Raw genomic sequence first — 144179 nt, forward strand, 5'->3', positions numbered from 1 at the left:
ATCTTTTGAGTTTACTACCATGAGTTCAGAGAAGCTGTTTTAAGGATTGGGAATATGCAAATGGGTTACAAGTACCTGGTACTTTCTTCTGCATCACAAAACAATGCATTTCTGCTTCTGCAGAATTGAGGTGACATGTTCTAGTAAAGCAATACATTCAGCAAGAGACATACTGTTAAGTTTAAATTTTTAACAAGCTATGGTCAAGCAACAATGCTGTTCATAGTTTCCAATGCTATTCTGTAACTACATCATAATTTCTAAGCAAAAGCAGGTATCATAAAACTGTATGTCAACTTCTCTTGTATTAAAAATTTAACAGAAAAAGGGTAAACATCTGATCAAAAAGTCTGTCTCCACGGCTTTGTGTTCAAATAGTCACTTTGAATGTGCTAGGGTAATGCATCACATGGAAGTCTGTTCTTCCATCTGCTGGTCTACTGATACAGTAAGTTATAACCAAACATTTTATAACCAAACATTAATTCCCAGTGCCTCAATATCTTGTGCTTTGTATCACTGACATTGTGATCCATTTCCTCCATGCATTTGTCAGAGGTCTCTTATCAATCTGTAACTTTGTAAAATGGCTGCAAGACTGTAATGTTTCAGGGGTTTTTCCTTTTGGTTTGTTCTGTTGTTTTTTCCCCCCAGGCTTTTCTTCCATTCCTGTCCCTCCTTTCCTCTTCCTTCCTTCCAGTATTACAGAGCAATGGGTACAGAATTGATCCTCTGAGAGTAGAGGTTTTTTTTCATGTAAATAGCTACAGAAGTTCATGCCATAAAGCCTTAGCCAGTAGAAGAAATTATTTTCTCCCAACTAGGTAAGTGAGCATCAAGACATTTTTCTAAAGCAGATTTCTCTTCTGCATCCAAGAGATCCAGTCCTCAAAGTGATGGAGGAAAATAAAACCGCTTGATAATAATCCACTGGTAGTCTTTAAAATACCTCTCATTTTGAGTTTGGGTATTTTCTTTCTTTAGCTAGGAGTCAGTATGACTTGCTATGTCCTTGTCTGAGCTACTAAAGAGCTCCTAACTGCAAGTATCTCTCTGTAAATACTGTTTTTCCCTCCACATCTTGGTGTTTTCTGCAGTAAGTTTTCTTTCCCCTCTGCAGAGACTTAGCCTACCCCAAGCAAGACCAGGGTCAGAAGCAAGTCTCACTGCAGCAGAAATCTTCATCCACTATGACAATAATGCAACCCATCTTTTCCTCAGACATTTTGTTCCTTGACAACATCTAACCAAACCCACGTTGAGGTTTCTCAAAGAGTAACCAGACCTGTGCCATCTCTCTTCATGGGGCATTGTGCCTCTGTGCAGGCTGCTCCAATTCCAGAAAGAGCTGTTTCTACCTGTTCTGTCCCAAGCAGAGACAGTGTCTGCTGAGAGGATGAAGATGACTCTCATTTTAAGCTCACAGAGATACAAGGTACTTCTGTTTTTTAAGACCTTTTAGAAAGCAGTTGCACTGTCCCCTGAGGATGGAGTACTGCCAGAAGTGCTGAGTAGCAGCACTTGGTGCACTTGCATTGATCTCTGCTATGGTTTTAAGTACCTAACCTTGAAATGGGTGGTCCAGATACTTTTTAGTTCCACAGCTAAACACTAGTTCCACAATTCCACAGGACGATGCCACAGACATACTTTCTATATAAGTTTCAGCTTTATCAGTCTTAGAAGCATTTATGGTTAATTACTGCTGGCATTTTGGGAACATGTGCAGTTCTGTATTTGTGTGGATGCACGGTTGAAGCAATATTTTTTTCCATTGCCAAGTGCATAAATATCAGTGTAGTAAGTGCTGACTTTCTGCCTGGCAGGTTGCTTGCAAACAGCATGTACATTCCTGGCTTTCTAGGTTTGTCTCTGTTACTTCATTGATCAGATGCGTTTGCAGCCTGCATTTCCACAGTCTCTAAACCTGTCCTTCTTGTATGCAAAAGTCACTGAAACAATCACAGAGTGAAAAAAGAACTTCACTTAAGTTTTTTATATGATTGACTGTATGGTTAGCAAAATTTTAATTTTTGCAAATCTCTGTCCTGCTGTAGAGCTGTGGTAATTAATCTGTAGTGTAGGTACAGTATAACTTGAATTTGGGCATTCTGTAATCTTATCTGAACCCTTTAGAAACCTGCTTAGTCGGCCACAATGAAGGTATGAGCCATTTCTGGCTGACTTTGAATTTCTAAGGCTTGAGATAGTCAAAATAAAATTAGCCACCAAATACTTGGCACAAAATAACTGAATACCAAGTGATGAATCAGAAAGAGTTTGATACTAGTTTTGTCAGCTGGCACAAAGGAACTAAGTTTAATTGGTATAAATTGTGTTTGTTAGGATTATTAGCATTTCTATTTAGCAATTTTGTAAAATGGGTTTCCAAGTGTATTTCTGTAAGTGTGCAGAATAAGTGATCTTGCCAAGAGCCTACAGAGGTGGCCCTGTCAGGGAGCAGTAAGGTAATGATGGCCGATGCAGTGGGGCCTCGCTTAAGAGCAGGGAAACCTTGGCCCAATCAAAGTCCGTGGCAAACCTCTCCATAAAGTCAGTAAATTCAGAGGTCAGCTGTAAGTCTGGATCAGAGCTAGTATGTTTTACCTATTCCAAGGGAAGGGAAGTTAATGACGTAGGATGATGAGGCCTCAGGAGAGTTTTAGGAAAAAGAGATGTCACACAGAAAAAGCCAGTGAAAATTAGATACACCTTGGTGGCTGGACCTAGAGGCTGGGTGGGGAGCTGACCGCCTGCAGTCTGGATACAGCTTCTTGTCCTACGGGGCAGTGCCATGTGAGCATGTGGAAACCAAATCAGTGCAATAAAGGTGGAACATTTTTCTTTTTTGAGTTGTTTTTTGAGACCCTTTAAGGTACATCTTAATGTGTGGTGCACTGAAGATGTCTGAATGCCTCACTGGGTCCCTCACACCTGGTCCAAAGTAGAGGCCGTACCAAATCCATCACCTTAGTTACAGGCCTTAGTGACAGCAAATGTGTTTGCTAGGAGACTTATCATTTCAAATGCTCATGATGTCAAATGTGTCAAAGGGTAATACCAGGGCTTGATACTGATGATTCTTACATTAGGAAAGCAAATGGCCAAGGGTTTCCTGCTGTGGTGTTCAGACCACATCCCTACAGGAAAAAAACGGCTCTGAGTGTTGCTGGAAGTAGGTGGAAAGCTCCTGGTGTAGACTTTGTATGCTGGGAAGGTTACCAGGAAAGCACAGTTTTCTTTTTTTCTTTCTTCTGCTTGTGATAGTTCATAGGATTTGTGCCTGATGAAACTCCCTCCTGCTGAGCATGCCTCACTTTCTGCTGCTGTGCTTCATTTCTGTCACAAAGTTTACAAAAATGTGGGGTTTTTCCGGTCTGGAGCTTTGAAGAAAGCTATCTTAGTTTCCATGTGTTATGTGACTGATGCTGTTCTTGGGCCAGTCCAACAGCATGTGGCAGGACCAAGCTGCTGGGTCCCATTCAGCTGCAATAAACTTCGGAAGCAAGCATGTCTGCACTATATCACATTTTATTGTATGGTGCCTAGAGATGTAATTATTTAAAAATTCAAAGTCTGAAATTAAAAATAGCATTCTTTTTGTTAACTTCTGCTGTTAACTTGTGGAAAATAAGTAAATATTTACATAGGCAATCAGGTCAAGTACTGTTCCAGAGAATACAGAGATATCTTATTTTTATTCTATTTTATTTTATTTTTTTAGAGAATAAATAAAGTAAAAAACATTAAAAATTTGTGCTTGGCAGAAGGATAGAAACATTGCATTACACCAGACGCTGGTTTAAGAATAAAATAATGATAGATACAGTATTAAGACGAGCCTCCCTGCCCCAAACCATACCAAGGATTTAGGGTAAAAGAGATAAAAAATCGTGCACAACACTCAGCCTCTGCCCACTGCCAAAGTTCAGGTTAATTTCAACACACTCTAACACAAATTTCTCATACAGAATATTGAAAGCCTCCCAAGGATGGAAATAAATTTCTCTCTGAAATTATAAAATTCTTCTTAATAAGTTAAGCGCCAAGCTACAATGCTTACCAGTGATGGAATAAAAGCTTATATTAAGGTATTTATTATATATATATATATATATATATATATATATATATATATATATATATGGTATTTAAATATATATATTAAATTAAGGGTAATAAAGGAAAAGCTGTATGTGATAAGATAATAGTCCAAGTTAAATTAACTGTTTTGTCTGCTTTTTAAGCACATGTAGAGGCATGCAAACATGAAATGCTCTATGCTTTCATAACACTCAGCATATAGAGATACCAGGAAGGTCATCTAAAATTGAAGTGAAGCAGTAACTTGATGCAACAGTCACATCTCTAGCTCTCTAGATTATTCCAAGGTTTCCAGGAAAGCCTGTCTTCTAAAAAAAATGCATTAAAATAGGCATCAGTTTGATGTGATCAAAAGTCCTAGTCTTGCGTCACATTTTTCACTACAATTTAACTGTAAATGCTTTTAAAAAGTATTGAAAATGAAGCATAAAATTGAACTTTGCTTGAGAAGACTTCCTTTCTTCCTCTATTACTCTTCTAATTGATATGCAAGGTTAATTTTCACCAAATAATATGTAAGGAAGCAAATGTTACTGTGTTGTAAAAGCAGGTTCAGGGGTTCTGTATGAAAATCCCAGTGGCTATAGTGAAGTCCTGACTGCAGGTCGTTGCACACAGCAGCCCTATAAGCAGTGTGGTAACGCATACATGCAGCTTGGACAAAGTGTACCAATCCTCAGACTGACCCATGAAATGAGTAAAAAACTCTTGTCAGTTTATGCCCAAATGTTAAGTTTTATGGGAGGGAGCCAACCTTTTCCTCTGTAAATGCTTCTCATGAATATCTGAGGTGCCCTCTCAGGCTGACTCAGAATCAAGTTCTTTCCACAGCAACATCATTACAAGAAACACATTTTAGACAATAAGAGACTTCACAGATCTGGGATTTATGCTCTGGAGTAATTAACAGCTCACTGAACTGAGGATTTTGTTGTCAGTAGTGTCTGTTCCTTGACGAAAATAATAAAATGGGTAATAGTTGTCATTCATTTTTATTTAATAGAGTGGTGAGGGTTTTTTGTTAGCGGAACTCAGGAAATGAACAGTCTTAACATCTCTTGGTCTAAGTTGTTGGTTGTCATTGCGACACTGCTCTCCCAAGGACAAAATGATAGAAAATAACTTAGGGTAATGTAGTCTATAAATTACTTTCACCTGAAGAGTTCATGTGTTCTTGTTATGGATGGATCCTAGGAAAAATAACACTAATTAACTGACTGGTAGACATTTGTTTTAAAGAAAATAAATGAGGAAGAGAAAATAATGTTATTAAAAGAGAACAGAAATATCATCTGGTTTTAATTATTCAACAATATTTAGTGGTGATTAATCATTGCTGTCATTACCAAAACAAAGACAACACATAAAACAATCCCTAAATGCTCGTCAGATCTTGGATCCTTGTTCTTTGATTCTTCCAGATCTTTACTGAGTTATATCTTAACTATCAACATTTCTAACAAAGTCAGACATCCAACCACTTGTGCACAAGGGAAATCAGCTGCAATTTTACCCTGTCATTATGTATTATCCTCATCCATAACTTTTCACTATATTTGTTTTCCAAAATAATGCACTGAATTATTTATATAATGATCTTTCTGGCTATGGCATGTTCACATACTATTTCCTGCAGGTCCTGCCATGAATACTCGCTGCTTGGCCCGTGGAATTGCCAGCTACTTACTGTTTCTGTAGTTATTTCTGCTCCAGACTGAATGACTCTCAAACCCACAAACCACTTTCAGGATAGTCATGTGAACATTTCCATATTTTTTCTGTGTTCATGTACTTGGACCAAGCTGCGGAAGCCAAGCAAGTGCCTTCCCCACCCCACCCCACCCCACCCCACACACCTCTTTTTTAATATTTTTTTTTTAAGATTGAATGAATCTTGTTTGATTTGTTACAAAAAACTGCTGAGTTTTGAAAACCAGCTATCCTTGCCTAACTGTCATGGCTACATGTGGAGAACCATGGTAGCTTGGATAGAGCACACTGGCTCTGATGGACTGTTTTACTGATATTCAATTTTTTGAATTTATTTCAACTGATTTTTTATGTTGGCTGTTCCGTGGGAGATGTGGAGATGTGTCATGCCCTGGGGAAATCCCTGCAAGATTGAGGACTGCTAGAATGTGGAAAAATAGTCAAAGCCATGAAAAAAATCTGTGGGTCATGTGGATTGCCAGAGGATCTTGATAAGCTGCTGTTCAAATGTTCTGTATCATTTTAGAAGGAACAGTTTAAAGAAGTAGAAGCTGTGTTTTCCTTCCTCGTGGAAGGTGGGAGTGGAAATGGCCACTGGTGTCACTTGGCCCAGCTTTCAAACTCCTGACCTTAGAAATGGCCATGCACAGATATCCCTTTGGGGGCTGGGAGAAGAGCTCTGTTAGATACAGATGTTGAATGCTTTTTTAAAATATTCTGTCACATTTATATCAGTCTGCCCAAACCTCGCAACAACTGTCCTAAGACCACTGGCCACATATTAACAAATTAACATATAAAAATGATAAATGTGGTCTCTGCATATAAATACTCATGGTGAAAATGTAAGCAAAAGAGGCTTCTTTCTGGCTTAACGATGACAGTCATGATGAATAGGCAAGCTCTGCAGAAGGTGAGCCAAAGGATACAGGCAACTGGCATAAAACTTACTGACTGTGATGTTTATTAGGATGTGACAGTGAACCAAATGAATACTGTTGTGAAGCTGTTGCAGCCCAGGCAGTCTGAAACATTTTAATTTTGTACTTTATAAAAAGCCAGTATAGAAAAAAAATGTACGATATGCCAGCCCAACCATGGGATTTCATCCTACATTTCAACTTTTATCCAGTGATCACATGGTAGCACCACATAGTGACTGCCAGTCTTTATTGGGAGTGTCTTCATTGTTCCTTTTACTTCTCTCTTAAGCCCCTCTGAGGGGCAGTACTAGCAGCTAATGCCTTTGGTGCTGGGGAACTAAACATCTGCATGGGCAGTGGGTTACGAACTTCTGGGGAGAGCAGCACCTGGGGATAAGGTCTGAGGATGCAGAGATGGATGCAGGTGTTCAGCTCTCCTTTTCATTATTTTAGTAGACATCTAACCAGGGATTCCTACAGGGTGATGTGCAATTTAGAGAGTTAGCACCTAATGAACATTTAAAGTTGCACACTAAAAAATGCTGATTGCTGCTTTGGGATAGTCAGTGTGTGGTGCCTGCCTGTAGCTTGGTGTTTCTCACAAATGCTTAATTCTTCTGTTACGCTGCCATCACTGACATGAAAGGAGAGGAAATAATCCAAGATGTTTGGATTGCAGGTGCAATGCAATAGACCTTCCTCTTCATTTGTCATCAAAACTGAGCTCTGGTATCCCAGTTCTCATTTAGTTGACCAGTGCTTTATTTCAGGAGAGACAGCAACATGAGGTGAGCTCAAAGCTGCAATAGTCTGCAATCCTTTCTTATCCATGTTGTTCTTAGTATCTGTGTGAGCTGCATGAGAACTTGCCTTGGCATTACCTTGGCAATATTTATAGGACTTTCTGAAGTTTTTTTTTACCCTTCATTTTCTTAGAGAAAATGACCCTCAGCTGAAGTTGAGTAATATTGATCGCGTAAGTTGGGATTCTGACCCGTTGTTTGTTAGCTTTTGTGTAGCCCTTTGAAAATGCAAACTTTAGCATAACTGTTGCATGTTCCTGCTCTTCCATAACACTCCAGTAGCAGCTCTGATTGACTGGTGGAGATTTTATTGGTGGACTTTGGTAACTGACTTTTGCCAGAGCTGGAGCAGCAAAACCAGAAAGAGCTTGTGGCAGGCACATCATCATACACAAGGGCAGTCTTGTGTCCCCCTCAGACAGATACTTCACAAGCCTCAATGGCCTGGAGACTGGAAGATTGATTTTTCTCCTAACTAGCTTAGGATTTAGGTAATTGGTTTTCTGAGGGCTTAAAAAATAAAATAAAATTGTAAATCTGACACAAAGTCAATGTTAGTTGTTTACTTATCTGCTCTAGGCTGTTCATGAGAAAAACCAAATCCATTTATCTCTAAAACATTTGGAAACAAAATGCTGTAGCAGTTCATGTTTGTAGCTGGAATTAGTAAATATACTAGGGCCTGTTTAAGGTCTTGATGTTGACAAAATCATCGTAGTATCTTCACAGGAGGACAGCCTTACAGCCTTGTCCTTTGGGCTGTTTGAATCATCAAATGGATTTTTAAGGTCTGATGCCCTCCATGCTCAGCTCTCTGTGAAACAGAATAAATTAAATTCTATGGATGCCACTGGAGACCTTAAGAACTATTACAGACATCCTCAGACTGGCTCTTCCGGAGATGAACTGTGCAAGGGCTGTGGGGGCTGAAGAAGCTGTTGTTGCAGGTCCTTGGCTGGTGGAGGCCCTTAGCTGGGCATCACAGGTGGTGAAAATTCAGTGGGTGGCAGCAGCTGAATGTGACCAAGACTAGAGAGAGCAGCTGGACCACAAATCTTGCAGGGGGTAGTCTTCCAGGATGCTTCATGAGGAGCCATGCCGGGCATTGACTGGACCCCAGACCACGGCACAGGCTGCTGCCCAGAGCTAAAGAGCTCTTTGCCCAGCTCAGAGTCCAGCATGCTCAGAGAGCTTGACATTGGGACAAACTTGTGGCCATCACCTAGCATGTTGTTTATGATACTCCCTGTCTAAAGCATGCACAAAAAATAACAGTTTGTAGTGCGACAACTTAAATCACATCTGAGAGACACTGGTGTGACAGGGGGAGGAGAATTACTTAGTGTGAATGAGAGTATTAATAAGGCAGAGAATAGGCTTTGTTTTCTAGGGCTGGTCCCTGAAGATGATCAAATCTTAAGAAATTGGAAATCGAACCCTGTCTCCTATTTTTTCCCCCTCCAGCGAAATGCAGACACTTTTTCATGACTGCTGAGGTTGTAGTTTCTCTTGACTTAGTGCATGAGTCTGTGCCAAGGCAGGCAGGCAGATGAATGGGGTAGCTAATCTTCCCATTCCTACTTTCCTCCTACTCATGCCTGTAACCTTTTAATCCATAAAGCTCAGCTGCGGCATAAAAAGATAGTTTCTGTTATAGCAGCTTATTTAAATTTAGGGTGTGCGAAAACCAGAGAGATCAAAGTATTTTCAATAGCACAGGAAGAACTCATCCATAAAAAAAGCCCTTAAAGCTAACTTTGTAGCTGCAAGCTGACTTCATCAAGCAGGTCAGTCATTCATTGGCCAGTGGCTAATCGTGGCTGTAGGGTTGTGTTGCAAAGGTGTGACAATCCTGCTTGTGAGGACACATCTTGGGCTGGAAGTAGCTGGCAGCTGCAAGGCTAGCGTGGGCTTTCAGCTGTGACCTACAACACAGAGTTAATTCCTAACTGCTGTTTCACTGCCAGGCATTCGGCGCTGCGCATGAGGACAGCCAGCGTTTTACGGAGTGCAGTGGGGAGGGAGAATGGGAAGTACGTCACTGGATATTACTGTTGTAACAGTGGTCTGCTGCCAGTAACGTTTAGGAACTAACAGGCAACTCTGTCAGTCCTTTGTGATATTTTATACATGCACATGTTGCTTGCTCTTGCTCTCTCACCCACTTGTTCATATTCTAGCTCATTTTACAGGTTTCAGAGGGTTTGATCTGGTTAGTTTGATTTGAAAGCTTCTATTAACTAAATCAAAGTGGAATAATGAAAAAATGTAAACTCAGTTGACTACGGCTCCAGTTTTGCCATGGGAATTGATGTTTTGTATATGTCTACATGCTAAAGCCAGATGACACAAGGACATCTTCATCCAAGCTCATTTGGCTCATGGCTGACAGACCTTCACCATTTGCATGTTCACATTTGGTTAGAAGCACATGTTCAGGAGTATAAGCAGATACATCTGCTTTTTTCCTCCCTGAAGATTCAAATGGCGAGAAGTCAGTTACTGCCTTCTATTTGCACACAAAAAAATTGAACAGGTGAAATTTGCCACTATCTGGACTCCCTCACCTCCTCCTGCACTGGCCTGTCGCAGTTAGTTGGTTTCATTGACCATTAGGCTCTTGTTGTTTTGCTTTTGACAAGACACCTGAGCGCTGGCAGAGGCCAAACTTGTTCAGTATTTTGGGGCTGAGACAAGGAAGTTTCTACCTCTGTTTTGCCTTTTTTAGCTCTGCTTGGCAGTTAGGAGCTGATGGCTATATGCAATGAGACAGATAATCTCAGTATAGTTTCTGTGAACACTTCGTCACAAGCACCTGTCCATAAATACTCCATCCACTGGGCTGTATCAGCAGCCAGGAATGTAATGCGCATGAAGCAGATACTGTCAGAAATGGCAGAACTCACAAATGTTAGATGCACACGTGTGTTTTAATTGTTGGAAGGATGGGACTGTTCAGCTTTGGAGAAAAGTTGCACTGAGGAGAGGTTTGAACAAGACTTTGGCTTTATTTCAACTAATTATTGTCACTCTTTAGAATCAATGTTCTTCACTAGGTCTACAAATTAATTGTGTGCCTGGAGAATATTACATCGACAAGTATGTTAAGAGCATTAAGATTGATTTCGTAGACTGATGCGACATCAAGTATTCATTATACATCCTCAGCTGTGGTAAGAGATAAACTAGGAGGTAGAAAGGAAGGAGAGTTGTTGGAGGTTGTAAGCTTCCTCTAACAAAAAGCACTGGGGATGCTTTTGGCAGAAAATTGAACAAATTTAAGGAAAAGCATGACTAACTGAGAACGATGCCAGATGGTATAGAAAATGTAATTAAACTTTGGCAATGCAGGAGTCTCAAAACAATGAGACAAAAATTCACTAGTCTACTGAGATGTTCATACATAAAGTGATCAGTTTTTCTACTTCATTATCAATGTTATTATAAAAAATGTATGGGAAGTATATCAAGACTCAGAAGCGATCACTTAAAAATTAAGTAGCCAAAGACAAGAAAGGTAAAAGTGATGGAGATGGCCTAACATAAAGTAGAAAATGACTGGCTCTTAGTTAGCCAACTTACAGGGCGAAAATGGATCCTTCTAGCAAAAGGGAAAAATTAGGATACATGCTACTTCACAAGGAAATTTGTTTTAGTGCTTCCCTCTACCAAGGTGTAATTTCTTTCTGACCCATTTTTTCTGTTGCAGGCTAATAAACCTTGGGATGCCATTAAACTGATAATGAAGCACCAGATAAAATTTGTTTGTCTGCTTTTTCTCTGGTTGCCAGGATCAGCAAAATTATCTGTGTAATCAATTTACTACTGAGCTTGAGAAATTTCTGTGTGGAATCCTCCTCGGATGAGAAGTGTCATCTTTTCTTTCTGTTGCTCAGAGTAGAGTTCAGTGCTCATGATGTACTGAATAAGCAGATAGAATTGAAAACTAGTTATTTGATCCTGTTTGTTTGCTCACCGTGTTTGGATTATCGTTACATGGGCTTTGAAACTTAAGCCTGAGCACTAATTCAACAAAAGAAAGTGCTCTTCATAGAAAATATCATATGCTTGTTTATTCTTTTAAATAGTGTCCAGTTTTACACAACCCCTTTGAAGCCAGATCCTTAAACTTCACATTTCATGAGCTATGTAACCATAAATAGATCTCAATTAAGAAACAGAACTAAAGTACCTGGGTAGAGGTATTGTTTAGGACTTTTAAGGTTTCCATTTTTAAGTTTCATTGGTAATCATCTCTAGCTATACTCTCTTCAACTGCTGTGTATAGGCACTAGATGGTAGATATCACAACAGAATAGTCACTGCCTAGACTCTAGAAATTTCCACAGTCTTGGTATAGGTTAGGGCTGGCTGAAAATAAGTTGTCTAGAGTAGTGGAGGGGACAGAGATCAACAAAATCCAGTGTTGTGGAAGATGGAAGTTAACCAAGAAGTTATGGAAATCCTACATCCTAAACCTCCGTCAGAGCGTTCCTCCTTACCTACGCAGGAGGGCAAGTCTTGCCCTACTTGGCAGCTAGAGGAGAATATTTAAGTATTTGGTTTCTAAGAACGGATAATGTTTTGGAGGATGAAGTAGGTTAGCGTAAGGCATTGCTGAAGGCAGAAAAAATATCTTAGCTTTTAATTCTGGCTATTCACAGCTTCTCCAGAAACCCCAGAACTTTGCAGCCCCTGAGGCAAAACTTTGAGCTCTTTAGTTATTTTGCCCTTTGGCAACAATTAATTTCACATAGATGCACCTGCAACAGAACCGACATGCTCAGCTGAGTTCTAGTGTTTCCGCACTCCTGGATACTTTCTGTGCCATCAGTGATGCTTTGTGATATGCAAAGTGGTACATGTGTGTAGGTTTTGATGAGACATAAGTTGGCCTTCTTATGGAATTTGGTCAGAGTCCCTTCATCTTATCCGTACACACAGGATGAACTCCAAACAAGAGCATACTGGTGGCAAGGTAGTGGCCCACTTCTCTCTACTGTTCTCTGACCCTACACATATTAGTCTCGACAGACATGCGTCATCTTCGAGAAGAAAAAAGCTACCTTTCAGGCAATGAATAAACAAACTTCAAAAGAATTCATATTCAGTATACACTGGTTATGGGACTGAATATTGGCTGTGAGTTGGTGAATCACAGAGGGCTGGAGCACCTCTCCTGTAAAGACAGGCTGAGAGAGTTGGGGTTGTTCAGCCTCAAGAAAAGAAGGCTCCGGGGAGACCTTAGAGCTGCCTTCTAGTACCTAAAGGGGGCCTACAGGAAAGCTGGAGAGTGACTTCTTATAAGGGCATTTAGCAATAGGATAAGGGGTAGTGGTTTTAAGCTGAAACAGGGTAGATTTAGATCTGATGTTAGGATCAAATTCTTACTGTAAGAGCAGCAAGACACTTGATCAGGTTGCCTAGGGAAGCTGTAGATGCCCCATCCCTGAAAGTGTTCAAGGTCAGGTTGGATGGGGCTTTGAGCAACCTCATCTGGTGGAAGGTGTCCCTGCCATGGCAGGGAGGTTGGAACTAGACAATCTTTAAGGTCCATTCCAACCCAAGCATTCTATGATTCTATGTTGTCCCTTTAGATACGGGTATGTGGTGATTTTTTAAAATTGTTCTGGCCAAAATAACATAAGGAATTTGTTTCATGATTGTAAAATGGTGTGCATTCCTGTGAAGTATAAGCATGAAGCCTGATCTAAGAGGCATTGGAAGAGTTGTTTCAAGGGCACTTAAGATGGACAGCTACATATTTCTTATTTTGTTCTTTAGCATTGTCCACAATGCAAGTAAGATCTTTTTCTCAAGGATCTGGGACTTGCTACTGCTAGACTAGTAAGAACACACTCAAAATCACTGCAGCTGTAGAATACATTAGATGAAGATCACAACTGATGTTGTCTTAGTGATAGGGGTCCAGAATCACGTTACGATAGCTAGCTAGGAATTTTACCAGTTGAGAGAGCTATATAGTAGTATACATCAGGTGAACTATACTGTTCATCTAGCCCCTGAAGAATTAGATGGCGGTTGTACCACTTAGACAACAGTTATTAGACTGCTGCAAAGCTTAAAGAGCACTGTTGTGAGCTGAAATGTCATCATCGAGCAGTTTCACTAGCACAGTACTGTACTAAGCTTATTACAAGCATGCAAGAAAATCTGCATCTCAGTGTTGATTTCAGTGCAGAAGTCACAATATCACAGAGACTAAAATCCCACCTGAGTTCGCCACCTACTCCAAACTTCCATTGCCTTTGTTTCTCATAGAATTAAGGCTAACACCTTGTTCACTTTAACTCTTGTTCTTACTATTTTTCTTGTTGGTATTTCTCTTGAATTTGGATAAGAAGAATAATGTTGTCCAGTCAGATTTTACCTATCCTGTTTTGATCCTCTAGTTTTGATTCACTGGTGCAGCATTTCAGTAATTTTCTTGAGAACTACTGAACAGAAGTCAGATTTTATATGTTTTGTTTACAGCAATTATTTTTCATTCCCAGGTCTGCATGTCAGGTCTGGTTTGTTTGACCAGTGCCAAGTTCATTTGACAATGACTAGAAGCACTCTTGGTGTGCTTGCTGCTGGAAAAGGAATGGGACTGTCGGGTCCCTGTAGCATATAGTTTTATACGGCACAACACATATGCCTGTAAAACTAGTTAGTGTAGGGAGCTATCACTGGTTTTAATTAACCTGCAGTATTCCCATGCGCTTGTCACATCTGGAGTGATCTCTAGAGCACAAGTCTTGGAGTTTGATTAAAAACTCTTTTTCCCCAGAATTCAAGTTCAGGAGGAAATCTTTATGTAGACTTTATAGAAAACTATGGAGTCTACATTTTTTTCCTGCTGTGAAAAATAAACTATTTTTATTTTCATATTCATGTATCTTCCTGCATGGAGGAAAATGCAGAGAGAGTATTTTTAGCTGCTTTTGTCTGAAAGGTAAAAAGAGTAAAGAGAAGAGGAAGAAGGATGAATTTTGAGTAATTTTTCTTTAAATAATATGGGGTTTTTTTAAACAATATCTTTAGTAGACTAATTCCCTCATCAGTAAACATCAAAAGCTCAACTACCACCTACTAAAATACTCCAAGATAAAATAATACAAAGTAAAATCTCTTAAGTGAAGGAGAAGAACTTGTTAGATGGAAGCTTCAGAAACACGTGGGGTGATCACACAGTCTTAGAGTAAGAGAAAGCATATATTTTACGTGTGAATATGTTTGTCTGGGGCAAGCTTTGCAAAGCATCACATACAACCCAAGTTTCATGTAGTTACAGAGTACCATCATTTGAGTCATGGCTGAATAAGACAGAAGACTTGAATCTACCCCAGGGAGTTTGCAGTCTCATTGCAGTACTGACAAACACAGTAACTAGGGGAGTAGAAGCCTTCACTTCCTTCAGGTTAAGTTTCCACTGTATTTAATGCATGTAGGCTTCAATACAGGGTACCAGACACTGCTTTACTAGTGCAGGTATCTTGCATAGGGCACTACTGAAAGGCTCCACATGCTAAGATGTTGGGAAGGAGGGAGGTGCTCCTTAAAGGAAGTAAATGTTAATATTAATCTATTGGTTATGTTAATAACAAATATTTATGCAGATGAAGACTAAGAAAAGATAAATTAATATAAAGGTATGTGAATGATTTTAAGTTAAAGTGCAACAAAACAGAGGTATTCAGGGTAAAGTAATAATCTTTGTCCATTTCAGAACTGAAATCTTAAAGAGAAGTCATTCGTTGAGCTTTTAATGGAGTGTTTGTTAGCAAGTGTGACACAGCCAATATTGCCAAACTCTAGAATTAAAATATAAAGCTATTAAAGTGAGATGTTTGTAATTTTCTACTTATTTTAATTTGAAAGTGATTTTAGCGTTTTTTTTTACCTTCCATACATTCAACTGTTTTTTCATCAATGATGAGAACTATAAATGTGGTATTTTTAATGAGATCATATTTGAGTGCAGTCTTGACTACAAGAGCTGGAAAAATCAAATATACTGAAAGCAGGCAAATAATAGACTTGGCAACAATTAACAAAGAATTAGCATTTTAGTCAAGTTATCTGTAGAAATACTGTGACCACATTTCTCCAAATATTCACCTTTAATAATTAAAAACATTTTTCTTTTTGCTTTTCACCCCTGGCTTTGTTTGCCCAGCAGTTTTCAGACTCTTTACTCCACTGCCACCCAGCCCTGCTTATGTTCTCGGTGATACAAGCTCCTGTACAGAGAAGCTGCTCAGTAGTAGTCCTGCTCAAGATTTGTGTGAACTAGACCACTGTGAGCCACGTAAACCCACAGGTTTACAAACTGTTTTCATTTGTCAAAGAATTCATTTATACGAGCTTTACACAAACAGGAGATCATTACTGAACCCCAGGCATAAATTTAAGGAATATTTATGCCATTTGGAGTTTAAGCAAGTGTTTTTTAGCTTGACATTACCTGGTCAGGAATAACCAGTTGAATTCAGCTGGTGTTTACCTGTGTAAGCAGAAAATGAAGCACAGTTAGGGATTTATTATGTGGGACAGGGTGATGCTATAATTCATGTGATGCTAGTAGCCCTCCTTTTAGCCTTGCAGTGGAAATGGTGACAGGTATTTCTGAATGTTCCCTGGGGAAAACATAGCTTTGGGTGTATATAAAGATTTAACTTCGGGCATTTTTCCCCTGAGCTTCATCCTACAGATGCCAAAAAGTAACTTTGAGGCCAATCTAAAGCTCGAAGAGGTCAATAGTAACATTTCCATCAAACGCAGCACATTTGGATCATGTCTGACTTGACTTGTTCTCTTAAGACTTTGTACTTGGCAAAGATATTGGTCCTCATGCTGTCTTGGTTATCACCATCTGCTGAAAAAATAGTTACCTATAAAACATCAGGGTAGTAGGCATGATTTCTGTTACATTTCTTTGGTGCATTTAGCTGCCCTGAAGTGTGCTGCTTTAGTGTTGAGTTCCAGAGGGCACAATGAGATGGGCTGTGTGGAAAGAGCATCCCACACCCTTGGATTGTCACAGCACTCTCCAGACTATCAAGCTGCAACAAGGTCTTTTACCATCTCATACCAGCATACTCTTCATACCAGTCCCTCTGCTGCCTTCTCCTCATCTCACCTCATCCAGGGCACGTGTTCTCTCTCTGCTTCTTCCTCCTCTCTCTTCCTTGGCTGCTCTCTCTTCATTGGCTGCCCAACCACTTAACAGAACCACCCACAGCTGCACTTTGTCTACATCAGCCAACCCACTGCCCCTGAAGCCAGCCCACAGCTGTATGTTATCAATATTAATTAACCCAGCTTCATTCCTCTACATTGGATTACACTTATTCTGATGAAAGAAGCACCAGAAATGAAGGAATGTTTTGCCAGTTGACGAGGTCAATAGACAGCACACAGACACCAATACAGAAAATAACCTTAATTTACAGTTCATTTCAAATTAATACAGAAGATAAGGCAATATGCGCATACAAAAGGATTAGCTTATGATACTCTGATTCAAGCAATAAAACAGATAAGCAATGCAATGCACCTAATCATTAATACTCCAGGTTAGTTGTAGGGACATCACCAGCTGCCCTAATATGCTACCACCATCCAGATGCACAGTCTCTGGGGAGCCCCTGTTGTGGCGAGGAGTTGGAGAGCCTGTCCCAGCAACTGGGATGTCCTATGCAGACCATCCCCTCGTAGATGAAGTCTCCCAAGTCACTGCAAAAGGGCCCAGTTTTCATGCTATTGAATGAAAAAGCTCAGATAATTTCAAATGCAGAAACACCTGGTTTCACCCTCCTCTCAGATCCCGCCCAAGCCTGGCCAGGTCTCAAGGAGGAACGGAGGGAGTTTCCTTTATCTACTGTATTTTAACCACCAGTTCCCAAGCAAGACCAAACATCTGGTTTCATGGCCATGTCCCCCTGCCTCTAAGCAAGGAAGGATGCACTATACCTTCAGTAATGATTATATATATATAATATGTATTATAAAAATATTTATATATTTATAAAATGTATATTTTATCTAAGCTATATCTTTTGCTAATGATCATACATAGTTTGCTAATGATCATACATAGTTCGCTAATCATCAGATACTAAATATATATATATATATAATGTTCAGTTGGCAGGCCTCAGCACTTCAAGGAGCTAAACAGAAGAGAGGCCAAACAGAGTCCAGAGGTACTGACTGATCCAGTTAAAAATGTTGCTGCTGGATGTTGAAAAAGACAGTAGGTACTTGCAGAGAAAGGGATTTCTGAAAGTTTTACAGTTCCTGCACTACAGAAAGTGCCATATCACTCATACGTATTGTGCAAAAAAATATTACTGCTCTTCAGAACAAAGTACATCTTGATTTTTAAAGATGAATCCTGGCTTTAGGGGACTGACATAACATTCCTTGTCCTTTGGCCCTCATTGAAGAGAAATTAAATTCTCATGGTGCAAGCCTTATATTACAGGTTTTAGACCAAGAAGTAAACATGCATGTCTGACATTTGATTGCAAAAACTACTTGTCTCATCTGTATGAAGTGACCCATTTTAGGAGAATAAAAGGGAATCTGGAACATACTGTGTAGTGCAATAACAAGCTGCTAGGCCTCTTAATCTGCAAATGTTCAGCATATGAGCAATAGTAACTTTGTTGCTGCGTTTTGGTGCTTAGGTGTGAAAACACCTGCAGTTTAAGCCATGTCCTGGGATGACACAAGGTGTAAATAAATCACTTGGAAGCAGTAATTCAGGGCAACTCCATAACCACACCCTCCTGGCGAAAGCCACCCTTCAGATTCATTCTCGGTCAAACCTCAGGAGCTGTATTCATCCAGCCACATTGGTTTTGTGGGAAGTCAGACTTCCCAGTTCATACCCACTAATCAAAAGGAAAGTAGAAAAGCACTGTCCCAGCACTTAGCTTAATTCTGATAGCAATCACCATTTTGCAGCCCTGGACTTGTTCTTCTAATAAAGGTAGCTTTGTGTTTGTACTTGAGGGGTAACTCATGGACTTGTGGCTGCAGCCTGCAGAGGGCTGGTGCAGGGTCAGCCCTGCCCCCCAGGTACAGTCACCACCAAGGCTGGCAGAAGCAAAAGGAGCTGCCAGCTTTGTCTCATTGTCCTCCAAAATCTGTCATTAAGCAGGGCCAGAATAAGCAGAATGTTTGTGGGCAGGAGTGGGGAAAGAAGGGAGAGTGTGAAGAGGATGTGGCAATGAAAAAAGGGGAATTTAGGAATGTGTTAGGGTGAGCACCTTCCTCCATTTGCAGCAGGGACTGCCTGTGTGTTGTCACCCAGAAACAGGTGCAGGCAAGCCTTAGTCTCCAGTTTCTTAGACTCCAGCTAAGTATTCTTAGCTTTCTCTGTCAAGGAAGCCTGGGAAAAATATTTTTATAGTGACAATCAGCATAAAGGAGGTTGGGGAAAGAAGCTGGAAAATAATAATTCTGACTCCTCCATTCAAGATTGTCAGCAAAACTACATCCTTCCTCACTGAGGATGCTTATCTCAGAGCAATGTGTGTCTTTAGTATCCCCATCCAGTACAACCTTTACCACTCATGCTCCTGCTATCTTTTCCTAATACATCAGTCACAATGCACAGAGGCATGGGATGTTGCCCAGTGTCTGGAAGCCAGAGGACATCCTACTCCAGGGAGCTGAGCACTGCGGGGGGAGGGGGCTTAGACCATAACTTGTGTTAGCAAATGGCCTCTGGGCTTGAAAGTTGCAGCAGCCAGTTTTGTGGGCTGGGGGAACTGGAACATAGTTACAGGGAGTGACAGGTAGGCAGAGAGAAAGATGGGCTTCAGCTGAGCTTGTGTGTATGTCCAGTGCATGCAACGGGCAAGTGTAGATTGGCTATTCTGGGAGTCTGGCACACCATACCAACCCATTTCCAGGAATTTACAAATGCAAAATTGGTAGCATATACAGAAACACTCATTTATTTCCTGGATTATGCTTAGGAAGCATGCAATTAAGCACCTTAGGCTGTTTTATTCACGGCTATCTTTTACCAGCTTCTGCAGGCACAGGGAGGCCATTCACACAAAGGGCAGATGTGGAAATACTGGTACTCTGCAACCCACGTTGCTCCAGAGAACCTGGAAGCAGCTTGTTCAGCTCAGGAGGGAAAATCTGTTGGCAGCACCATTCATTATGCTGAATCACAACTTCCTCTTGTTTGTCTAGCAATCCGAAATGTCTTCTAGGAAAAATGAGACAAGTTTTGCATTTCAACTCCTGTGAGGAAAGACATTTCCGCTAGAAAAGACCAATCCTAGAAGAGAAAATTTATGTCTGTCTTTATAATTCAAAATAAATTATCATTAGTATTTCCAGATCAGCTATAAATGGTATGTTCTGATTTTTATTACTAATGCAAGACTAACATGCCACCAACATAAGTATTATCATGTAACAGCTTCTGTCTTGACAACCAACAAAAGAAGAAAAATCTAAGCAAAAGAGTTAAGGTAGTGGCCATGCAGACACATAAAGCAATTTATTAAAGACTACAGTGCCAAAAAGGTAGCCTGCTGCTTTCATGAGAAGTGGTTAAAGGTTCAGTACATAACAAAAAACCATTGATTTATGGATGGGCAGTGACTTTTTACATGCATGGGAAGACTTAAGGACTATTCATGCTGAACAGTTTTGTACTACTGCCTCAGACTAGCAGTTCTCTGATGTTCTTGTTTATAAAATTACACTTTACATGCAGCCAGCCACATGGTAGTTTTTAAGAGGCCCTGGTGCTCTCTGCAGTCAGACCAGCTGAGCTGAAAATGCTATCTACAGCATGAACAATTAGTAAACTGTGGGCTGAAACAGCCAAACTAAAATTGCCTAATATCAATGAGGATCAGTATTGCACTATTTTCTATATGTTGACATGCTTTCAAGTGAAATCTTGCAAGGAACATAAAGTTTACTACCCTCCTCAACTGGTAAGCAAGTATTACATCTTCCTTTTGCAGCATTTAGTTGTCTCTTACAGCTCCTTGGGAACATGTGCTGGTGGTGTTATAGCTGTTACAAACTGAATGCTGTTGACCAGGTTGTATGGATTCTTAACAAAAATGTTCTCCTACATCCTTCTCCTATCATTGTGTACAGGAATTGCTGTGCCCTGGTGCTGGTTCCCCTCTGCCTTTCTCACTGATGGCTTGATGCCACTGAGTGCTTTGCACCTCCACAGTAACAGGGTAGGTACATCTTACATATCTTCCTGTATACTAAGCCACATGTGACTATCAGATGTAGGCCTTATTTCATCTTCTCAGGTTGCAGAAAATAATTTTTTACTCTGGAGGACTTAATGGTCTTACGTGCATCTCCTTTGAAGTTAAGGTGTTTTTGCTGAAAGTTTATGTACCTTTTTATTTTCTGTATTTTTTTTAAGAAACAGAGCAAGTCTACCAATTGCACTGATCCTTATGTCTGCTAAGGCTGTAGGAGAGCTGGCATTTCCCATTATGAGTGCTGGGCTTAGCTGCTTTAAATTCTTACTTCAAAGAACAGCCCTAGAGCATGCACAAGATCACACAACAGGACTGGAACCGAGTCCTGAGAAAAAAGTAAAGAGTAGCTGATGAGCTGGGTTCTTTGGGAGGCAAATGCAGAAGGAATGGGGCATGGCCAGATGTGTGCTGCAGGGACAGGAGCAGCAGGTTGGGAGCTTGTACTTGCCCTTCAGACATCTCCCATGGCGCAAGGTTCCTAAGATGTAATTATCAGCTGACAGTTTTCAGCTGATCTCTAAGAAACATAATGGGAGAAGTGCGGATCTATCCCCCATGTTGGCAGACAGCATCTAGGGCTGCAGCTGGAACAGCCAGTTACTCCATCAGTTTCTTTTCTCAGTAGCCTCAGTAGGATTGAAGCCAGGAGGTGATCCATGCAGCTCTGTGTGGTGGAGTGTAGAAGGAAGTGTCAAGAAACATTCAAAACAATTCCAGCTATGAATGCTTTGGAAATGACGCACAGAAAACTACTTCACAACTGTCAGAGTTACTAGGAGTTTCAAGTGCCCCTGGGTGTTGTGTTCTTTTGGAAAGGTTCTGGCCATGCTGTCTTCACAGTCCCCTGTATTGTTTCTTAATAGGTAAAAAATCAGTTTCAAAGTACTCGGAGTTAACAATTTTAGTTCTTCTCTTGCATTTTTCAGAGGCAACAATTTTGAGAGACAAAGCAGAAAGCCATCCAGCCACTGCAATGCCTGTTTTAATCTCTGGAGCATTTTAACATAGCTGCAGTGGAATGGGGTTTAGTCACAGCTAGCTTAACCGCCTAAGTATTTAGCTTCTCACAGAGGTTTCCCAACCAGTCCTGACTTCTGTCCTGCTGTAACTAAACCCCTAATAGTCGTTTAATGAAAGCAGAGTTGCATGGTAGTGTATCTCTATAAGGATCATGCAAAGTCAGAATAACTGGAAGATGGACATGTTCTGTATTGAGAAACTACTAAAAAAGAATCACTGCCTTAATAGGCAGGACAGCATAAAGATAATGGCTAAACCTCAGTTGGGGAAAGATGAATTTCTGTTCTCCATTTGAAAAAACAAAGCATAATATACATTGTAATACTTGTTTAATAGGTTTGAAGTCAGTGAAGAACACTTTTTACACAGCCTCTGATAACCATATAACGGAGAACTTTGGAAACCAGTAATTTATTCATTACTTACAATCCAACTATTTGCATTCTGAGTAATGAGCTAGGATTGATAGAAGAAATAAAAGTGGAAGATATTTCTCCACAAGGTGCAGCATTCTTCCAGATTGCAGTATGATGCAGAATTGTATCTATGTTTCAAGTCTGCTGACCTGTTCTGAAGTGAAAATTTTTCCATTAACACTGGTCACTGGGGGCCAAACTGTTAGAGTAATGTGTGCAAAAGAGATTGGTTTATATCTGCAGAACCTGTTGGGCAGACTAAGGCAGTCATGGGCCCATGTAGGAGACAGCCCTATCAAGTCAAACAATAAGTGGCCAGGTTTCACTCCTGGCCTTCAGGACAACTAGTTTACCATTTTGACTTGGTACTGGATTGTAATTTTAATCTTGAACACTGGGTTGTGGGTAGATTGGTAAGAGAACTATTCTGGTATGTGAAAATACATAATCAGGAAACAAAAACATGTATCTGAAAACTGGGGGGGGGGGGGGGGCTGTTAATAATGGCTGTGTTTTATTAATAATGCAGTGTTTCTTGGTAAAATGTCCCCAGATGGGAAGGTAGTGGCTTTTCTTCCATGTTTTTAAGTCTTGAAACTGATTGATACATGCTTGAGTTAAATTTCTTGAAACTGATAGGGTGACTTATGAGACCATGGAATAAGAAAGGTGAATGAATTTACAAGTTTGATACAGCATGACTATGAGAGATGCAATATGTGCTATTCTTAGCAAAGATGCTGAAAAAAAGGGAAAGCAAGCAATTCTCAAACAATCTCTACATGAATATGTGTAACTTTACAACCCGATGCTTGAAGTGTTAAGATCTTTTTGTCTTGTGCAAATCTAAGTCACTCACAGCTTCAGCAGAAAAGCACCACAGTCTACTGTGGTAATTTAACCCACCAGCACAATGCTTTATGAGTTTAAGAAGTGAGGTCAGTTCATGCACAGTAGGAAAGAGTGCCATGACGATTCCAGTTGTAGGTGCTCATTGTACATGTAGATGGTTTCTTCTTTAAATTCCTTTTCAGGGCAGTAATGGTAGTTTTTAACATCTCATACTTGAGTAGTATTCAGTAAGAGTAGCAGTGCCTCCCTCAGTGGCATTTGTTGAGTCTCGGTTTCTCTTGATACAGAAGTTCTAAATTTCTTAAAAAGGAAAATAAGCGTAAGAGGATATGCTATAAATACCTTACAGCATATAAAGAAATGTTTGTTGATCTCAGTGGGGGTGTATTGTTGGCAATAATTAGCGGTTGACTAAGCCCAGAAGTAGTTTGTCTCTGGAACAGATTGCAAGTGTTTGGTGGCATTTGTTTGTGGGACTAAGGAACGTTTCCAAAGTACTTGTGCTCACAATGTCAAGAAGAAAAATACTTCCAGATATCTGCTAATAACTACTGAAGCTCTAAAAAGCAGTCTGGACTTTCGAATGAGTTAAAAAACTAAGCAGGGGAGAGAGGGTGGAGAGGCAAGGTAATCAGATGATGTTGACTTACAGTTTAATGCTGGTGGTAACAAGCAGCAGATCAGGAGAGAAAAAAGGAACGTAGGCTATCCCTAATATTTGCTAGAATAGCATCCTGTAAATTATTTTGGGGCAAAGGATGTAGGTTGCACTTGAATCTTCTACTCAGCTCTAACATGACCTCAGGTAATTTGCCTGAGTACACTCTGTCTCATTCCCTTCTGTAGTTTCTTGCTTCACGGTGACAGACAGTCTTAATTTACTAAGTGTATGTGTAGTACCTGCACTTTTTTTGAGGAAATAGGTTAAATAACCACAAACAACTGTCATCATCTGCCTCTGTAACTGTATAAATGGAACAGGGGAGAAGACCTGTTATTATGAGACCTATGATTTTCATGTCTGTAAATCAGAGCGCTGAATGCAAAAGTAACAAGAGCATATATGAGACTCGCAGTGCTTGCTGAGGGGATATTTACCTCTTAGGCCAGTGAATGAAGTGGAACGAATAGATCACAGCCAGGACACTCTAGTAGAATCTGTTCCACTATGTTCAGCCACCAGGAAAACCTGTACCAACCTCTTTCCAGCCAGGAATCTGAAATTTCTGAGGTCACAGAATAGCTCTGAGAGTTTAACAGTTTGGGGTGTATTTTTTTCCCCACACACTTATGGCACAAAGAAAATATGTGCAATATCTTTAGTTTTACTCTGATACCCATAAACCCAAAATATATATTTGTATAGAAAATGCAGCATATATATATATATATATAACACACTAAAAAATAATTCATTTTTATCTCAGGATTTTTCAATTTGTGATCATTAAACAACCCTGAAGATGGGATATTTGTATAGCTGATTGAAGTAATTGCACAAGAAAGTGAAGACATATACTAAGAACTATACACTTACCAGTGATGGTTGGAAGATAGTGCTGTAAGTGGAGATTCACTCTAAAAGAAAGACTCCCGTCAGATCTCTCTCATGCCATGGAGGTGAGAAGATGGAGTCAGTGACTGGTACCAAAGGCAAAGCAGAAAAACTAGAACAGGGAAAAGATCTGGTTTAAATATTACACTAGTAAGGTAGTCTTAAAATAGATTTTGCATAGATGAGAGACATGCAAGAGGAGCAGGTGTAGTAACAAGAAAAGAAAAAAAAGAAATAATCACTAGGTTTCTTCAAACATACATCCGTCGTGTAGAATTCAGCCACTTTACTCTGAATTTTCTGACAGCTGAAATAAATGTTGATATTCTGACTTCCCCCCGCTTAACATTGTTTCTCTCCCTAAACAACATCTAAACACATATTCCTGCTTTTGTTCTTAATTTTTCCTCTTCTGTTAAGGTACTTGTGACAGATTTCCACCTCTTTCACATGAAAAACATTCTGATGGGACATAATACATACATACGGGTAAATACTGACTTTGGGTTTTGTGGATATTAAGAATTATTATTCCTTAATGAAGTCTTTGAATTCATGTTTGCTTAGGATCTCTGTGCTTCTCAGGACAATTAATCTTTATTATTTATCCTAGGGTTCAGTATTGAAGCACATATTGTCTAAATCTGTAATTGTACTGCTTTCATGCACATACACTGATTTAGTGTGAAAATGATTCTTGTGAAATCAGGAAAATATTATAAGGAATAAGGAAAACTTCCAACTTTCTTTAAAAAAAAGAGTTAGGTAGAAAGAGGTTACATGTATTTGCTATGCCAAAGTGGGATATTAATACAGTACTGTACACAGAAATTTGAATTAACATCATCAGTGGGATATAGCTACATTATTCCTGGTGTGCTTTAAAGCTCTGCATTTAGTTGCATCATCTGATGCTTCAGCGAATGCTCTGAACTCATCAAGTGGCTGATGGATGTGTTTGTAAAAGCTTGGATTGTTACTTCATACACAACGATAAACCCACTGTAGAATTTAATGAGGTCAGTGAAGCAACCAGAAAAGAAATACATAATTTAGTAGCATGGGTCTGTAAGCATGGTACCACCTAGGCTTTTTAAGTTAAATGAAGCAGCTACTCAGCTGATGAATATTCTTGATAAACAGTCTCAGCATGGATTTTAAAACTGAAATGTTGCTCATACCATGGTCTCCCTGGAGAGTCCATGGCTCTTATTCTATTAAAAAGTATGCATCTTTTATGTGTTAATGGCTTGGAAATCAGCCATTTGCTTAATTTTCATTGTGAATGAGGGCCAGAGTCTGATTCCCTTTCCCATTCCCTGAACACTATATGCCCTGTAAGCTGTCTCATCAGCCTAATTCTGCTCTCTGTGGTATGCACGATCTGAAAATAGCTGGGAAAATCCTGTAAAATAAACACTTTGCTGAGCATTTTGCTGTTTTAGATACCTTTCTAAGTGGTCTAGCATTCCCATCACATCCTTAGACTCTACTGCCAAAGACATCCGTTCAGGAGACTGCAGAAAGTTAGCACTGCCATTTGCTCGAATCTAGTGATATCAGATTACAGGATTTCTTTTAAAACCCAGAGAAATACCTCTGTTTAAAAGAGTGTATTAATGTTTAATTTTTAAACACTCTTCCCTGCTGCAATACTGGTATTACTCAAGTAACAGTGGTGTCCGGGTTAAATGCAGTGCAGGCAAACATGCCTGATTTCGACATGTGAATATCGTAGTAGTAACCTGTAGCATTTAACTGTGACTTCAGCCAAATGCCTCAAAGGATGCTAGGAAGCCTTTCCCTGCTTTTGCAGAAGGATTAATCCACCCATTCCCCACGGAACCAATCCACCCCAACCCATGGTCGGTTGTTGGGTGGGCAAGCCGGCAGGCATGTGGCCTGCTGTTCTGCCTGTTGAACCACACAGCCTCCTCTCACTGACGAGCACACCCAGCAAGGACCGTCATACAAAAGGTATCAGGAATCTACACTCCCAGGCTCTTTGTTACCAGCATAACCCTTGCTTTCCAATTATCACCATTGCAAGCATCATACAAAATACACTTTAAGTGATGGGAGAAAGAGCAAAGCAGAGAAGAAAGACAGAGGCAGGCTGCCATTTCTGCCTCACCTTGTGGCACAATATCACTGCACGATGGCTGTTATCAAGCAGGTCTGTGTGACAAAAGCCCTGTACAGGATTATTTGCCAGGTCTGTGGTCTGCCATGGGTTAGTGATGGAAGGCACTTAGCAGCAGTGGAGTGTTTTCACAGGAGATTTGGTGCTGACCCGCCACTTCCTCCTCCAAGACATAACTTTCCCCTTTGGTGGACAGGGGCAGCCTTTAAATTTACAAGCACACAAGGTGAAGATTGTATATTCCTTCGCAGCATTTGCTGGGGGGGGAAGACAAAAAGGTGCAGTTTTTACATTTATCACTCATGACTTCAGGAGTCTGCAGAGAAAAAAAGCAGCACAGAGCCCCAGCTTGCTGTTTCCGAGATGTACAGGCTGTTTTTCCATGACACATCACGTTGTAAGCTTCCTTTCCCTGCTGAGCGCATTTCAGAGGGCTGGGGCAGGGCAGGGGGGATGTTTTTTCTCATGCCTGGTATCAATCAGTGGGGCAGAATTGCAAACAAGGAGGGACATGCCCCTTTCTGCTGCCACACCGCCCTGTCCTCCCTCCTCCCTAGATGGGGACCCGCTGCCCACCACCATGAGGATGCGCTACTGCAGCCACCTGCCAGGAGTCTTGCCGGAGAGCCCACACCCGCCAGCACCCAGCGGCAAGACCCTGCTCAGCGGGTGGCAGCCGTGGTGGCCCAGCCAGCAGCTGCCTACAGTATGTCATGCAGGTGTCAGCCAAAGATGGGCAGCTGCTCTCCTCCGTCATGCGGACGCTCAACACACAGAGGTACGTAGGGAGTGGCAGGATGGGCCAGGGCCCTTCTCCCTGCATGGGCTCCCCAGCTGTCACCCACCTACAAATCCCACGGGTGCTTGAAGGGAAGATGCAGTGACATGCTTCATGAGGGCCTTACAGGGTGCACTTGTAATTAAACCCTCATCCTATCTTTATAATAGTTAAGCTGCACATGTAATTAAGCCCTCACCACTATACTCAGCGAAGAAGGGGGAAGCAAGCTGTCTAGCGCTGCTGCTGCTCAAGTGCACCAGCTACAATAATTTGCCTGATACGTAGTGGGAGGCTTCTGTGGGCACCAGCTGGCGTGGGATGCAGTGTTTAGCCTGCACGCTGCCACCAGCACTTCTGTGCCACGTTTCCTTCACACTTCCTAAGCCAGCATGCTGAGCAGCCAGACAAAGCTATTTCTGGCAGAGAGGCACACACAAGTGTTGCTGCTTCAGCCATCACCCAAGTGACTGAGAGCAGCTTTTTCTTCTGTTGGTTTAGAATGGCAGATTAGTTGATGAAACATGCCTTTAAACTATACCTTACAAAACATTAGCCTGCTTCAGGTTTACTTTGTTTTCGTTAGAAGCAAGAAGAAGTAAAAAGATGCTTTTCCATATCCAGACCTGATAATTGGGTCAACATCAAGTTTCGCTTCACTGGTGTGAAGCTGGAAAGAGTGCATAGGTCTTGAAGTTGCCCTGGATTTTCACAAAACAGCGAACATAATCCAAGACCCTGCACTCATGTGAAAAGTGAAATTATTAACTGCTACTGCCATATGTGATGTGACAATTTGAAAGGGCTTTTTCCCCTTTACTTGTAGCAACTTTTTTAAACCCTGTGCATTCTGCACAGCTCAGATGTGTGTGCAGAGCACTGAGCATAACTTCATACCCTTCTACCAGGCAGGCCGAAAAAAGCAAGTTGGCTTGTTTACACTTTTCTGAGGTTACACTTGAGTGAGTCTACCTGTGGCAGCCTGCAAAGAGCCAGCAGAGGGACAAAGGGAATAGCTGTGTGCCACCACATGCTATCTGCCAATGACGGCAACGGTGACAAAACCTGCTTTTCTGAGGCTATCACCTGAGTGGCTATGTGGTAGGGTATGGCGTATGAAGGCACGGACTCCGGTTGTGGTGTAACCAGAGACACTTTATTGTACAGAGAAACTCATATTTATATCTCTGAGCCCGGACACAAACCGCAGCTGTATGCACCACCAGGCTCAGGGCAGAAACCCGTTCATGAAGTTACACAGCTATGTACCGCCACAAGCATGCAGACACCTTTTTGCTACTAGATAACCATATTTATCTTTCTTGCTTTCCTTCACAATACCCAGCTGTTCTCTCATGTGCCAGATCAGACATTCTCCATCGTCCTCTCACATATGTCTCTTCAGACATTCTCTATCCTCCTCTCCCACAGTAGGGAGAGCTTTCATTTCCCAGACCTCAGCCAAGAGATTGACCTCCTCAGCCTTGACAGCTGCAGGGGCTGACTTGAAGCTGCAGTGAAGTGTATCCACGTTTCACCAGCACTGGTGCTTGCAGCCTACAGCTTTCCTTCCACTGTGTGAAGTCTGAGCACCCCAGGCAGCCACATGACTGCCTTCCTCTTTCCTGAAAGAATACTCTGTAAAATAAATAAACTCAATCATTAAAACCAGAGTCTCTAGATTTTCATTGGCAGGAGGACTGCCCGTGCCCCTTTGCACATCAGTACCCCACCAGCAGAAAGACGGAGGCAATGCAGGAGAAATACCCATGGGCAGCAGTGTGCTAGGGATGTGTTTGGCACAGTCCTGCTTTTCAGTGCTGTTGATGTCACTCCTTGAGCTGCTCATGGGCTGTTATCCCAAAGAGAGGGAAACGTTCCCCAGGGACAGGAGCTTCCTGCCTGCACACACCTGCCTGGCATGACCCTGCCTTCACAGTGCTACAGGGCAAGGTGCTGTTGTTTCAGGTCCAGCAGTCTTTTGCTGTTGATCACTGAAAACAGCTTACCCTATAGGTCAGGGGATCATCACTAGCACAAGAGATGCTACCCTGTAGGTCAGGACTGAGGGCATGGATCACCACTAGCATAAGAGGTGCCCAGCTGTGGCAGGTGTAAAACTTCCCTGATGCATTTAGAGATTTCTTGAAGTGGCTGCACTGCTGCACTGTGAAGAGGTGGGAAATAGAAAGGTACAGAAGCACTTGGTTGTCTGTCTTTCATCTGCCACTCGATGTTTTTCACTCTTAACATTTTTCCCCCCACAGAAGAGGTATTTTAAACAGTACCAAAATGCCTGTGACCATTAGCCCAGCAGCTTGGTGTACTAACTGCAGAGCAAAGTACACAAGCTGTATGTTTCCCACATAGTTAATTCATGACATACAGAGAGAAAGAGGTAGAGGCTGCAACACAGCCCTGTATACTGACCAGTAATTTTCTCTCCTTCTCCAGTAGCCCCTTCAACAACCAGCCGATGTGCAGGATCTGCCACGAGGGCAGCAGTCAGGAGGACCTGCTTTCCCCCTGTGAATGTACAGGGACCCTGGGGACTATTCACCGCAGCTGCCTGGAGCACTGGCTGTCATCTTCAAACACCAGCTACTGTGAACTCTGCCACTTCAGGTTTGCAGTGGAGCACAAGCCCAGGCCACTGGTGGAGGTCAGTACATGGGGCACATCCCTGAAAGCTTAGCTTTAATGAGTAAATCATGTTTGTTTTTATGTAGGTATCACAGAGCCTTTGCAGCTCCACCAAAGCCAAAGCAAGCTATGAGCTTTGGGCTCTGCAAGATGAACACAGAAGCTCAGGGAAAGAGCAGGAATGACAAAACCCTTATTTTGAACTAAATCAAAACAAGAAGAATGGGTTCCATGAGTTTGCGTGACTGTAAATGTGAGCGATGGTTTGGGGAACAGGGTACCAGCCAGCTTGGCAGAGGATGGAAGTAACAGTTTCTGTGGAATGCAAGACCAGTATTCAGCATATTAAATATAGGTCAGGAATTACTTTTTTTCTCCCTTGCTTCTGAGAGTCGTAACAAACTGAGGACCCTTATAAATCTAGTTTCCATGTAAAGCCCACAAGGAGAAATTTTTCTTGCTCAGTGTATGGCATGCTTAGCTCTTTGTAAGTGACCTTTTGGCCTCTTCTTGTCTGTGTACCAAATTCAGCAGTGAATTGGACAATTGTTTCTCCCTTACCTATTAAAATTAATTTTTGCCAACTAGAGATGCTTTAGTGGCTTCTTGAAGTTTGCCAGGTTTTGGGGTTTTTGTCCTCAGGAGAAGAAAGAAAAGAAGAAAGAAGCCAAGAACACTATCTTTAAGCTGTTAATGTTCTTTCTCCTCCCCTATTTTAATGGGGACGGGGGGAGTAAAAGTTACGGTTTGTGCTGGAATTAAAGGTGAATTACAAATAATGGCATTTTATAAAGTAAGAAGCATCTTATTGTACCGGTTGGTGATACAAGCATTTTAATGCCAAGCATGTGTCCAGGACAGCATGCCTTTCCTGTGCATCTTCATCGTTCCTGTAAACTGTAGCGGAACTGGTTGATAGAGATATGGTATTAAAAATAAGGTGGGGGTTGGGGGAGGCGGATTTTGTTTTCCTCGTGTTCACATTTGAGAGGATACAGGATAAAACTGACCGCTGGGAGGTTGGTCAGGGACCTGTGCAGTGAGGGAGGGAGCTCACTGAAGACTATCAAAACTGCTTTATCTTGGATTAAGTTAGATATGTGCATTTTATATATAAACCTAAGGATATCGTCTTTTTTCCTGAAGATCCACAAAAAAGAGATGTGACATGGTATTTAGCACAAGACCTGTAGTCTTGTCAAGCCTTAACCAGAGCAAGCCTAGGCCAGCTGTGTTCAGTTGCCTCTAGCTTTCTGTTTGGTGCTTCTAGCAGGACTTCAGCCTCTCCCAAGAAGCTGATCCTGGTTTGAGAAATGCTGCCGTTGAGCATTCTCAGGCTGCCAGTAAGTGAGCAGCAAAATCTTTATGACTGAGCATTCTCCAGTGAAGATTATAACATATTCTTTCAGTCAGCTGCTCTGAGCCTGTGCCAAGCAGTTTTTGGTTGTGGTTTTGGCACAAGGACAATGCCACTCTGAATTTGCCTTCTGAAAAGAAAGATAAGTGATACTGAGGCAGTGCAACGTAAACAGTTTCATTTGAGAGTCCAGCTTCTTCAAGATGTTCCCTTGCAACAGCTGTTGTTGAGGCTTGTTTTGCACAAATCACACATGACATTGTTCAGAGCTAATGATGCTTGAAGAAGTTGAAAGCAAAGCTAACCCTGCCCAGGCTGGAGCAGTCTGGTTGTTTCATCATTCCAGGATGAACTGAGGCTTCTCTTTGGCAAAAGCAGAAATAAATAATAGCAACAATAATAATAACAATAATAATGATAAAGCTGTATTTTCTTTTTCAGCTGAGGACAAATGAGAACCAGGTACAAGAACATTTCTAAAACATAGTTCACACTGTTAATTGATGTTTTTCTCTTTACTACCTAATCTTTTCTTGCTTCTCGGCTACTATACCCACAGTATTTTAGTGCAGTAATCAATAATTACATGCAGTTGCAGAGAAGTCATAAAAAAAGCAACTGACTTTTTTGAAGTCTTTTGTGATCTTATATGAGGAGAACGTTTTCAGTTTAGGAGGGAATTGAAGGTGTAATTTTGAAGTTGACAGCAGCAGAGACAGAGTAGCTAAGATGAGCTGTATGCAAGGGGATAAATTAAGCAGAAAGATATTAGCCAAACTTCTTGGTTTGTGTTAGTATAATTTAAGTTTGTCCTTAAAGTTCGTATTTATTTTAATACTTATTGCTTTGAAATCCAAAGACCTCCTCACGCAAATAATTGCAGCAAATCTGAACGTTCACAAAACATGACTAAAGCAGATGCAAGTTGCCAGATTCTCCCAATTTCTGTGTCCTAAAAGCACTGTCCTATCTGCTTCCCTGCATTACCTAGAGTATAAGGGGATGGAGGGAGGTGTATCAGGTATAGTAGGAGCATCTTTCACAAAAAACTGCTGCAGTGTTTCAATGAGCGACAAGGAAGAGTGGCCACCTCCTTTTAACTCCATTATGTATGTGTGTGTGCATGCATGTGTGTTTCGGGTGGGGATTTTAGTAGGATAATTAGGTCTCCTAAGATTCATCTGAACTAGATAATGGAAATGGTAAATGGCCTTTCAGTGGAGGTGAATGATGTGTTTACCAATGCGTTTTAGAAGGTCAAGAGGGACTATTGTACTCTTAAAGTAATTTGTAGAGCATAGCCTATAGAAGTTTACCCAGTAACTCCTCAGCAGGCCCTATCTCGTGCAGAGAATATATCCCATCCATTGGTCAGTGACAGGTAATATAAAAATGCTTGAAACAATCATCATATTCATATTTTCTCCTGAAGATTTTCCATCAGGAAGAAAAAAAAAAAAAAAAAAAAAGCATTTCTGACTATTCAAAAATGTACTATTCACTTTATTAAAGGGGCCAAAAAAAAAGAAAAAGAAAAAGAGAGAACATGGTATTATATTTTCTCCTTATCCCTTCGTTGGATTGATCACTGCTTCTTAGTGGCTTAGCTGTGGGTGTGAAGGAAATCTCAATGGAAACAAATTGAGATACTTCGTTTGCTTTATCTAGAGATTTGCTTTATCTGACTTCATTCCTGCTGTTGGCACCCAGGAGAGGCTGTAACAGTAGTGGGCTTGAAATGAAGTGAGCAGTAAGTGTTGGCTGACTGATCAGCCATATTCCTGCCTCCCTTGTGTGCATTATTATGGAAGCAGCAGAGGATTTCTTGCTGGGCTTCATGATTGATCAGAACAGGCCAGTGAACCCGTAGCATTTCTTCCCCGTCCCCTCACCCTCACCATGTTGCTAGTTTGCCATTAGTTCATTATGAAATGAAAGCCAGTGCTCCATAAAAATTTGTTGCAAGATGGCTTTTTGCCTTCTTTTAAGCAGCTGCTCCTGTTCACACTAAGTGTGTGGGCCCATGTGCTCAAACAGGAGATCTTTAGCTCAGATACAAGGGACATATCTACAGCTATATCCTGCCTCCTGCATACATCACACATAGGGTACAAAAATGCAGAAGCTTCAGATACTCTTGGCCAATTTATTTTTTTAACTCAGATTATTTTCTGCAGAAGTATTGTGTTTCTGAACCATGAATTAGACACTGGTGGTTACTAATACCTCCTTCATCATTAAAGTGATTTGTTTACTGCCATCCACCATCTTTGTCTTTTGCCTCCTCCTACATGGGGTGGAGGAGCTCTGTGACTTGCTCTGCATCAAGTCAAAGAAGCACACACCAGAAAATGCTCACATTTCACCGCCTCCACAATTGTTGGTCAGAGGTTGGTCAGCCAAAAGGAGTGGTCTCCTTTGCAGTTCCTTGTCTCCATACTTTTGGCCTGCATGTATCAAATGTGCCCTGCTGTGTGATTTTACAGTTTTTGGTAAGAATTCCTTTTTGTTGAGCCCTCATTAGTCACCCATTTAACAGATTTTGTTACACTTACACTGCTTTGCTTATGGAATGAGCTAAGTGGGAACTGTCACTGCCTCCAGATGACCCTGCTTCTGGTAGGACTTCTGCTCAGAGGCTGGGTTGATGTTCCTCAGCCCTCCATTGGGATCTGGAACTTCTTTATTTCTCAGTCACTCACAAACTTGTCTCTCCAGCTGCACTGGAGAGATCATGATACATTGTTGCAGAGGAGCAAGAGACTGATTATGATCAAAACCATTTTTTTTCATGCTGAAGATCACCGAGTCCTTCTGTTCATCTCCCTTCTGCAAGGCACCCGGCAAGCTCTGGCTTTGAATTTATTCAAATTCAAGGTTAAAATCTGAAATCACTGACATCAATCAGACATAATCTACTGGAGGATAACCTTTCTGTAGCATTTTCAGAACTGTCATTTGGAGTCACATTTTTGCTAGGCAATATGTTGCTATTTAGGCACTTGGCAGGCATCAGCAGAGCAAGCCTAGCCATTCCGCTTGATTTCAGATCTCTTTCAGATAAGGGGATTGTTTGAGATATCCACAGCCCTACAGTCAGTTAAAAGGAGCTATTTGCCAGTAACCTTAAAGACGTCCATTTACACATTACCAGTACATGCATATCCAGTCAGTCCCTGAGCTCATATTACTGCAAAAATCAATTCAGGAACTGCAGGCAAGGTCTGAATCAACCTCTTCTACTGTGTGCTAGACTCACAGCACCCCTGTACAGTCTGGTGGAAACTAGAGGTGTGTGGGACGTGTGCTTGGGCACATAGATGTCTCATTATGAATGTGCCTAGGAATGACGCTTCTCAATGAGAAAAGCAGCTACTGCTGAGTAGCCCTGCTTCTCTGTCCCATGTCTTGGTCACTCCACTTCCAGTGAGAGCCTGGCTGTATTTGATGCAGAGGACCCAGACTGAAGCAGCAGAAACTCTAGACACTAGAGGAAAGAAAACCTGCAATACGGTGGTTGTATGCATAGACTTGATGTTCCTTGTTGCAAATCTGGAAGGATCTCAAAACAAACACAGTGAAATCAAACTGCAGTAGTTTCAGTTTGTGGCTTTTGTAGACCTTCTGCTTATATATAAAAGGGGAGTTGCCTGCTTTTTTAATGCAGCCAATCCACAGAAAGAAGCACACTCTAGAAATGGGTGACATTATTCAAGTAGAAGCTTTTGCTATGTTTCAGCATAAAGACTAGGCAAGCTTTATATAAGTATTTAATATCATCTTCATTTAAATTTCCATATTGCATCTATGTTACTTCCACTTGGTTTAGTACAGAAACAGACACAAAACATGGGAATACAACGTATTTATGTGCAACGAAATTTGTTAGACAACAACCAGCCACAACATAAATATTATATAAGAACATCATGCGACCATATAAGTCAGGCTTGTATTGCCTGTAAGTTATCTACATGTTTTAAACCAGCCAGGATTTGGTATCTATTGGTTCATTTCTAGCAAACAAACAGAAAGCACTTGATTCACAATATAAAACTCATAAGCTAAAGAGCATGACTTGAAAAAAAAATAGTCAGGATAATAATCACAATAATGGGCAGAAATTAACTTCAGTTTTTCCGAGTCTATTGCTGGCTGTACAGCTCATTCTAGAAAAGAAAAAAATTAAAATAAATTTAGAAAAAGCCTTACACTTACATCTATGCAGGAAGTAGTTAAAATGAGCTTACATTATAATTTAAAACTTCCAGAAGCCTTACACTGAAATATGAATTTATTTTTTGTGCAAGGCTTTTGAGTCACATTGATTTTATCTGTTGGGAATCTTTTTACTTATTTTTCCTCTCCCTGCTCAGTGAAGCAAGTCATTAGCATTAAATTAGTCTAACGAAGAGATACCAGATTTGCTGCACTTGATTTGTAGAAGTCTCATTCTTAAAGCCAGAAGGAAAACAGTGACTCAGCATAGTCACCAGCAAGGAAAACCTTCATGAATGCAAGTTTGGAAGGACTGCAGCTGTCAATAGAGCACATTAAGAGTGGGAGCAGATAACTTAAGTATGTACATCATTCCTCCCCTCTTCACCCAAAAGGGCAAAATAAGAAGGGCAAGGTGATGGAGATGCTTTTGTACCTAGCTGTCTTCAGCTGCAAAAATGTCCCCGAGACCCAAGTCACACAGGGAGAATTTGAAGCAGTCACCTAGATTTCCAGTACAAGTATGTCTGAGTTACAGAAAGTATTACAAAAATAAATAATGAACTCCCCAACACATACAGTTTGAAAAACATAACCCCTGCAAGAAGCACTTTTTACACCTAGTATACTGTACTCTATTCATTCTTAATGGGGAAAAATCCAGAGAACACAACAAGCTGTTACCTCTCCTTTAAAGAGAAATGAAATAGTTGTTTTATGTTCTTTGCAGAGAAGTCTTGTTACAGTGCTTGACTTTTCCCAAGCACAAGTCTTATAGTACTGACAGCAAGAATGCAATCAAGAGCAACCCACCCCCTGCAAAAACAAGCAAACCGCCCCCCCCAAAAAAAAAAAAAAAAGAAGAAAAGAAAAAATTACTTGTTAATTACCAGACTGTGACTTCAAACCATCACATCTGTAACTGCTCTTTCCTGAATTTAAAGGACTAGCAATCAAGGGCAAAAAATGGTGAGGAAAGTTCTCGGGAGAAAGTAGCTGAACAGAGAGGAAACAGGAACTTTGAAAAAGGCCAATTGCTGTTGTTTAAGATGAGGGAAGATGCTGTGACTTTTCAAAGGTACAGCTATTTTTGTTTTACATAATGGTTTTGGTGACTTTTGTTTAGACATCATGATTCTGTAATGCAGTTTTGCACTGCCTGGTTATCACGTCTGTCCTGGTAACATTTCCTACCACCAACAGAAGCCAGTCAGAGTTTGCTTTTTCTGGAGAAAAAAAGAGTGCTAAGATGAAAGATTTTATTATATCTGTCTTTTTGGAGAACTACCAAGCATTTATTATCTATCATGTCTTTAGTTTCCATATATTTGAGCCTGTAGATCAGATATCTGCAAGATGTGGAAATATGTGTTGCCAATAGCAAATCTGTGTTGCTTTTGATTTAGAATGCAAAATGTGATTTTTGTTGATTGATTTTCTTGAATGCATACATTTGTCTGCCTAATTGGGAATATATTAATCTAAAATAGAATGGGAGCTTTGAAAAACATACAGATAAAAGGAAATACTGCTTCTTCTAGAGTTCCACAAAACCTATTTTCTTGAGACATCTGGAAATCTTTTACCTGTTAGAAACATCACCTGAAATACAAACTAAAAGCGGATAGTTGGAAAAAATAGCAGTAAGCCAGACTGATATTAAAGAACATAATATTGTATAATTGGATCTGCAAGAAATTTCACAGATTTTTCAGCACAATTTAGCACGCTCTGTTGTTTGTTTTCAGTATCGGAGAATTACTAATCCTGTTTTTAGACACTGAGATTGTGTAATCCAGAAACTAAACACCACATCTACCAGCCACTGTATAATTGCTATGTGGTGGAACATTCTATATCAGAGTCCTGGTTTTCAGTTGGCAAACTACACAAGGTCCAGATTGCAAATTCAGTTATGGTGTGACAGCAACAGCTTGCAGTGCTCTCCCTACACTTAGCTACCACCTAGGGTTGGTTCCTATCTGCACTGTGGTTCAATCTTTTTAGAAAAAAAAAACCCAGACAACATTCAAAGGTGTATCATACACCACCCTGAGAATGGATAATGTATTCTTCCCACTTACAAAACCATGCAAATGAAATTAATTTGCTATTTCAAAAAGTAGCTTTGTCTCATTCAGACATGCACAATTAAAATATTCCCTGAAACAGGAGTTAAAATAAGGGTAAAACTTAAATAAGAGCAGACTCAGTTACAAAGAGGACATAACATTAGCATAATAATGTTACAGAGGTCAGGTCGTTCAGCTCCTAGCTGACAGTCAGACAGGCCTCTGCCTCTAGGACCAAAGGAGCATGTCTGCGAGCTGTCACCATGGCCTTTCTAAAATCACTTACTGAAGACAGTAACACTGTGCCAGTAACTAAATGTTTGATCTAAGCAGGAAACCCAAACCCTGAAATATTTTTTCAACTGAAAAGTAACTGTCAAATGTTTGTTTTCATTAAAAAACATTAACCTAGAAAAGTTTATCACTCCAAATGTTTCATTGCACTGAAAAAAAAATACGTATAATTCTGGTCTGGGCGACTTTATTTTGAGTTGCATGTAGTTTGTCTTAGTTTTGAAACGTTTCACTGACAAAGGTTAAAACTTTTTTTCAAGTGAAAAAGGATTTGAACAAAGCTGTTCAGATGTAATTTTTTGAGGGTGTCATTGCATTTTTTTAAATGGTGCTCCTGGTCTTTAAAAATGTTCTTCATTCAAGAGAAACACCCTAAAAACCCAGGCAATATCACTCTTTCTTTGCTTAAAGCCCAAGGCAAAATGCTCCTGTTGGTCACTGCTGGCATGAAACCAGAAACAACAATAATTGCGGGCAGTTCCGCTTGGGTACAGAGTGCTTTCATCAAGATTCACTGTAGAGCTATCAGCATGAAAAGAATTAACTGATATGTTTGATGTATAATAAGCTATTTTTAGTTCAAAGGGAAACACATTTGGGGAAGACCTTCCTGTCTTCTCCCTCCCAGCTTCATATGTGGTAACTATTTCAATACTTTTAATTAAAAAGCAGTGTGAAGGATTTTCTTCATACTCTGTGGAATCTTCTTTGCTGCTGGTATAATTCCAGCAACATTTACGTAAAATCAATTTTCAAAGGAAAATGTAGTGAACTAGAAATGTCTTCCCAGTAGAAACAGGCTGTAGCCTTAGGATCTGATGTGGAAAACACTGTGCACATACTTTACTTAGCATTTGTGAGTCATCTAATTGAAGTTAGACTTACAGAGGTGAACGATTTCAGGGTTTGGCCTTTGGCAACACTGAAGCAGCTCAAACTTGTGGAGGCGTTTTACAGCAGCTTTCTGCTGGCAGCTCATTTTGGTTAGGTTAGATAAATTCCCAGAGTGAGCCTCTCCAAGGTGTTCTGGTCCTCAGTTTCTGCTTGTTCTGATGATGTCCTTCTCCAAATGTGAGGCTTCACTTTGCTGTCACATTGCACGAATGCCTCAGTTGCGTCCCCCTTCAGACGAGCAGTTCTCCAGTTACATTTGCTTAGGCAGGAAGAAGTAAACTGGTTAGAAGGAAGCTGAGCCCATCCGCTCATCTCAGGAGTCTGAGGTTTCAGATTATTTGTTGATGTGAAATAAACACCTCTGTACCTCCACACTGAAAACATATTTGGGACAGTTTCATAGATGTGGTTTCACATGCAATTGTAAATATCAGATAAATTTTTGGAAGCCAGTAGTGGGCTCACAGACCACAAACCTCCCAGGGACTGTTGCAAATCCACATTACGCTGCTGAGCACTAGAATTTGCATTCAGCTGAAAGAGGAGTAGAGGCCCTCTGGTGAAGGTCAAGAGCTCTAATTTTTCTTATAATTTCAGATAATACAATTCAACTCTGCTTTGTGAACTAACTGCAACAAATCCTTAGATGTGCATTACACGTCAGTGTATGAGGTGAAGGAACATCAGGTACGTTGCCAGTGTTTTCTCACATCAAATGCAGTACATCAAAAATCCCTTTCAAAACATAAGTAAGTTCCTTCATAAAACTGTTTCAGCTTTGGGAGTTTTAGCCTACACCACACCCTGGGAAGCTGTTCCAGAGCTGGATCCGCTGCAGGCTGGGATTTTTTTTCTGGTTCTTACCTACATTTATTTATGGCCAGCTATTACTTGTTTGTTCTTATGTCAACATTGTCCATTAGCTTAAGTAGCACTTCACTGATGTCCCCTTTCAGCTCTCCCTTCTTGTGGCCATCCCCAGGATGCATTTGGAGCATGACTTTTCTGGAATAAATAAGTCAAACTTTTAAAGTCCCATCTTGTGGTGTGGGCTTTCTGTTTTCTTGATGCCCTTTCTGTTTTCCAGTCAAAGCAATCCTTCTGAGCACTGGAGCTCACCTTCGTGTCTCAGCAGAGCTTTGCCACTGCCTGCAGACTTAGGCAGATGTTTCTTGGATCTTCAGCTGTGGGGCTGAAGATTGCAGACCAATTGCTGCATCTGCCCTTTTGAGAGTGCCCATTCCTTGGTGGATGGATGGTCTGGGTCATTTCAGCAACACCGGCTCCTAGCTGAGCTTGGCTGAGTGGAGAGCACCTGTGGTGGGACAGTGTGTGGTCCACACAAACGCAGCAGCAGCAGCAGCAGCCACCGCTGAAGGGATGGCATGAGGGAGCAGAGAGGTGTCCTGTAGGCACAGCCATGAGCTCAGGGTCTGGGGTGTGTTTTGCTTCTGAGCAGAACCCATTTGCTATGTGTCACTGTGAGGGATGAGGTGGGATCCCATGCTTCTTTGAGGGACTGTTCTTATCAGGTGTGTATTAGTCTCCAGGCACGGTGTCTTTGTGTCAGTCATAAGCTACTATTGGGTTGTGCACCGGGCACTGTGCTTACCTGTTCTTGAATTCATGCTTGCTCTCATTGCTAAAGTCAGTTCATGTCTTATTACTGTGGCTCCCCACCTGTGTATCAGGAACATGAATCACTGTTCACTTGAAAAAATGGTGCTTTACCAGGCAGGCCAACGTCTTGCTTCAAACGACCCTATGACCATTTTTATGACCTCTTCTTACCTCCCCTCCCCCAGAAATGGAAATTATTACACTGACAGTCTCAATTTATTGCAGAAATAATTCAGCACATTGACATATTTTAATGAGACAAATTTCAGTGTATTGTAGTGCAGATCTGATAGTTGCATCTGGCCTGACATCTCATTCTTTCCCGGTCCCTACTGTACTGCCATGCTATGCTAATTAATCAGCTCAGCTCTTTGTTGGGATCATTGTGTGGGTTTCAGTTTCACAAAAGGATTTTCTGACTTGGCATTTTAGCTATAGAGTAACTTGACAGTGCGCATTTCCAAAACAAAAGACAGAGACCTAGAATCTAAACAGAAGTACATTTAGAAACACATGTGCACTACTTCAGGAGGAAGATATGGGCTGTGGCTAACATCCGTACAGCCATTGAAATTACTTATTTGTTGCTTTTGACTTCTACTTCAGAACTAGCTAATGAAATTTCTTTACCTTTTAAGGTTAGACTGTAGAATGGTGGGGGTTTAATTTATTATTTAATACTACTCTTGTCTGTCTTAGCCTCATCTACTATTTGAATTGCTTGGGTTTGAGTCTTTATTCAAATGGGTCAGATGACACAAGGAGTGCAAGGAACCATCAGTCTGTGAAGTTGTCTCACACCATTGTTGTCTGCTGTTGTGTTTGGTGGCACACCATAAAGTGCTATCTCAATTCAAGTGCTTTGTACTGGGTGTCATGAAAGTCGTAGGGCAGAGACAACACATGCCTTAAGTGTGTGCTTCCTCACATGTTCTTGCTGTTCTTCCTTCTCATTCAGATCACTAAACAGTACTTCTTGCACTAGCTGAGCTGCATGGGTGCCAAAAGGATCACAACAGACTGCAATTTCAGGATGCAGCCTTCACTATTGGAACTCTGAAATGTTACAGTGCATTCTTCACTACCCAGTTACAGGGGGGGTGGTCACCACATAGCACTGAGATGAGGAGATACTGGCATTTAAGGTCTGCCCTGGTAAAGTGGTGAACATGCTGCAATTCCCATTGAGATCAAGGAGAAGTGCAGGTGCTCAGCAGTTCTCTTGCAGGTCACTTTTTAAACAAATAATTTTCACAAAAACTTTTCACAGTCATCTTTAAAAGCAGAATCTGCGTGACCAGGTGCTTTCAGTTCATCTAATTTTCTTGGCAATTTCACATTACAGGGATTTGTGGAAATTGAACAAGGTGAAGGTTGCAACCAGTCATGTCTAGAAGCAACCAAATATAACCTGGAACTGTTATGCACACACCCTTGGTGGTGCTCTTAAGTAAGTGGAATGAAAGCTCCAAGGAAAATGGTGTGAGTCTTTCACACAACTCTATAGTGTTGTCTATAAAGACACAATAAAAGAAAAACTTGTTCAAATGTAAATGTAAGTCTCCTTCTTTAATAGCCTACATCCTGCAAATAATGTTTATGAACATATTTTTCTGTTTTCCTAATTCCTGAGTTGTACATGAAAATGGATCTTAGGCTGCTGAGTTACTGGTTTGCAATTAAATCTCACAAAAGTCCTGTGAAGTAGTTAATTATTTCCTTCTGAGATGTGGTGAGGCTAAGGCAAACTTGTCTACTGGTTTGTGTCTTTCTAGTGACAGATCAGTTCCTGGATGCACTCAATTTCTTGACTGTTGTTTTACCCCATATAAAGATGGAGAGAGCAATGCTGTATTTGTTTTCATGGTATGGCCAAAGCAGGAAAAGATGAAGCAGGGTCTGAAAATAACAGAGGGGTAGGACACCTAGATGAGAAATATTCATTAGATTGCACAACACTCTCAGTCTTACCTTCTTTTGTCAAAACTCTTGAGTCCTGCTGTTCTTGGTTATGGCTGTAGCACTGTAATAGGGAAGAAGAAAAAAACCAGAGGTGGCTGGGGATAAAGGGTATTAACTGGTTAAGGGGTGAAGTTGCCTCCCCAGCTTTAGTTTCTGGAGCTAAAGAGACAAGACTTCTACTGCCATGTGTAATATGCTGGGAGGAGCAAGAGGCCAAAAAGCTTAAGGACGCATGAGCCTTATCCCTGTTCATTGGCAAAGAGCTGCAGTGGCTTTAGCTTCTTGTTACGCTGATGATAGATAATGCAATAGCTCTCTAGAGGAGTATGACTTTCCTTGCCTTCAACGCGGTCTCCACACTCAGAGCTGGGGGCCTGGGAGGGACGTGCTGACTGGGAATTGATAGCCTACCCTACGCCCAGCTCTGCCCGTGCAGGCAGCTGGGGTTATGACAGCTCACTCCACCTCTATTGCCTGTTCCCAGCTTTGACTCCTCTGCTTAGATTGTGGAGTGCCTGGGGCAGGCACAGTCCTGTTCTCTGTGTGGTGTGTTTGCCCTTGGTGGCTAGGGTAGTATGTACAGCTGCCGGCCTGGCTGGGGTTCCCAGGTGCCACAGTAAGAAATGTTTGCTATTCTTGGTAGTACCATGCATATGGTTATATGCTCAAAGAATAACACCCCCCAAAAGCCCCAACCAACCAACCAACCAACCAACCAACCAACAACAACAACAACAAAAAAACAACAAACCACCAAAACCAAAAAGATGTTGCAGAGTGGTTTTGACCAAATCCTACAGCTTACATTGGCAAAAATTGCACATCTTGTTAGTCTTGCTGTTCAAATATCAACTTGAGTGAGGAGATTTTTTTATTAAAAGGTCTCAGTGTACTGTTGTAGGCTGAAATTCTTTCATCTCTGCTGTCTAAAATCCTGTTTATAGAAATGTGCGCATGTGGGCTTGATAGCTGTTCAATCAACCTTCACTTTAGCAGATGACTTTCAAGCACTCTGTTCTGCAAGATTACTACCCTTTTAATAAAAGTAACCTTCTGTGCATTCAACTCTATCTGCATGTGAATATCTGTAAGCAAGTTGAAAATGGCTTTGCCAATATTACAAGCAGAATGTTAAAAAAAAATCTTAAAATAACATATGAAATATTAACAAACATTTTCTGCATTCTTGAGTTGCCAGGAGAGAGCATGATTCTTTCCACATTAAGAAGAGTTTCTCAAACAGTTCAGTGGCCAAATGCCAGGGGCTACGCTATGCAAAACTCTTCCCCTTCTCAAAGGCAGCTTTTTCTGCAGCTGAATAAACTTACACATGACTAGAGGTGCACATCAGCAGGCACGGAGGGGGAGAAGTTGCACTGGGAGGCCTCTAGGAACAGATGAAGTCATGTCCTGTGTGAGGTCCATGTTCCCTCCTCAAAGCAGCAGGTCCATGTTTTGCAGGTGAGCAGCTCATTTTGGGTACAAAGTCCTCCCTGTGCTGACACTGACTTTGTCTGCATTTTGCCTGCAGTGGCTGAGGAACCCAGGCCCCCAACATGAGAAACGTACGCTGTTTGGAGACATGGTGTGCTTCTTGTTTATCACTCCACTGGCAACCATCTCTGGCTGGTTGTGTCTACGAGGAGCAGTGGACCATCTGCACTTTAGTAGTAGGCTAGAAGCTGTTGGCCTCATTGCCCTCACTGTCGCACTCTTCACTGTTTACCTCTTTTGGACCCTAGTAAGTACTGGTTTTCTGTTCAGCTCATGGGAATAAGGGAAAAAACAAATCGGTGTATTAATTAACACAGAGTGCTGTAGAGCAGGTGGACCATTGTATGAAAGCATTGCTTATATTTACCTTCTGTACTGATAAATTCAGGTTACATCTGCAAGAAACCTCTTGGTTCCACACCATTCAGGTTCTCTGGAAAATGAGAAAGACAGTTTGCCTTTGGGATCAGTGATTCCCAAATCCCAGACACCAGAGGGTATAGCAAGACAGAGACAAGGAAGTAACAAGGAGGAGTTCAAGGCAGATGGTACAGGAAGGCATTTCATCAAAGATCATGCATGAAAGGTGCAGGCACAGTGCACAAAAAAGCTTTAGGTGAACAACCTGGCTGCCACAGAGGATTCAGGTTTTACTCTAATGCAACACCTAGCCAATTTTACAATTCAAAAGCCTTGGATGTGGGTTTATCTCATGCTTTCCCCATTCCTCGTGCTCATGGTGCTGTGAGAAGTTCACAGCAGAACACCCCTTACACCCAGTTCTGTGGAAGTGAAGCTGCCTTTACAGTGCAGGTTATCGCTGCCTTATTCCTGCCCTGCATCCGTGTGTGCTGTCACTCGTGTGCCAATCCATCCTAAAAGCCACTTGTTTTGTGCCAAGTTGTTAAACTGAGATCAGTTCCTGGCCCCAACACACCAACATTTGGCTCAGCAGAAACGAAGGGAACGCAGAGGATCACTGTGAAAACAAGTGTTTATCAAGTTATGGTCTAGGAGTTCACTGAAAACCCCAGGTTACTGTTGAGTTTGACATTTCACATCTCTCACTGTGGTGGCCAGAGGAGAACAGAAGAGCAGATGCAGACACGGAGCATTCACACTGACAGGGTAATGCTTGTGTGGTGGTGCAAGGCTGTGCTGCTGTGAGGGGAGAAGCTCATCTGAGGGTGTGCTGCCCTGAGTGGGGGCAAAACCACCCTACCTGTGGTGCTGGCATGGCCACTAATCACACAGGACCAGCACTCAGCTCTCCCCCTCAGTGGGTATGGCCACACACTGTATGGCTGACCCCTCCTCAGCAATTTTTGGTCAATGTAAGCTGTTGAGATGGCACTTCAAAACTGCATTGGTAGAGCTAGCCCACAGCAAGAAACACCCATGCTCACCCTAGAGTAAGCTTGAAAAAGTCAACATTGTTACCTAGCTCCAAGAAAACTATGAAAAGTAACATCTCGTTTCTGTCCTTTATAACAGTGAAACCCTGTCCCATCCATAAAGGACTGCAGGCTAATTTTAGCAGCACAGAGCATCAGGGAAAGCTCAGAGTTTTGCCTCAGCCTTCTGCAGTTTCTCTTTTTGTTGCTTCTGCTTGCATTTTCCACGAAGCAGCAGCACTCCCCTTTGACAGGGTGGCTGCTTGCTCCAGCAGTGAGGTGGCACTTGTATTTCCTGCAATACCATGTGTAGGCATGTCTGTCAGGTGTTCAAGCAAAGGTTGTTCCATTTTTTTGTGTATGACTGTCTTAGAAACTCAAATGCTGTCCAGTTCACCTAATATACGTGATTCAGAAGCACCAAAATGGTTGGAAGTTGGAAAGAATAGTTTGGCTAAGTAGTTGGATTTAATTCAGTGGGCAGAGCAGAGGGACATGGTGGGGGAGATTCTCAGTCTTTCTTCACAGTACAGAAGGTGCCCACATTGCCCTCACAGCATTAGTACCGGATGGAAGAGTTTTGAAGATGTTCCAGTGTATCTGCAGATAAATTCCACAGGCTTGAGGGACTTTTCACATGCTTCCTCAGAGGGCAGACAGACAAAGTCAAGGTAGAGGTTTAAAGCAACCGCTTTACCAGTGGCGCTGAGTACCCTACATGTGGAAGACATGCCCTCTGTCTAATGAGCAGGCTGAGACCCATCAGTCATGCAGGAAAGCCCCAGCCTGTATTTGCCTTGTGGGAGGCTCCTACTTCCAAAGCAGGGAGGAGCGGTCTCACACGCAGAAGTACTAACTCCATCAAGTGCTTCAGCAGCACCTGCCCTTTCATTTTTGAAAATGGGAGAATCCTGTACTCCTTGCTTAGCTATGGCTGTGCAGGGAATATACTGAGTGCTGTGGGGTAAGTTACACATAACAAGTGATATAATGCTCCTTTAGGTCCTGGGATAATAAAGAAAATTGTAATTGAATTTTACTTCTAATAAATCAGCTTATTTTCTCTGGATGAAAAAGTTGGTATATAGATTATTTGCACACCACAATTATCCTAGTGATCACAGAACAGGAGAGATGCTCTTCTTAGCATCCAAGAAGCTATCTTATCCCTTCCTCTAAAACAGCCAAGTTCTCCATAAAATGCTGTTGCTTTTTCTCTGCATTTAATCACTGTAACTGATACACACACACACAAATCCTGTTATTCCCAAGAAGAAAGCTTCAGACACAAAACAGAGATTGCTATCTAAACTAAGAATTCAGGGCCACACTCTACTTTCTCTTGCACATGGGTAATCTTAACTCCTGTAAGATCAAGTAGCAGGTTGGGGTACAAAAGGATTTGGCCCTATAACTTCCAGTATAACATAACTGCTGGTTTAAAACACAGTCTAGCCCAAATTATTTCAGAACTCTGAAATAGTTAGAAAGATAGATACTGCACTTGCAAAAAAGCAACCCAAATCAAAGAAAAAATGTACACAAGCATATCATCTTACAGAGACATAACTCTCACTACACTTGGCAGTCACTAAAATAAGCAGTAAGCTATTTAAAATAAATACAGGGCCAAGCTATCTCACACACACATAGCAATCAGTAATTTCTCTTCCACTGTTAGCAGAACTGCATTAAGGTTGAAATTGGTTAGCTGGTAACAATAAAAAAATTCAAAGACAATCTAAACTGAGGTACACACTTTGGCAGATGGCTCACACTCACCTTGTTGCATCTTTGCGATCTTGATTTTGATGCATTTAACAATAAGGCATTACATGGTAGAACATACAACCCTTTCAGCGTTTGCACGCAGCTTAGCTACCTGTAAAACTTCACTACTCAGCCAGTTACCTAATGTGTCAGTTTAACAGGTTGCAGCACAGCAGTACTCCAAACTCATTCTCATTTTAGGTGGCTAGCAATACTTCAAGCTCTTGGGAAAGACAGAGGCACAATGTCAGATTTTTCATGTTATACAAAAGGGAATGAGAGGTAGGCAATAGCAGAAAGTAGGGCACAGGCTGCTTTTCTTCTCTACTGTGGCAGCTTGGGGAACAAGCCATCTACATGGTAGGTCTCAACTTTGCATACTACTTTTTGCTCATTTTTATCTTGCCCAATTAGGCTGCTCATCAGCTTTTTTGTTCCACTTGAATGCCCTTTCCACCAAACCCCAGTTGATTCTTGGAGTGAGTCTAAACACAGTGCATCTCTCTTCTTTCCCCAGGTATCGTTTAGGTATCACTGTAGATTATACAACGAATGGCGTCAGACCAATCAGCAGGTGATACTCCTAATCCCAAAGTCGGCCAGCAACCTCTCCAACCAGCAGTCCCTGCTGGGCTTCCAGCCCCTCAAAAGGAACTCAAAGGAAACAATCGTTTGATTTGGGCTGTTCTACACAGGGGCCATGCACTAGAAGTATTTTCCTCGAACTCATTGGGGTCGGGTACTGTCCACAACCTAGGAGCATGCTATTCTGATTTACAGACTCTTTGCAGAGTAAGTCACTGCTTGAATTCAAACCATGGATGCTGCAATCATAGGATATTTACTAAGCTGCCAAATTTATTTATTTAGCAGATACTGTATGGAATTCTGCAAACTCATGCTAATACTTGCTTCATCAAGCGATGCAAACTTTTTTATTGTTTAAAATATTAAACTATGATAACTAACAGTGTGAAATAGGTTTTAAAAGTACTTTGCTTTCATCATTTCCTGTTCCTATGGTATTATTTCTTTAGATAGCTGTACAGTAATTGGTGTACTTTCCTAAACACAGCAATGGCATTTTCCCAGTTTATTTTATTTGAAGGACCTTTATACCAATATTTTTGGAGTATTAAAATGTGTGTAATAAGTTCTACAAATCAGCATATTATTTAAATGCTATGAAGTGATTAGAAGATTATCTTCTGTTTCCTATTTGGCAGGGAAGTTCTAACAGGAAAATATTTCAGTAATAAATCTAGCGTGTGCAAAAGAAATTACAAAAATTGGAATGGTCTTCCTACTCAAAAGTATTCTAAAGAAAAAAAATACTGTATTTTTTCCACTTGGAAGCAACAAATTAGGCACCATATTTGGCAATGAAGTGCATATTCTGCTGGTTTACATTTACACCAAGCTGAATTTAACCCTAATTGTATTTTTCCCTAACTTATTTTTCTAAGAGAACTGTGCATACATCATGAATGAGATCATTAGACATGTTTCAGGAAGCAGGAACTTCTCTTCCATAAAAATTAGCATTATTTTAAAGCTGCAGAATTTTCAGTTTGACAGATAGATTTAGCAGAGTGTATGTAAACCCTGGTTTCTCATTGTAGCACTAAAACTAAGGCACTTTTTAAAAAATGTAATATACAGCCAACTATGGTGACCAAACTGCATTTGGTGTTTAAAGACAAGACTTTATTCCTGGGAGGCATTATCTAGTTCCCCTTGGGTTTATGCCCCATTCATTCAGAATTCTTTACCCTCAGAGGAGACACATTTATGTAGGGAGACTTATTTTACACAACTAAACAAAATTTAATTAACAAATGCTGCTAGAATTAGAAATTGATACATGAGAACCTTTGAATAGATTTTTTTTTTTTTTAGGAGTATGCATCGATTGCAATGCCACCATCTGGCTTGTTTTCCAAACTTGGCAGGAACTGCAAAGAAAAAGGAACATACAGTAAGAAAGCTATTAATTTATAACTCCATAGTTCAAGATGTTATGGGTGTCTACCATCAGACAAGAGCCTATTTGATGTTGTGTGTGCTTTGTGGGAGATAAAGCTTAGTACACAAGACCAAAGCTGTTAGCTTCTTTATTGGAAGAATTTACTCTTCTTCTTTGGACCAGTCTAGCTGTAGTCATGTTATTTAACAGTACTTTGTCAATTTCATGGGGATATACGAATCAACTACCTATATAAAGCAATAACAGCCTCATTCAGACATAAGACTAGTTTCACAGCAAGCCAAGATAGGTAAGAAAATCATGAACCTGCAGATCTGTACTCATTACTCTCAGCAATAAGGTCAGAGGTCAGCAGTGAATACATGCTTCTCCAAGAGAAAACTATACAAGAATCTGAAGATATGGGTATCACAAACTCTGTGATGGCCTAAAACCTGTAGTACCTTTTTTTTTTAAAAAAAAAAAAACTCTTCCCAAAGGCAACTAACTGTCTGGATGGAAGACTGCACATGCACGTAAGCAGAAGAGTTCTAGGTTGTAAGGAAACTTGCTAGCCAGGGGTGCAGAAATAAAAACAGTTTAGCTGGGTCAGGACACTGTCAGCGTCTTAATGCCTACATGCTTGCTTTAGGTAAGCTTCCTTCAGAATTCTGTTACTACTTTTACTTCTTTGGGAGGTGCCCCAGAAAGCTGGCCTACAAAGGAAGTGTAATTCTTAAGTACTAGTCTTGGTTTTGTTTCATGAAACAAAAAAATAGGATACAGAAGTAAGAAGCAACTAGGAAAACAACTATCAAATCAAACTGCAAGGTATACGCACACAGATCAGCATAGTAACTTGGTCCAGCCCACCTGTGTTATTAGAAATTTCTTTTTTTTAATTTCAAGACAGTTTATTTAATCTGAAGAAGGCATGTTATTGTGCTGTGCTTAAACTGTTCAGCCTAGTACCTGTATGAAGTAGTAAAAGCCAGTCCAGTAAGAATTAACATATGAGAAAAGACAATGCAGAAACAGTTATACAACAGAATTTGAATACAGCTCTAAAGAATTCATTTTCCAAATGTGAAGTTATGTTACCCATTACTTATAAGAAATTCTTACAAGCCATTTGCCACTGTTGCATTTACATGGACATTTCACCAGCTTCAAAATCTACCAGTTCCAAGTATTCAATGCTCATTTAACTTTTTGCTCAGTTCCAGGAAGAAACAAACTCCAAAAGATTTACTTTTTAATATCTTTAACAGTCATATATTATTCAATGCTTTTTCAAGCATTAGATTAATGCAAAATGGACAGAAAAAATCTCCACATAGACAAAATTACAATTGTTTTCCATACACACTTAGACTAGACCGCTGAAGACTTGTTTTGTTCCTAAAAATTGTAAATAAGCAAGACAATCACATCAATACATCAAACCATATCAATACAGCCTTCTATTTGTCAAAAAATCATGTAAGCAAATTTAAGCTGGTTACACTATCTTAACACCACAACCAACATGTTTAACATGAAACCATCTCCAGAATAAGAAATTTAAATAAAGGAAGAGTACCAATAAGGAATTTCACTGCATCCTTCACCCTCTAAGTGCTCACATGATCAGCTGGGCCACATTCTTTTTTCTGTGTGGCTTTTTTTGTTTTCATTTGGTTTTATTGTTTGGTTTAAGTTTTTTTAACAAAGCTGTTCTTTTCTATTAAAAATATTTTAGAGCCTTGATTGCTCTGTAGGAAAAAACAAAGTTTCTAGCATGTAAGCATGCAGAGTGTTGAAAATGCCTTCCCCAACAGCACCTCAACATGAAGAGGTCAACAGCAACTGGGTAGTCTGCAGTGGTATAATCTAAGAAAATTGATACCCAAAACCACAGTGGAATATTCCTATTCCAGCAAGGTTTCAATAAAACAGAGACTAACACATAAATCTGGGGGACACAGACATCGTTTTTCAAACAGCACATTGCTTAGAGTCAACAATTCACATCCTGCAAGAAAGTTACAGGTATTTCTTTTATTAAAATTCTTTTTTGGCAGCAAAGGAAATAAATGCCATCAGGCTCACAGATTAAAAATTCACACAGAGAAAGCACAAAAATATGTTGTGCTTCTGAGAAGGCTCTATTAAGCTGGCAAGGATTACCATGATTTGAGGAACCTGGCTGACTGGAAGTTTACATGATCATACAGCTTTTGTTAAATGTCCTTGGGTCTTTCTGTTACAAATACAAAGAGTTATCTCAGAAAAAAAAAATCGCGCAGTAAAAGGTTTAGGAACTCAATATATTGTGCATTTTTAATATATGAAATAATCAGCCTGGCACAGTCTAATCAAGAGTCAGCATGCAAAGCTGTACAACCTGTTATTCCCTGTGAGTAAATAAATGCTGGTTGTCCTTTCCTATGAGGGGTAATGGAAGACGGGTTCAGAAAAACACAATTTAAATAATCACTGTATTTGAATCTCGAATCAGAAAGCATCACTGAGTTTAAACAGGTGGTGAATACTGCAGGGAGCATATACCAGTACCTTGAGAGTTTTTATCTAAAGAAATCTAATCTCTCTATAATATTTTTGCAAGTAAAGCTACCACAACTTAAGCTGAACTACACAATCCCAGGAACTGCAAGAGCAGCTGGAGGTGCTTCAGTACTTTGGCATAGCTGCAATAAAAAACTGATTTTGTATTAAATGCCATGAAATTAAGATTCAGTTATAGGCCAAAAACTATGGCTGCCAAAAGATATGATTTCCAACACAGCCAGCTCTCTCCATTTTTTGTCCATTTTGATATGCACACTTAATTACTGTTCTGTATTACCTTTTCTAACTGACTTTAAGATGCCTACTAACAGAAACATGGCAAAGTAGCAAACTCAAATGTTGCATTAGAGAAACTTACAATTGTTACCCTTCCCTTTTTGTTTTTTTGGGTTTTTTTTAGAAGAACTGGTGAACACAGTAAGGTAATGGATAAAACTCAGAATATGAACAATCAAATATATCATATCTCATTATGCTCCCTTGTATTTCAAAACATTTTATACTGTTACTGCAAGTTCACATCTTTCCATTGCCTTCAGAGTTGCATTTCGTCAGCATCCATGAGACATTTTCTCTGATAGTGTCTTCAAATTTCTCATTTCCTGTATCAGAGAAAACAAGAGATTTAAGTTCTCAAAACTTTAGGTAAATTTAGGTGTACCTGCTTAAGCCAAACTTTACAATAAACAACTGGTCTGGAGGAAACTGTATCAGGAATAGAGTTTAAGAAAAAAAAAAAATCCTCAAATCTATGAACTTTAAAACCCTAAGAAGCATCTACTTCTCTCCATCAACAGAGTATGTGAATAGAATTTATACTGTTCTCAATTACACAGCTGCATGCTTTCATTAAATTACTGATTAAACAAAACAAAAATAAAAAGAAAATCCACACCCAAACAGGTGTTTTTCCAAAAATTTATGACTTAGATGTCTGTTTCTTCAACCTAAATAATGTTGTTAACCTGAAACAAGATACCTGCTGTCTGTAAATGTCTGCTTTCTGCACAGGTTCAGCTGCTTCTTCTTCTTCACATATAGTTCCTTCAGACAGTGCTTCTCTGAGAAACCTCCTGCAACAGAGTTTTATCTTTAAGACTTGACTCCTCAAAAGGTGTGGTGCCAATCTACTTAGACTTTGAGAAATGGGAGTTCCAGTTGGGAAAGCTACTTGTAATGATTTCGGATATATACTTTTCATGTACTGCTGTGCAAAAACAGCATTCATAACACCTTAGTTTTAAATCTCTTAATAAAGAGTTTTTGTAACAAGACACTCATCAAGTTCCTCCAAAATCTGCTTTTTTAATATATTTAAATGTTTTCTTTCAATTGCAAGATGTCATAGTGACTGTTCTACCCAAAGTTTTAACTCCCACCTTACCAGAATTAATGCTTCATTGCTTAAAGTCAGTTTCACTGTAACATTCCCCATCCTTCATAAACATGGAATTTTAAGGAAAACTAATTTAAAAGACAAATCACTGAAGAGTTTACTAAAACCTTTCCTTGTCAAGGCATATTCTAAGGCACTGCCTAATTTCTGGCATGAGGGCAGGCTGTGTTTAAACAAGTCATTCTTCTACTACTTACACTCAATATATGGGAGCAAAAATTCACACACGTGAATAGACTGCATTCCTAAATTCCTAAATAAAAGACAGACAGGGGTACAGTATCCTTGGTTTGAAAGCAAAAGGAGAAAACTTTACTGAACATTCATGTATAAAGTCCTAAGACCTGCATCTTTATAAGGGATGGCACCACAGAAAGACAAGTTTAAACACATCTGAAGTACTTTACCTCTCCCAAAGAATTTTTCAGTACCATTTCCACATTTTTACCAGTGCCGCAAGAATTCTCGTGCTCCCAGAGGAGGTTATTGGGAGGCATAGCAGTTGCTTCAATATTTTCAGCTCAGATCTGTTAAAAGAAGTCACACACAAGCATTATTTGCCAGTCTTATACATTTCTAAGTTATTTATTGAGTTAATGTATTCCATTTAAGTGACATCGATGAATCTTCTCCAGTTAAGAAAATACGAGTGTTAGCCTACCTACTTCCACAGTTTCTTACAATAAAACACCCCTATGTTTTTCAATGCAGACTTTTGAATATGTAAATGTACTTGTTTATGGTCAAAATTATCGTTCCACATAGAAAGCAAGTTTCTGAAAAACATGGCTCTGTCCAACTTCTTCCCAGCAACTGATAAAAACTAATGCCCAACACAAATATCAGTAATTATTTTCTGAAAAAACTAAAAAGCTCATGTCTCATTGACACACACAAGTTGGCCTAAAGCCCATGTCAGCAAGTTGAAGCTTGACAACTTACTGTAACAGACTGACCTGCCTTCAGGAGGTATCTTGAGCTATACCTGCAACTAGCCGTAGTGTCTCCCGTTTTTCAGATCATCTCCCAGCCTTCCACAGGTTGATCCTGTGGATAAAAAGGAGGGAAAAAAAAAAATACATCAATGGTCATTTTCTCTTACACATTTAGGTTGTTTTACGTATAAGGCCATGAGGCACATAAAATTTTCAGTAAAAACAATTATTATCACTTGATCTTCAGCACGTAATTGGAATAGTTTTAGTTAAGTTTGTCTTACCTCTTATTTCAAATTAAAGCTTAATACATTCTGCTTTTCAGTTCTGATGTTATATTAATAAGTTACATCAATCTTGTTATCGTTTGGTCCAGAAAGACACATAAAAATTAAAATCCCCTTAAAAATGCATAATACATTTTTTGCAGCACAGAATAAGCAGACTTCTTAGAAAACAAAATATACCTGTCAGCCATCTTAAAAAATGCTTCTACATATGCACACCTTCCGCTACATACTCCTTTGCAAGACCTACATTATTTTTTCCTTTCAATTATTTTTTGCCTATCAACTACCTGAAAAGCATTAGCAAATCTAACTAACAAACATGCACAAGTCATCATTACAGAATGACTGTTTCAAAACAAGAGCAGATCATACATTCCCCCACCAACAGTTTCCAAAAATTAAATAGCTGCCACTGGTGTCTGAAAACAGATAGTTAAGATCATCTAAAGTAAACAACCTTATTTATCTTAATGGGTGCTGACATTTCAGTTGGTCATGACAACAAAGCACACCATACTTAAAGAATTTTAATATATTTTCTATCTATTTTTATATATATAGAAACTGTTGAACACTTGTGAAAGTTCCCCGAGTACAGTTTATTGCACAGCACTACAGGCAGTTGCTCAAATCTAGACCCTTGACAAAGTGCTATAACCATGAACCATCTGTGACTACTGGTAACAGAACTGATGCTCCTTCCATGGAGCAATGGATGCAGAGAGTAGAAGTAAATAAAAGGTGGGTAAACCCATGTGGTACACAAAGTAGGAGAATCCCGTACAATTTAAAAACCCAAAGAGGAAAAAATGTCAGGTTCTGACTCACTAGAAGTAGTCCGATTTGTCTGAATTTAGTCATCTAAACCCTTAGCAGTCTAGACCAAGACAGCTGCCAAAGTTTCTTCCATTCAGCAAATGAAGTTAGCATTCTCAGCCAACACTCCAGGCAGGTAATGCAGATACACATGTATCACCATCTGGAGGAGTCTGTCTCTTCATTGATTAGATGGGACGGAGACACTCAGGACCAGCCCCATCTTTGTCATCTAAAACATCAAGATCAGCTGCCTTTTAGTGAAAGTAAAGGATATGAAGTTAGACAAAGCCTATGTGCCACTGAAAATCAAGAATGCAGCTGACACACTTCTGCTCACAGCTAAGGCACAGACAGGACAGGAGAAGGTAAGAATTACTTGGACCTTCTCTGAAATCCAGGCTGCAAGAAATTAGGTCTTGTAATTCTGGTGTCCTAATGAGACAATGCTCAGTTCTCTCTTCCCTCAGATACAGGATCTAAGAAATCACAGTCCCCAGTTCCCAGCCTCTCCTCTCGCAGAACTGTATATAGCATAGGACACTTTTTCTTAAGCAGAAATTACAAGTAACAGGTAGGAGGTGGTAAATCTACTGAACATAAACAGTGAGCATCATTCTGAAGGCAACATAAGGAAAAGTCTTGATTATTACTCAAATGAAATACCCTTTGATAAAAATACAGGTGTGTTCCCCCCAGTATAAACTCCAATTTCTATTGGAAAATCCAAACTCTATTCTATTCATAGAATTAAATACTCTGATCAAAAGGTGGCTTTGGCATAGGAACTGAGGGCTCCTAAAAACTGTGGATGCAGCCAAGGAAGAAGGAAAACTATGGTTCAGAGATGCTATATGCAAGCCCAAAGGACACAGGCCATCAATTACATGTAGACATTTATTTCGCACAAGTATGTATTTCTTCAAGGGCTTTAAGGCAGAGAAAGTTCTTAAAAGGCTTCTAAAGGAACCTAAAGTCTGCTTGCATAATTCTTCAGTGACAACATTATCTGCAGAGCTTTACAGGCAGATCACTCACAAGGTAGAACTCTGAAGAGTGATGCAACACTTTGGTGGCTGGGGAATCTAGCAATAAAACAATTGGTATAAAAAGCATTAAAAATCATTAGGAAGAAGTCATCATCAATCCAGAATACTGTATGAAACCTTATTTTGTGACACACTAGTTTCTTAGTGGCATCTCTTAAACAGTGTGCTTTAGCTTCACAATCAACATGAAGCCTGAGGGCTGAAACGGTGCTGAGGATGCCTTCTATCTCTAATCAGCCCATTGTAAAGTCATGATACATGTGCATTTTCAAACACCTGTTCAGAGGTGTTCTTCAAGTGGATGAATTTTTCACCAGTGTGTATCTCCTCACTCGGACATCTCCAGCGGCAGAAGCTGAGTGGGAAACACTAACACTATTGCTAGCTTCACATTTCTCCACATCAGCTCTCCTCCTCTTCCCTCTGGCAGTATGCACGTTACAGCCCAATGAAGCCTGTTAAACTTGGGAAGATGGGCCCAAAGGACATTTCAACTTATATTGAAGAAAGGAAGAAATACGCATACATCACACGCTGGTTTTACTTTTTCCACCTTTCTGATAAACTTTCTTCCTCTCTTCTCTTCTTCCCACAGAATTATGCAGCAAAAAGGTACAGGAATATAGTAAACAAAGCGTGTTACATGACAAAATGAAGCCTTAGGTACTTTGTGAAGGATTGACTACCATGTCAAACAGCTGATTAATGCTTTTGTAGCATAGAATACTGATGGATTACTACATTAAGATCATAAAGGCATATCTATGCATTTGTTAAAGACTGCATTCCTGGGTACATGGAACACGTAAAGAAAAAACCCTTAGGGGGCTTAAGCCAGTGTAGGAAATTTATGTACAAATCCATTGGTACAAGCAGTTTTGCTGTTTCATACCCGCACTTGAGAGAAATCAGCCTTGACCAGTAGTATGTTATTCAGAAAAGTTAAATATCAAACTACTTTTAAATCACAGCTGCAACTTACCAGACAAAAATTCTCAGTATTGCTGAACTCTGGGGTCAGATGTAGAAAACGCAGCTAGCTGATAAACGGGGCAATCATAAGAGCTAATACCTTATAAAAATTACTCTATATTTTGAATTATTTGGCTAACAAATAACCCTGTAATTAACTCTGAAAAAGGATATTAACCATGGCACCAAACAGACCTACAAATGACAATTCATTACATCCTCAGTGCTGACAAGGGAACAAACACCATTCTTCTAGGAGCTGCTGGTCTAATACTCAAGCAGCTTTGTGTCATGGGGCTTTACAAGTGTGACAGACATGAGGAGGCAATACCAGAGTGACTTGGAAACTGTAATAAAGCACCTAATGAATGCATTCCCAGTAAGAACTGTCTTTTAAGAGAGAATGAGACAAGCAAGGGGAGCACATAAATACCAACATTTGCTGCTACATTCTGTCACACCTCTTCATGCTCCAGCAGTTTCCATTATGCATCCATTGCTGCATCAAGTGTCACTTTAACATCTCAAAGTTTTTCAGTTACTCAACTGCTCCTGCACCCAATTCCCCATCTCTGCCATTTCCTTCTCTTCCTCACACATTTGTGAGACCTTTTCTGTTCCTTCCACAAGCCACCCTCAAGCTCCCAAACTTTATCTTGCCATATTCCAGACTAGAAAGCACTGAAAATATCAGTGGTGCAAATGAAAGCTCACCCAAACCTCCATGCACTCTGCTATTCAGGTGACATGGAATTAAAAACACCAGGTTAAACATCCTTCCCTGCTCTGAATTCAAACTCACCCATATTCAACTTCCTCTTCTCCACCTCATCTACTACAAATACTGTACCTTAAACTCCAATGAAACTTACAACATACTTTGAAAGACAACTACCTGCTCCATTTTTCTGAGATCTGAAGATATGTTACAATACCTCACTTTATTCAGTCAAGAAAAACTGAGCTTCAGAGTCAAACCATTTATGATGTATGTGCAGCTCAGTGTACTTCAGATCCTGCCGTCAGTAATTACTCTTTAGCTTTCAGGTGTCTACTTCCTGCTTCAGTTTGCTGCTGCCAATTCTGAATCTGGGAAGAAGTTCCTCTAAAGGAACAGGGGTTGTTGTCAGTGAAAAGTGACTGATTTCCCATTACCAAAGCCTTCAAGGCTTGCTGAAAGTACAGTGGTTAACTGTCCCATGAAGAAAGCCAGTTTGTCACATACTTTAAAAATCACATCAAGCCAGTAAAAGTTAGTATTGTACATACAGAATGGAATGCTTCTCAAAGAAAGGCCAAGTGATGACAACTTTAAGGTTTACCTTCCCTGAGCATGCCTTTTTCTGTTTGATAGTGTATTGAGATTTTTTTAATTACAGGACAGACACAGGAGCCAATACCCCACAATTGCCTTGTCTGGTTAAGTCACCAAGTTTGCTATACAGGCACTCTACTTAGGGAGTCAAAGTCGAGAGATAATGAAAACAGGCAGTCTAGAAGTCTGACACAGAGGACGAGTGTAACTGGCTGTCAATGTTTTAAGTCAGATAAAGAATTTAATTTAAGGAATGTAATAAAAGGAGTTGACTGTCACAGTGGAAACTACTACAAAGCTCTGTGTTGGTAACACACCAGACCGGCATCAGTAATAAAATAATTGTCTTCTTCCAAGTGAACAAAGCTGAAGTTAGTGCTAGCAAATGGAAAACAAAACCCTACTGGTTAACAGCACTCACACTACAAGAAAAAAAAAACAAAACAAAACCAAACACACAGCAGCAAAATGGGGTTTTTTGATGGACAATTACAGACAAACTGGCAGAAACTGATTTTGATAGCCCTGAAGTTCACAACCAACATCTCTTCAAATTTAGAAGCAAGTTCTCTGAACCTAGCTGTCACTCCCAAGTGAGCAACAGAACACAGGTAATTAACTAAAGTAAAAAGGAAAAAAACCATCTGTTGACTGAATCACCAAAAGCAAGATGATGGGAACCTAAAGGCAAAAACAAGAACCAAGAGGACAAAACTCTCAATCCAATTCTTGTGTAACCATCTTTTCCAGAGACTCATTTGCCTATCTAACAGAAAAACTGGGAAGACTCATACTAGTATCTGCCAAGTTTATTTGGAAAATTATGAAATTATGTCCCCTGCATTCTGCAAGAGTCCACAGTACAGGAGAAATACAATTCAAAATGTATCACAAAAAGGATCAAAGGCAAATATTACTAATATTTTATATTTTTCAAAAAAATAAATGTTTTGTGCATTTTAAGCTGATTAGTGAGTTACAAAAGCCCACTTCAGAACCAACTCTTAACGTTTCTCATTTTCACTCTAGATTTTCCACTGCAGTGCACATGAAGTTACTCCCAGCAAATAAGCTAGTACTGAACACATGGCTTGTCATAGGTTGTGTCATATTTCTTTGGGTGTGATCTATATACTCTGTGACCTGACTAAGCATAATTGGTTTCTGTTCAAGACCTTGCTCTACAAATACTCAAGTACAGTTATTTGATCTATTTTCTTAGTCTCGTATTTTATCCTAATCCTGGTAAGATCACTCCATTTTTAAAATTTATTTTTTTTTAGAGTCCTTGATGCAAACTGGATCTAGGATAAAGAGAGACACCAGACAGACAGAGACTGCATATTCCAGCTCTGGTTTTGAATGTTGCTTTGTGGAATCCTATGCTAGGTTGTCCAATTACTATTGAACAGTAATGAACTGTTTAGAATGTCAAGAACTTTTAATACAGAGATCTTGTCTAATATTGTCCCATCATTCTGCAAAAGTTTCTTCAAAAGCCAGTTAACAGTACAACCTTTCACTCACTCTATCTGTAGCATACTGCATAAAAAAATTCAACTTTGTCAAAAGGAGACATTAAGAAATTTGAGAAAGTACAGTAGAACAGAAGACAAATTCAAGTCATTACACTGAACGTACAAGTTAAGGGAAAGAAAGTCCTTTAATATATATTTGAACTTTAATATAAAAGTCAACAACTGTACTTGGCAAGATTGAAGGGTCACTGCCACGGTTTAACCCCAGCCAGCAACTAAGCACCATGCAGCCGCTCACTCACTCTCCCCCCTACCTCCCCCTGCCCCTGGCTGGATGGGGAAGAGAATCAGAAAAAGGTAAAACCTGTGGGTTGAGATAAGAACAGTTTAATAATTGAAAAGTAGTAAAAATAATAATTAATAACACCAACAATTGCAATGAAGAGGAGAGAAAAGAGGAATAAAACCCAAGGGGAAAATGTAAGTGACGCATAATACAATTGCTCACCACCTGCTGACTGCTGCCCAGCCAGTCCCCAAGCGTACATACCACGCTCCTCCCAGTTTATATACTGAGCATGATGTTCCATGCTATGGAATATTCTTTCGAACTGTTCAGGTCAGCTGTCCTGGCTCTGCTCCCTCCCAGCTACCTGTGCACCTCCTCAGTGGCAGAGCACGGGAAACTCCTTAACTTAGAGTAAGCACCTCTCAGCAACAACTAAATCATCAGTAAAAATACATCAGTATGCTGTCAGCATTACTCTCATACTAAATCCAAAACACAGCACTGTACCACCTACTAAGAAGAAAATTAATGCTATTCCAGCCAAAACCAGAACAGTCAAACAGCTTGTTACCTCCTCCTGAAAGATGGCAAGATGGGTAGACAGTTTACCAATTCATATGTGATAATTCCATCAGTTCTTTTGTTATGGTGACTACAGAACTGCTTGCTTCAAAGAACATTTTAGCACTGTTAAGCTGCAGTAGACCAAGTTAAAACATCAGTTTCAAAGTAGCTTTTATTAAAAGAAAAAATGAGTCATTAAAACCCATAAAAAGCTCTTCTCTGCAGCTGTAACACAATGAAACACCTCTTCCTTTAGGGATTCGATATAGTGGCTCGATTAATGTACTGCATTACTCTACCTGAAATTATAATCCTCTGAATATTCATTCTAGTGTTAAAGTGTTGCTTGTAGACAATACTGAAGTTCAGTTTTCACACTGGCCAATGTTTAGCTTTATGTATTTAATTACTGTAGCACTGGTTTTGAGTATGCATAAATAGAAGCTAAACTGAAAACATCAGTTTGCTTGTTTTCAGAGAACTGGTAATTTTTAGCCAACATAAACAAATCGGTCATGTGCCCTCAGATTACAGGATCAGTGCCATGATTCACAATGCTTCATTCTACCACAACTTGAAGCTCAAATAATTGGTTTGTTTTTTTTTTTTTAAATTGGCTACATCATTCCTGCTGAACACTACCATATCCAGCTGAGGAGCACCACAGACTTATTATTGAACTTGTAGTTGCAGAAGAAATGGAATCTGAAAAAACTTTTTCAAAATAAGAAACAAAACCCACAGAAACGGTATACCTGAAGAGAGAGACCAAGGTGGCTTCAGTTATTACAGGATTTTTAGACTAAAAAATATTTTTTATTAGATCTATTTCAATAAATTTTTCCAAGTGAGACTGAAGCCGCGAAGATAAGCAACTGCACACTTTAAGACTGCAAAGACTGAAACCACTGAAAAATATGCTAATAAATTCAGCTTGTATCAACTTTTCTGCTGTAACATCCCACCTTGTTTTTAAAAATACTAACTGCAACAAGTATAGCCACAGAAACCAGGTTCAGCTGAGACATCAGGATCCCTCCTGACTGAAATGCTTAATCATAGCAGAGGAAGAAAATTAAGTGCAACTGATTTCAGCTTGATTATGCTTCCTTGCTATAAGAGTGAAAAGCAGAAATCATTCAGTCTGGTAAAACTTCCATACTTTTGCACAGGGTCAGAGGACTCAGGATGCTGTCTTCTCAGCAAGCCCTATTAAGAAATAAGTTTTATAGAAAATATGGGATACCTTAATGATCACCAAGACTATGTGACAGCTGATACATAATAACACATGAACTTCCCTGCAATTCATACTAATCCCAGTACTAATCAATTTTTCCCCATAGTTCACTTTCACATGGTGCTTCCTACTATTATTGCACTTCCCGAGGATTAAACTTGCAGAGACCTGAGAATGTAAATTCACATTCAAAGGTATGATAAATTTAAACCAAGCTCCATAATAAAACCTTCTGAAATGCAAGTACTTATGGCATCTTTCCATTAAACAAAACAAAAATAAAGTACATCAAACAAACATATGAAAAGATGTTCTCACTTTGGCAGGGTAAGTCTGTTCAAGCTCTTTTTTTGTACAGCTTCACTTCTGCATCATGGTGCTGTCTTAGTTCACAAATGGTTTGGGCCAGTTTATCTTGACACTCAGTTTGATGCCTACTATCAGCCTCATCTAAGCAAGTTTTATGTGTCCTTCTTGCTTCACTGACTTCCTAAGAAAAACAGATAAATAAAGAACATCCAGTAACTATGAGACAAAAGCTTTAGAACACTATCTGCTGAGCAAATAGCAGATTTTAGCTAGCCTTGTGGATCATCATTAGATTGGTTTGACATTGAAACTTTCAGTAGAAACACAGGGCCATTTCCCCAGTCTGATCTGCATAGTACCTTATTCTGCAATAGCCAGTTATTGAAATAAGACCTAGGATACCATCAGCATGTAGAGACACATATCCTTGTACAACGTGTCTGCATTTTCAACAAATACACCTCAATATGATTAGAAACCCATCCCTCTCTTTCTTAACGTATCTTCTATGCTTGCACAAAATGAAAACACTGTGAAATTAAACAGTCACTTTCACTAACCAGCATTTTCCCTATTTATTTGTATGCTTGTCCATGGCCTCTGGAAAAAAGGATTCCAAAAACATGAACAAACCTGAAAATACAACTAGCAAGAAAAAGTGCACATGGAACAAAAGACAGTGTGGTTAGGTGCATTTGTTAGTGCTCTAAGGTTCCTCCTGGAAAGCCTCAAGTACTACAAGTGACAGGGAGGGTGGCAAGAAAAAGCTCTAAAAGACAAATATTCATCAACTTCCATTTCCAGTATTCAAAAGCACCATATTAGAAAGTTCTGAAATTAAGTGCAAGTCCATAGCATCTGTTTGAGTGCCTATCTCCATTTTATTTCTCTCAAAGGGATTATGCAATAAATTATTAACCCACTGTCTCATTACTATGAAAAGACATGTACATTGCAATACCACAGGTAGAATTTAGCATGAAACATCATATGTGATGCTATTTTATCAGAAGAGCTCTGAGTTAATGTATTTTTCCTAGAAAAAGAAGTTGGAAATCTTCCAACTAGAATAGAGGTAAACCCCGCCCTGAGTGGGAGTTTAGATCAGATGACTTCCTGAGGTCCCTCGCAACCTAAATTGTTTTAGTATTCTAGAATGGCTCCACAGTTGTCTTCTTCCCTTTAAAAATGTGAATTCTTGAGACTAAAGCATTTACTTTCTTAAACATATTTTCATGGAATTCCAAGTCCTCAGTGAGAGTCTGACACCAGTTTTCAAGATCTGCCTTCGGTATGGCTTCAGCTGCAAGCTGTTCCTTGGCACTGCTAAAGAAACTTCAAGCTTTAAGAAAAAGAAATTCAAAAATAACACAACAATGATTATGTAGCATAACTCACATAACACAATGACCTCAGCTACCTAGAAGTACAGCTAAATACATGTTATGGTTGAACTTGACAATCAAATCCAGTATTTATACCGCTAATGTCTTTTCCCCCCACTTTTGCAATCACTTGCACAAGTGAGTTTTAGATATTTCACACTGGTAACTAGCATTAAAAAGCTACTTAATCAATTTTCTTTACAAAACCTCAGTGTTCCTACACTGCAAATACCAGTTTTCTGATCTCTTAAACTCATCCTCCTGATGTGGTGCTGCTTAAGATCACAAGTCATGTATTTCAAAGGGTTAACAAAACAAGCACGAGACTTTTTCCCCTCGCTCTTTCTTCTGTCAGATGCCCAGAAGATGGAGGACTGCAGGAAGAACACCACAGGAGAGCAGAGAGAATCATGAACTGTTACTTGTCAGTTATTCATTATCTGTATTTGTGAAGTCAGTCTCCCCCCAAAACCATTCTATAATTAATAATGTTTATTTTGACTTTTGACCTGTTTTCTTCAACACAAGTACCATCCCTTGCAATTTTAGAGTCTGCAATTTTAGAGGCACTCTATTCCACCATTCATGTTGTTAATAAACTGAACAGTTCTGGACACAGGCACCTGCTCAGTAATGCTTCCAATGTTGACAGTGAACCACAGTTTGTTCTACTTGTGACGAGATGACAAGTTTGCATCCATTTTTTTTTATCTACAAAGTTGCATTATACCAGAATGACAGCTCTTACTATGGATGTATTATACATAAAAACTCCTCATTGGCTGACAGAAGCTTGATGGTTAAATATTTCTTCTTCTCACCTCTACAAATTTGATATTTGAAATACTGAATTTCTCTCTCCAGATTTTTCCTATCACCAAGGGCTGTAGCCAGTGCAGCTTCTTTAGAATTGAGGGCTGTTTCCATCTCTTGAAGTCTGATCTGGGCTCCATTAAGATCAGATTTTTTTGCATAGCTGGAATAAATCAAAGAAAGTGGTAAAAAAGTCTAGAAATGCCCCCAGAGTAGACTGCTGACTAATAAAACAAGGTGCAATCTGAATCTTAAACTTGAGACACATCCAACAAAAACACTCTGTCTTGACTTAATTTACTCTGATTTAAATCAACTCTTCAGTTCTACTTTCTCATCTGGTATAACACTAGCTTAATATTCTGCTTGGGCTGTAGAAACCTAAATATAGGGGAAACTCAGAGTGTCAAACAAGTCTGAAAGGCAGGCATGGAAAGGGGAAACTGCGGGTTCATTAAAGGCATGTCTTATTTTCTCTTTAGCTAGCCACTGTAAAAATATCCCACCTTCACTAGAATCTTAATAGGAAGAAGTAAGTTCTCCCATCAGAAGGCTCTTTCCATAGGTTAGAAACAAGTAACTTATCTTAATTGCCTTTTGTTTACTCAGGAACTAGTGCACATCCACTGGCTGGGCTGCAAATAGCCCACTTCCAATGCAAAGACCAACTTCTCAATGCAAATTGATGTTCACTATCTATATGACAGTCCATAAGTAGAAGCTCGCCATAAGCAGAAGCGGCAGCCTTGTGAACTGCTTTGCAGTAGCCTTCTGACCATACACCGACTCCACAAATCTGAGGAAAGATATCCAAATCCTGTCCATCCAAAGATGTCCAAAGTGTGCCATCACTGAAACGGCACCGGTGCAGAGGTACAGGTGTCTTTTTCTTTATGAAAGCAAACATAAACTTCTCAAATTACCACTCAAAATAGTTTTTGTGTCTACACAAGCAGTCAAACAGTTTAATTCAGTCAAATTTAATTCAGTCAGGAGAAAAGTCAAGTAATGCCACAAACGCAGACCCATGCTCTTCAGCCCATATTCATTATTCAGAAGTAATGCTACAACAAGCTACTATCAAAAATAGCAGAAAGGAAAATCACACTCAGGACTCAAAATTACTGTTGTCCTTCAGATGGCACAAGCAGCTGTGTTTAAACATGTAACACAAGTTCTTCCATCTTGAAGTTGATTCCTTTTCACTCTGACATATCTACATTTCTCTAGCAAAGGCAGTAGCACACAGAAGCTCTACGTGTTAATCATCAAACTATGTACACTTTTCAGGAGTGGAGACATTCAGGCTCAATAAGACAACAGCTAGCACATTCTTCTTCAGTTTTCACACCTCTGCAGAAGTGAAAAAAGACAGAATTCACAACACTAAACCAAGGAAACAAAATTGGACAAAGATTCTTAAGAACAAAACTGAAGTGTTAAAGCATTAATACGTTCACTACTTTTGTAATCACTGTACTGCCCAGAAGAAACAACAGCAACGCTTCCCAGAATAAGGTAAAATAAAACCACAATTTCAAAAGGAGAGACTCAAATTTAAAAGATACTTTTCCAAGATTACATGCAAACATACGCAATTGACATCATGCTCAAGAGAGGTGTGTGCACAAAAAAAACCATCTGTAGAAATACAACTGTTTGGCTATTTTGGCACTACAGCCACAAGATAACAGGCTTTACATAACAGACTTGGCACTAGCTAATCCTGGTCCTGTTGAGTAACACCACACTCACAGAAGTGGTAAACTGCAAGAACCTGTGACACACACACTCTTCTACACTCAACTTTTTTTTTTTCCATTTCTGCTGCTCAGTGCTATTCAGTCCCTTCATGGGATTTAACATACCATTTTTTAGACCCAATGGTTCAGAGCAGTTGGGAGCACAGCTTGGACAAAAGCACAGGATTTTTGTTTTGGCCATGTAGGCTCCTACTTCCAGCTCTCACGCATTATTCACTGGAGGCCTCTGTTCTGTCCCTCCCCTCCCACCCAGACCGTCAGTCAGTAGCTAGATCCCAGGTATCATTTAAAGTTCCTTTGAAATCAATGAAGTGCAGAACGCCCTCACCCTACAGGAGATTCTTGCCTCCCATGCCCACACACTCATTTCTGCCAGTACTTACAGTCCTATCATAAAGCTAAGCATTACCAACATTAACCAAATTCTCCTCAAAAACCACTGGTTTTCAGCCAATTCATGACATAGCTACACAAGTGTTGTAACTCATGATAATACAGCCTATATTTGCACACTGAGTTGGTTTTCCACTGCAGTTGTAGAGAAATACGAAAATTAAAAAAAACAAACTACAGTCATTAAAGCTTTGTGATTTGTTTAGCTAGCAGTCAGTTTTCCATGGTTTTTGCCTATGACAGGCAAAACAGTAAGGCTATGTTTTGGAAGGATGTGATTTACAGTAGCATAAGAAAGATCTGTCTAAAAGCACTCAAGTTTTTGTATACAGATCAACATGACAGTAAGAGTAATTGGACAAGTTTGCCTTTCCTGCAAATAAATATATGTAACCTGGTTTCAGCTTATCTCACTGTCACCCACTTTATTTAAGTGGAGACAGTTGCTGTGTGTTTGAAATCAACACTAAGCATAAATCATCTCTAGCCACTTATCGCTCAATAGTGACCCTTCTTCAAGACCTCAGTCAATCATGTAAATTCCACTACTCTGACCAGCAATCCAGGCAGAACTTCACACTTGCAGTGCACACCTTTCAAGTCACTGCCCATTACCATGTTATCATTACACGTCCATGAGACCACCTTTAAGCCTACAGCAAATCATTCCTTGCATTGTTGTATCTTATTCTGCATGGAAGACACTCTCAGATAACTTAAACCATAATCATATATTTCAATTGCTTAAATTACTGTGCAACAAGTTAATCACGCCCCTCCTTACTTCTCCAGGCGCTCTCTCTCAGAAGGTGGTGGTGAGTGTCATCCTGACTCAAACCTCGGAGCCCTCCCATCCTGTTACATGAGGGTGCACTCAGGCGAAGTTTCAAGGATGCTGCCAACATCACTTCAGTCAGAGGGCTTACCCTCCAGAGCAACAAGTACATGGCTGTGGCTCTCTGGCAGCCAGGCACTAGCCATTGCCTTCCCCACAGGCACAGTTGCGGGGCCAGCAGGTGCAGGCAGAAAGACAGGTGAAAAGGTTTTGGCTGTCAACCAGGTGAACACATTGTCACCTGGTTCCTTCAGTGCTGGGACAATGAGGCTAACAATTTGGAATCAGAAGGCAGGGAAGCCAAGCAGCTGGGATCACTTTCTAAAGAAGCATTGACAAGGCGATCAGAAGAGGGACACAAGTCCTCAGTCCTTGGAGGCAACTTCTTTCAAGTGTGAAAGAAAGTTATCTCTTCAGGGAGGATATCACACATCATCCAAGCAAATGGACTGCAACAGAGAAAGGTATTCAGTACCTGACGGAATTAGCTATGAAAGAGATGATTTATTATGGCCAAGATGGTGCACACTTACCCACAGAACCTGACAAAGTCCTACGCACACAACCCATGTGGCAGAAATTTGTATTAAGTGCACCATCAACACATACCACATCATTGGCAATAACAAGCTGGAAAGATGAAGTGCCACCAACAGTGGATGAGGTGATTCACCATGTCCACAACTACAAAGACAGCATTTCTACCTCCCTCATCTCAGCTATGAAGAAACTGGTCCAACAACTCGATGAGGATATATCCTACTCCCCACCTCTATGGACCCCCATCTCAGCTATTAATCGCAGGCACCTTTCTGCTCAAGAGGGAGAGTATAGGAGGTATGTACCACGGGGTACTCTGTGTTTTTACCTGCAGGACCACGGAGAGGACATGAGAAGGTGGGATGGAAAACCTGCCTCAACTCTGGAGGCACAAGTACATGGATTGAAAGGAAAAAAAAGAAAAAATCATGAAGGGGTTCCTTTAGGAAGGCTGCTGCTCCAACCTCTAGTGAGTTTCCCAGAGAGAGTGGAAAAGCTGACTGTACTCTCAATCCTCTGGAAATGAGTACTAATCCATTTTTACAAGACCTAAGTGGGCATGACTGTGATTGCTCTACACAACAGCCACTCTGCACCACTTGCTGCCATGGTAGGTAATCCTATGACCAGCACTAGAGGGACGCTGCCTCCAGCCAGGCAGAGGAGAGGAACAACAGGGTTTACTGGACTGTGTGGATCTGATGGCCTGGCATGACAAACCCACAGTACAAAGTTCTAGCAGACACTGGTGCACGGTGTACTCCAATGCCATCAAGCTACGAGGGGGCAGAACCCATTAGTATTTCTGGAGTTACAGGGGAATCACAACAGCTAACACTGTTGGACGCTGTAATAAGCCTGCCTGGGAATGAGTGGCAGAGGCACCCATCTGTGACTGGCCCAGAGGCTCTGTGCATCCTTGGCATAGACTACCTCAGGAGTGGGTATTTTAAGGACCCAAAAGGGCACTGGTGGGCTTTTAGTATAGCTGCCTTGGAGAGAGAGGAGATTCAGCAGCTGTCTACCTTGCCTGGCCTCTCAGAAGACCCTTCTCTTTTGGGGTTGCTGAAGGTCAAGGAACAACAAATGCCAGTCACTACCACATCAGTGCATTGGCGGCAGTATCACACCCACCAAGACTCCCTGATTCCCATCCATAAGCTGATTCATTGACTGGATGTGACCAGCACGACCCCCTCACCCTTTAATAGCCTCACATGGCCAGTGCAAAAGTCTAATAGAGAATGGAGACTAACCATGGACTATCGTGGCCTAAATGAAGTCACACCGCCGTTGAGTGCTGCCATACCAGATATACTAGGACTTAAATATAAACTGGAATCAAAGACAGCCAAGCGGTATGTCACCACTGATATTACAAACGCATTCTTCTCAATCCGTTCAGCAGCAGAGTGCAGGCCACAGTTTGTTTTCACTTGGAGGGGTGTCCAGTACACCTGGAATCAACTGCCCCAGGGGTGGAAACACAGCTTTACCATCTGCCATGGACTGATCCAGGCTGCACTGGAACAGGGTGAAGCTCCAGGACATCAGCAATACATTGATGATATCATCATGTGGGGCAATACAGCAGAACTGACCTGAAAAAAAAATTATTTCAAATGGGGCTTTGAGCAATAACATGCCTTTGAACAAATTAAATATTCAGGCAGTAGCCCTTGAGCCAGTTTGAACTGGGCAAAATGTAAAAAATGTGCTCTACACCACAGCAAGGGAGACTGGTCCTTCCTGGAGTCTCTGGCAGAAAGTACCAGGGGAGACTTAAGGTCGACCCTGGGGCTTTTGGAGTCAGGGATGCAGAGGATCGGAGGCCCGCTATACTCCAACTGAAAAAAATACTGGCAGCTTATGAAGGGGTTCAAGCCACTTCAGGAGTCATTGGCACTGAAGAACAGCTCCTTCTGGTGCCCTAGTTGCAGTGCTGGGCTCGATGTTCAAAAGGAGGGTCTCCTCTACACATCATGCAGCTGATGCTACATGGAATAAGTGGGCTGCATTGATCCCACAATGAGCTTGAATAGGAAATCCCAGTTGTCCAGGAATCTTGCAAATGATCATGGACTGACCATAAGGTAAACATTTTGGAATGCCACCAGAGCAGGAGCTGACACATGCTGAAGAGACCCCATTCTGCAATAAATTGCCGGAACATGAAAAGCAATATGCTTTGCATCAGTCCTGCTGTATTGTAGGAAAGCATTGGAGGTGGAAAGTGGCTGCATGGAGTCTCCTACAACAAGTTGCAGAAACTGCTGAAGGAGAAGGTGAATCAAGTCAGTTTGCAGAGATGAAAGCTATCCAGCTGGCTTTAGACATTGCTGAATGAGAAAGATGGCAAATACTTCATACTGACTCATGGATGGTGGCAAATGCCCTGCAGGGCTGCAACCAAAGCACAGTAACTGGCAGCACCAAGGTAAACTCATATGGGCTGCCACATTAGGTGAGATACTGCTGCCCAGGTTGAGAACCTGGTTGTAAAGGTACATCATGTAGATGCTCACATACACAAGAGCTGAGCCACTGAAAAACACAGAAATAACCAGCAGATAGATCAGGCAACCAAAATTGAAGTGGTTAAGGTAGATCTGGATTGGCAACATAAAGGTGAATTATTTATAGCTTGGTGGGCCCATGACACCTCAGGCCATCAAGGAAGAGCTGCAACATATAGATGGGCCCAGGATTGAGGGGTGGACTTAATCACAGACACTATTGCACAGGTTATCCATGAATCTGAAACACACGCTGCAATTAGGCAAGCCAAGCAGTTAAAGCCTCTCTTGGTATGGAGGCCAATGGCTAAAACATAAATATCAGGAGGCCTGGCAGACTGACTACATCACGGTCCCACAGACCTGCCAAGGTAAGTGCCATGTGCTTACAACAGTGGAAGCAATACCACATGGCTAGAAACAGATCCTGTGCTCCATGCCACTGCCCAAAACACTATCCTGGGCCTTGGAAAACAAGTCTTATAGTGACATGGCACCCCAGAATGAACTGAATCAGACAATGGAACTCATTTCCAAAACAGTTTCATAGACACTTGGGCCAAAGGGCATGGCACTGAGTGGGTATATTATAACCCCCAGCATGCCTCTTGGAAAATCAAACAATGTAATGGACTGTTAAAGACTACACTTGAGGACTACTGAAAGCAGTGAGTGGTGGGACTTTCAAACATTGGGATACACATTTAGTAAAAGCCACCTGGTTAGTGAACACCACAGGAACTGCTAGCCTGCCCAGTCAAAGTTTTTACATGCTGTAGAAGGGGATAAAGTTCCTGTAGTGCACCTTAGAAATATGCTTGGGAAAACACTCCACATCATTCCTGCCTCAGGCAAAGGCAAACCCATCATGGGACTGCCTTTGCTCAAGGACCTGGGTGCACTTGGCAGGTAATGTGGGAGGATGGGGAAGTTCCATGTGTGCAAGGGGATTTGATTTGGGTGAAAATAGCCAATGAATAGAACTGTGTGATGTTCATTGTTATATACTATTTATAGTCACTGTTACATGCCTGTTTGCACCCACTTTGGATTTGGAGATCTGAACCTGACTCCCTTCCAGTTGCCACAGCAACAAAGACTGACCGGTGAAACCAGACAAGCACATCCCTGACAGAGTCAGAACTGGTTTCAAGATGCAACAATCCAACACCTCATACCATCTTCCCTGCCTTGAAAGACTGTTATAATAGATGGAGCCCAATGTCACAGACTAAATGAACTCTGAACAGAGTTTTGAGGGATGGACTAAATGATAGGAGAGCTGATGAGGTACTGGAAAACACAGCATGACATAAATGGTATGGAATAAGGAGTGGATACTGTCCTGGTTTCAGTTGTAATAGAGTTAATATTCTTCTTAGCAGCTGATGCACTGCTGTGTTTTGGATTTGGTGAGAGAACAATGCTGGTAACAGACTGTTTTAATTGTTGCTTGGTGATGTTTATACTATGTAAAGGACTCTTCATTTTCTCAGGCCTTGCTGGCGAAAAGACTGGAGGGGCATAAGAAATTGGGAGGGGACACAGCCAGGACAGCTGACCTAAACTAGCCAAAGGGATATTCCATACCGCAGAATGTTATGCTCAGTATATAAACTGGGGGGAGTTGGCCAGGGCCTGCGACTGCTGCTTGGGGACTGACCAGGCATCGGCCAGCAGGCGGCGAGCTTCCCTTTGGATTTTATTCCTCTCCCTTTCTCCCTCCTTTTCATTATAATTGTCATGATTACAACTGTTGTTATTATTATTGTTGTCCTTTTTTTTTTTCCTCTCCTATTTTATTTTAATTATTAAATTGTTCTTAACTCAACCCTCAAGTCTTACATTCCTTTCTGACTGTCCCCCCTATCCCTCAGTGAGCGCGAGTGAGTGAGCGGCTGCTTGGTACTTACATTTCTGGCTGGGGTTAAACCACAACGTGACCCCAAGACTGAATTTAAAACAGCAAGTGGGGCCTAATTAGCGAAAAAAAGCAAAAAACAGAAGATTCTCTTTTGCTAATGGTAAACTACCTTAAATTTTACTTCTGTGACTGCTGTAAACACAAACAAGGAAGCAAATAAACAGCTGAACCAAGTCAAGCGTGTAAGCAGCAAAACGTAATAGCACAAACCGTTTCTTTGCAAGAGTGGAGATCCTGGCACCGTGCCATACAGCTTGCACTCGAGGTTATCTGGCCAAATGAAGATACAGAAGGTGTGACCTTCTCTGTCATCTGAAAATCCTGCAAACGAACAGAAGTTAGTCATCTTCTGTTTCAAGTAAACCCTACTTAATATCGACTCCTGTATTCTCGTATCACTTAGATAACATCTTTCGGAAAGGGCACTTGGAAAGCCAGGACCCACAAGAACCACTACACGAACCGCCATCACCGCACATTTTTCGACCTTGAAGCCGCTGAAGCCTCAAGGACAGTGATCTGTCTGCGGGGCTGGGGGTGGCGGTGGACGCCCCCCCGACTCAGACCCCGGAGCCCTCCGCTCCCCGTTACGCGAGGGTGCGCGGCGCGGCGTTCCGAGGCCTCCCCCCGCGGCGGGCCCAGCCGGGGGCCGCAGGGCGCGGCGGCGAGGGCGGCGCTCGGGGCCGGGGCAGAGCCCGCCGCGGGAGCCCGGCCACCACCGCCCGTCGGGGGGAGCGGCGCTGCGCAGCTCCCGTGCTGCCATCCAAAGCCGAGGCGGTGCCGCCGCCGTGCCCTCCCGGTGGCGGGAGCGGCCACCACCGCTCAGCCTGGCCGCCCTCCCGTGTCTCCCCTCACACGTCTGTGCGCGCCCCGCCCCGTGTCCCCGTTCACCTGTGCAGCCCCCCCGCCCCGTGTCCCCGTTCACCTGTGCTGCCCTCCCGGCCCGCTCCCGCGCCGCGTCGGCCCACGACCAGGCGGGCCCCGCAGGCGCCTCCCGGCTGGTGACCCGGCGGCCGCACCTCCGCTCCCGCTGCTTCACCCCGCGCTGCAGCACGGGCACCTCCGCCTCCGCACCCACACTTGCCGGTGCAGGCGGCCGGGCGGCCATCCCGCTGCCGCGGCAAGGACGCGCACGGGCAGGCCGGGGAGGCCGGGGGGCGCGGCGGCGCGCAGTGAGCCGTGGCGGCGGACGACCGGGGCCCGGGGGGACGCGGAGCGAGGCGGGAAGGACAGCGGGCGGGGGCGCCGGGGCCGTGCGGGACTGGGCTCGCAGCTGCGGGCGGGCAGCGACCCCGTTGCCGCCGCCGCCTCTCGGCACTGCCACCGTCGGCTTCCGCGCCGCGACCTAAACGTGGCCTGCGGCCCCCCGCCCCGCGGGCCCACCCCCGACCCTCCGCTGCTGCCGGGAGCGGCCGCCGGCCTGCCGCAGCCCGAGTTGGGCTGGGGCCGAAGTGGCCGCGCCCCGCGCTCGGCTGCCGCCGGCTCCGAAACCGGCTGACGCCATGGAACAACGGGGGAGGCTGATCCTGCAAAACTTAACCAAACCCCTGTGCATGTGCCCAGACTTGGGGTCAGGGGGCTCAAGGTGCCTGGAGGCCCCTGAGGAATGTTGGGCACGTACACCATTGCCGGGTGGAAGGTGTGGTTAAGCAGAACAGCTTGTAACAACTCTATGAAAAAAATGGAACCGACTAACATCAGATGGAACATTCCCCTCCAGACTTGGAAACGAATCGGACTGTTGGAACGCCGCGGCTCTGGGGTGGTAGCTATTGCTCTGAACTCTCCTTCCCCTCCCCCCCCCTTCTTTCTTTCCTTCTTTTCTCTCTATCTCTTGCTCTCTCTCCTTCTGCATTTGCAGGTTTATTGTTGGGCAAATAAAGTTCCTTGGCTCTTGACTACGTTTTGAGTCTTAATTCTGTTCCCGTTGAATGGTGATGCTGTACCACTTATCTAAAGGATAACACGCCTGTGTTTAGTTAGGGTTGGGAGATGTCCAGGGACCCTTATTGTCAACATGACGGATGCACAGACTGCTAAGTCCTTGGGTTGGTTATCTTTTAAAAGGGACATTTTGTCTTAGATTCCTGTTGTACCTGCAACATGACGAAGATGGAGGCTTTAAACTTGGCCGCTAAGGAACAGAGTCTGCGTAGAGACAACTCCTCAAGGACATTGTCCAGGCACAAGATATGTTAATGTTGTTAACTTGAAGATGTGCTGGGTCCTTGAATGGAATGTGCTGATTGTCCAGGTATGAGATATGTAGACATGAGTGACTTGTATAAGGAGGGGGCTGAGGGGTCCCCTCGGTGTGCATGACTTTGGTGGAGCGATCCCCCATGCACCCAGCGCTGCCAATAAGGATACTTAGTCACTAAGAAATTTTGACTTCTTTCTTTAAATCACCGTGAATACAAACAACCACGCTCGGGTCTCAGACCGACATGCGACGGTTTCCATTTTGGGAATGTCTGCTAAAGAACAGTTACACACAGTAAATGCTATGGTCTGTGCTTTCAAGGAACAGAACAAAACTACAAAAAAAAATGAAGAGAAATGTTTTTCTGTAACGGCAAGGGTTAGAGAGAACAGCTACAGTCCTGCAACGTGTAGCAGGGCAGCTGTTCCTGTCAGCTACATTCAATGTTAAGTATGTGAAACTTCTGACGTACGGAATTAAACTCTGTAACTCAAAAGTTATAAAGTAGGTATGTTTATTGCGCGCAGATGCATGCATGCCCGAAGTGACGAACCCTCTCATATTTATACAAAAAACCAAATGAATGTTCAACTGACGCCTATCCAGCCTATCCATATTCGTTACCTAAACCCCCATACTCTCACTTTGTATGTTAATTAGCTTATCAGTCCTTTTCCTGGAATGTGGTGGTCTTGTAAGTTTGCAGCTAATTCATGTCCTTGTCGATCATCTGGTTTTCTTTAGTGAGGAGATCTCTAGGTGACATTGGAATGTTTCTCATCCTTTTTATAAATAGCCCCTTTGTTAGAGGAAGAAGAGTAGGTATTTCCTTAAAATTATATGGTTACGTGACCAATCACCACACCTACACTCCTTGAGCAGACATATACAATCACAATCGATGTTTATTGTCCCTATTTTGCACTATTTCTCCACATCACTTTGCTCAGGATTTTCATGTCAGAGCAGAAAACAAGCTTGTACATACATGGCACCATACCAGAGCCTGATCCAAAGTCCAGTTAAGTTTACACTTCAGTGCTGAGAAAACTCCCTGTCAGGAGATTCCTTTTTCTGTTGTGTTATCATATATACATCATAAATACTACGGTGTGTAGCTCTGGCAAGCCAGCCAAAATGTTGATTTCTTTGCTTATCTAATGCCGACTCGAGACCACTTCTGGGGGCAAAGCAGCTAGGAGACAGAATCTTACTTTTCCCTTGAGATGTTGCCACAGCAGGAGTGGGGAGCACAGGGGTGTCTGCCAGCTGCTTAGGAAGACAGCAAAATCTGGAGACTCCTCATATGAGCAGATGGGGTAATAGTAATACTCCTTACTGTTTTTTGGCTTCAGTAATGCAGAAATGATGCCAGTTAGGGAAGTCCTGCATGGTCCATGTGTTTCTAATTGCTGCTCTATACAGTAATGGCTCATGTATGACTACATTACTCTTAATAGGTCTGCTCATGCATAACTTGAAGACTTGCCTAAAAGAAACTTCTAAAATATTAATTTTGCACTGTATTTCACTAGGATTCAAACAGAGCTATCAATATTGTCTGCATGCAAATGAAATACAAATTTTAAAAAAATCACAGATTTGTTAAAAATTACTGTTTAAGGTACAACGAAAACTCAGTTCTTCATTTCTACTGAATCTTTCACAGTAGAAAACTTTACTTAGTCTTCTGTGGGATCTCCTCCTCCAGGAGTGCAGGAAGGAGCCTGGAAATCTGGACCATGGGTGTCAATCAGTTAGCTGAGGCAAATGTGCTCGAGCTTGTAGGTCAGGAACCCTGGGAGGACAAGGAGTGTGAATAGACAACAATTAACAGGATGGGTCATGCCAAGAGAGAATAGGTGAGTGGGGAACGGATGGTGCCAAGGAGAGGTAACACCTTGCTGTTAAGGAGAGGTAACACCTTGCTGTTAATCGATGACTGTAAACACTTACTTAAAGTGTCCTTTTTTTGTAGTTAACCACCAATCGGGGATTGCCTAGTATGTAATGCTTAGCTTAAAGAACCAATCTGTTTAAAGCACGCAGCTTCTGAAAACATACATAAACTCGTGTTTGTGTACAATAAATCGACATTTGTTTGCATCAAACAGCGTCCCGTCTCTCATCGTGGCACAGGAGAGGCCAAAATAGAATGAATAAATGCATTTGGGATGCAGCCACACTGTATGTGCATGCCTGTGACAAGCTGCAACTTTGATGAGAGGGGGGAGGGGGAGGAGAACACAGCCTAGAGAAACAGTGCGGGAAAGAGAAGCGGTAACTATCGCAGTGCTCCTCAGTATTTGTTGTTGAGACCACAGCTCTTCAGTTTGCCTTGATCAAGCAGATCCTAAACCATGCAGGGATGCGTGTTTAAAGGAATGTACACGTGGGGGTGGATGGCTGATTTTGGGTGAGAATAGTCCAGGGACTAGTCTACCGACACTGCTGAGGTACCGATAGGGGAGATGTGGTGATACGACTGTTAGTTGTAGTTGAAGTCACTTCCCACGGAGATCACAAAAGCCCAAAGGAGACGGCAAGAAACTGCAGATGGCAAAGCAAAGCAGGAACTGGTAACTGTATGGCTCCACATGAAGATCTGATTAAGTTCACTGTAAAAATGACTGTGAAAAACTAGAAACGTTATGTTTCTGCAGAACAGGCTATAAACCAGATTACAAATACAGAATCTCCTTGCTAAGAATGCAATCATAAGCACAGATGCCTTATGCTTTTACAGAAGTACTAGTTTTGGGGAAAAACTTTTTGCCAAGAAATTGCAGGGGTATTAATCCTACTAGTATATGAGAGTGCTTTGTTGTAGCTGGTGACAGAACAACTCCGATTCACTTTGTAAGGGTATGGTTAGGGTTGCCAACTTCTGTCACTTTGTCATTAGTTTTATAAAAGTGTAGTATTGTTTTTTTCCCAAGACTAATTATATGAATTCCTCTGATTAATCACAACTCAAAGTTTTAGTTAGATTCTTGTCCCCTTAGATGTAGAGAAAAAAAAATGTTGGAAGTGTGAGTCACTGCAAAGTTAGGCATCTTAAAATTAAACACTTGCTTTAAATCTAAACTAGTATCTGACAAGTAATACCAGGCATAGTGAGTTTCCCAGTTTCTCTGCATTAAGATGAGCACTTACGCAGATGGTGTGCTCCACATCTCTGAGCAAGTGTAGCATAGAATTTCAGAAAACTGGATTTTAACAGCCTGTTTGTCTCATATATGCTGCGCTCTCAGCAGTCAGAGATCCTTTCCTCAAGAGAATAAGCACTTGGGAAAGCCAGGTGAAAGCCATGGGAGAAATATCTAACTATATCTGACACCATGAGTCACTGGCTCACCAGGCTGGATCCTCCATACTGCCTGAGCATAAAACCAGTGGTGCTAGCTCACAGAAAAAACACAATGAAACCCAAACACCACAACCCATGTGCAGTGGTGATGGGAAGGGTCAAGAAGAGTGACTCAGACTGATGCACAGTATTAGGATTTCCTTGCTGTCATCAGAACCTTAGCTCCAGACTCCCTAACAACAGAGTTATGAGGGAGTGCTTTTCGAGACCTTCAGTGAAAATATTGAAAACTTTAAATATATACAGTCTGACTGTCCTACAGTAGCTGATGTGGGTGACAGTGCAAATATGCTGCAACAACATCTAGCCGATTTCAGATGCAAACATGCTCTTATATTTAGTTTTATATACCAACAGCTTCTTTTACATGGATGGAAAGATAAGGACTATCAGTGTTTGTTCTAAGGGTGTTATGGGCATTGGAAATACTAGTTTTTCACACTACACACCTGAGGACAGGGAGGCATATGAAAGCCTTATGAATTTTCAAAATAAGTTAGCAAGGTAGTAGTTACGATTGTAAAGTTTGGCATCTAGGTTGTAGAGTTATTCTTTTAAAATTATTTATGAGTGAGAAGACTTATAAAACTGCGCTGTCTTTCAGAGTTAGGAACTGTGAATACCTCAACATGTCAAGAGATTCCTAACGCAGAGTATTGGAACAGTAAACCACAAGACAGTTTCAGTGCAAGTAAAGCTAGTCTTCCTCCTAAGTCTTTTGCATTTTTCTATAAGGAAAAAGTGTGAGAGGAGGATAGAGAATGTCCGATCGTTACTGACAGGAGATAAGAGAAATGTACAAGAGAAGGATGGAGAATGTCTGATTAAAAGAACAGATGGGTCTTATGAAGGAAAGAAAGAAAAACATGGTTATCTAGCCAAAAGGGGGTTTGTGTGCTTGTAATGATAATATAGCTATGTAACTGCATGAACAGCTTCCACCCTGAGCCTGGTGGAAGATACAGCTGGAATTTGTATCTGGGCTTAGAGATATCAATATGAGCTTCTCTGCTCCATAAAGCATCTCTGGTTGCACCACAACCTGAGTCTGTGTCTTCATATGGCACAAATGGCACCCAAAAGTGGGGCTTGGGTAGGAGGCTCATGGAGCCTGAACCTGTGGCATAGCGGAAACTAACTTTGTGCACCCGTCACCTACAAAGAAGGTGAGCAGTCGGGAACCATGGGAGGGAAGTTATCGTGAGATCAGCAGCGCAGCCTGGATGTATTGCAATGGCTGCTTGCAGCTCAGTAACAAGCTGTGACTCTGTTAGAACGGATCCGTGACAAAGTGCCGGACTTTCTGCCTGATGGCACTTTGCAGACGATTTTATGATGCTGCTGCAGAGGGGGACTCTGCAGCAGGAAAGCATTCAGCAGCTTGGTGGCAAATCCTGGCTAGTCTTCACCAAGCATCCATGAATTCCAGTAACAGTGCTGAACCAGGGGAGTCTGTAAATTCCACTGACAGCGTGACTCTTCTCAACACACCATCAATGATGGAGACTCTGTGTGCACCTCCTCTGCCCTCAAAGCTCCTGTCACCAATTGCAGCAACCCTCACAGCACAGCACCAAGTGTGGTAACAGGACAACTCGGGCAGTGATTCCATTGGCACTGAGAAACCTTTTGATCCAGGTCCTACATATCCAGAAAAGGAACCAGACCTTTTTCCTCCCCACTCCCCCTCCCCACCCCCGATAAGTTGACTGTGGTTTTGGGGAGGATGAAAGGGGGTCTCAGTGATTGGTGGTGGGAATGCAAGCAGGAAGCGCTTATGTGAAGGTATCTGGGAGTCGTGATGACACGTCCAGTATTTTAGCAGCCAAATCAGCCTCCAGAGCCTGTGCAATACGAGGTTGTTAAAGAGTTAAGAAAAGCTGTGTGGGAAGGGGGGAATTCATAGTACATTTGCTATGTCCCTTCTTGAAGCAATGGCAGAATCTTACACACTTGCACTGCATGATTGGAGGTCATTGCTTCGTATGGTACTAACTCAGATGCAGTATATGATGTGGTTATCTGATTTTTGTGAGCTATGTTTAGTGGCCTTAATTGAAAACCTTAACTGAGGATTTGAAACACTTAAAGATATTCCAGGGGTCTGCATTCTGCAGGTGAGCTCTGATCACCTTTAGAGACAACTGCAGCAGATGCTTGGTGGTACTTGTGTGGGGAAGAGGAATGATGGCCAGTCCAATGCTACGTGAACAGCAGCAATCTGAAGAGAGTTGTAAACATGCAGGAGTGCAGGAACAGCCATAGATGTGGCTGAGGTAACATACAGCTGACATTTTCCTCACATCTCGCTCTTGAAGCCTCTTTCCCTTCCCCCAGTACTAAAGAAATTTCTCAAAGAAAACTACTCTTCCCAATACAACTTTATAGATAGGAGGGTCAACCACTGGGTATTGAAAGAAATGAAACCCCAACTTTTTTCTGAAAGTAGCCTTCTCAAATAGCCTTAGTACAACTTCACAAATGCCAACAACATTTTTAACTCTAAAATTCTGCTGAACAAGACCAGGAAGCATAGCAGTAAGTCCTTGTTGAGTCATCTAATTCCGTTTCACAGGAAATACTTTTCTCTCTTTTCTGCCCAGTGCAAGATCAAGAACTGATAAATAAATGAAAGCAGTAGCATAGCCTTGTTCCCTGCAATATGACCTGGTACACACAGAGCAATGAACTCTGAATTGCAAATCATAGATAATTCACAGGTTTTTGAAAGAGATTCATTAAATCATACTGCATGGTGTTCTGAATTAAAAGGCTAAAAGTAATACGTGTTGAACTGCTAGCATCTAGCCACTTTATCCTGATCTGAAAGGCAAGGCACATGCATCTACTTTTGGTCATTTTTAAGAGTTTCTGAACCACAATGAATACATGGCAGTTTTGAAATTGCATATAATTACATCTGCAGGGAAGAATATTCTGCTTTTGCACATTTAAACTCATTTCCTCATAAAAATATCTGAAATCTATTACTCATATCAAGTAGTTTTACAGGGATGCTTTAACAGTATTATTAGTTTCAGTTCACAGCTAGAAGGCTTAAGATTCCCTAGAAAAAATTGGTAACTCCTAAAATCTCCAGAAAGACCAAAAAAGTATTGTGTGCCATTTTGTGTGCAGTTCTGGGCCCCATAATTTAAAAGGGCTGTTAAGGAACGTGAAGTTGAGGGGCAACTTCATTGTTCTCTACAGCTTCCTGAGGAGGGGAAGCGGAGAGGGAGGTGCTTCTCTTCTCCCTGGGGTCCAGCAACAGGATGCATGGGAATGGTTCAAAGGTGCATCAGGGACAGTCAAGACTTGACATTAGGACCATTTCTTTACCAGGAGGGTGGTCAAATACTGGAACAGGCTTCCTAGAGAGGTGGTTGATGCCCTATGACTGTCAGGGTTTCAGAGGCATTTTGACAAGATGATCATTGTAGGTCCCTTCCAACTGGAACTGTTCCATTCCATTTCCTATTTTTTAAGGGCTTGTTGGAGGAGCCTACTGGTTCCACTCTTAGAAATTTATTGGGCAGGGACTATGATTTCTTAGATATCCCCAGAGTGCAGAGTCCCCATAAGCAACCTCTTTCTCATTGCTCTAATCTTATAACTTCTCACATAATTGTTAAGATGAACTCACTCTTAGAATTGCTTTAAAGTTTGTCTCATATACACACTCCTCTATTCTCCATGGGATTGGTGTACTGAGAAAATTGCAGCAGCCCTATGTCTCCCTTCCACATGTGAAAGCATTTTTCTGCTAAGGGCTGCTAGAAAAGGGTAAACAGAACTGTAGCAGGAAGGAGGGGAGGGAGGGAAGACAATGGTTTGCAGAGAGGCCAGGCTATTTGGCTTTTGCATTTCTATCCACCTACAGGAAGCTCATGGGGGCATTAACACTGCCAGAGACAGCTGCTGAGCACAAAAAAATTGAGAGCAGAGGCAGTCTGCCAAGGCAGGGATAGCAATGCAAGAAAAAAATTAATTTATTTCATTACCCAGCTATAGAGGGTAGGGAATCCTAAAGTCCCCTCTCTTCCTGCTTGCTTGGCACCCTCTTCTTTTCATTCAATCATTCTGAAAAGGGCAAAGATGATTAGAGCTTCACAGCTGCAGTGCTCAGGTATTCATCTGCTCTATACTATTTTGGCTAAACTGGGAGCATACAAGCCTGTAACTGCCTAAGAAATCAAAGGAACCCAAGAACATCTTCAGCTTGTAAGCCTCAGAGGAAACTGAGATGTTAAATTATGGCACCAGATACTGTCAAATTAACTTCTGTGGGAAATTTCACAAAAGTCTACTGAAGTATTCTCTTAATCCCCGTTATAAATATTTTGACAAAGTGTAGTTATAATTTATCCTTAAAAAAGAAGAAAAAAAAGGAATGTGACACTACTGTTCTCCTTCCACATTGTACACATGCATATACTAGCATGCTCATCAAAAAGACAATTAGTAACAGAAACAGTCTTAATTATAGATTGTATCCAAGAGCTCAAATTCCATCCCAGTTTGTTAAAAATTTTCCCAAGCCAATCTTCTGACATATCCTTTTGAATTGTTTCAGTTTCTTTTTCAATTTTTCCTAATTGGTCTAGATCATGTTCCACATCCTGAGTGACATTTGGAATGTGGATACAACAGTGGTCCAATTTATCCTTGAGATATCCACATACTCCATGTTCTTTAAGTAGGAGCATATCTAGTGCCATTCTATTTTGCAAAGTCATTCTGGAAGTTGCCTGTAATTGTATATTCAATTCCTTAAACCCCTTTTTGGTAACGTTTGCTAATTTTTCCACTTGACCAGTTAACTGATAGAGCCATGCTCTGTTTCTATATGAAGCTATAGGATTTAAAAGTGATTCAAGTGCCCAGCCAATTTTCACTCCTGTAGATGGTTCATTCCAAATATCATTATTTATCTCAGATCTCTTTATTAGTTTCAATTCTAAATTCTCTAAGGATCCCCTAAATGGTGATTTCTTCCAAATTGGACACAATGTTGGCATGCCTAAAGTAATTTGTTTCACCTTACCATCTAATGGTAAATGTGTGGTCCAGGTTCCATCACTTAATGCCCAAACTAAATGTTCTGGACTTCAAATAGTTTTCCTACAACTAAACAAAGTTCCTTTTCTAACTGTAAAAGTGCTGGTTAAATTGAGAGTGTTCTTAAGACCTCGACAAAAACAACCGTATTTTAAAACAGTGGCCAACGGAGGAATTCTTTGGATTACTAAGTCTGCATTACTGCAGTCATACACTTTTTCACATTTCCACCACAGCACTATTTTATTTTCCTTCTCTCCCGATGAAATTGATCTATCATTGACCAGGGTAATACTGAAAAAAAACGTTTCCATCCCAGCTAAAACACCAAGAAGTTCTTGCCATATACTGAAAATGGGAAAATATGGACATAGACCATATAGAGTCCCATTGTTCTACTAATTGGGTATCTTGGCCAGTCTTGTTACACTTCCATTTCATGATACTTCTGCTCACATTGGTTTTAAGTTGTTCAGCATAAGAACACCATCCTAACTGGAGATTTGGACCCCCAGGAAGAACAACTCAAGCTATGGCACTAGGTCGGGATCCTGTTATAAAATCATAATTCAATAGTTTTTTACAATCTGTTTCTTTACCTGGCGACTTCCGCTGTTTTCTAATAACCTTTACTTGTTCATACCATTGAGTTACTGGCCTTTGTTCACAATGGGTGGTCTCATTTTTATATTGGTCAGATTCATGGTTAAAATTCCCCATGGAATAGATTCACCTACTGCCCTCAGTATTGGCAAACAAGCAGTGATCTGTGTGACATTTTGTAAACTGGCAAATTCTTTAGTCAGTCCTACCATCAAATTTTCCTCAGCCATTTGTTTGGGAATGTCAATCACTTGTTCTGTTTCTACTTGTCTTTTGTTCCTGTCCACCAAGCCAGCCCATGATCCCACCAACACTACCAACCAAAATAAAATCAAAAAAATAATCATAACCTGATTGAAACATGTTTAATTTTTCATAAGTCAATTTTAAAGTCTCTGGGTCACAATTAACAATCTTCCACAAAGTAGGTGCTTTCTTCACTCAATAGTACGGACACAATAGCAAAGCATTGCCATCTGGCTTGATGTTTGGAACTGGATTCAGTAAGAGTTGCTGGAGATACCCAGCAGCACCTTGGGAAGTATGGGACAACTATTAAGCTGCATACAGTGTAAAAACATTTTCTCATCTCACTATCCCTACCTTTAAATTCAAATTATTCTTCGTATCTTCCTTCCAAGGCATCACAGTAAACATTGAGTCATTCCATGCTTGCTTGAGAATTTTGGAAAATAGGAGTTTATAAGCCTGGAGGACAAAATATTTTAATGAAATCATCTACTTGGAAGTGGAAGGCAAATCTGTAATACTGTAATTATAATTAAAATGATGCTTTCATGATCCACTATGAAACTGAATCACTAACAAATCAATTTTCCCTGTGATAACCAAAAAGCATTGTTTTCTCATTTGCATTTGGGATGTAAGAAAAACTTCTTTGGTTACAAACAAGCTGTGCTTTCAAACCACAGCATGTTTCCCTCATTTTCACTGTCTGCTTCAGGCATGACAGAGGCAGCTTAGCTGCTGTAACTTAATGGACAGAGGGCAATATTTGTCCCACAATGCATTTGCAGAAAAGTTGATGCCTCAATGTCATCTGCCCATCGGAAAAACTTCAGAACAGAAAACACAACGCTTACATTTGGATTTTTGTCTGTAAAACAGCAGCTACTAAAATCTGAACAGCCAGGTCTATCTGTTCCCAGACAAAACACAGTCCACACAATCAAGTTTAGTTCCAAGGCACAGCTGACAGCAGCACCACAGAGCTGCTACCTCTGCAAGTATTGGTTCAGGACAGTCTAAACAAGCTGAGTATGTCCAAGTTGAGAGAGAAAACCTCTAGCCTTACCCACACTTCCTACTGTTGCAGTAGTTCTGGGGGAAGAAAATAAGGAGGAATGAAAAGCTGGTTGATAAGTAAGATGAAGATGATCACTGTCTGTCTCTTAACACCTTACAGCAACTTCAGATACAAAGAGACAGATCTGTATCAATGTGCACCAACATCACAGCCTGTTCTTTCTCACTCCTGCACCTCTCTCATCTCACCTCGCACATCTGCATCGGTCCATTTGGAAACTGTGGTGACTGCAGCAAGGCTCCAAAGCCCCGGGCTCCTCAGCTCCAGCACTGGCCAAGCTCTAGCCAAGGCTCGCTGACACAAGCCCCTGACTGTCACACACGGACTCACAATGTGGGTGCTGCCAGGCCACCACCACCACACACCAGCAGAAGCATATGCAACCCACAAAAAGGGGCAGGGGGCCTGCGTCAGGCTGCAGAGAGGGGAGGATCAGCCCCCCCAACTCCACTAACAAACCAAAACATGACTTGCAGCCACTGCAAGCTACACAAAAACGGGTGCTGCTTTGAAAGGTCTCAGTTGAAAGCCGAATGAAATAGAAAAGAGAAAAACACAAAAGATAAGCAAAAGCCAGTTAGTCAGGCACTGGAAGGAAGGAATGGGCACTATCATTCTCCTTCTGTTAAACGAAAAGACTTCATATATTCTTTCATTACCCCTTACTTAGGAAATCAACATTAGAAATAGTAACATTTAGCAGCAAATTACATAAAAAAAATAATTTTGATTCTTTACAGAGAGTTAAAACATTCTCAAGCAGTTCCCAAAACCAGGATCAAACGGTAGTCTCAAGCCAGTTTGGTAGTACAAAATTAATTTTTCCCTTACAGAAGTTACCAATTTAGAACTCCAGCCATCACAGGTTTGCTAGGAAAGTTAATGCACAAAATCAAAAACTTCTTGTTATTTCAGCAAGAGCAATTATAACAGCAAAGGCATGCTCTGTATCTGATGAGTATCTTCTTAACAATAGGAGGTCTGGCACATGAACAGCAAATGCAGAAGTCAAAACTAATTAAATTTACTGAAATATATAATGGAATGTGCTATATGTTTAAGAACTCTTTCTTCACATGTTTCAGTAATTCAAATACCAGCTCTTTACGGTACTGAATTGCTCAATATTCTAACTTTACTATGTGTTTCAGTGATAAGCTTTGCTTCCGAAATCTGCCTCCAGGTGAAGAAAATTTACGTGCTCAATTTTGTTGTTGGGTTTGAAAGTGAATTCATTCATTCATATTTCAGAAATACTTTATACTGGAAAATAATTGCCTAGACACAACTTGTTAGTGACAAAGTATTTTAGACATCACACATATCAGTGTTGCACATGTTCTTCAGTTATATTAAAAATATTCAACATAAAAATTGTGTTCAATTGAACTCTAGAACTACACAATAGTCTTCTGCATCAAGTAAGAATATCATCTTTTGCATACTACTGTTTTCTTAAGAATTAGCATAGAAAAACTTCAGAACTTCTGCAAGACAACCATTACTTTATCCTACTGCACATGCGAGAAGCATGGAAACAAGAATTGTAAGGTGAAGAGTTTATACCTGCATGTAGAGTCTACAAACCCTTGAGGGGAACATGTTAGTACAACCTCACTACTCAGAAACCATTCATTTATAGCTGTTTTCAAACAAAAAGATCTGTATGAACTGTGTGTGTGTCTAATCATGGAAAAAGTCCAGACAGAACAGGTAGGAAGCTCAAGTCACTATTATAATATGAAGGATTAACCTGCTGCAGAAATTTAAACATAATTGCTCAACAGTGCTCGTAACAAGTTTAGTATTCAAAAGTCATTAAGTTAATTTTATAAACCAATCTGTTTTTACAGGTCTTACTCCTACAAACACTGCTATTCTTATCAACACATTGCCATATTTAGAACATACAATCTTTTATATTAAAAGTAACTTTATACTGTTTTATCTGTTCAACTGAAATGAGGATCATTGCTCACTTGATTACTTTTGTTAGCTTCAGCAAATTAAGTATGATGTATTTGGTTGAAGTATTGCCTTAATTCCTAAACCTAATGTGGCTAAAAAAATGTTCCTAAGGAATAAACATGATGCAGAGCTATTATCTAGAAAAACATTACACTTTTGAGGACTCAGCAAACGAAAAATAGGACAACTAACATCTTTCATGCTGTTAAATTTAGCTAAGAATTATATCATGTTCTTCAGAATCAAGTATTTCCCATGTTTCTGCAGCTTATGAAAACAAGAAGTCATGGGATTATAAGAAAGGCTCATTTAATATGTTTTATAGAGACTTTTGTCATCAAGAACACTACTAACTAGAAGATCTCCAAATCATGAGCATTATCAATTTCAATAGTATCTTCATGTTCCATCTTTGTTTCATGATGCCCCTCCTGTAGATCATCCAGGGAAGCCAGAGCCTCATTTGTATCACTAGCAAAAGTCTCACGAGACGCATCATCATATTCTTGCAGGTTAAGCCCTTTAATGGCCTTTTTCATCTTCTTTCCTAGAACTTGTATTCTCCTCTTCTTAGCTGCTTTTTTGTTTTCATACTCTTTTTGGTTTTCCAGATAGAATATTTCCTTGAAAGAAAAAAAAATAGAAATATTAATATTTCTAGTTTTTCCTAAAGAAAACAAAGAATTAAAATTTTAATTACAAATACCATTCGATATTTAACTAAGATACACATTATTGACAGAAGTATGAGGATAGACCGCACTTAAGTGCCCCATAAATAATATTATTACGTAATTACTCAGGAATATCAAAGTGCACGTAAGTAAGTATCACTAAGTTTTCATTTCAAGTTTGCTGATGATATAAAACTGGAAGGAATGGGTGGTAGCCCAAAGGGTCATACTGCCATAGGGAGGGACCTGTAGAAAAAATTAAACCAAAGGTTCTATGACAACTTGAGAAAAAACTTTCCTCCACAATGGAAATTTGAATCCAGCTCTCATGATCTTTACTGTCAAACATTTGTAAAACCCATTACCATCTTCTATACTACAAAACACAATTGTTACAAGTTTTCTCCATACTTCAAGGGGGAGAATATAATACAGCAGAGCTAAATGCTGCTACAAGCTTTTCTTTCCTTGCTTTTTTTTAAAAAAAAAAAACAAAACTTGCATACCGAAAGCATTAATGCTTTTTTTTTTCCCCAAAAGCTGCAAGTCAAATGCTAAGGATATGCAAATGTGTGAGCGTTACATATGCGACAACGTCCATGACAGGATTACACACATTTTTTCCCACAGGTTTGTATGACAAATGATGTCTCACACCATCGATCAAGTTCACTGAGTGAAAGCTGCTGTCTCATTAAACACTTGCCAGAATCAGCAAGAGAAAAAAACCCCACACAGTTACAAGGGTATGGAAAATGGGGTAGAAAAGTACTTTTTTTAAAGGGGTAAACTGATCAACCTTGCAACTTTTTGTGACCATTACAAGCTATGAATGGTTCGTTGTTGGTTTTTTTGTTTAAACATAAACCAGACAATCACAATTTATGTTGTTTTGTTCCTCGATTCCCAGTGCAAGGTGCTGGGATGGTTTACAAAGCGAGTTGTAGCCACCTACAAGCAAAATAAACGAGTTTTTCTATTAACAAAAGCTTTGATAAAGTGTCCAATACCAAACCCAAGTTGTTTTAATTGAATGAAGAAAATACCATCTCAGCCTATTTCACACCCTAAAAGGAAAGGCAATAATATTTACAAGCTGCCAAACTAATGTGGTGAGCATCACTGATTAGGCCAGTGAGCAATTCTGACTAGGTTCAGACCAGTATCTGACTTAATGAGGACTGCTGGCTGGTGCCACAGCTGGAGCTACACAGAACAAAAGTATTTATTAAAAGAACACAATTAAATCCATGCATAACAACACAGAGCTCCAAAGGGAGAAATACAACTGCAGATAACACTGCTGTAAGGAATACACAAATTAAGAAGAATCCAGTGTTTATCTCTCCACACCCTATAGTGTCATCATCCTCAACAGATCTTTGTGACTGGCACTACATAAAAGGCATTTTCTCTGCCTAGCACAAACAGTAATTCATAATTTTTTAGTGTATTTTTTTGCTTATATTTTGGATGTGAGAAGTTTGATTCTTTGGAATATAGAATTAAATTTGTTGGAAGTTAAGAGAGATTAAATCAGAACATTTCTAGTATAAAAACCTCAAAATTTACTTTGGATGATCATTTGCACTCTGGACAATTTTACCTTGATTTGCTCTTCTTTGATGCTAGGCGTGTTCTTCAGCAGGTTTAAATAAACGCCCCCTGGTGTTCTTCTTCTAGTTCCATTCTTAACAGGGAAAGAGTAAATTAGTAATAGCAAGCTTAATACATTCAGTGTTGATATAAAAATACCATCTAACACTGCTTTGTATTGAGACAGAATATAAAAAATTAAGTTCTGCTGTGTTATCTATTACATAAAACCAGCCATAGCAGTTTTATTTATGACTGAATTAGTCATAAGAAGGTCAACAACCAGCTTGCTACATTTGGACAGGTGAACTATGAGGTTACAAAAAAAACGTTATAACACAATACCAAACTGTTCAGCTACATACACGTCTGATTTTGGTAGTGCAGAAACAAAATGCTAATATTATTCTAACTACTCTCACAACTATCTACAACAACATATACACTACGTTAAATATTCAGAACATTCTGAACACATAAACCCAGTAAAATGCCAAAAATGAGTTTCATAAAATTACATAGGTCTCTGGTTTTCTTAATTGTGCTCAGCAATTCTACAACCGATCTGCATAATCTGCATTTCTGCCTAAGGAATATGAAACACAATGTGGACTTTGAAGTTTCTCCCCACAACATATTAGTTCCACATTTCAACAGTTTTCAGTGTTGCAGTGTACCATACTGAAGCATGGAAGGACTTAGCTTTGAAATCTCTGTAAATCATAAGCCCTAATTACCATACTATTACTCAACTACCATAGTATACAGTTGAACTGTTACTCCAGTGCTTGATATTGTATTAAGTGTGATACTTTTCTGCTAAATAACAAAGAAAAATACAACCCAAAAGTTCTACCTATAGAGATGGTGAATTTTTTAAGTATGTTCTTGAAACAGCAGATGACACATCTATCAAGCACAAAACCCCAACCAAGAAAAACGGTATGACCTGGCTTTCCAATAGCATACTCTGATCTGCAGCCAAAGGAACCTGTGCCACCAAGAGTCATGTTCTTTCATCTCCTTGGTAAACAGCTGTAAATAAGTACTTAGATCTTTCAAGACAATAGACTGCTTCTCAGACAAGTTGCTAGCTGGAAAGTTGTTGCTTTTTGGGGGGGTGGGGTGAGGGGTGTGGTTTTTCCTTCGGGTTTGGTTTTTAATAGGGCTATTTTTCCCCTCTTTTTTTTTCTCCTCTCTACTTCCAACGACAGAAGAGATGTAAAATATAAACAAATGCCTGAAAGTACTTACTAATTCCCTCCCACTTCTCTTCTGACCTTTTGCACTAAGGCTCATTATTTGATAAACACTAACACACATTAAGAAATTAATAACCTAACCATTAAGTATAGGATTTTTACCATGATTTTTAATGTAAATCAGTATTGTTTTGCTCTACTGATACACAAGGCACTGTTTCTCCAACAAAGCTAACAGATTCTGTTTTGAAAGTTACTCTTCTAACGTGACATCAGAAATGCTCACTACTCACTACTGAGTATGCTGACCTCTGATGGCATGCCAATAAACCTAGCAGGCATGTCAGTGCTGCCAAATATCCACCTGACCTACTGGGGCAATGTGCCAGAGACTTCATTCACCTGGATCCTAACATTACAAGCTTTTATTCAAGCTTCAGAATTCTTCACTCTGAAGTCTGTCAGGGAAAGATCTCATTGGGAGGCAGAGTAGAAATACCTGTCCAACCTGAAAGCTGTACAATATCTATGAGTAAAAAGTTGCGTGTGGGTCCCCCACAAACTCACAATATCACATTTTTCTTACCACTATGAAGAGTCCACCATTTTGTTCCACTTCAGCTGTTTCCATAAGCAGTTCGATAGCTTTTCTTTTCCCAATTATTTTCACTACTCGGGCAATTAAATCTTTCTTTGGCTCACAAAGCCTGCGAATGGGGGTGGGGGGAGGAAAAAACCCAACACATTAATTGTCAGTGTAACTTCTCCAATAAAACTGAACATGGAACCCCCATAATGAATAATTCATTTTGTGAGACATAAAACTGTGTTAAAATTGAAGAGTCTATACATTTAAATATGTTTCAATGGCTTCTTGCATCAGACTAGATAAAACTGACAGCTGCTTAAACCAGGGGTCCTCAAGCTATGGCCCACGGGCCAGATATGGCCCCCCAGGCTCCTCAATCCGGCCCCCGGTATTTACAGACCTCCCCGTCTCCCCCCGCCGGGGGTTGGCAGGGGGGGGAACCAAGCAGCCGCAGATGGCTGCCTGCCACTGCGCCTGCGCCGGCCCCCTGGTTAAAAAGTGTGAGGACCCCTGGCTTAGACTTAGCAGTGGCAGCTTCAACAGTCAAATCCCCACCCTACACAATCTCTACACAAATTCTGACCCTACACAATCCTCCTGTATGCGCGCTTTCACAAGCACCTGTACACTGCGACAGGAACTGAGAAAGATACAGGGCAAAAGCTGCCACAAAATAGTCAGATTTTTTTTTTTAGTTCAGGTCACTGTGTGGGCCAGCAAGGTTATAAAGCCAGGCACAGATGGCACAGCATAAATCAAACACTACTGTGATGTGTATAACCACTATCCTACTGATACAGTTCGCAATCATATCACAGAAACACAGAAAGGTTTGGGTTGGAAGGCGCCTTAGAGATCATCTAGTTCCAGCCCCCCTGTCATGGGCTGGGACACCTTACACTAGACCCGGCTGCTCTAAGCCCCATCCAACCTGACCTTGAACACTCCCAGGGATGGGAAAGCCACAGCTGCTCTGGGCAACCTGTTCCAATGCCCCACCACTCTAATTTTCAGCACCACACCTGCTATAAAAATTTAGAAAAAAGGGGCTTCTGCCCTATTTTGATCAAGTTCAATATAACAAAAGGAAAGTTTATTACAAGAGACACAATCAAAGTTTTAAAACTCATGAATAAGAATTTATTAATTTGAAATTATGATTTCATAATTCAAAATTATGAAAACTACTGAGAACTGGTAACAGCATAATTGTCTAATTGCTGTATTTCAGCATCTGGCAATACTAAGCATCACATGCAAGAATTCAACAATGATCAGTAAATCCAGGTTTTATTTAAATATTAAGTTAACCGTGAGTAAATCTTGTAACGCTTACTCCCTATTTAACATAATTTTCTCCCCTTGCACCAATGAAAAAGGATTGGGGCAACTTAAGTCATCTAAGTAAGAATGACTGCAGTCATGCATCCTCCCTCACATCATCAGCCCAGTGCTGCCAGTGCCACCTCAAAGAAAACTGCAGCAAACTGCTTCAGGAAAGATCTGTCTGCAAACTAACTCTTTAAAAACAGCAACAGGCTTTTGGACAGACAAGTTTTCTGACGCAGCTCAGTACAGTTACTGAACAGGATTGTGAAAAGAATTGGATGGTGGTAAGGGTGCATATGGCTGGAGCTTGGTAATCCCAGCACTGTGCTAATTTATGGAAGCCAGAACTACAATACAGTTTTACCACAGAGAAAGAGGCAAGGCTTGATTTCAGTACTGGTGCAGCCCTTGGTTACAACAGCAGCAAAACATTTTCTTCAGATAAGCATGTTCCACATAAAGAACACACACATTTCAGAAGCTGTACTCTTCAAAGCACTACACAGTCCAAGCAATCTACAGTTTCAAAGGTTAACAACTTAGCCAGATTTTCACGGTGACCATAACAGTTGTTCTTTGGCATCCAACTCCAAATATGCACCTTTACACATGGGGTATTTCTTCTAAAAGCCACTACTAAATCTTACCATGAAAAAAAGTATTTTCCCCTGCCATTGTTCTCAAACACCCAACTATTTAGGAGGATCTTAAAAAATATATATATATAATTAGACAGTATTACGTATGCCTCTACAAGATAATAGCCATAATGCTGCATTTTTAATACCAGGATTTTGGAAATACACACAAGGCACTCATGTTTTTTGTAATCTTGTATGATATCTTACTTCTTTAGCAGTAAGAAACATTTTTCCCACCTCTTCTTTGCCATCAACAATTACCAATACTTACTGAAGTGAAAATACACTGTTATTAAACTCACCGATAAGCAATTTCATCTGCCACTTTTTCCTCTGAATCTTCTTCTGTTATATGATACCTGCCTTTGTATTTCATCTCTTGTCTTTCACCCAGTCTATCTTTAACAGGCCGCTTCCGTTTCAGAAAGCCTTGTCCATTTTCTTCTTCTGCTGGCAATGTTTTCTTGTCATCATGCATGTATTCATCCAGTTCTTTATCTAAAGTCTCTGCCTCCTTTTGCTGCGATTCTTTCATCAGCTTTTTAGCCAATAAATAATTGTAAGTCTCAGACTGCCTGCTTCTGTCAATACTACCATCCATGCCCAGAATCCCAAGTTCAGTAGCCACCGCATCCTGATTCTGCTCCTGGAGCACCAGACCCCAAATGTTGTTGACCTTCTTGGCACCTACTGCAGTTTGTTTTTGGTGGCTCTGGCTAAGCTGAAAAGGCTCAGATTTAGCAGGAGGGAAGTTGAAACACTTCTGTCGCTTTCGTTTCCAAAGACAGCTGTCATCATCAGAATCAGAAACGCTTTCATCACTTGAATCCACACTTTTGGTTGTCCGATAAGGAACAGTTGGTGCACATGATGAAATGCTGCTCTGGAACAGTCTGCCTGAATCGTTGCCATCATGCGATTTCTGAAATAAAAGAATAAAAGTCCATTAACTGACTTTTATAAATTAAAAGAGCTATCAAGTCATGTCAAAGCTGATCAGCTAATAAACTTAATTCTGACTCATGTGACTGTCTAGGCAGTCCTCCATGAGCATTTTTTTGATAACAGTTGACAGGAGCATCCTATGAAATGTCTGTATTATGACAGACAGCATGGCTGTTGGAAGAAGGGTTCGCCGGAGTCAAGAAGTCGCTCAATACGAGTTATGCATCTTGCTCAACTTTATTAGTTTCTAACACTACTTACATAGAATAGATACACATGCATATTCGTAAAGCAAAAATATAATTGATTATTAGCCTCTAAGCGCGCACGGTTCTCACACCCCTAATTATCATGACTAAAATAAGCATTCTATCCATGTAGTTAATTTGTGTTGCTGTGCTTCAGCCTTGTAGTTTGTTACTCCCTATTTTCCCATACCGGTCCCCATCTTTCTTGGCCCTGCACCTGCTTTCCCAGCAGCTGTAGCTTGTTACAGCCATGGCCTGTTGGCACAACGTAATGACTTGGTCTCCGGATTCAAGAACAGCTCCAGGCCACCTTTCTTGTTAACTTGAGCACAGCAACTTCAGTACAATTCTGATTACAGGCCTATTCTAATACCAAGCCTGGACTGTGCAGATCTTCAGAGATTCAAAGGCCATGCTTCTGCAGCCATTCTTCTACACATGGCTACTACCCAAAACACCTACCAGGATTTGCTAACCTATTTAATGTAATCTTTGTTGAAAGAAATTAAGATTATTGTGACACTGAAAAAGATATTAAAATTCCTAAATCAGACGAAGACACAACATGCACAGCAGCTCTAATAAAGATTAAAAAAATCAAACCACCACAGCAACTTACAAGAAGTTTTTTAACAGTACAGAAATTAATATTCTCTCCAGATTCTGAAAGGGGTCAAGATTAGTGATCTGCAACCACAATACTGTTCCCACAGACTCAAGTGAGAAGAAATAATGACCAAAAGATGCAAAACCGAACCCATAAAACTTGCATGCTGACCAGACTCTGAGAAGCTAACAGTATATTGTGATTCAATTAAGACAGCACATGACCAGCTGGGGAGAGTAGCACCTTACAGAAGACTTGGTGTTTTCTTCCTTTAAAACAAGACACCACAGACTCACTATGCCTTAGTAATTAGGGCAAAATCCCTAAAGGCTTCACTAGACCTTACAAAAAAAAGTCTCATTACTATAAAAACATTCAAGAAATGTTGTTTCCCCTGTACTGGGTCTGGCTGAGCCCCACAGCAGCCCTCACAGTGCTGTGCTTTGTATCGGTACCTAGGAAAGTGGTGATAACACACCAGTGTGCTGACGACTGGTGAGCAGTGCTTGCAACAACATCAAGGCTATTCCTCCAACCTTCCACCCGACCCTGACAAGCAGGCTGGGGGTGGATGGCCAAGACCTTGCCAGGGGTCACAGCCAGTAAAGCTGGCCCTAACTGACCAATGGAATATTCCATACCATAAGATGTATGCTCAAATATAAAAGCTAAGAGAAAGGAGGAGGAAGGGGGGTCATTTGTTATTTACACTTGTCTTCCAAAGCAACCACTGTGTGTACTGAAGCCCTGCTTCCCTGGAAGTGGCCGAACTTTGCCTGCTGATGGGAAGTAGAGAGTAACATATTTTGCTTTCCTTTGCTTCCATGTGCACAACTTTTGCTATTTCTTCATTAAACTGCCTTCACCTATACCAACAAGTGTTTGGTTGGTTTTTTTTTTTTGTTTTTTTTTTTTTTTTGTTATTCCCCCCCTCTCCGTTCTGCTGAGCAGGGGAGTGATGGAGTGGCTTGGTGGGCAACAGTCATCCACCCAAGGTCAATCACCAAACCCCCCCCCACCTGCCAAATAAACGAAAACACGAAAGCCAAACCTGCTCAAATCTGTGTAACCTGTGAAAGAGCCATAGGTATCATAACCCAGAATTCTTATTCCAAATTACTGGAAACTTTTGGCCACACTGCCTGTGATCACCTGTAGTAAGCATTTTCCTCACTTATAATTCCAGTATTTCTCTGACTGACTTCCTATCACAAAGTTATATGCTATCCTGTGACCTTTAAAAAGAAGATGTCTTCCTTCAGTTTAAGGTGAAATAAAAACTCTTTAACCTTGCTGCTTTCACCATTTCTTCTTCCTTCTATTAGCAAACAGAATACAGAAGTCTTCAATTTATTTTATGGTGTTATGAAATATAAATCTTTAATTTAAAACGTAATCCATAATGTAAAATACTAACAACTCCATAAACTAAAAAAAAACACCAAAACAAACAAAACCAAAAATCCCACATCTCTAGTAATTTTTGTGCTACACACCCCAGAACTATATTGCAAGTAAATCAAAATACCTAAAGAGTATAAAAACTTACACGTGCAGCGTCATACACTTACTTATTTTGAAATCTTTCCCTGCCCACACACACCCATAAAGTTCGTAACACACTCTAACGTGAAAACAGTGTAAGGCACTTCGAAATAAGTAATACCTATTCAGGAATTTACGGATGCATAAGAGTTGTGAAGTCAAGGGACAGCAGTAATCGCCCCGCATTGTTTTCATGAGTGTTTACAACGGCTTGTTTCTATTGTTCTTGAGGCGACCGACGGTACCGGTGAGCACTCTGCTTTGCTCGCCGGACCCAGAGCCCAGCAACAACAAAAGCCTTCCCCGCCCCGCGACAGCGAGCGGTTTTCCCAAACGAACGGGCACCGGAGACACAAGCCAGTTCCAGGGCCCAGGGCCCGGGGCAAGCGGTCACCCCTGGGGAAGGGCCCCCCACCACAACCCCCCGCCCCGCCGCAGACCACGGGCTGGGCTCGGCCGGCCCCGCTCCCCAACGCGCCCCTCGCTCTCTGGCCGGCAGCGGGGCACCACGGGCGGCGGCAGGGCCCCTGCGGCCCTCTCGCTGCCTTCTCCCGGTGGGCCCTCCGCCGCCAGCGGTGGCGCGGCTCCGGCTGTAGCCCGGGCCTCGCCGCCGGCTACCTCCTCTTCCTCACCTGCTGAGGGTCGCCAGGGGAGCCGGCGCCGGGCATGTCGGAGTCCGAGTCGCAGAGCTCACCGTCCTCCACGTCGCCCTCCATCCTCCGCGCCTCCAGCGCCATGTTAGCGCCGGAGCGCGGCGGCTCGTGGACGGGAGCGGGGCACGTACGGTGCGGCGCACGACAACCGCCACCCACCAGTAGGGAGAGGGCGCGGTTATGACGGCGGGCGCGGTGCATGTCGGGAACGCCGGCGGGCAGCGGGGCTGATGGCGCGCCGCGCGTCGCCGCCATCTTGTCCGCGGCGATGTGGCCCGGCACTGCTGTGGTGTTGTTGCGTGCCGCTTGTCTTGTCGCTGCAGTTGTGGAAGTAGCCGGTGCTGCACAAAGAAGGAAGTTTAGGTGAAAATCCGTCCCGGTCGGCTTTACTGCGTGCCGGGGGCGGCTGGCAGGGCCATGCAGCCACCCGGTGCCCGGGGCACTGACCACAGCGTGCAGTTCCTCAACACAACAGGCAACAACAACAACAGGCTGTTGTACTACCGAGTTAGTAAAATGGCCCAGTTTGCTCTCGGCTGCAGGTTGTTGCGATGTTTCTTAACAAATGCTGGAAGAGAAGCAGTTTCTGCCTACAGCGTGTCACTCAAAACCCACCGGAGGAGTGGAGAAACATCTATTCTCTGCTAGTCAGCAGGGTCTAAGTGACCTCCCTGGATCCATTTCAACCTAAATTACAGTGTACCCCTATTGTGTTAGTTTGTGTATGACTCAAGCCATCATTTGTGCGCTGTAACCACTTCCCGAGGGCATATGTATGGATCTATAATGCAGGACACTAATAGGTATTGGTTTAATTAAGCAATTTATAATCTGATATGGATAAATTTTTATCACAACACTAATCCAGTTCAAAACAGGCAGGTAGGCTGTTAAATCCACACTACCACCACCACCCCCTGAAAAAAAAAAAAAAATCCGAGCCTGATCAGAATAAAGCACAAGACAGAAGAGTCCAGCGATAATTTCTAGGGCTGTTCAAAATCTGTGTTAAACAACTAAAAGAATGCTGATCATGGAGTTTAAATGTTCTCCTTACTTTCTGTGAATAATAACGCATACATGTGATGGTGTTTGATGACACAAGAATGAGATAGTGGAGATGTGAGTGAGAAAGTGATGAAGGAATATACACAGCATTGGACAAATGTCCAGTATCCTCAACCGGTATAAACAAGTATAGATCAGATAATTTAGAACAGGCCTGCAGCTATAGATTCAAATACATTGGTACATTTTGAAGTATTACATCTCTGCTTGCAAGACAATGAAGTGTTATTCTCATATCAGGAAAAAAGATCCATTTGATTGTAATTTTTTTGCAGATTTTCATGGGTACTGACTCTCCAATAAAGGGAAAGAAACCATTGTGTCACATTTTGTCTGAAAACAGATGTTTTTCCCAGTTGGGGTGTTACAGAAATGGAAAGGGCTAAGAGATTATTGGTAGGCATCCTTCAACCTGAACTTGAGAAAATGAGCATTTACTTCAATGATAGACTGTGATGGTCAGTGGTCAACCACTTCCCATTTGGCTATGCCAATCAGGAGTTCAAAGAAGGTGCTGGTTGTTTTAGCTCTGATTAATGACAGATAGATTAATTTAGATTATGTCTTCCTTCAGTAATTCATATATATCCTTTGGTAATTAATATATATAAAGTCCCACAGCTGTGTACACAAGCTAGTGGGGCAGAATGCATACCAGCTGAGAAACGCTTACTGTGTGTCTGGGTGGAATTTGAAAACCTTGAGGTAGGCATTGAGGCTTCTTGTGCAGTGAAAAACTAAGCAGAAATCCATTCATTAACACCCAAAGCAGGGAGCAGCCCAAACCTACCCAATGAGGACAACTAAGCCAAGGGAATGGTCTTTTCTGTTACCTGACATCTCAGGCTGCTGTTAGGTCTGTCACTGTTGGCACCATGCAAAAAAGCAGTGGTTCAATCCTGCAAAGTATGGTGTGTTACTTACTTAGAAATACAATTTTCTGCAAGACTTAAGAAGCTATTAACAGTTCCTGCCCCCCACAGTTTGAATGATGAGAAAATAGGAGGCTATTATTGAGTAAATAAAAAATTATAAACATTATGCTTTACAGTTCTAAATCTAGATTAAGATCAGATTAATGTCAGTCAAAGTACTAAGTAGCTGGCAGTGTGGGATGGGATGCTTTTTAGAGCTTCAGAGAATCTGCACAGAATTCTGATGCAGGAAACAGAATCCAGTGGAAATTAGTTTGATGCCCCATCTTAACGTAGGAGAAAATTCATGCAAAGAAAGGAATTGTAATTAACAGTAACATGTAACTTGTCTGACTTCCACAATATTTGCAAGCTAATTCTTGCCCATCAAGAGCTGTACACCTGTGCATGTATGGATACGACAAATTATTCTAAAAATGTGAAATACAGTCACATATTCAATGCAATATAAATTCATAAAATATGTGTCAAACAAGGATTCTGCAAAATAATCCAGTCACACAACAACACAACACATGATGTGGGTCACACAACACATGTTGAGCAAATTGTATCATAAACCATCTGACGTATCCTGTCACACAACACATGGTGTGCTAATTGTATCACAAAATTTGTGTAAATTTCTAAAATAATAAACAGGAGAAGCACCTCCATGCCTTCACTTAGACAACATTAGACTTATATGTGGCAGGTGACACAAGAATTGCATCAAGAAAATTACTCAGTTGAAGACTGGCTTTGTCAGAAAAGAGATTATTCTTTAGCCAGGTCAGTTCCCTGAGTGTCTAACGAACAGTGGCAGTGCAGGCACAAATAACTGAGAGGAGAGGAAAGCGGTCAGGTCTACCTCTTTTGCCAGCATGTACATTTATCCTGCAGGTAGTATCAGCAAAGATGCTGGAGCAGACCAATGGCCAAAGTGCTCAAGGTGTTATTTCCTGCAGAAAAAAAAATCTGCATTGAATTCTAGCCACAGAGACTTCAAAACATTTTTGTTCCTACCTTCTTGAACACACAGCACTTGGATGGAGCTTTTCAGTCTTCAGAGCTCTTGATCAGGCTCCAGAGACTATGCCTTTCCCAGGGATCCAAGACAACCCCATTACAGATCCTTATGGCATTTTGAGTGGTATTTGTTTGAATTAGTATATTTAGTATTTTTCTCTAAGAATAGAAAATTTTCTGAGCAGGTGTGAACTGGCCATTTTGCCTAACATCAAGATAAAGAGTGTGGTTGGGACATGTTAGATCAGGAAAACAAAAAAAAAACCCCTTTAAACCCATGCCCTTTCCTTTCTATCCTTAACTTTAGCTGACCTTAAAAGAATGTAGATTTCTCAGATTTGAAAACTTAAAAACTTGGATATGTTGTTATTCTTCTCAGTATTCTCCAATTGTTATAGAGCTGTGCAGCTGTGACTCATCATAATTTGGCCAAAAGTGCTGACCTTGCCACTCCTTGCCCTTCAAAAGTGTACAGGCATGCAGGAATGTAAAAACTGAAAGAAAAGAAACCTTGGTTCGGTGCATCTGTTTAATAGCAGACAATTTCTTTGACTGTTGTTGTCTAAGGCAGCTAGCAAACAGTGAGTGGGAAATGCTTTGTGAGGATGATATTCATGGGATTGGTACTGCAGACTGTGACACAGCAAATAAATCCATGTAGTAGAAGTATGCTACCTTTTCAAAGAGCGAAACAAGTTAAGGCTTTCAGAATTGCAAGAATATATCCAAAAGATACACAGCATGACAAAAACATCAGGGAAGCATAGGATTAATCACTCTACTCCATACAGTTCTCTGTGTGACAATATTACCTGTTGCTGTTGAGATGGACATGACACACAAAAGATTGTGCACAAACCCAAAAGGCCAAAAGGCCCATTTATTGTTCTAACAAGCCCTTTTGTATATTAAGAGTAAGTGTCTATCTGTACATGATTGGTTCACTCACAGACCATCAGTTCATGATTGGATGGCCTTGCCTTTGCTACATCTTTGATACACTTCTACTTGCACATCTGGCAGTTCCTTATCTTGTTGGCTCAGCTCTTCTCAAGACTTCCCCAGGCTCTTCAAGGAAACATAGGTATCTGTTCAAGGCTAATGTTAGGCTCACATTTCGATCCCTTGGACCAGCCGAGGCTTCTTACAATTACACTCGGCAGTAAAGTCATTCTCTAATGCATGTAGCTCTATATTAATAACCAGTCTTCAGGGACTGGTTTGGATTATTCCAAGGGCTGTTGCAGCCTGAAGTGTATCAGCGATATCTAGGAGTGGTCCTTTTGCTATTACCTTCTCAAGCTTTCGTGACCATTTCTTTTCCTCAGCAGCAGGCTTGATTTCTTTGTTGATTTATGGAATTGAAAGGGAATTACTCCCTTAAAGTGCAGCAGTATGCAAATGTTTTACAATTACTAAAACTTTGCATTGATATGGCTCACCTTACTGAATCTATTATCTATCAGTATAAGGTATCAATAATAGTATCAAACTACAAAGCAGTTTGAAAGCCAGCCTCTCAAATATATACACATTTCTATGCTTGTGTGCATATATGTCTGACTTTCATTCATTTTTAAATGATTATGTAAAATATCTTTGAAGAATATAGGAGACACTGTTAATTTACTTTCATCAGGAGTAAATAGTATCAACTGGAAGACAGTAGTATTTATGAGGGGAAAAATGTCGATCTCTTACTGTGCTTACATAAAGCAAATGCTGTATACTTTAAAGTTGATTTTCATGGTCTCATTAATTTTCCATAAAGGGGTCCAGCACGTCAGCAGAACAACACTTGGGTCTCATAGAGAAAGTCTACAGATCATAAGCTGAAAACATCCAGAAATCTATGCGATTATTTGAATGTATTTTCTAATGTGTAAGGAATAGCACACGTTCTGTTCATCAACACAAAACTCTGGCTTCAGCAATGTAAGATTTCCAGGCAAAGTACTGAGCTTGACACCTTCAGGAGTAGTAGAGCCGATAGCTCAGATGCCTTGTGCTCAGTACTGTATAGCTGAATCTGGACACCAGTGGCACTTTGAAGTCCTTGTCTCAGCATGATTCCCTGAGATACTCAGGCATTTGGAAGAGAAAATTGGTATGGAGGACAAGTGTACCATCATTTCCTTGAATAATGTCAGTAGAATGGATTTATCTTCTCTGCCAGGAACTGCTGCTTCAGCAAGACATGCAGGAGTATGTAAAGCAGCTCAGGTGGTTAGCTTGGAATCATGTCTTCAGTCCCACTGTTGAAATTTTGCATAAATCTATTTGGAAAAAAACCGTGAATCATGACAAGGTAAGTCCCCATGTCAGATACGGCGTTCATCTTAGTGGTCTGGAAGAGGTGACAGAGTTTGTAGATGACACTAAATCATGCAGAATAGTGAAGAACTAGTGAATAACCGTGAAAGGACCTTCTAAGACTTGTGTTTTAAGGGCCAGGTCAAGAAGCCAGGTGTAGATAAATGAGGAGGGATGCACATGGGAAAAGGGACACACACAACTAGACATATACAGCAGTGGACGCTGAGATGATCATTATAATAGCTAGTCCCATGAAAAAACAGCTGAGTGCTCAGGTGGAGTTAAAAAACGAATTAAATGTTGGGTACTATTAGGAAAAGAATGTAGCACAGAAACCAAAGTTTTCATGCTGTGTGAGTCCATAATGTGTCTACAGTTTGAATACTGGCTACTGCTTGTGTTCTTTCAAAATGTTGAAGAGCAGATGAAAATAAAGGGTGACAGCAATGTAAAACCTTTAGGAAAAATAAATGAAAGGTGACTGAATAAGTGTATAACAGAGATCTGTGGAATAGTGATTGGAGTGGGAAAGATGCTTTGGGGATATTTTTTCACTGTCTTACCTTGCAGAGGGAATGTGGGACTAGAGTGTGGCAGGTTCAAAACAAAGAAAAGGTGGTGGTGCAATGCACAGCTACACTGCCATTATTTGTCACAGGGTGCTGTGGATGTCAGAGTATTTATTTACATAATTTCAAAGGCGATTCAAAACATCAGGGAAAAAGCCCAACAAAAAAGCTATTATCAATTCAAAGATATCTTTGGCTGGGCCAGGATCTGAGCACAGAATCTGAACATAGATCAATGCTATGATAAGGACTAGGAAAACTTACTTTGTTATAGACAGTCACTCTTCACTATTTTGGTTAGAAGTTTGCTGTAGTATGGCCTTTTGTTCTCCTGTGTATGAGGACCTATGTATGTATGTTCTCATATGTGGGGAAAGAAGGACTTCTGTCTTAAAAGTATCTGTTTCTTTTCAGAAGACTTAAAATGTCAGTGTTCATTACATTTTGATATGGTTGGGAGGGATAGGTAGTTGTTTAGATGATGAATATATAAAAATTGTCAGTGAAAGTACAGGTGGTCACATCTCATTTTACTTCAGAGCTCTTTTCAGTTTTTAGGAGGCATTAACACCTAAATTCCATCTTCCTTGTCTTTCCCTTGAACGAGATGGGTTTATTTATTTTCCTGCTGGCTTCAGTAGGACTAAATTTCTATTTTTAAGTGTGTTGGCTTTTGTAAGGCTAGATTTCCATTGTTCAGAAGCAGATGTAGAATTTTCAGAAAAACCCGGTGTGCCATATGAAGTAAGTATTTTTTCAATCTAGACAAATACTTGTCTTCTCTTCAGGTTAAGTAGATATCTTGCTATCTATGTTTAAGCATGTTGTCTTTAAGGAATCACTTTAATTTTGCTTGTGCCTATGTGGCCTGGCTCTTTCCAGGAGGAAAAACCAAGGAGGATTTATCTATTTTATTTTTTTCTAGCAGCAAACTAAACACCTTGAACTTAAAGTGGTGATTAAAAGTAGTAGCACCATAGAAACTTAAGTATTAACAAACTGTATATTCAATTTAATCTTGTCCTTTCTTGAGTTTCCTAGAGTTCTGAAGCTTTCTTTCAAGCGCTGTTGTTTCACCTTTATTGTCTTGTACTCTCAGGGGAAATCTGCTCTGTAAGGTCCATTTGTTTTTCTGTGGTAGTCAGTGGGAATTCTGACATTTTTTTCAACAGCAAGAGCAGATAGCCTGATTTCTTTTCTTTTTTTGGGGGGGGGTTGGTTTTGGTTTTTTTCTCTCTTTTGCTGGAATGTTTTTATTATGATGCCACTTCAAGAATGGGATTTATCTTCTTGAAAGGTAGTTGCTTCCAATTCTAAGCCTTTGCATCTCACAGAGGGGAGTAGAACTGTCGACCACAGAGGCTATTCAGTCTTGAAAAAGACTGTATAAAATATCCTTATTTTTTTAGTAACGGGATAAAATAGATGCAGAAATCGCTGATGATTAACACACTGTCACACCACATTTGAACAAACTGAAGTGGCAGTAGAGGATGGAAGACAATGAAAGGTCACTACTTTGCTTTTCCTGGATTCCTTTATTTTAATTCCACAGCCTGAGTATTTTATTTATGCATTTTATTCTTTGTGTTATCTATAGATATACTTGTTGCTGAAGAAGTTGCTCAAGGTTGTCCTTGGAACTGTTTTATTTCTCAGTTGTTTTCAGAACTGCAAAAGCTAATGTAAAAAAACCTATATAATTGGAAATTTTCAGCTGCTCACAGTCCACTTCAGAGAAAGCAGCTAACATTAAACACTGGACCAGTAAGAAGTACAATGCTTATGAAACTATTGGTGTTAGCACCATTCCTAGCCTTTTGAATTATTGTGCAGGATATGACAAACTCCTCCCTCCCCACTTTCACAAAACCATAACTTAGTCAGCAGTTGATCTCGCTCTTCATTATTTCTGTTACTTTGCCTTGCAAGGAGCTTAAGCATATCAAATAGCAGTTGTGTTTACAAAGATTGTGTGTAATTGACTGTATCACTAGTGAAAGCAAGAAAATAACCCAAGTGGATTCTAAGGTGGAACTTTCAGGGCTGCTTTCTTTAGCCCACCCAACACGTCCTATTTTTCTGTACTGACTTAAAAATTGACCTCCAAGTTCAAGGGTGACTTGTTCTGAGGGTGCACAATAACGTGCCCACGAAAACGTCACCCAGATATCACCAAAAGCTTTCATAATGCATGTTCCAGTTTAACAAATAGGTGTCTCCACCCAGGAGAGAAAGAGACAGAAATTTAACACAGAAACCATTTTCAGCTGTCCTCATCTCAGAAGGTCACCATCTTGACACCAGAAGAGGATATGAAATGGAAACAGGTACAGCAAAAAGTATGTAAATGTTGTGTTGGTTTATGCAACCCTGTGTTTCTTCTGTTGGTGAAAGGAATGTGGAACTACATTGAGAAACCTTTTAAAGCCATGCATCTTGACAAATTTGTTCAGTGTCACACAGTAAACTCACAGAGCAGAAGCTGTAGACAAGGGCATGCTTATGTTTGTTATGAGGGCAGCACAATCAGCTCGGGGCAAGAAGATTGTGTATCTCATGAAGAAGTGATGTGAAGATGGCATTTTGTAGAAAAAGCATGTTAGAGTGGCAGGAAGGCAACAGTGTGACTTACTGACTTTCTGTTTTTAAATCAGAAGGTAAAGTGACACACCTGTGCCTTCTCAGGTGTAGTAGTACTTGATCCAGGGGAAGTTTCTTCCACAGAGCTGGACTGTCAGCTTCATATGTCCTATGTCCAAGCTGAGGCTTTGGCCCTCAAACCTGATCTGGGGAGTAGAGCTGCATTCGTGGGGACCTCAGCAGGGACAGACACTGCTTGTTCAGGGGGGCCTGAGCAATCACAGGGGTGTACAAGCCTGACTGCATGGTCCAACGGCAGAAGTGGGGCTGGGGCTTCTCTCCCTGAGAAGAAACCGTGCTATAATGCCCAATACCTGTTCCCAGTACCTTGCAAGAGCGTGCTCCCTTTCTCTGCACTATTCTGAAGGGGCTTTTGCTGAAAACAAATTTGTTAGCCTGCTTTCAAGCGCCTCCCTTCTCCCCTGTCCTGTACATCCTATCTTACAGCATCTGCTGTTACGTGCCTGTGCCTTCCATGAAAACAACCTCACCAGTTATTCTGCAGACTGGCTTTTAACAGCTGAAAGAGATCTTCCAGCTGACCGCATTCCTGCTTTCAGAAGTCACAACTGAAGAACAGATTTAGTCCATGAGAAAAGTAACACACACTGAAATACAGACAATGTAAGACAGCATTGCTCCGCTCTAGAAATTTTTCGTCTCCTGATGACTGGTGGGTCAGCACAGCGAGAACAGGGTCATCTCGCTGCCTGTCTCTGGGGAGCATCAGCAAAGTCCGAGAGAGGCTGTTGGTCAGTCCTTACACCCTTCCCCGTCCAGTAAAGGGCAAATCCACAAAGAAAGCGGTACTGGGCAAAACCAGGCCAGAACAGATCAAAGAAGGGTAACAAGTGGGCATGGCTGCCTGGGAGGCTGCTTACGCCCGTGGCAGGACGCTGAAGCCCCTGTCAGGGAAGGCTTTGTGCAGCCTCTTTCCTGAGGTATCTCCAGTTATACAGGGCTGTAACTGGCTGGGCTGACAGCTAGGAGCGGGGCACAGTCCTCTTCCACCCAGTAAATCCTCCTCACGCTGGCTCTGGTGTTGCGTGCCTAACAGTCACCAAAGAGCTCTCAGGCCAGCGGTGGCCCGCGCTGGGTGAGCGCAGCCCGCACGCCGAGAACAGCTGCTGGGGCGGGCAGCCTCCGGGGTGGGCATGGCCCAGCCCAAGCAGCAGAGGGTGGTGGGTGCCGACCTCGACCTCGCTGCTGTTCCGTGAGCAGAGGGGGGCCATGCCGCACCCTTGCTAGGGTCAGCCGTCTGCTCCAGGACACAAGAAGCTCAGGGCTTTGGTCAAAACCCTTGGCAGCAGCCCCCAAAGGAATGGTTCCTCATGATTTTCAGCATGGTGTGGAGCTTTGATACCGTTCAGGGGATGTCAGTATGTGGGAGAAAAGCCTGTGGTTGTCATGCATGTGGTTGTCATGGGGCCTAAGGAAGGTGAGTATGCTAATCCCATTTTGGAGAAAATACTACTGATGCTAAAAAACACGGAGTGAGGTTTGAGCAGGTGGCTCCGGTAGGGTTTCCATGGAAGCCTGAGCTGTAGCCTTGTCAGTTCATAGAAGCTGAAAGGTGTGTTTGGTGAGCTGCCACACTGCTTGAGGGCTGTGGCCTTTTAAGCTGATGTGACTCTAAAACCATAACCCTGGCAGATTCAAGCCTGTTCTTCACCTCCCAATCCACAATTTCCAATCAGGCTGGCATATAGGAAAACTGTAGAAGTCAATTAATTAATTTCATGATAAGCTATGTGCAGGAGGGGGCCTGCAAATCAGGACCATAAAGTGGCAATCAGCTGAAAGGAATGTGCTCGAGCTTGTAGGCCACAAACCCTGGGAGGACAAGGAGTGTGAATAGATAACAATCAACAGGGCGAGTCATGCTGAGAGAAGATAAAGGAATGAGGAACGGATGGTGCCAAGGAAAGGTAACACCTTGCTGTTAATTGATGGTAGTTAACCACCAATCAGGGATTGCCTAGTATGCAATGCTTAGCTTCAAGAACCAATCTGTTTAAAACGCACAGCTTCTGAAAGTGTATATAAACTCGTGCTTCTGTACAATAAATCGACTTTTGCTTGCATCAAGCTATGTCCTGTCTCTTCATTTGCCGCAGCTATGAAAAATAAGCTTTTGGCTACAAGCTCACTGCCCATCCTCAAGCCCCTTACACTTTGTAATTTCCAGAATTTCTTCAAAACACACCTGTTTTGACAAAATAACAATCTTCAATACACTTTTAAGCTGAGTGTGTATCAGCTAAGTAAGTGGAAGAGCTCTTCTGCTTGCTTTCGGCGAGATGCTCTGTAGTGACAAACTTGTCCTTTGGACTCTTAAGACAGCTACATGCCAGATGTGTCTCAAGCAAAAAAGGTAGTAAGGGAGGTAATAAGCTGTGGCCTTGTGACAGAAGACAGAGTCACGTAAGCGGTCCAGGATGGGGATGTCCTCATGCCTTCATAGTTTGCATGGATAAGCATGCTTCCATTCTCCCTTCTCCTCCCTAACTGACCTTGGTCACCTTAGAGTCTGACTTTGTCTCATTTGTCACAGGTGATGAAAACTCATTAAATTTGGGTTGAAATGCTGACCTTATTACAGATTTTTTTTCTGTTATGACCTTGGGTGTGTTACTGAAATCTCGGAATGAAGAACTTACTGACACCAATGTGATGTAGATAAGCAGACACTTTTTTATTAACGGCCGGATGCGTGAGTGAGTCTTCTCACGATCAATGCACACCAAGTTTCAAAACCAGACACCATATATAGAACTTATGCATATTCATTAAGTATTCATGCATAATCATGATATTTCCCGAAAATCATTAACATATTCTCCTCCTATATCCGATTCTGTGCAGTAAAGGTTAGAAAGGTCCAGAAATGGGTCTGGGGTACGATTTGGGTAGGTGGTATATGAGTCGGTGGTCGCGATCTCCCCCTGCCGGAATTACCTTTTACTAAAGTTCACGGTTTCTTGGCAGGTAACCACAAGCTGTTCCAGTCGACTCTTCCCAGTTCCCATTAATCCTATATTCTGACATTTCAATACACTTTCTACATGTGGAAGACTAGTTAACTACAAAGAAACCTTTCAAACCCTAAATTTATTACCTAAGTTTTAAACACTGATTCTAGCCCATTCTTCTGGCCTTGGCATGGGACTGTACAAAGGATTTCATAACAGCTTTTACTGTGCAACTATAAGTTTCATTAAGATATATCTCTTATCCCTCTATATTTCTATTGAAAATTATTTTATAAAATCAAATAAAGTCATCAGTCTTAACTTATTAGCAAATCTGTAACAGGTGTGTCCCATACTTTCTCTTTTTCTATCATGGTCATAATTTTTTAGGACACATTTGTACGTGGACATTGCATAGCTTCTTGGTCCTGACTTTAGCATGTGCATTAAGCTACACCGTCACAGAATAGATAACCATTTTCTCCCAAAGAATAATTTTCTGCTTTCTTTCCTGACATACAGTATTTTTTTGCCTTTCTTTCCTGAGAGACACACAGTATGAAGAACATTTTGCAAAACGCCCCCATCTATTGAGTAAGTTTAAGTTACTCACAATAATCTGACCTGCTCTGCACGACAGCAACTGGGAAAAAAAAAAGGGGGGGGGGAGAAAAAAAGAGAAGATTGCAAATAAATACGAGTTTTGCTAAGAATAAACTGGAATGCTGTGACTTATTTTTAACACCAAGGAAATCATGGCCAGTAGAGGGCATTTGACCTCTAGACTTGGGCGATACGATCTCCATGTCACAGTATTTTCAACTGAAGCTGCCCTGCCATGCCTTCCCCAGAAGAAAGCACTTGTTTGGTCACCGGTGGCTGGGGAATGAGGTGGAGTCACCTGGAGAAACGCCTGTGGTTTTCCTTCTGCAAGAAGCCAAAGCCCATTAGACTGCCATGCACCTGTGTTATGGTAAGTGCCTGAAAGCCCGAAGTCCAAGATCCGTGACACTACATGCAATAATTGTATAAAGGAACTCCTGCTCCAAAATGGCCACCATCTACTATGCAGATGAGAGGCACTGAGGAAGAACTAGAAAGAACACTAAAATAAAGAAGATGCTGATCAAAACTGTGAAATAGCTTTCATAAAAGTTCTTCTCCAAGCTTTCACGCTAGGGAGAGCGTGGAATGTGGAAGGGTATCATGGTAGTGGTGAGGAACACTGGGAACCTGATGTTGCCCATCTGCCAAAGAGCAGTCCTTTCCAAGCTGATGAGAATTGGTGGACCAAGACTGGATCTGAAAAACCGGGAAGAAAGCCTGTGCTCAATGGCAGCAGCATGTCCTTCTTTCTTGGCTTGTGCAGGACCTTTTCCCTCAGAGCTTAGCACCACGGGGGCTGGCCCTGTGTCATGCAAAGCCTCTTTGTCCTGATTCAGTCCTGATCTGCATTTGCCAGTGCAGATACTAGGCTTCATGGCAGCCATGGCAGGGAAGAGAAGCCCTGCCTGAACAGAAGACCAACCCAAAATCACTTTTGGGTCACAAAGCACACCAGTAGGATGTGCAGGAAAAATGTATGCCTGGACTTCAGGAGAGCGAACTTTGGCTTCTTCAAGGATCTGCCTGGAAGAGTTCCAGTGTGAAGGGCCTTAAGGGAAGCAGGGTGCAATCATTATCCAGCATTTGGGAAAGAAACCAACCAAACCCAAAAACTAAACTCCCAAACCCAAAAAACCCCAAACCTCCCAATGTCTGTGTGTCAGCTTAATCATATTTACATATGGTATCTTGCATAAAACAGGAAAGAAAAAAATATTTGCAAGTAAAAATTTTAAGATTTGCAGTAGGAAATATTTTCCTTTGTTCAGAGTTAAATAATACAGCTTATTGGCACATGTCATCTTTTAGATGAATAACTGTAGTTTTTTTAAAAATGTTGTGTATTTTAATCAGCAAGAATGTTCTAAGTTATACTGACCAATGCAGAGAAAGATTTAAAAGGGATAAAACTTTATGATAAATTTCAAGTCCATCTTGTCTTAGGAGATATGCTGAAATATTTGTAGGAATAAACACACTTTCATTTCTGCAGTTCTTATGCCTTCAGGCTCTGCCTGGAAGTATGTGCTGCTGGAATACTGAACTTTCTCACCATGATGGGCAAGAAGACCACCACAATAATTTTCCACATTGATTACAGATGAGTGGAAAATTCTACAGTAGCTTACAGTCAAGTGTTTTTGTATAATGAGTAAGGATATGGTGAGTCCCAGTAACTATCTCAAAATCTCATTTTTCAGGTTTTAAGAAGTGAAGCACAGAAGTGAGCTTTCTTGCAGGAATACCCTTTGTATTAAGGAAAATCTAAACCTCTACCAGATTTACATCTGGCTTCTGTACTGATTACCTAATGAGATCCTACAGAACTACTAAGAAATAGCTGTCAAAGAGTATAAAGTGTTGTTACCAGATTTTTTAATTCATATGTGAGACTAACAGGCAATGCAAGGTTTGTAGGGACAGATGTAAAATATAATCACTTCCATCTTCTTTGAGCTTAAAGTAGCCCCTTTTCTGTGGTTTGAATATGTTTAATTGTAAGCAGAACAAGATACCTGGAGGTGATCAAGCTGAATCATTAAAGACAAGAAGAATACACCAGCAATACTTACTGCCTGAGAAGCCATGCTAGAAAGCTCAAGACCAAAAGCACAGCTTGAACTGAAAACACCCTGGATATGGCAGAAGCACAAATCTCACCACCAGATCATAGTGTCTGCCATATTTTCAGCACTTGACATTTTTCCAATTCATGTCGTCAACCAGACCCTCTTTCCATTCCTTTCCTGTATTGACCTGTACCATCTGATTTATAACAAAGCCTCACAAAATCAAGAACTGCTGTTTCATTTGTACTCCGCTCCATGATTGTCCTGGCAAAATACAAAGAATCATTATATTTTATTACTTTTATTCATGCTGTGGGGTACAAAGTTCTCAAGACCATCAGGGACAGAGAAATCTTTCTGAGTTAGTGATTAACAAAAGTTGCTATTCCTAGAAGGGGAGTTACTTGTCATATACCTAGATCTTGCAGAGAAGTTTTACTTCAGTAAATAATTGCCAGAATTAGCTAATTCCATGCTAATTTTGCTTTCTTTTTCTAACCAGAGGTACCCGTCTTCATAATATATAATACAAATTACAGTAAGAGTATGTTTGAGGCATAATGAAGTGTCTGTTGAGATCAGGAAAGTTTTCACCAGCTAAGTCCACTGAGACCACTAAAGTCAACTGCTAACTGTCAAATCAGAATCTCTACAAAATTTTGTTTTGGAAACATCATTCACTTGAGAAACTGAACTATTTTATATCTGGAAGTCTGGCCTGCAAGATCCTGTTTCTATTTCCTGAAGTAACTAGATTACCTAGGATATATCCAAATCCTCTGTGAGTAAGTGCTGAGAAAGCACAGAGTTGACTTTGATCCTGGTTTCGTACCTCTAGCCCTCAGAAATGTATTTTCACATTACTCCTGTTAAGTTCATAGTAAACAAAGCATTTGAGTATATGGCTCTTAAGCAAGGCACATGAAGGCAAAGGCACTTGAATTCCTGTTTAGCTCTGTTTAATAAGGAGCAAGAATGCAATATTAGATTAGGGATGTGCCGTTCTTCTTTGGCTGACTGTCAGCAGTGGGACATATTTCAGTCAGATGACCTTCCCTTCCTACAGTCAATGGCCTACATTCTAAAGCTAGTAGAGTTATTGTCAAAAGCCTTGACTGATCTCACCTAACAACTAATCTTTACTGTAATAAATCCTGATGAAGGTATGTCTTTTATGAAGTGCTGCTAGTCATTCCGACAGTACCTGCTCATGTTTTATTTAAAAGTTCTGTAATCACAGAAATAGATTAGAAGGGGAGATAACCAATTCAAAAAGAAGAGATACAATTAAAAACATTGGTTCAATTATGACAGTTTTTCAAACAGTTTCAAGAAAGCATTAAAGAAATGAAAGCCCCAAACCCAACACTTTGCTGAAAAGAAAAGGTTTTATAGAAGCATTTTAAGATAGCAGAACACATTAGGCAAGGTAAGGCAAGTCAGGGAAAGCTTAAAAATATTACCAAATAAAAAGCAAGAATCAAAAGGAAAAAAAAAATTGAAGAGAAGATGGCAAACTGATAATCAGAGCCATTTGCTTAAGAATGACCTGCTGGGGCTTCTGTAAGAAAGCCTTGGTCAGTGTGCCCCATAGGTTATGTTACTGGATAAATGGCTAAACTCTGACTATTCTTATCAAAATCAGTACAAAGAGTCAGCAGTGTCATGACAGGAGCTTCTCTTCAGGGCGCTTGATTTGAACCAAAAATTTTTCCCTTTGTTCACAGTTCACAGTTCCTAAGCTCCGATGCAGCCTGGCCTGCCAGTAATTCACATTCAGTGCACAAGGGGCTGCACAAGGCCATTACTCAAGCACTAGTGTGACCTTCTTGGGGAGAGAAACATCATGCTAATTGGACTTAATACGGCAAATAAAAACTAATGTTAAAAAATGTCACTCCCCTTCTCTTTCCTCCCTCTTAATTTTTCATTATTGGGGATGAATACATTACACGAAAACAAAAATTTACAGGCAAAGTAAATAATCAGAATTGCCCTAATGCAAAGAATGAATTGGCATGACCTAGCAAGAGGAATTCAGGCACTTTAAAGATTTGCAACCAATGCGAGAGAAAAGATGAGCCTGAAGAAATGACTTACTGAAGTACAGTATTTTGAGCTTTGTATGTACTTCTGGGGAGATCTCACGTAACTTTCTGTAAAGGTTTACACTTTTTGTCGCAAGCAGGATGCCTTCATAGCTGTCAGATTCACAGTCCCTCTGAAAAGCGCCCTTCCAAAGGCGCACCCGTGCGCTCCGCTACGAGCTCATCCGCACAGAGGAGGGGAGCGTGTTGGCTTTCCTGTGCAGACATTCTGGCGTTGGTCTAATGGAGACGTGGCTCGCTCTCTCTGTCACCAGACTAGTGCCATGGAGGCAGTGGCTAAACCATAACAAGACCTTACTTGTATGTTATTAGTACTAACTGTGTGAAAATGCAAGTTCTCGCGGGAAAAACCGCACTTTCAAAGCACTCTGCTGAATCCCAGCTCTTTGCTTGTTTCTCTGCTAAGCTTGTTGTACTAAAATAATGATGCTAGAACGAGAAGCATAATTCTAAAACTAAGCTGCGCTTTGTAGGAAAAAATAACAATTTACAGGATTGATGCAGGGAACAATTCCACGAACATGAGGCAGCCATGCTCAAGCTTTCTTGGTCCAGCCAGCCCAGCTGTCTTGTGAAATTCCACAGAAGCTGCGGCATCACTTGAAATAGGACTGTGTCAAAGTATGTGAAGAAGAGCTCATAAATGTGAAGCTGGAAAATAGGGAGAACACAGGCAAAGGCCTTTCCACCTGTGAGGAAATACGTAATGCCACGGTGTCCACTGGTGGAATCTGCCTCCAGAGTGTCTGGGAGATGGCTGCGCTGTGAGCTTGTATGGGGAAAGCTGTCCTGCCGGATCAGACCCACGAGAGGCCTTTTCCAGAAACCTGTTTCTAAAAGAGAAAGGTGGAATTCCATGTCTTATTCTTCCTGTCCCCAAAATCTTCAAAAACTGTGAAAAAAGAAGTGTTTTCCTTACCCCTGATGGAAGATGGCATAGACTTTACAGCATGAGCACCTATTAGCTGACGGAAAGGCACTTGGGAAGGGAGTGGTGAAGGGTTTTTTTCAAACCTCTGGCCATTTTATGTTCCTCATCAAATTATCTTGCCCTGTTTTGAAGTATTTGCTGCAGTGAAATCTGGGCTCGAGGAGACCTGCCAGCTGACTGTGGATAGTGCTAACAATTTCTTTTTTACATTTCATTTATCATTTACTTTTATTTTCACAGTGTTATGTTTTTCTTTCCTGTGTGTACCCAGTTTCTGTTTCTTCCTAGCTTCCTTTTTAAAGCTTTTCTGAAGGCTTATTTTATGTGTAATTCAGGCATACATATTGCAGAGATAATTTCTTCTCAGGGACAGTCTGTTCATGTAGTAATGTGTTTGGTGTTATAATTACTCAGGTGCACTTTTGGTAAAGAAGGTAACCAAAGCTGCAAAGTGGCCCAAGAGAAAAGAGGAGCTAAATTTTGTTATTAACTGTACTACTAACAGCAGAACACATTCGGGATGAAACACCTTGTCTAGCTCTGTGCACTGACTTGAATCTGAATTGAATGAGAGCAGCTGACTTCAAGTGGAAGTCCTCGACAAGTTCTCCTTAGCTGTATGACAAAATACTGTTTGTCTTGGCTTGCCTATCGATTCAATATGCACACTCAGAAGTATCAAGATCAGGAATAAATTTTCCTTTTACATTTTTATTGTGTTCTCTGTTGTATGTTTGCACTGTGCTATGAAAAACCATCTGTCCTCAGGGAAGGATAAGGGCAAAACCGGAATGAAATTCTGTTCTCAGCGTGGCATCAGATGAAATGCCAAGAGATCAAGTATTGGTTTTTAATGGTGTTCCTCTCTAATGGCAGGGGAGCTGCTACAAGGCATGCCCAAATAGCCACGATTTAAGATGAAAGCCCACACCTTGCAGAAAAATGTGTGCTTCAAGGAACTGAAGGATTAACATCGAGCTCCCATGCTTCATTGGGAGAGAAGTTCCTAACTCCTCCAGGAACAAGTTGTAAGCCCAGTTCCAGTGACACTGCTATTTCAGGGCAGTTTTGGTGAATGCAAGGGGTGGGTGGGAAGAAAAAGAGGCTCAAGTACCTCTTCCTCTCAGCTCACTGGGCCACCAAAGCCACCGTGACCTCAGATCTTCCCTTTTGTGTATCACCTTTCCTGACCTGCTCTTCTTTCATGCAGTCTAAGGCATTCCTTTGATTTTGGCAAGAATGCATTACTTGTTAGGGATTTCTGCTTAGATTACTGGGTACCAGGGTCTGAAAAAGAGTTGTCATTGAAATTGTGTGGTAGTTCTTGCCCTCTCCTCTGTTTGCTTGCTTGTTTTCTTGTCTTTGGTGGTTGTTTTGTGGCCATGTTGCACAAGAAATTGTAAATATGTAATGAAATTAGAAGATAGCTTTTGATAATGTAATGCATTCAAGACTTTTTTTTATATGCTTGTTGATGAAATGTCTTATATTGACTTGTATATATTATATTATATATATATGACTTGTCATATATATATATATTATATATATATGACTTGTATATATATATATATTGACAATATATTCAACTTATATTGAAATGTCTGATGAAAATAAAGAACCTGGGGGCGTACAAATGATTAGAGGCCATGATCTTCTTTCAGGTTCCCTATAGTACACTGTTTTCATTCATAAATTGAAAGATTTCAACCCCTGAACAGCAATCTTTCTGCCCTCTGCCCCAGTCCTATGTGAGCAAGGGGAAGAACCATACGATATAATATGTAATCTTATCCTTGAATTGTTTAGATCATGTTGCACCATTGGTCTCCAGGCAGAGTTTGCAAGGGTGTCCTGGGGCATTCTGGGCTTTCCAGCCCCAAACCTCTGTTTCAAACTGTCAGCAAATCTCAATAATATTGCAAAATTCGAAGTAAGGAGGAGAGGGAGATTTTTATTTCAAAATAAAATTTATTTCACCCATTCACATGCATGCTGTCATAGCCACCTGTCTGCAAGCAGCGAATGTGTATTCCCACCTAGCCTGGACAGAATTATTTGAGGTGAGGTGAGGACAAGAGGCACAGCCTTTGGAGGCCTTTTCACATCTCCCGGATTGTCCTTGCCTGGGTGTCCTGAGAAGCTGCACATAGATGTGATCTTGAGGAAGTGCTAGTGTGAGTGCCATCAAAATCTGCCATTGTCACAGCCCTTTTTCTGCCAGTCCTGAGGCATCCACACACCCCCCATATTATTTTCTTAAGTGGCCAGAAATGGCTACCAAGAGGATTCCATACTTTCCACAGGTGCAGAAGCAAGGATGACTCTCATGTTTGGTGCTCTCTAGACCTGGATGCCTCCCCCAGGCTCCACGACCTTTCAGAGGTGAGGGACACCAGCCTCACAGTGACATCAGGAGCTCACTCAACACCCTCCAACAGATCCCATCAGGGTCAATGGACTTGTATGGGACAAGATTTCGCAGGAGACCCCTGAGCTGAACATCTTCAGATACTGGCACTCCTCTGCTCCTTGCTCCCTGCCTCTGGGCTAAAATGCCTGGGAACGGTGTCAGTGAAGACTGAGATGAAGGTGGCAGGCACTGAGGACCTCGGTTTTGCCCACGTTTGCACTTACGATATCGCACAAGCCACTTGGCAAGCAGGCACGTACTTTCCTTGCCTGATATACTGTTCACGGAGCAGCAGAAGCAGCCCTCTTGTTGCTTGCCATATCCCTTGCAAAGCCTGGCTCAGCTTTGGGTTTCCTGGTCGTATCTCTGCATACCTCAGCAGTGTTTCTATAGCCTCTTTCACGACCTGTCCTGACTCCCACCAACCATCCACATCTTGTTTTGCGTTGCTCTGCCGTGAGTTCCCTTTTTAGCCATGCCAGCCTCCTGATAGATCTGTTGTGCTTTTGTCTTGAGCACCACCATGGACATTTCTTGTGTTTGGAGAAGACCGTCTTTAAAGGCCTGCTAGCCCGTTTGAGCTCCTTTGCCCTTCGCCATTGGCTCCCACAGGAGCTGCCTCCCACCTACCGCTTCCCTGACTAAGCCACAGCTTTCCGTTGTGAGGCCCGGGCCACGTCCCTGCCTGCCCCATCCTGAACTCCTCTGTATCAGGCTGCTATTCACTGCCACAGCCCTGACCAGTTCTTTCTTGTTCTTACGCAGTGCATCCAGGACAGCATGACCCCAGGTTGGTCCATCCAGCATCTCTGCTATCCCTGACACCCTCCAGAAATCTCCCTGATGGCCTTTCCCTTGCAGCAGGTGCCAGGGAGGTTGATGTCTGCGACGAGCGAGGGGAAGCGAGCGGCCAACTCAATGTGAGTGATAAAGCAAGCTTCGATTTATTACGGCGCGACTATGTCTTATATACAGTTCCAGTTAATTATATGCCTACAAATCATCTGCTAATTGGCTAAGCTCTAAAGGATTACATTTTTATACGTCCTCCTATTTGCGGTTACAGCGGATAGCTACAGCGGGTTCGGGTTACACCTTGTTCTTCATGCTTACTCCCTTAAAGTTGTTTTTCTGTTTTTGTACAAGGTCAGCACAATCTTATCTCTCTTCTCTCTTTCGTAAGCCTGGTAACTTTCCACTGCAGCTGAGCTTCTTAGTGTTTTTTTTCTCTCTGCGGCCTAGTTTGGTTCACTCAGACCTAAGCCAGACTTATGTCAAAAAGTCGTATCACACAGTCCTTCCATAGTACCGTGGCCGTTCTCTTTCATCCATTCTGCAACAGATGTCCCCCAGGAGAACCAATCCTAGTGATCAGAAACTCAGCCGTGCCAGGAACACTGCAGTTCTGTGCCCACACACGGTGCTCCAGCTCAAACGTGGAGACTCAGAATATAAGACAGGGCCAGCAGATCAAATGGGACTCCTTATTTCCTGTTGGGGTCTGCAGTGGGTCTGCAGACGATTAGTTGACTTCGAAGACTTAGCCGTGTACCTTTAAGACAGCCACAAAAATGTCAAGCATGTAAACAGGATGTGAAAACCCAGAAATTAAAACCGCAGCACAGGGGCACATACAGCAACAGCAAATAGCAAGCAAGCAGAAGAAGAAGACAGAAAGCCTATCAACATCTGACACAGGTACTATCTAAGATATATAAGCAATATATAAAAACAATAAAAAGCCATTTTTGCCATTTTGTCTGAACCCAGCCATGTAGATATAGTGTTTTTGGGTCTGTCTCGACTTGCGTCGCCACATTTGCTAACCCCAATGTGCCGATCTGACCCCGGTAAGGGCTATCAGGAGGAGACCCTGAGGCTGTGCCAATGCAGCCCCGGTAAGGGGTATCAGGAGGGGACCCTGAAACTGTGCTGATGTGACCCCGGTAAGGGGTGTCACAAGGAGATCCTGAGACTGTGACCAGCTGGGGAGACAGAGCCTGGTGAAGCGGAGTAGTGCAGTGGGGTGGCTGCTAGATCCCTGGAGAGTGTGATGCCGGTAAGGTGAGCCACCAGGGACAATGTGGGGATTAAGTTATTTAAAGAAGATATTATTGTGCTGTCAATGTGGAAGTTAGTGTTATAGACATGTGGAACTACTTTAGATGGGCTGTGGTTAAGACGTATGTTATTGTGGGCCAAGAGACAGGGACCAGAAGCGTCCACCGTGACTGCTTTTTAGTGTGTCAACCTGGGAGAATTTAGGATTGACCCTGTTAGAAGCTGCGGTGAAAGGGGGCAAAGAGGCATCGAGGCTTTTGACTACATGGGGACTGCTTAGAGATGCTGTGGAAAGCTTGAAAAATCAGCAAGACGTGAGTAGGGGCTTAAAAGTCAGCAAGAGGGGAGTAGGGATGCATCACCCAGCCTGCCTCCCCCGGATCCCCCTCCAGACAACAGACAAGAGGGTGAGGTGATGGGGCAGGGGGAGAGTCCGTGCCCCTTACCAGGCGCCACTCCTCAATGTCCCGAAGCCCCCAAGTCTGCCCAACGGCATCGACCTATGTTCGGTAGCGATTCCGAGGACGAGGACGACAGGCAGAAACCTCGGCGGACCGGTCCCTGCCTCCCGGAGTCCCACCGACATTTGTGCCAGCCCACGTTTCCTCGTCCCCCGGCTTTTCCTCCCCTCCCGCCTGCCCCCCTGCTCCTCCCCTGCCCCCGCAGGGTGGAAATGCCGAAAATCCGGAGTTGTCAGGCAGTGACAAGGCTGTCAGTCAGAGACAGCGAAGAGTACGGAGGCGGTAGACACCCGGTGACCCAGCGTAGCGCTCCAGCCGCGCCCCGCCGCCGTCTCTCAGGTCACTGTCCAACCATGCAACTGTGGGGGTTCCGCGCCACCTGGCGGGCAGCCGCGGAACAGCAGGGGCTGCAGAAACGAGCTTTCCACACGGGGGCCGACAGGGAAGGGCCTTGGTGCCTTACTAACAGGTCGAAATACATGCCTTGGTTTCTACACCTGTGCCTCCAGTTACAATTCCAAAAATTACACGCTTGCTCAGCTTGTGCCTTTTGTGAATTGTGTTCCCCGAACAGAGCCTATACAGCAGGGTGATGAAGGATTCGGCTCCACAGGAATACCCTCAAGTGTGTTGGACACAAGAACTATCTCCACAACGACCCAACCTGACCTGCACTCTGGTGTTGTCGGGAGGCCCTCCTGCACAAGTGAAGTCGAGCAGTCTTCTGGATACTGGAGCAGACATAACTGTCACATCGAGCAAAGGCTGGCCACCTCAGTGGCCTTTGGTAAGTAACAGAGCAGGAGTTGTAGGTCTGAGGGAAATGACTACTAGCTGTTTGTAAAACCTACGTAGATCAAAACACAAGGAGGACAGACTGCCACCGTCCAGCCATATGTTACCACTGCACCACTCACTTTGCAGGGTCAAAATTGTTTAGGACAATGGGGAGGGAGTTCTATCACCACGGATTTTTGACTGGGGCCATTGTGCTGCAGGGAGTGAAACAGCCTATCCTTGGTCTCACGTGGTTAACCGACAAACCAGTACGGGTAGATCAGTGGCCCCTACCCCAGGAAAAGCTGTGCGGTCTGCTTGAATTAGTTAAGGAACAATTAAACATGGGCCACAATGAAGAATCACATAGCCCACGGAACACCCCTGTATTTGTGATAAAAAAGAAGTCAGGTAAATGGCGATTGTTGCATGACCTGCATAAAGTCAATGCAGTGATGGCCCCTATGGGGGTCTTGCTGCCAGGATTGCTGTCTGCCACCATGATACCAATGGAGTGGGACATTTTAGTTATTGATCTGAAAGTTTGTGTTTTTACCATTCCTTTAGATCCAAAAGACAAAGCCAAGTTTGCCTTTACAGTGCCAACTAGAAATAACTCTGAGCCCACAAAAAGGGGCCACTGGACTGTGCTGCCTCAAGGCATGAGAAACTCGCCAGCCGTTTGTCAATGGTTTGTAGCCTAAGCTCCGAGCTCAGTGAGAGACAAATACAAAGATGTTTACTGTTATCATTACATGGATGACATTTTGCTAGCAGCACTGTCAAAAGAGCTGCTGGAGACAGTTGAGAAGGATGCCAGACACAGTTTAGCAGAATTTGGATCGATTGTAGGTCCTGAACAAGTTCAGAGACAAGAGCCCTGGAAATATCTGGGCATGAATGTACTGAAGAGAACTGTGTCTCCACAACCTATCAAATTGAAACTGGATGTAAAGTCCTTGAATGATGTCCAAAAACTTGCAGGAATGCTGAATTGGCTACAGCCTTATTTAGGCCTTACTAATGAACAAATGCAACCTCTTTTGCAACTTTTAAAAGGAGACACTGATCTTTTAGCCCCAAGGTGTTTAATGCCTGCAGCCTTGGCAGTTGTGAAAGCGGTTGAACAGTTGATCTCTGCATGACATGTGTGGTGTGTAGATACCACGCTTCCTTTAAGTGGCTTTATTTTAATGGACCAATCATCTGCTTATGCTATGTTGGCCCAGTGGAACCAGGCTTGGGAAGATCCACTGCATGTACTTGAATGGTTGTTTTTGCCTTTGCAGACTAAGACAACTGCTGTTGGATAGTACAAACTTGTTGCCGACTTGTCATAAAAATCTGAAAAAGATATTTAGAGTTGACTGGAGTTGATCCATCAGCTGTGATTATCCCTGTATAACAATTCTGTTTTGAGTGGGCGCTGTCAAAATCTACTGCCCTTCAGTAGAAAACTGCTTTTGCCAGTTTTCAAGGGCAAGTTCAGTACCATCATCCACCTCATCCACTTTTGAAAATGACTGTAGATCTAACTTTGCAGCCATGGCAACTAAGTCAGAGACGACCAGTCAAAGGTGACACAGTGTTTACAGATGGGTCTGGAAAAATGGGAAAAGCTGCAGTTGCTTGGAAACAGAATGGGCAATGGCATTCCCAAATTGTGAATCAGGAAGAATCCCTGCAAGTCATAGAGTTGCAGGCTGCGGCCTTGGCATTTCAATACTTCCCAGGCCCTCTTAATCTTCTTACTGATTCGGCCTATGTGGCAGCCCTCCTTCCCAAATTAGATACGGCTGTCCTTGGCCATGTCAACAATCCAAAGCTTTTTACAGTTTTGACTTTAGTTTGGGAAGAAATTCAGAAATGCCATTCTCCATTTTATGTTATGCATGCTAACAGCCATACTTCCCTACCTGGTTTTGTAATTGAAGGCAATGCTAGAGTTGATGGTCTAGTTTCTGTGGCTCTGTTGGTACCTGTTGCTGACATCCACCAGCAGGCCGTGTTAGCCCAGCAGTTTTATCATCAGAATTGGAGATCCTTGTGTCATCAATTTGGTAAAAAGGATCTCTCTCAGGCTACTGCACACAGTATTATTGAGCTTGTCCAGACTGTCAAAATGTTACTTCTGTGCCAAATTATGGAGTTAATCCTAGAGGCCTTCGAGCTTTACAACTTTGGCAAGCAGTTGTAACTCATTACAGTGAGTTTGGCAGACAAAAATATGTCCATGTTACAATAGATACATATTTTTCTGCAATGATTGCTACTGCCCACACAGGTGAGACCAGTCACAATGTCATTTGGCACTGGCAGTGTGCTTTTTCTGTGCTTGGTGTCCCCCTTGAAATCAAAACAGAAAATGGACCTGCCTATAGGTCTAAGTTGGTCAGTCAGTTCCTTTCCCTGTGGGGGATCTCTCACAAATTTAGTATTCCCCATTCCCCCAGGAGACAAGCCATTGCTGAATGCCTGAATGGTACTTTTAAACGCCTAATTGAAAAACAAAAAGGGGAATGAAGGGAATGACCCCAGAGGCACATTTAGAGAAAGTATGCTATGTTTTGAAAATCTCTCTCGACCATGGTGCCTCCCATTGTGCCGCACTTTGTGTCAATTGGTGATAAGCAACAAAAGCAGGAAGGAGTCTTAGTACACATGAAATACCCTTGTACCGGGCATTGGTCAGGACCGCATGAATTGTTAACTTGGGGAAGAGGTTATGCTTGTGTCTCTACAGATTAAGGTCTGTGATGGATACCTGCTTGCTGTGTGCGACCTGAGTTTAACGTGCCGGATCATGGGCGCACGCCTGCCACCAATCAAACCAACAGCTAATGTGTGGGTCTCCTTAGCACAGCAACTGAACCAATCCTGGTTTGGTGTGTCTCTGGTGCAAGGCAGTCAACCTTTCCACACATGTCTAGTTGGTGTGCGCTTCCTTGAAACTGACTTGCAACGTGTGTTAACAGACATTATTGCACAAAAGCCAAACGTACGATTTCAACAAAGACTTTGGGGAGTGAAGGGTCTTACTGAAAACCTTGATATTTAGGGTGATTGGTTACCTCTGTATAATGTTAACCCACAAGAAATTGATATTGTTGGCACTTTGAAGGGCAATAGTTGTATCTATGTAGATGCTAATGCAACAGGAGGCCATGATGGGACCATGGCACCCGCATAAATCACCATGTGAACATGTTGATAAGCATAATGTGCTTAAATGCAGTATAGCTTTAGATGAAGCATGTAATGATATAGTTGATTTATGGAACCAATGGGAACATATTGCAGCAGCTATTCTCTTACCCGGAGCAGCAGCAGGGAAAGCATTAAAAGAGGTAAATCACCGTGTTTGTTAGGTAGTTAAGAATGTGCGTCAAACTTCTAGTGTTTTGGGATTGTTAGCTGATGATTTGCCAGAGTACAACCTCTGGTTTTACAAAACAGAGCAACTATTGACTTTTTATTGTTGACTCAGGGATGGGTGTGAAGATTCTGATGGCATGTGCTGCATGGATTTAGGGGCCCCGTTGCAGCAACATGTTACCAAAATCTGAGAAAATGTCAGTTTTTTTGGCATTGATTCACTCAATTGGCAGTGTTGTTTGTTTGCTGTTGCCTTGCTTGCTGTCATGTTTTCAAAGGGCCCTGCAGCGCACAGCAAACCTGGTACTAGCTATTCAAAAACAAAAAGAGGGAGTTGGGGTCTGCAGCCGGTCTGCAGATGAGTTAGTTGACTTTGAAGGAGCACAGGGGCACATACAGCAATGCAAATAGCAAGCAAGAAGAAGAAGAAGAAGACAGAAAGCCTATCAACATCTGACACATGTACTATCTAAGATATATAAGCTATATGTAAAAGCAATAAAGAACTATTTTGGCCATTTTGTCTGAACCCAGCCACATTTTTTGAGTCTATCTCGACTTGCATCACCACAATTTCCTAGAAACATCTTAAAACAAATTCAGGCTGGGGTTTTGTGGTGGTCGTTTGGTTCAGGTGTTTTTTGTCCTTATGAATAACCCAAGAGTATGATGGGTTAGAAACCCCATCTTCTGAATCCAAATGTCTTCCCTTCTCCAGCATAAATGGCAGCATGGCCATTCAGGATTGCAGTGTTCACACCGTGTTCCTGTACAGTAATTATGCACCTCTTGGCTCCCATTTTGCAAGACTAAATATGCCAAGCTTTTCTAGTTTTGCTTTCTTTCCTAGGATCGTTTCAGTTTTCCTTCTCTGCACCTGTTTCAATCTTATCTAACCTTTCCTGGTCTTGAGCTGGACCCTACATGACATCTCACCAGTTACAGTTTGTGCTTCAGGATCTGGCTTTGCACCTGCCCTGTGAAAGCACCTGCCCTTCCCACAGCACTGGCTTTGTAGTGATGCGCAGATAAGTTAGGACCAGTTACACAGACTTACCTGGCTGTCTTGGCAGTTTTCAACCATTCACCTGCAGCTTAGAGCAGAAATTCTTGTATTGTTGCTGCAGGGATGATGACCTTGGAGGCTACACTGCTTAAAATTTGAATGCATTTGGAGGTCTTCCAGTCCTCAGAGTCGCATCTTTTTTCCACATGGTTAGTGCTTGTAAACTTTGAGCTGATCTCTGAGTTCCTGCATGGTGTTTCCACCTTTTGCAACACAGCTTTAACGGAAATTTCCAGTAAGGTGGGTCCAAATGGCAGTCCCCGAAGGACTTCTCCAATAACTTACTTCCAAAGGAGCAATCCCTTGCTGTCGTTACAGATGCTGCGGCACCTGTTCTTCCTATAACGAGCTTCTTATCTGCTCTGCCACAAGGAATAGCATATACAATCCCCATTTTTGCTAGTGTCATGAATTATTTCCAATATGACACTGAGTCAAATACTGTTTCTGCTGTGCAAAGGGCTGCCTGTGGGAGAAATCAGAGGAGCCCAGAGGGCTGGCCAGCAGTGCTGGGGTGTGGGGAGAGCCTGTGGGACCTGGCCCTGTAGCCGCCCAGGGAGGCACGAGGTGTTACCGAGGCGGTACCCTCTTGCCACCTGTGCCTGGAGGTGCCTGCCTCAGCCAGTGCGACCTGATGGGGCTTTGGGAAGACACAGCCGAGGCCTCAGTACCTAGTGTGAAACAGCCATGCCAAGCACAAGACAAGAGATGGTGGGATGGAGGGGGCACTGGTGCTGCAGTAACCCCAGACGCGTGTAGCGGGGAGAGCACTGCGGACGAGGATCACCCTTTGGGATGTCCCCGAGTGATGGATTGAGACCATGCGTCAGAAGAACAATCTAGCTTTCAGTGAATGATTTTCTGTCAGACCACTGATGCCATGAAACACCATTTTTATGGTATGTTTCTCAAAGTGGATCAATCCGTCCTCCCATGCAGAGTCACAACGTGGAGAGAACATATGCAGGAAACATGGTGCTGAAGGACATACTTGTGAGCCAGATGTTTGTTTAGCATTTGCTGGTTTTGGCTAGTGCTTGCTGGAAAAGCTGTGCATTTGAGCAATAGGCTTGATGTCACCTGCTCTGTGCGGGGCCTGATTCTCCATAACCTTTTGCTTTAATTGCCATTTAGGCAGTGTGAGGCAGAGTCTTAGATGCTGCCCTTCACAGGCCTGACAACGGGAATGCAACAAGGCTGTGAGTTGGGAAAGACACAAGCTTGTGGCAAATGATGGCGTTTATTTGAAATGATAAAATGATAAGCAGCAAAGGCTTTTGTACTCACCGTCTGTTTAGCAACTTTTAAAAATACGTTTTTACAGCTGACAGTCTCAGGTTTTAAGGGGAGGGTTTTTTTTCAGCCAAATTGGATGGCCAGACTCAGAGAGTCAGAAGATTTTTCCAGATCCTGTTGGCAGTGACCCAGAAGCGACTTCAGCAAGCAGCAGCAGGTACATGAAAGTACCATTGCTGCAAGCTTGACATTTTCTTGAGTGTGGCAGGAGGCAGAGAAGGGCTTTCAGGCAAGCACTCTTATGCAAAGGGCCTGTCAGTTTCTACAACATCAATACAAAATGCCTTTTCTTTTTACTTTTATCCTGAGCTTTTTCTTTGAAATCATTTGCAAAGAACATTTGGCAAGTTTTGATATGAGGGGTACTCCTCTCTCTTTATTTCCTTTTTCTGTATTTTCCCCCTCATTCTGCCCATGACTTTGCTTTTCCTTACGGTGTTCTCAGGCGTGTCTGCACCCTGGGAAGGTAAGGAGGCTTTCCAAAAGGCATTTCCACATCCTAATCCTTCTGAGTACAAATGAAATATTGATGTATTTAGGAGAAGTCAGGATTGTAAAAGAGTGTTTACTGAGGAGACAGGCCCCATGACAGCTGTTCAGTGACGGGATTCTGGTGTCACTGCAGTAAATACCCTATGAACAGTGGATACTGAGGAAAATACAACGTGAAAGGGAACTCTGATGCCTGCTGCCAAGCAACACAGAACATGTAACTTGAGATGAGACAAGAACGTACATCTTCTAGCAAGTTTCCCAGATGTCTTGACTTTATAGGCGACATCCGTTTCAGTTTCAGTTTTGTTATTCTCTTCCTCTTTTTGCTTTTTCTGTCCTTACAAACCACAAGTGGTTGTTTAGACGGAAAAGAAGGAAAACATTGAAGTTAGTTGTTATGAGTATTCTTCCAGCGCAAGTGTCTCCTCTGTATGGGATGCAGTTAAACTTTCTTCCGTGTGTGTATTCACCACTTTGTTCTCTCTTCAGGTGATCTATGTTGGTATGTTTTCATCAAGACCTGAAATTTAGGGCAAATCACAAGTTTGACTGGTAACACCTGCTTCTTCTGAACGACAACTGAAAATGTGCTTTGCTCCTTCTGGGATTGGGATTTTGTGCCGCTTTGTCTCCAGAGAAGGTCAGGAGATTTAGGAAGCTTCCTACCTGTGAGTGGGTGGGTTCTGTGTGCGAGTCCTCTGTGCAAGTTTTCCATCTGAGTAATGCTGACCATGTATTTCCTGCCTGCACAAGGAACCAAACATTGCCAAAAGCTGCATCTGCTAAAAGGGCAGCGACGGTGATCTTCCTCGCTAGAAGTGTTACAATGAAGGCCAAGAGACATTTCCTTTTTTTCTCCCCCACCACATTTGTCATTTAGATACATGTCTATGCATTGCTCCACCACAAAAAGGGACAAGGTGTATTTTCTAAAATTAAGCAGAGTTGTGCCTTGTCGCTTGCTTTGGCGATGATGTTGCCTTTTTCTTCTTTGTCAAGAAGGCATTTCTTTGTGGGCTCAAAGAAATGTGAGCCTTTGGAGAAGCTCAGCTCCTGTACCACATGGTGGGGCGGGGAGGGCTTGGAAGGTTTTTCGGTCTGTGCAGGAAGCAGGGGAATTCTCTCCTAGTTTGATGGGCAGAGCAGCCAGTGGTGTTTGCCCCTTTGTTGCGCATTATCGGGACTGCAAAATATTCTTTTATTTCTTCTCCCATAAAACAGACGATAGAGATTTTTATTCTTTCACTGAATTTCTGGAAGACACTCTAACGGGTTGTTCATCAAGAGGGATAGACTGAGGTATTTCTTCCTCCTGCAAGAAAACCAGGAGAAGTACTGGCTTTTCCTTTTGTAATTGCTTTTTTTCTGTCAAAGCATGCATCTGAGAGATAGGTGTGATCCTTCTGGTTAAATCTGTTTCCTTTTGAGGAGGAAGAAGGAAAGGAATGCGGCAACTGAGAAAAAGCACCACCCCCCCACCCCCCCACCCCCCCCAAAACACACAGACTTGCTAAGCAGAAGTCTCTTTACCTTCTCTTTGCAGCAGTTTCATATACTACAGATATGGAACTGGATTAGGAGGCCAGGCAGGACGGCATTTGACAAAGTTTGAAGCATTTGCCCTGTGACTGTCTTCAGTCTCATTCTCTCGCTCACAGCCCTGCCAAGCAGTTTTCCAGCTCGACCTTCACAGGCTGCCTAAACACAGTGCAACCGTGCTGGTAAGCCTGTCGCAGAGCTTTGTACTTGATTTGCAACGTAATAACAATCATTCCTGTTTGATCATCCAGGGCCCCCGAGCTGATGTCCAGCAGTGCCTACGAGGGGATGCTGATGCCTTTTAAAGGGTAAAAAAAATACTCTGCAATAATTCTTTTTTACTAGTTCATTTTAATGAGGAAAATATGATGAAGAAAGGAGAAAATAAATCAAAACATGTTTAGCTTTCCACTTCAGCAACGTATCTGACCTTTTTTTTTCCCAGCTGCTGTGGTAAGCATAAAAGTGTGAAGAACCTACAACTGAAAACACGTGGCTGTATGTTATCTAGGAGTAACTATGTGTTAAAAGCTGAATGTCTTTCACAACAGCATATGTGTGCTGTCCAGAGAAGGAAGATGGTGTACAAAAAAAAAGGAAGAGATGGCTTCCAGGTCAACAAAGAACTTGTAAATCACAACAAGAGACTTCTTGTAATTACTGTGAAAGCTGTGGTACATGAGTGTGGTTAACTGAATCGCACATGAGGATCCTTTCTTGGCAGAAAACACGTGATGTGAATGGCATGTATAGCAACTCTTACCTTTGCTGCATAAGAAGGTCAATAGATAGATCTTGACATACAAGTATTACAAATAACTCAGGGAAGGCTCCTGACACAAAATGCCATGTCCATGTGCCTTAGAGTCAGTGCAAGTATGACCTTGAACCCTAGGGAAAGAATCGTATGCCTATTTCTTGCTAGAAGCTCTGTGGGCAGGAAGAATACTGTTCCTTTACTTGCTGGGGCTTCTCTGTTCTCACCTCCCAAAGTCCTCCTTCCTCATTTCCTTCTCCCACTGCTCATGGGTGCCACAAAGCCCAGGTGGGCTTTTCTTCATTCTTCATATGCTGTAAGCCTGATTGTCCTTCACTGTAGCTCCTGAAGGAGCAGGTGAAGGACACATTTAATTAAGACAGGCACATGTTTGATTAAGACTGAAGTCTTCTCAGAGAGATAAGAATTGCGCTCAAATCTCATTTGAGTTAATATTTTCAAGCCTTTGAAGCACGCCGCCTGTGTATCCTAGAGAAGGCAAGGAGGTCTGCCCTGCATTTCTCTTAACCCATACTACCAGCTGTCATACTGGGGGTCCATGGGACCATCAGGAATTCCCAGTAATGATGGCCTGTACATTGCACCTGAGCACATGAAGTACAGTTTTCGTTTCACACAAAGAAAGCTACTAGTTTTGCACAGCACAAGTGAAGATGAACACCAAAGTGGAAAACCACTTGAGCCACTCAATCTAATTCTAAACTCCGAGTCCTCAACTCATGAAAGCATGGAGGTGATTGCCAGGTAGTTGAGGTGACAGCTAACACTCTTACTAATAATTAGAATTTGATGAAAAGGAAATCAAAAGAGCAGGTATCTATAAACACACACACACACGGTGGGCCAAGTAGCATTTCACAATACCCCCAGCTCAGAAAGCCAGGAAACTGTGCTGACTAGAGCCCCATGAACTCTTTGCAAGGAAGCCTTCTCCTTGCTCTCAAAAATTTAAAAGGAAACGTGAAGCAGACGGACTTGCATTTGGCTCTGAACTTCCCACAGAGGCTGGACTGAGGTTATGCTAGACGGGCATCTGAGCCAGGGAAACAGAAAGACTGTCCCTGAGCAGTGCTTGCCATGGGATGAGTCGTTCTGTCTCCTAAAATGTCCCTTTTTGCTTTGAATATCAAAAGTCTTTGCAAGACATCCTTGCCTCCAAAGCCTTGTGTCTGGTTGGCTTCTACGCTTCCAGAAGCCATCTGCTGCAGGGCATGCCTGCTCCCAGTACTGTGCAGGATCTGGGTCTTCCTCCCTTCTGCCTGAGGCATCTCAGAGGAAGCCACAGACCCTGTGTGTCGTGAAGATGTTGACGGGCCTCTACCATTTCCAAACAAGCACGTTGTAAAAGTAAAGGAAACAAGCACAATGTCTTGTAGGGGTCAGAATATCCGTTTGGCAAAAGCAAACCCTTGCAAATGCCGTAAAAGTGGGGCTCAGCCACAGCTTTCCCTATAAATGATGCTGGCATCTATTAGAATATTGCTGTAGCACGCAAGAGGCTCCATCACACACCAGGCTCCATCGTGCTAGGACACTATAAAATACACAGAAAGACAGCTCCTGCTCCAAAAACTGGCTGGCTCTGCAAACAAAAGTTGTTGCGTATTTACCTTATGTGTTTACACTCTTAGAGGATCAAGAAGAATCCATTAAAATGGTGCCTCTTTAAACGGATAAAATGTATTGAGGTGGGAAGCACACTGAAGCCATAGACACAAAGAGTAGAAAAAAATGCCTGAAAAAGGAAGTCACCTCTAATTTTAGAAATTTGTGGCCATATTTCTTAAATTAGTTGGTTAAATATATACTTGTCACTGTTATTAACAGAAGACATGATGCTTTTGTAGTTTAGCATTTTTTGTTAAGCAAACAATGCTGCTGCTGTGTATTGTGGTTAGTGTTCCCTCTAGAAGAAAACTTCTCTTGCAAAGGCAGTAGTTCAAGGAGACTTTGTTTCCCTAATCTTCCATGGTTTGAATATCACAAACGACAATTTCAGTATTTTTGTTTTAAGTTTAGAGTCACCTTTCCAATGTTCTTCCTACATGGCATGTATTGTGGACATTCTCAAAACAAAAGTAACCAGCTCAGAGCTGATACAAAATGCAAAGGGTTCTTGCCTTTTCCCATTACAATCTTACCAGAGATGGAGATGGAGAGCCAAGATACACCTGCCCTGCTGCTGACAGATAGATGCCAAAGGGACTGTCAGTGTGATGGCCACTGCTGTCTGCTAACATTAAACCAACGCATCACCAAGTAAAAAGTCCACACATTGTTTGTGTGTACCTGGAATACCTGGGGCATGGAGGCTCCTCCACCTTACAGGAATTTGGTGTTGACCCAGACAGTTACATCACTCGCTGTCCTTACTGACAGGTGCTTAAGGAAACTTTATAGAGAGCTTTTAAGATAATTGTATAAATTCTTCTATAAATATGCTTCTGAAGTTTACAGAGGACCAAATGATCAATGAGTTTTCACTGCCTTCATTAATATCAGCAGCTAGAAATGGATACGGTAGATAACTTTCACAGGCTTCATTAGGCATTATACAAAATACAATGCCATCCAGAGGGACCTTGACAGACTTGAGGGACAGTCCTGTGTGGACCTGATGAAGTTCAAAAAAGGCCAACTGCAAGGTCCTGCACATGGGTCAGTGCCATCCAAACCACAAATACAGGCTGGGCAGAGAATGGATTGAGAGGAATCCTGAAGAGAAAGGCTTGCAGGTATTGATGGACGATATGACCTGACAATGTGTGTTTGCAGCCCCAAAAGCCAACTGTATACGGGGGTGCATTAAAAGGAAAGTGTGACAAAAGAAGTGATTCTCTTGCTCTATTTTGTTCTCTTCAGACCCCACCTGGAATACTGTGTGCAGCTCTGGGGCCCCCAATGTAAGAAGGACATGGATTTGTTGGACTGAGTCCAGAGAAGGGACATGAAGATAATCAGAGGGCTGGAGCCACTCTCCTGTGAAGACAGGCTGGGAGAGTTGTGGTTGTTCAGCCTGGAGAAAAGGCTGCTTCAGGGAGACCTTATAGCAGCCTCCCAGTACCTACAGGGGGCCTACAAGAAAGGTGGAGAGGAACTTTTTGCAAGGACATGTAGTGATAGGAGAAGGGGTAATGGCTTTAAACTGAAAGAGGGCAGATTTAGCTTAAATATTGGAAAGAAGTTCTTTACTATGAGGGTGGTGGGACACTAGAACATGTTGCCCAGAGAAGCTGTGGATGCCCCATCCCTGGGAGTGTTCAAGGCCAGGCTGGACGGGGCTTTGAGCAACCTGGTCTAGTGGAAAGTGTCTCTGCCCATGGCAGGGGGGTTGGAACGAGATGATCTTCAAGGTCCTTTCCAAACCAAACCCTTCTATGTTTCTAAGCATGTGCAAATCACACCAGCGCTCTATCCTGCATGTTTCTACCCAATCTTCCTCCTCAAAGAAGCGTCAAATTTAGAATTGCATCAGTTTTCTGAAGGCCTCACTCTGTTTTGAAAATCCCCAGAGAGGCAGACTCCTGTGCTGTCTGAGTACTGCTTCCAGTAGTTAACCTCACTGCAATATTTTTCTTCTTATGTACAATCAGAATTTCTCTTGCTGCAACTTGTGGTTATTGCCTCTTGTCCCTCCAGTTGTGTTTACTCTTAGTTCAGCACCTGAAGACAGCTTATAAGATGCTCCTGAGCTTTTTCTTCTCAGGTTTTGACAGGTTCAGCTCCCTTCACCTCTTCTCATATGTCAAGTGCTGTAGCCCTGTGTGTGGCCTTCATTGACTTCTCTCCGGTCTGCTGATCTCTATTGATCACAGTATGCCATATACAGTTATAGAGCTGAGGGCAAATAGTCACTTCCCTTAACTCGTCTGTAGTGTTACTAATGCAGCCTGGTATGTAGTTAGTTTTAATCACTGTAAGGACACACTGTCAACAGCGCTATGTCAGTAGAACTTATTATGGTTTGCTTAAATAGGCATCTGGCTCATAACATACACACAAACTCTATTCTTTGAGGTATATAAGTATATATGCCAATATATTTTTTATTCTGTATTCAGCACCATTGAGTTACAGTACACAAACTGCTTATTTTTACAGTTCCTTGATACAAGAAAACTTGTTAGAGAACAGTTGAATAGTTTTAAATATACTACAGTATATTTAAAGAGACTTCAGCTCTCCTTTCAATGGATAATATACGCAAGAGATAAATCGTGAGACAGTCCTTAAGGGCATAATTACTGCGTTATGATTTCTTCTGTGTTGCTTGTAAAAAAACTTATGTTTTTTGTCTTTATGTCTTTATGGGAGTTTCTTACAAGGACTGACACCTGTGGGAACCACAGTCCATGCTAACACACAAAAACGCATGACCAACTGAAGTCTCACCAAGTTCTAGTAAAAGTTTGTACTGAAGTGCAGTTCTAAAGCATATTGAACAGGGATGGACAGAGAACGTAGCACACATTAGGACATGATTCTTCCATGTTTCAGAAAATGTTTTTAGACTGGATGCTCATGCTGTCTTTCAAAGGGAGCTCAGTGGAACAATGGTATGGAACAATAAGAACCTTGTGAAGTTCAGCAAAGGGAAGTAGCAAGTCCTGTACCTGAGAAGGAATAACCTCGTGCACCTGTACAGGCTAGGAGCTGACTGATGACTGGAAGATAGCTTGGCAGAGAAGGATCTGGGGGTTCTGGTGGACACCCAGTTGAATGTGACTCAACAATGTGCCTTGTGGCAAAGAGAGCTAACAACATCCTGATCTTGGTTAGCAAAAGAGCAGCCAGCAGGTCTAGGGAAGTGATTCTATCATGCTCTTCAGCAATTTTGGGGCAGCATTTAGGGTACTGTGTGCAGTCTTGGGCTCCCTGATGTCAAGAGGGACATGGACTTATTGGACCAAGTCCAGCAACCAAACAGCCATGCAGATTTTTAAAGGGCTTGAGTATCTCTCGTATGAGGAGAAGCTGAGAGAGCTGGGACTTTTCAGCCTGTACAAAAGAAGGCTCAAGGGAATCTTATACAAGTGTATAAATCCCTGATGGGAGAAGGGGGAAAGGCAATAAAAAAGATAGAGCCAGGCTTCTTAGTAGTATTCAAGTGACAGGATGAGAGGCAATGGATAGAAACTGAATTACAGGAAATCCCATTTAAAACTGAGGAAAATAAACCTTTGTGTGGGTGGTCAAACACTGAAAGAGGTTGCCTAGAGCAGCTGTCAAGTCTCCATCTCTGGTGATACTTGAAACCTGACTGGGCATGGTTCTGGTCAGCCTGCTGTAGCTAACACTGTTTTGAACAGGGAGTTTGACTTAGGTAATCGCCAGAGGTTTTTTTCATTCCAAATTCAATGATTCTGTGATAGCCTTACTTAGTCCACAGTCTTGCTGAAATACTTTTAAATAAGAATACAGGCCAGAACTCAGCCTGTTCTTCATCTGCTCCTAGTTTAGGGCCAAGACTATAGGACATGTTTAGATTAGATTATGGTACTCTATCATGCTGATATTAGCTTAATTAGCAAAGTTATTTACAATATTTCTTGATTCAATGCAACATTGAGAATTTCCTTCTAGTGTGAGCTTACTGCCTTACAAGTGTCACTCTGACATCCAAAATGAAACTTCACTGGTATATCACTCACTGCCTCTTTTGATATAAAAATGTTTTTTTAAATACCCACTCTTTTTCTTTTTATCTCTTCCCCCTAAGAGCCTGAAGTGCCATCTGGGGAATAAAGGCAATCAGAACAATATCCTTTCACACAGACTCTCACCCATAGCCCTGCATTATTGCTACTGTAAGTGTTCCGTCTTTCATGGTTTTAGTGGCATGTTTCCCAAAGCTAGCCAGCCTCTACCTCCCCAAAACATGCTAGGACTGTGTTATCCTACATTACATCACTGAAATGCCATGAATGTGTCTGAAATATGTCAAAATGCCCCATACACACAACACATAAACATACAAACTTACATCAGAGTCAATGTGTTCTGTTAAGTGTAGTGAGTATGTATATGAATGTTTGTTGGAGTGACTTCAGGAGCTCATGCTTGTAGGTCTTCCTTAGCCTTATGCTCCGCTTTCTTATCTCACTGCACTGTGTCTGAGGTGTGATGCAGGCATACTTTGGAAAACCTGAGTGAAGCCAACATGGGTTGGAAACCGATTCCTATCTGGTCTTGTAAACCTTCCTGGAAACCACTATCTGAGTTTCCTATCCTACACAAAGACTTCATTTCACATTTGCTTTGTTGAAACCCCTCAGAAAAGATGACTGAACTGGAATGCAAATCAGTTCTTATTGCAAAAGGCTATCAAGAGCACCACCAAATTAAGATTATAATGGAGAAACAACGCAACTGAGAACATATCGATGTTGCCCTGTAATGTGATCTTCTTTACAAGTAATTAGTCTTTGAAGAAATTCCTTTCTGACAGACAGAACAGTAGCACTAGGATGCTCATTTGTTCTGGACATTGACTAAATATTGCAAGAGGAACAATTTCCCTCTAAATTATTGTGCAGCCTGGACTTTCCACAGGAAAAAGGGAGGACAGAGAGATATAAAGTTTTTATACCCAAGATACAAACCAGGAATTCAATACAGGGACATTTAGACGTTTCCAGTGGTACTTGGGAAGTGGGGAAACCAACTGTCATGTCTGTCTCTGGTTAGCAAACCCCTCCTGCTTATGCCATTGAAAAACAAATCAAAATTTAACCCACTAATCAGCCTGCCTCGGAGTAAAGCATGTTTCCACAGCATATGGAAACTGAAATAAGTAAGGAAATGATTATTATGGTGATTACGAACAGACAAGTAGAAGACTTCTCTGTGCACTGATGGGTGATAATTAAGTCTTCGATAAAGTACTTTTGAATTCTGTGGCACCAGCCATCTGTCACACGTGAAGAAGCAATCTTCTAACAAGAATGTTTTTTCCCATTACTACAGTTTCTCGACTTAATCTCCACATGAAACTCCTTAGCAGTGTTCACAGCTGAAAGCAAGCATGAAAGAGTGAAAGGAAAATTTCTGAGACATATATATGTTTTTGTTTTGAAAATATCTACCCCTTCATTTAAATCCTTTCCCACATCCCTCTCCACTGATGTTCCTTTGAAATCCAGTATTTGAAAACCTCGCCATACTCCACGATAAAACTGATAAATTCTACCTTGCTTGCTAAAGCCTGATCAACAGGGTGTGTCAATAAACAGCTTTAATGCATAAAAAGTAATTTATAGGATACTTTGCTTACAGTAACATGCTTTATCATACTTATGTAAATCAGCCCAACGTGGAAGATATCTAGGAATGCCTTTGAGAAAAACTTTTCCTACTTTTGAAGATCTCATGTAGAGAAAGGACATAGAAAATGCCGGAAGACCCATAAACACCCTCGTGAATTCCCAAACCATTCTGCTCATGAGGAATATTTGTGTAATTGCTGATGCTGTTTTTTCTGCATAGATAGTTCTTAGTAAGTATTTTATTTGGATTTCCACCCCACACCCCCCACCCCACCCCTTGTGGTTGCTTACATATGAGGTTTTTTCGTGGTGGTGGTGGTGGTGTGTTGTGGTTTTTTTTAAGCAAAACATACTTATGTCATTTCTCTCCAAGTTATTTACTAGGGAAGTGATTGTGCATCTCAGACAACACAGAATAGCTTTTACACAAGTTCAATGTTTTCTCTGAACTGCAGCAGCTTTTGGGGTGGAGAGTTTTCCCCGTTGTCAAGTGTGTGCTGAGATGATCTTTACTGTGTGCTATTGTTCACCTCGGGGTCACTGCTATGTACTACACCCTTATCATAGCAGGTACTTACTCTGAGAACAAATCTCTTTTACTATGGAGGTCATATACTGTAGTCAAAAGATCATTATACTGAAGCCACTATTAAAGTGGAAAAATCTTTCTTTTTTCATGTAATCTTTCAAAAATACTTAACAATTGCCGTTTGCGTAAAGGTTCTTGCCAATGCATTCACAACACATCTGTTGAAATTCTTTCCTGAAAGTCTTACCCGAGACGAGGCACGTTTGATTCATAGTGGTGGAGAGAGGTAAACAGGGCCTAGAGCTCCGTGAAACACTGATGGTCACCCCAGAGTCTACCTTCCTTGAAAACTGGGCTCTGTCTTGCTTAAACTGGCCACCTAAAAATTAACACATGAGAAGTCTAGCAGGTAATGATGATTTTAAGCGTAAGGCAGATGAACCGGGTCAGAAGTTTCCTAGAAAACCTCCAGACTCACCTAAAACTGGTTTAAATTACTTTCTTCTCCACTGAGTTTGGGAATGAGTTTAACAGCAAGTTAACCCAGGGGAGCTAACCTATCTTCTGCTGTGCATGTAGCATTCTGGAAACTTAGACATGGAGCAGACAAAATTCATAATAAGGAAGAGATCTGATGTGGAAGAAGGTTCTGTGTGTAAAGGGAGAACTGCTTACTCATCTGCTGTCACTCAACAGGAGGTGGGGAAGATAACTGTCCTGGTTTTGGCTGGGATAGAGTTAGTTTTCTGCTTGGTGGCTAGTGCATGCTGTGTTTTGGCTTTGGTGTGGGAACGGTGGGGTTGGGACCTCTTGGTTTCTCAGGCCTTGCAGGTGGAAGGGCTGGGGGGCACAGGAAGCTGGGAGGGGACACAGCCAGGACAGCTGGCCCAAACTAGCCAAAGGGATATTCCATACCATGGGGCGTCGTGCTTGGTATATAAGCAGGGTGGGGTGGGGTATGGTGGGCTTGGCCGGGGCTGCCGGTTGTTACTGGGGGACTGGCCGGGCACCAGTCAGCGCGTGGTGAGCGGTTGTATCGTGCATCATGAGTTTTCTTTCCTCCCTTCCTTTACCTCCTTTTTATTATAACTGTTACATTTATTATTATTATTATTGTTGTTGTTGTTCTTCTTCTTCTTCTTCTTTTGTTTTTATCTCCCTCATTAAATTGTTCTTATCTCTACCCTCAGGTTCTACATTCCCCTCCTGTTCTCCTCCCCACGATCTCGGGTGAGGGGGTGTGAGTGAGTAGTTCTGTGGGGCTTGTTTACCAGCTGGGGTTAAACCACGACAATAACCTACCCCAGCTGCTTTTTCTTCCCATGTATGTCACCTACTTCAGAATGATTTACTAGCTGGCCTAAGCTGTGCAAATAAGGGAAGGTTATTTTAACAGACTTTTCTACCCTTAAAGTTGAAAATACTCTACCTACAAAACGTGTAGAGAGCTATAAACAAAAGGCAACAGCTTCCTCCCTACCCCTGCAGTGGATGTGATTTTTGCGAAGGCTCTATGTCCTTTTCTGATAAGAAGCTCAAAGAACATTTGTCAGCCATGCCTGGCATCATTTGGTTTTGTGAGGTCTTACGGAAGTCTTAGCAATACAGAGTGCTGTTCACTCCGATTCAAATTTATAGGGTGACCAGATCTCTACCACTACTAAAAAAATGCCCAGCTCTCATTCTCTAACGCTTTGATCTCTGACTTCATTGGCCCCAATTGCCAAGCACCTTTCATCTTCCAGGACAGTCTTTTCTGCTTTGTCTTGTACGTCCGTTTATCTTGTTCACATACCATTCTCACTTTTCTTTGTTATTTCAGAAGACCTAGAACAAACTTGCCACAGATTGAATTTACATTCACAGTAACACAAATTACAAGATAAACTTCTAGCACATAGATGTGTTCTGCTATCCATGGCATATTGACTGCTATTCAAGGGTCCTTTCTAGCTTAACTGGATTTTATAAGCAATAATTAATTGGTTCCCATGCTAATCAATCAGCTTTAACTAAAGGAGAAAATCAAGCTTAAGCATGATTAATCATGGATATCACTTGACTTAGCATATTTACATAAGGGGAGTCGTTACCCAACAGAAAACTTACTATCAGTGTCGCGCTGTCAGCTCTCACAGATTATACCCACAACAGTCCTACTTGGACTATGTAAAGTTAATTTCAGGCTCAAACAGTTACCAAAGAGAAATATAATCTTTGTTTACTTGCACTCCTGAAAAGACATGAATGGCAAAGCCTTAACCATCCAGAAACACCAACAGACCAAAGATATCCAACAAGTGCATCACCAGTCAGAGCTTCAGTTCCTAGTTGCCTGCCTAAGCTCAGTTGCATGCAAATTTATAAAGAACAAGCATAATTCAAATTTTCTAGAGTCAGAAGAGCAAAAATCCTGATTGCCTGCAAATCATCATCCTAGAAAGCTGAGCTTCTCTGGTATCAGTAGCAGCACCATCACATACTGAGATAGTTCCACATTCCTGCAGGATGTTCCAGCGTGGTTAAACAAAGTGCAAAGCACAGTCTCTAATGATACTAATTCTGCCCTCATCCTTGTTTATAAGAAGTATATGTGCATATATATATTTTTTATATAAATATGTGTACCTCTACACATGCATATATGTACATGCGCAAACACACAGTACATACACACACAAACTATTAATATATGATCCTCAGCCTTTTGGTACTGTGATAAAGAAACTGATCAGATTTACAGAGGTGACAGGCAACAGTTTGTTGATTGAGCACAAACACCTCTCCAATCAAAGTGCTTGCTAAACATTCCTCTTGTAACTAAAAGCCATTGCCACCTAGTGTGGCATTGTCCCCATCATCTCTGCAATATCAGGAAAGAGGACCTTAAGTTTTCAAATTAAATGTGAGAAAGATTAATCTTAATGGGGAGTCTGTGTCAAAAAGAGTACTGCAACTAAGATGCAAAAGACTGTCTCTGAAATGCCATTTAAAAATCACCGCTTACCTTTTCTGAGTTTTTGTCTGAGGAATGAGCATAGAAAGTTACATTCCTATATTGTTCACTTTTCATATTCTCCCAAGGAACAGCACTAACTACTGTGTCAACCTTTCATATACAAGATATGTAGCACTGGTGTTACTTACCTTTTGTAGTTGACTCTTTACATCAAATATGAACTCAAGCATACCCGATTTCATTAAATGGTGCCAAGAGGCTTCAACAGAGATTGGGAAAAATAATTTTCAGCACAATGTGAAGAGTGCAGGAAATTACTTTTGCCTGAAGACCTTGACAAAATGCCAGGAGGTACTTCCAAGCAAAGTGATCACACTAACAATGTCTGCAGCTGACTTCTGGCAGATCTGGGACTAGAAATGCAGGTGTCCTTGTTCCTGTTGTGTTATGACTGACTCTAAAATTTAATTTTGTAGGGAAAAATGATTGCCCATTTGATCCAGGTTGACAAAAGGTTACATTCAGTAAAATGCAGTTATCTGCACTGAAGGAGGTAGTATGACTTCATTTGGCTCTGTACTGGGAAACTTTCACCACCACTGGTCTTGTCCTGGATTCGGTTTTATTTTTTACTGGTCCAGCATGACTTCTGCACATCTTTTTCAAGAATATGCCTACATGTATTATGATTGTTTTATGAGGAACTCCATACAATACCAGCCCGAGTTGCTGCTGCTGAGGCTGCAAGTGGCCTGTAATATTTACCCCTGTGCTTCTGACAGAGCTGCTTTATCTCAGCATGGAAACCGTTCCTTTTAAGATTTTTCTATTCTCACAAAGCATAAGGAAGTTCTTCTAGTGAAGGAATCCTAAAAAACAGTGGCTTGCAACAATTTTTTGTCTCTCAGTATTACTAAAGGAAATTGGAAAAGCAGATTGAGCAATGAGTTGTGATTTCTTAGTTCATATCTGGGGTACACTTACTTATTTTTTACCCCTGAAATTCTGCAAGCTTATGGATTTAACTTTAAAAAAAAATAAAAATCAAGCACTAATAATCGCAGAAGCTGTGATTGTGCGAAACATTGTGGGGCTCATAATAGAATCATAAGTGGCAGTGCTGAACTTGTAAATTCAGGTGCTGCCAATCCATGAAAAGTTGGCAGGTACAGTGCTTCAGAGGTAGGCAGTGTACCAGGGTGTTGCATCCTCAACATGACTTGAGAAACAGAACAGAAAAAACATTCACAGTGTTTTCTTTTTCTACAGGATTTGTTCAATTAAGAACTTCTTGGCTGATAAAACTAAACAAACCACTTTAAAAACATACAAATATACAAATGTACAAATACCAGTAACTTAAATAGTTGTATTAAGAGACAACTTTCATGATGGCAATTAGTGAAGATGAGTATTGGTTTTACACTCTTCCAATGCATTTGCAATACGCAGCTGTGAAATACCAGTGAAAATGAGATCCTTTACACTAGTCATAAACTGAAAGCAACGAATATGCATGCAGGCACAAGAAGTGCATGGCTTTGTAACTGAGGCCATGCTGAAACAACCTTGTAAAGAAAGAGACATATGAAGTCATATCCTGGGTGTTTGTAAGGAGAGTTTTCAGGTTTCTGTGCACAGAAGGTTGTTTTTTTATTTCTCCCTATCTTACTCTGTTAGAATTAATAGGCAATAAATTAAATTAATTCCTCCAAGTTGAGTCTGTTTTCCTTGTGAAGTTAGTTGGTAAGTAATGTCCCTATCTGCATCTCAACCCACAAGCATTTAATTGTATTTTTCTCCCCCTGTTCTGTTGAACGAGGGGGAGTAACAGGGCAGCTTGGTAGGCACCTGGTGGGCAGCCAGCATCAACCCACTATTAAATCTCAATCCTGATCTCACTGAAAACTTTCATTTAATTAGCAATTGGCAGCTTTTCTATTTCAGTTCAGTATTTTCTTTCTAGTACTTCTACTATTATTCATGGCATTGCTGCCCTTTGTGACTGTAGCCTCAGAGGCTGCATGGTTAAGACTTTACTTGAAAAGTTGTGTGAAGTGGAAAGACATTCGGGAAATCTATTTGCATTTCAAATGAACTGTCACAAATAAGTGCTTGCTTACAATAAAGCAGTTGCTAAAGATTAATTGCTAGCTGATAAAAATATATGAGCAGTAAGGAAAAATGTGCCTGGTCACTCTATCTAAAAGTTACACAGATAATGAAATATTATAATCATTATAATATGTTACAACTATGGATTTAACATTTGCACTGGGAAATAGACAATTATTAATCCATTGAACAGGCCTTGTAACAATGCTTACCAAGATCAAGACATTTGTCAATAGTACAGATCTGCCAGAAGTAAATGAAACAGGTCCAACATAAAACCAATTGAAATTTAGCAATATATTTAATGTATTTCCAATGTGTTCCAGTACTTGTAAAACAAGTAAGTGAACTTGAAAAGTTTGGGGTTTTTTATTAGGGTTTGTGTAGATTGGTCCTGATGCAACTGACCTGAACATCCGGTGCTGCACTGTTATGAGTATTTCAGACTGTCCACGTCACAGAGTCCAGTCTTCTAAACCAAAAGATGGAACATTCAGTATGGTATAATCCCCAAGCTGCTGACTGAAGACCTATGGATTTGCACTGATTCTGTTTTTATTGTTCTTACACCATCTGCATCAAACCAGTAATTCTTTGGGTAAGAAATAGTGGATATATTCCTAGATACCCCTCAGTTTTGGAAATTTTCAACAAATAGCCTGTCAGGCAATTGAGTTCCTTTGAACTTACATCAGGTTTTCCTGGGAGCATAACTTCTTTTGATAGTCCAACTTCCCATTGCACATCAAACCTTTAACTATAAATTATTATGTTTTCATAATTTTATTAGACCATATCCAGTTATTCCATGAGGACATGAGTCTCTGAGAAGAATCTGGAATTGACTTTTCTTTCTCTCTCTGATAGAAAAATAAACAATTTCCTGAAGGTAAAATATGTCCTTTGAAGATAAAATACTACGTCTGCCTTTGTTTTCTGCTCCAGTGCCACGGAAGAATGAATGGAAATTTTTATATTTTGCCAGTGAAATACTCAATTAAGAAAAAAAGGTGGTCTGCCAAGACTTTGTCACTGAGAAATAATAATTTCACAGCTGATATTACAGTGCATATGGAAAATACTGTCTGGGATAATAGAGTAGCATCTCACTGCTGTAGATTCTAACAGCTTGAAGTAGGATTATTAGAGATACTGAAAAATTTGCAGAGTTTATTTCCTTGTATTCCCCTGCCACACATTTTTTTCAAAAAATGCTTTTCCAGTGAACTGGGGGAGGGGGGAAAGTTACTGATTTCCCAGATACATATATTTACTCTGGAATAATAATAATAATAATAATAATAATAACAACAACAACAACAACAACAACAACAACAACAACAGCAACAACAACAGCATTTTTATATTAAACTGAGGTGAATTTTAACTATAATATATTGGCCCAAGCAAGTTTTTTTTCCCATTGTAGCTACTGAGAATCAAATCTACTTCATTGCATATTCACTAACAAAACCAGCCTGGCTGGTCAAAGATACCCAGAAGTAAAGTTTTTGTTACCTAAATTAAACCATTCCCACTACTGAGATCTCTGTGCAGACTCCTTTTGGTAAATCCTAGAAGGGTAAATTGTACATGCACTGCTGATCTGATGTAAAAGGAAACAACAGCAAAAGGTGATTTTGCAGTGCTTACAGACTAACAAACAAATAAATGAAGGTCAAGCAAAGCAAAACAGACAACATGCTGAAGAGAAAAGACAAAATTTGGACTTGGACTTCTCTTTCTCCTAACTATACCTGCACAAGTTACGTTGGAAAGGAATAGCCAGACTTTGGGGCAAGGAAACAGTTCACCAAACCCCTTTAGGTTTAGGTTTCTCCTGCTGCCAGCGTCCCTTGGGTATCTCAGATGTTTCAACCAGACTGTAGGTAGTGATACATGAATGAAATCCGTAACCCGCCCTTAGAAATGTTGCAGCTCACCAAGGGACACTTTCCAGGTTCATGATGTGAATAAGCACAGCCTTGTAAGTGATTTGGAGCCAGCTGCTCATGACTCACCTTACACCCTGGACAGTAAGGCATATGCCCAGTCCTAGCTTTTTCTTACTGCAATTTTAAGGACAGCACCTCATAAATTTTCCTTAAGAGGCTATCTGACTGACACAATTTGGCCTAATGGCTGTATTTTCTTTCTTTGTTAAGACTTTTTTCCACCACATGTTTTTGTCTTAACCTGGGGCTTGATTTAAAGAATCAGTCACCAATATTCGAGTGAGCGGAGGTTATCTTTAGGAGGTTATCTTTATTCGGCAGCACTGGGTGCATGGGGGATCGCTCCACCAAAGTCATGCACACCAAGATTTTTCAGCCCCCTCTTTATACAAGCAACTCATTCATTAACTTTCCGGGAAATCGTTTACATATTCATTACAATTCCTGGAAGTTATTTACATATCTCACTAAACTAGTGACCATGATTTAAGTCCTTGTCTTTGCCATGTTGTATAAACAACAGGAACTTAGGACCAGATAGCCTTTTTAAAGATGACAAATCCAAGGACTTAGCAATTAGTACATCCGCCATGTTAGCAATAAGGGTCCTTGGACATTTCCCAACTTTTAGATAAACATAAGTACATCATCCTATAG

The 144179-nt window shown here is 41.5% G+C and overlaps 4 protein-coding genes across 5 annotated transcripts; 1 reads left to right on the forward strand and 3 right to left on the reverse strand.

The window, feature by feature from the left end:
* The first annotated feature begins 4129 nt into the window (after positions 1–4129).
* MARCHF3 (membrane associated ring-CH-type finger 3) lies at positions 4130–47978 on the forward strand. Its single transcript, XM_080372407.1, is given in 7 exon segments — positions 4130–7713; positions 20690–20778; positions 27358–27461; positions 27463–27578; positions 30033–30240; positions 44170–44379; positions 47814–47978. Coding segments are annotated over 5 exon segments (774 nt in total). The 5' UTR covers positions 4130–7713; positions 20690–20778; positions 27358–27380; the 3' UTR covers positions 47973–47978.
* A 4321-nt stretch (positions 47979–52299) lies between these two features.
* On the reverse strand, positions 52300–65533 carry LMNB1 (lamin B1; the record flags this gene model as incomplete). The annotated part of the gene is given in 11 exon segments (XM_080372643.1): positions 52300–52435; positions 52813–52906; positions 53637–53750; positions 54172–54243; positions 54247–54276; positions 56596–56654; positions 56657–56774; positions 62521–62667; positions 63704–63821; positions 64620–64879; positions 65411–65533. Coding segments are annotated over 10 exon segments (1068 nt in total). The 3' UTR covers positions 52300–52435; positions 52813–52879.
* On the reverse strand, positions 64860–85691 carry LOC308056675 (uncharacterized protein). 2 transcript variants are annotated; one of them, XM_080372409.1, is made up of 4 exons: positions 73547–85691; positions 72866–72976; positions 69712–69816; positions 64860–66037 (listed from the first exon to the last, which is right to left on the reverse strand). In XM_080372409.1, exons 1-4 carry the CDS (start codon positions 73761–73763, stop codon positions 66030–66032), a joined length of 441 nt encoding a protein of 146 aa, XP_080228535.1. In that variant the 5' UTR covers positions 73764–85691; the 3' UTR covers positions 64860–66029. The 2 variants fall into 2 exon arrangements, with proteins under 2 accessions (XP_080228535.1, XP_080228534.1); XM_080372408.1 differs by having other exon boundaries at positions 64860–69816.
* Positions 85692–86540: 849 nt separating this feature from the next.
* PHAX (phosphorylated adaptor for RNA export) lies at positions 86541–97493 on the reverse strand. The gene is made up of 5 exons (XM_080372400.1): positions 97193–97493; positions 93518–94137; positions 91243–91363; positions 89465–89548; positions 86541–87807 (listed from the first exon to the last, which is right to left on the reverse strand). The coding sequence occupies exons 1-5, from the start codon at positions 97466–97468 to the stop codon at positions 87538–87540; spliced, it is 1371 nt and encodes a 456-aa protein (XP_080228526.1). The 5' UTR covers positions 97469–97493; the 3' UTR covers positions 86541–87537.
* Between the last annotated feature and the right edge of the window lie 46686 nt (positions 97494–144179).

This window comes from Falco punctatus (assembly GCF_963210335.1).
Source record: "Falco punctatus genome assembly, chromosome: Z".
In the NCBI taxonomy this organism is placed as follows: domain Eukaryota; kingdom Metazoa; phylum Chordata; class Aves; order Falconiformes; family Falconidae; genus Falco; species Falco punctatus.

Bases quoted from the DNA above. Each gene is read 5' to 3' on its own strand.
- PHAX (XM_080372400.1), bottom strand. From the start codon at position 97,468: ATGGCGGCGACGCGCGGCGCGCCATCAGCCCCGCTGCCCGCCGGCGTT. The intron at 91,364-93,517 runs GTGAGTTTAATA...CCCCATTCGCAG, and splicing joins GCAGATGAAATTGCTTATCG to GCTTTGTGAGCCAAAGAAAG. The intron at 89,549-91,242 runs GTAAGAAAAATG...TTCCCTGTTAAG, and splicing joins ATGGTGGACTCTTCATAGTG to AATGGAACTAGAAGAAGAAC.
- LOC308056675 (XM_080372408.1), bottom strand. From the start codon at position 73,763: ATGGCCGCCCGGCCGCCTGCACCGGCAAGTGTGGGTGCGGAGGCGGAG. The intron at 72,977-73,546 runs GTGAACGGGGAC...GTTCGTTTGCAG, and splicing joins GGGGCGGGGGGGCTGCACAG to GATTTTCAGATGACAGAGAA. The intron at 69,817-72,865 runs GTTTGTGCTATT...TTTTTTTTTCAG, and splicing joins TCCACTCTTGCAAAGAAACG to GTCAGTTCTGCTGTATTGCC.